General features: G+C 47.3%; 1 protein-coding gene across 1 annotated transcript; it reads right to left on the bottom strand.

Moving 5' to 3' along the window:
• Positions 1 to 75376: 75376 nt before the first annotated feature.
• FGF18 (fibroblast growth factor 18) lies at positions 75377 to 143948 on the bottom strand. The gene is made up of 5 exons (XM_005144161.4): positions 143771 to 143948; positions 143470 to 143506; positions 117163 to 117343; positions 92564 to 92670; positions 75377 to 75682 (listed from the first exon to the last, which is right to left on the bottom strand). The coding sequence occupies exons 1-5, from the start codon at positions 143800 to 143802 to the stop codon at positions 75416 to 75418; spliced, it is 624 nt and encodes a 207-aa protein (XP_005144218.1). The 5' UTR covers positions 143803 to 143948; the 3' UTR covers positions 75377 to 75415.
• Between the last annotated feature and the right edge of the window lie 231 nt (positions 143949 to 144179).

The following is a 144179-nucleotide window of genomic DNA, read 5'->3' as shown; positions in this document are numbered from 1 at the left end:
CTTCATTTGATTTCTTAATGTTTTTCACAGAAAGTGAACATTTTTCCTGGCAGAGCAGGGACTGTGAGCTCTTTTATCTGCACCCCATAAAGGGCTGGGATGTCTCTTTGAGCTTGGCCAATAATTTGAAAGTAATCCAGATTTTGTTTTTCCTGCAGGTTTAATGAAAAGTGAATGTTTTAAGTGGAGGAGGTACATTGAATTTGGAAATATGACCACAGCAGCAGCAGAGCTCTGGAAAAATTCAAGGAGTTACTAAAACCTTTAAAACTCAATTGTTTAGAAATTGAGCACATAGCTTAAAAATTACTATTGGCACATCTGGGTGAGTTGCCATTCTCATCATATACTTCGTTAAACCTCTGCCATCTATCCAGTCTTAACTGTCCAAGAGTGTCCCCAGGAGCATCCCCTGGTTGCCACTGACCGACCGTCTTCACTGTTGCTCATCATCACTTGACAATGACTTGGTGCTTGATTCTGAATTACTGGAAGCAGAGGTGAACTTCTGCCATAAACATTGTTTGGGATAGGTCGGAGTTCTTGGAAAAGGAGGCTGCTGAAGGAGATGATCTTTCTCTCCCATGATACTGCAAGCATCCTAAACTAAGCAGCTTTGAGTTTCTTAAGGCTGAGCTGCTTCTCTCACGCTGGAGGAACAGAAGAACATCTGGTCTTAGCTACTGTTTTTCAACTGGATCATCTTGTGCCTCACTAAAATGAATGAGAAACACATGCAAGCTATATTTTCAAAAAGTTGTATTTCATTGATGCAACTAAAGTAGTGATTTTCACATGCAATTAGATACACAGATGTAGACAAGCAACAATTTACACACACACTACATTTCCAATGAGGCCCTATGTACATTCCCATATGCTTTACACATGTGAAATACGCACATGGTGAGAAGGCATGGGAACGTATTTACATGTGCAATTGTATCTTCCCACAGCAATGCCTGGGAATTAGAAAGGACTAAGCTAGACAATATTTTGGATGTAAAATCTGATGACACTTTCAATTCTGTTCTGCAGCCCCCACTATAAATAATGCTAATTATTACTTATGACCTGCTACAATGGCACTTCCCCAGGAGCTTTGCAGATAGTACAGGGACTAAGAGCCCAAATAACCCCTTTGGTTTTGGAGTAGACATCAGTATCCAAAGCCCTTTAGAAATGGACTGAACACAGACATCCCCAAGTCATTGATAAAGACTGAAAAAATGACGAGCAACATCGTACAACCAACCCAAAACATACAGGAGATGCAGGTAAAGATCATGTTAAAGAAAAGCTTTTTTAATTATTTTCTTTTTATTTTTTAACAGTATCACATCTCGAATCCTTTTGGAACAACTGTGGGAATGTTTCTTTACTGAAAAGGTAAAAACCAAAGTACTGTTTTCTGAAAAGCACTACTTCCTAGGAAGCAGAGTGAGACTCTATAGACTCACCGAATCCCAGAGTGGTTTGTGTTGGAAGGGACCTTAAAGCCCATCCAGGTCCCTGCCACAGGCAGGGACACCTTCCACTAGAGCAGCTTGCTCCAAGTTCTATCCAACCTGGCCTTTGGGAGAAGGTGAGTGCAGCAATGTCTTAGCCCTTACCAGTGCTTGCTGTCCTGCAAGGCTCTGTGTAGGCTCCCTCAGTCTCAGGTCTCCGGGTGATAGGATGGGAACATCAGCCTTTTCTTCCTTCAACATGTGTGAAGGCAAGATGTGGGGATGAAGGTTTTGTAGCGGTTGCTAATGTGATAATAGGAGCCATTGATGGAAAAACAAAATATACCCCTAAGAAAATGGTTTTTGTCTTATTGGTCTATGCAGATGATTGACTCTTTCAAACCCAGATTGGTCTGTGGGATGATCCAGGATGGATGTGTAAGAACCACTGAAAAAATCCAAACCCTAATGACATTAAAAGATCTGTTGGTTTGGGTTGTTTTTCAGCATATGCTGCCAGTGACTGTGGAGCTGCCATGGAGCCAGCACCATGAACTTGCTCATTGTACTGTAAGTCTTCAATATTAAGTGGGCTGGGTTGTGATGCACTGTGATGAGACCATGCGGTGTCCTGACCTGTATAGAGGTCTGCAGCAACTGTGACCCTCCAGTGGCTGTTAAAATGAGCTGCTAGGATGCAGAAGCATGCACAGTGTCAGCCATGCAGGGAGATAGCAGTAAGGACCACTGAGGGCAAGACTGTGGTCAGTAATAAGAGCCGATGGTCATCTTCTCAAAGCTGGGAGGAGGAATGGGATGGCCTGAGGAGGGCCCTGGGACAGGAGCTGACAAAAAACCATAGGAGAGGTTGGGGATGGATGAGAACAGGCTTCTGGGAGAGAGGAATGGGGATAAGCAGGAGGTGAGGGCAGTGGCAACTGGGTTGGAGGGTAGAGGGTCCATGAGTCACGGCCATCTGCATTTCCAACTACTGAGTGCTTGGATGTGCAAGTCCTTACACCAGGAGTTACCTGCTCAAACCATGGCTGAGAGCTTGCAACAGGCTTTTGCTTGTGTTTCTAAACAGATCATTCATGTGACCTCTTCAGTCCTTGTTTCTGTTAATAGGCTAAACAAGTTCTAAGTGCCAACATACTGAAGAAGTGGAAAAGTTGGTTTATAGAAGGGAAAAAAAGGGGAAGGAAAAGAAAAACAAAACCCAAGTTATTCCCACAATGTTTGCATTCCCACGTTTTAACCACAGTATTCCCAGCACGCGGATTTTTATGGTGCATCTGAAAACTAACCACAATGCAAAAGAATAAGGAAAGCAAAGCAGGGATGGAGACAGGGAAGCTGGGCAGTGAGGAGCAGGGAATGGCAGCAATGCTGGGCTTTGCTGCCTGCCTCACACCCCCCTCTCCTGCAGTCCCAGCCAGGACCTTGCTCTGCAGGTGACCCAGGAAGCAGCACATATTAAGGTTGGGGAGAGCTGTAAAATTCAGTTATTTAAGGGGGTTTAGTTCCCTTTTAGCAGGTTGAAATAGCAGGGCATGACCAAAGACAGGATGAAAGCTGGGCTGGTTCAGCTTGGAGATGAAAAGGCTCCTGGGAGACCTTAGAGCAGCTCCAGTGCCTAAAGGGGCTGCAGGAAACCTGGAGAGGGGCTTGGGACAAAGGCCTATAGGGACAGACCAAGGGGAATGGCTTGAACCTGACAGAACAGGGGAGACTGAGATGAGGTCTTAGGCAGAAGCTCTTCCCTGTGAGGGTGCTGAGGCGCTGGCACAGGGTGCCCAGAGAAGCTGTGGCTGCCCCATCCCTGGCAGTGCTCAAGGCCAGGTTGGACACAGGGGCTTGGAGCAGCTGCTCCAGTGGAAGGTGTCCCTGCCTGTGGCAGGGGCTGGAACTGGATGAGCTTTAAGGTCCCTTCCAACCCAAACCAGTCTGGGATTCTGTGATAAGTAGCAGATATCTGCAGAAGACCTTGAGCCTGTTCAGCTGCTCACAGGCTGAGCTCCTTGCTGGCCTCAGGTAAACTCAGGTGTCTGCACTAACACTGAACTGTACTGCTCTGCCCAGGAGCTCCTCGTCTGACTCGGTGTAGTGCCAATCCATAGCCAAGTGCAATGAAGTGTTTTCTAAGCAACTCTTTATTTGTATCCAGGAGTTGAGACTCTGGGAATATTTCCCAAATTAAATGGGAAACTAATTCCTTTAAGCCACCTGAGCATGACTGACATGACTAATGGTGAGGTGGCTACCAGGAGCCACCACTGCCTGTCCTCTGCTCAGTGTGGCAGCTCAGCATCAGTGCTTTATGAAATGACTGAGTTTATTATGTGGCTCTCAAACCTCTGCCTGAGCCATGGACCAGGTTGAGACTCTCAGCTGGAAACAGCATCATTTTATCAAAACCAGTCAGGAGGTAGCAGAGTGCATCAGTTGTGAGTCAGGGTAGCTGTGTTCTGTGCAGTTCTGTGTTGCATTACTTAGGTTGTCACTTGGGGACTCTGATGCCTGTCCCTCATGGGTTTGGACCTAACAACAAGCACTCTGCACCATGGTCTAACACAGCATCAATATGATTTTTGTTACATTGCTGTCAACCTGGCTTCTGTAAAGATGACAGACCTGCTGGCTTAAGACATTGCATGTCCCCAGCGCAGGAGACAGCCGTTGCTGAAAAGGCAGTCAGAACTATCATCCCAATTATAGGGAAGAGAACAGAGCCTTAGATTTTCAAGAAAGCAATGCACTTACAGCCGGGGCTGGGTCATATGTTGCTGGGCATTGGGTTCATGTAACCAGGCTTTCAGAAGAGCATCCTGAACCTCCCACATTTGCATTTTTCTGGTGTAACCTGAGGGAATTGCACAGGTCCACCCTCTCCACCAGCATTGCTGTGTCTCTTAGCACCGACACTGCATTGCATCTGTAGGACAGCTGGATGTCAGGTGTCCTGCTGAAAGCCAGAGGGGACTTATGAGTATATTTATATATGTAGTGTGCCCAAGATCCTGGCTTATATTTTTGCAGGGTAATCTGTCAGTGTATGCCTATGTACAGTATATGCACCTTGGGTATTAGAGCCCCCAGGTCTATGTGCTAGACAGCACACTTGCAGTTTGCGCTTGCGTTTCCATCCCAGGCTAGCTGTACACATGCTTTGGGAGCATGCATCCCAATTCCCTCTAGGATTCCCTGTTAAGAAATACAGCAGCTCTAACCATGTTTCACATCATGTGATGCTGCCCAGCACCAGGGCCCTGCAGGTTCCTGTTCAGGTGAGGGGAGTCCTGCCTCTATTGTTGCTCCTGCTGTATTTGAAGGTACTAAGTGTGATAGTCAGTACCAGCATGTGTATCCCTGCAGCCTGTTCCCCACCACAGCATCCTCTCCAGACACAGTGACAGTAGTAGTCAGTGAGCTAACAAAACATTGGCCCCAGCAGTGCCCCAGGAGCCACTTCCCTGGGCAGTGAGTCCATCCCATGTGATGGAGCTCCTTTGCTCTCCAAGGGTTTTGTCAACACCTCAGTATTATTAAAATGTTGGTTTTAAAGTCAATTTCCTTTTCTTTTCTTTGTAGTTTATAGAGTGTGGCTGAAGACCTTCTCCCAGGCTAAAATGAGGATCAATTCCAGGTTTGCAGTCATATCAACAGTAGGATGGTGATTTATTTCTAAGGTGCCTGTGTAATTACCCATACCCCACACACACCTCCTATTCACACTGAGTTTCCCTGTAGCTAATGAGTCTTCCCTGAGAGGAAGAGGACTGGTTGGTTCACTAAACTCCCATGCCTCTAAAATGAGCCCAGCCTCTGTATAACAGTGTCCAGAAGCTGTTAGATCTTATTGTAAATGGAAATGGCTCATCTTTCTTAAACTGAACATTGCTGCTAAATTTTGCCAACAGCATCATGTCAGTGTTCCTTTTTTTTCCGCTGTTTCTGTCTGGTTTTGGTCCAGGTGTTGATGGATTTGTCTTGCCATTATAGGTTCTATCATCTATACCAGCATATTGTCTACATGAGGCAGTGTTTGGCCAGTGGTGTGGAGCTTACAGCCCCCAAAAGCCACTCCTGAATATTTGGATATCCGCATCCAACATGTGCTGATACCAGGAAGCCTTTGAAGCAGAGGTTATGTTTTGAAATTATGAAGTGCTGCCTTTGGTACCAAGTTTAAGGTAAGTATCTTTGCCACTCAAGTATGGGATGAGCTTATTAAACCTAAGACCACCTTTGGATATCTTTGTAGGATTACATTTTAGCATGAGCTACATGAATATGGGTGTATCTATACATTACAGAGGTCATGCACAGCAGGACTTACTGGTTCCTGGAGGAGGTGTGAGGAACCCTTGGGTAGTGCATTAGAGCCACCAACTCACCAGTCCCATTTGTAGCTCATAGGCCAGCACAGGGTTGGAAGCTGAAGCTGGCAAGTGGCTGGTGGCAACAGTGCCCTGGGTCCAGCCGGTGGCCAGCCTGCATGCAGAGCAGCTCAGGGCAGCCTTTGAACTCTGTCTGAAATGAGCTGTGCATTGGCCCCCAACCTAAATGAGAGCAGCCTGGCGACTGTTCTGAATTACCAGCCAGCTGTAGCCCCAGAGGCAGCACACATCTGGTCAGGCTCACATCAGGGGAGCAGTGCTGGAGGCATTACTTTGGCTCTGTCTCACAGCTGGACTTCCCTTTACTGGGGTGATCTTCTCATGGCTGCTGATACCAGGATTGGGCTATCAGAGCTGGAAAGCCATTTCCATTCTTGCTTTTCCAGAAATAGTAATCCTGATGTAAAGTGTTGTCAGCCTCCATGCCTTCAGTCAGCCCTCTGACCAACCTGCCTTAGGTAGGATCACCCTTTTCTCCCCAGCACCAGCAGCTCTCTTCTGGGTTCCTTGCCAAGGACCTGCCCCAACACTGGCTATTTTTCTGCCCAATGTGTGGATCAAAACCAGCAAAACCACATTCAGCTGAGCTCCAGGAGCAGCCTGAGTTGAGCCATCCTCTGTTGATGTTGTTCATGGTGTTGTGCATCCTTTGTGCTGGATTTCTGGTGGAAGTCACCCAGACTAAGGTCACTTCGCAGTCTTGCTTCCTGCAAGGGCTGTGAGGAAGGATCTTAAACCTTTTATGTTGAGGCTATCTAGATCCTAGGTACTGTTCTACATCTGCTACTGCCTTTCCAGTTTAAAAGGTTTTAAGCTTTTTACATTTTTCCCTTAATCACTTGGAAATGAGTTTTTGAGAAAGCAACCAGGGAAGAACAAACAACAGGCACACCACCAGTGTGAAGAGCCACAGCCCTGATAGTGTCACTTCTTCCTGAGACAGGGCATGAGCAAAGCACATGGCAGCTCTGGAATGGAATGAATTCTGGTGTGGATACAAACCACATAATTCACCCATCTGCAGGTAACTTAGCTACTCCTGAGGATGGAAACCTTTCTAAGGGTACTTCCCATCACACTATTTAGGTGGAGAAGGAAGAGCATGGGGCAGTATGACTGGCAAAGGGCAGCCCATGTGCTCACTGTCCCAGTGAGCCATGAAGCCCTTAGCTTGCACAGCTCAGTTTCCCCCCATGAATTAAGCAATAACCAGTCTTGATGTTGGTTTTCTGCTCAGGAGAAAAGTACATCTTTCCAATTCAGTGCTCCTGAGTATTCTGAAACTCTCCAACTGGCAGGTAAATCACATGGAAGAAATGGACAGAATCAGGTTTGCTGTATATTCAGATCAATTGGTATTATTTTGGATATTCAAACTAATATATTTCCTTTTGTAAGCATAATTCTGAGCATCAGATATGAGTTTTGGAGGTAAAATGTTTGGGATGTGGGAATTGCCTACTGTTGCAGTGCTGTCAATGTGACACCCAGGCTGCCCTCCCACATCAGCTCCAGATGTGCTCTAGAGATGCTGCTGTGAAAGCCTCCTGTCCCCAGACCAGGGCATTTCCAATGAAAGGAGAAGTGTTCAGTTCTTACCTTCTCAGCCTCATCAAGTGGGAAACAGGATAGTTCACAGAAAGGCTGAGTTGCTGCCCACTGGGCTCCACTCTGTCGCTGATTTTGAAAGATATGAGAATATTAATTATAACAACTTTTATAGACATATTTGCAAGATCACTTCAGAAATACTATACAAATTAAGTGTTTGCAGAGACAATATATTGTAAATGAACAGCAATAGTGAGGAAGTGGCAGCAGTGCCAGAAGATACTGAAAATTTCAGAGTTTTGGGGAGAATTTTAGAAGAATCACATTTAAGTTTTTATTCTGCCACTCCAGTGGTGCCTTGGAAGTTGGGAGCTAGATGGTGCCATTTATAGAATCATAGAATCCCAGCCTGGTTTGGGTTGGAAGGGCCCTTAAAGCTCATCCAGTTCCAACCCCTGCCACAGGCAGGGACACCTTCCACTTGAGCAGCTGCTCCAAGCCCCTGTGTCCAACCTGGCCTTGATGGTACTTCCTTGATGCCACTTCTAGGGATGAAGCAGCCACTAGTTCTTTGGTCAGCCTGTTCCAGTTCCTCTCCAAAGCACTACATTCATCTCCCAATTCTCTTCACCCATCTTCCAGTTTGTTTGGTTCAGGTTTGTGTGTTTTTCCCCTAGAATTGAAGCTTTTAGATGAAAAAGGAACAGTTTCAGGAACTCAGTTACCTCAGAAGATTGAGACATTGTATTATATCCATAACCCTTATTGCAGATGTTGATGTGAAACATCCACTGTATGTTGCACCTGGCTTGCACATGGGACAAAGCCCATGGCCCTGCAGGACACCCTTGGTGGAAGGGGGCTAATTTTGCCATGCTCATTTTGTACTGGCCACCTTCCTGATGTGAACTTAACAATCTCTGCTGTTTGATTGCACGTTTAGGGCTGAATGGAGCTCCCAGGAAATCTTGTACAATCCAGCTGACCTCAGCAGACCTGCCCAAGAGAGCAGAACTGGGCTGTTTGCATTGGTTGTGTGATGTTCTTGGAGTGCCCAGATGAGAGGTGCTATGGAGGTATGGAAAAACTGGATTTCTTTTCAAGTGCTGGGGTGCCCAGGAGGGGGAGGAGGGCTGTGCATGGCTATGTCAGCCTGGGGAGTACAAAGTGGGTTCCCATATGGTCAGTTTTTAGGATTTCTCCTGTTTCAAATCTGCATAAATGGCCCACTCAAGGAGGCCCAACTATTAAAAACAGCTGACAACGAAAAAGGGGGAGGTGAACGCCAAGCAAGCAGCAAGTAAACTATGTAACTGAGCTGACAGATGGCAAATTAATGTTGTCAAATAGAAAGAAGTACATAAAGCTAAGGAGCACTATGACCAGATTGCTTTCTTGCACATGAAGTCTTTAATCATATGGATATCCTTGCTATTTTTACTCTAATGAGATTGGGAAAGAAAAATAAGACAGAGACATCAAATTAAGGATGAATTTGCTTTGAATCCACAAGAAATTGAAGCCCTTGCAGAAACAAGGAGAATTATTTGCCAGGCAAAATTAGTGTCACAGATGAACTTGTTTGTGCTTCTGAATTCTGACATGTTTATTTTATTGGTAATATTGCTGTAGCAAAAGAGAGTAATAGACAGGGTAGATAAGCACCCAAAGGAAGCCGAGTGAAAACTGATGTTCATGAAGCTTTTCACCCTTAGGCAAAAGCAAAATAACCCACCAAAACCCTTCCATCTACTCACTGGTTAAAGGAAACAACAAGGAAAAAACAAAGCAACATTTTCTATCATAAGATACAAATGGGACAAGTGGGACATAAAATAACTATTTGCTCGTCGTGAGTTTTATACTGAGTATATGAATTTGCTTTGTTCCATGTATTTCTTTAGTGGTAAGTGTGAGGATGTCTTTTAATCAGGAGCCTAATGTGGGCTCTGACAACTGTTAAGGTATTCACACCTCTGATTAAAGGGAGAATCGGCCTGTATCTGAGCAAGGAGCTTGGTAAACAAATACATCAATCATGGGAAAATATCCCCCAGTATGTGTGTGGTCAGAGCAAGCCAGCCAAGGCAGTTAAAAGGAAGCAATTTTCCACAGTGCTTGGAGGTAGGTAATATAAAATAATCCATAATTAAGTTTAATCGTGGCTTATCAGACCTTTCTAGGACTGTAATCATTGTGGTTAATGTTTCACGTATTACATTTGCTATAAGCTTTCTCTGATGCCATTTCATTGATACTACAAGCCCATTTTGTTTGGAAGTGGCAGATGTAACAACTCTGGAGGCCTGATTCATAGCTGATAGGGCTCAGGATAGCTGCAGCAAGCTCTGATAGTATGTGGACTAGATCCTCTGCTAATAAAAAGGGGTTTGCTCAGTGGTGCCAGTAGAGCAATCCAAGTTACAGGTAGGAGCCTGGTGTAGCTCTTGTGCTGTTGCTGTATAATGGCCAGATCCCAAAACCTAAGTCTTTCTATTGACTTAACCTAGAAGCTGCTACAAGCCCCTTGTGAGGACAGTAATTCTATTACTAGAAGGGGAAGGTAGTGCCTGCTGCTTTTAAAGAGGCACTTAACCCTCTTTTATTCTGCATCAGGCAAGGAACAGCTTCTTAGGGATGGACCTGGATGATAAAAGGTAGGCTTTCAACTCAAGATTGCAGATGGTAAAAATACCATTGGTGGCCAAAGCTGTTTGCTGCAATTAAGAAGTCAGCTGCCCCCAATCCATGCAGCTGGTGGCTTTACAAAATGGATTTACTTCAGCAGAGTGTAAAGGCATCTCATTGCTACAAAGGGCCTTCCCATCACTACATTTGTTCTAAGTCTTATGGGAAGCAAACAGTCTGTTGCTTCAGGCTGTCCCATAGTAGGCAAGTTGTCCTTTTATGAAATCAGTGACAGGTAAATACAGAAACATGAGGGAAATGGTGTTTAGCCTCTGTAGTTTCAACCTGACCCAGCTGCAGGTGCTCACCAGCTAAACCAGGGGATGGCCTTCAAAGCCAGTGGGTGACTCCAGAAGCTCTAGGCACAAGGTGCCATAAATGAGATACCTGCTGAGAGTTGGACTTGATGATCTTAAAGGTCTTTCCCACCCTAGTTGATCCTATGACTAGGAGGAGACAGCAGTGATGGTGAGAAGAGAAGCTTGTCGCTAAGCACCAGCACTAGCAGCTTTGCACACTTCACTACATAGTGACAAAGGCTTATTTTTTAAAGGGAACAACTTACCAAACTCTCCAGTTCTAACAGATACTTCTTTCAGCATGCAGGCAGCAGCAGCAACAGGTCTCAAAGCAAACCTTAACCTCTCCATCCCTTTGAAAAGTGTATACCAGAAACATTAACATATGGGAAGCTGATGTGGGAGGATCTGGTAAACCATCCTAACCTGATCATTACCACCAATACTGATGCTGGGAGAAAGTTGGTTTACTTCACTTTTGCACCAGTAATGTGTAACATCTCAACCAGTAACATCAGGATCTCAAAGGCTTTTAGTAAATCAGTGCCTTCAAGAATGATATATTAAGGCCATTCAGGTTTAACATCTATATACAGATGTTCAGTCCCATAAGCCTTGCTAATGGGCTAAATGCTAAAATCTTAGTCCGACCCTAACAAGGGTTGTCTTAGTGGCCTGTGACCACTGGGACTTCATAGGAATGTGGCTTCATTTTCCCCAAAATGTCAGACTTCTTGTGTGCCTCTTAAAGAGGATATTTCAATATGAGTAATCCCAGGGCTGGGCGTACTGTTTAGAACTGCTGCTATATATTATAAGAATATAACGTTAACTTCAGTGTAATGCCACAGATCTTTTTCCTTAGTGTCTCAGCATTTAACTAAAGCCAAGCAAAGTTTTGCAGGCAGAGAGTTTTGTTTCCCATTTCAGAAAGAAATCCAGTTTGGAGCAAAGTGGGAACTCTTCATTAATCAAAACATGCCATTGTAATACGGGCAAAATAAATGTTCTTGTGACATTTGCAGTATTTAATTTATAATGAATATGAAAAAACACCATCCTGAAAACCAAAATTCATTGAAATGCAAAATACCTGATCTGAATTTTGATAAGAACCTTGGAGAAAATGTTCTGGGGAGGAGACACAGTTTGAAACATCACTGTCTGCTCTGGTAGTTCTTTGGTAGACTGAAAAATGGGTTATTCACAGGGCTCCCCTTTCTAACCAGCTGAGAGAATATCTGTTGACTGTTTTTCAAACCTACCCTCATGGCTTTATGTTTAAATGCCGTTTCCCATTTTTTTTGTCCAGTCCATCATATTTTCCAGGTCCCTTTGAATTCAGACACATCTGGACTTAGACAAACCTCCTTCATTTATTTTCACTCTGGACTTGCTGAGCCATGCCAGGGTTTTCTGTGAGCGTGTGTGTGATTTGCAGGCTCCAGGTCTGCAAGTGCTGAGCGTCCTTAGCATGCCCCCAAGGCTTGTGATTCCCCACGGCACTTGGGGATCGACTCTTGATCCTGTATCACTGAGTTTCCACACAAAAATCTTGCCCTCAGCCTGCAGGCAGAGGCAGGCAGGAGAAGAGAGCCAGACCCCAGCTCAGGCCAGCTCCTTCATTAGGTGCAGAGTTAATGCAAGTGCTTCATTTTAACCATGTCCTGGTGCAGATCTCATTTTAAGCATGTGCTTAAGGACTTTGGTGAATCAAGGCTTGAGGCTTCTCAGGACAGGGCTGTTCTCCTGGCAGTGCTGAACACTACCACAGTGGGCAATTGGTTTTTGTCCAGGCTTCCAAGGTTGACCATGATCCAAGTCGCAATAAGCAGCTTGCAAGCAGCATTAAAATCAGTGCAGTCCCCAAGGTGCATTAGTTTGTGAGTCCAGAGGGCTGTAGGTAGTAATCCTATTTATCGCAAATGGCAAGGCCTTGGAGGAGGACTCAGAGGGAGGTGTCAGCCGCCCTCACTTGCACTTGACCCTGGTATGAGATGGACCTGTGCCCACCTGGCAGTGTGGCTTCTGCCTCCATGCTAGTCCATGGCTTTGGGCTCAGAGCTATGTGTATAAAAACAACAGCTAATAAATAAAGTGTTTGCTATTTCTTTGGCAAAAGGAGGAAAAGCTACAAAGAAAACACCTACAATAGATGTTTTTTTTCATATGGCTGGATGAGAGCTGGAGGTCTATCACAAAGACGCTTCTTTGGCTTTGATTTGACACTAGATTTCAGTCGATCCAATGGAATTTTAATGCTATGGCCAAATATAACATCAAATAATGAAAAACTTCAATGGTAAACATTAACACAAACATGCATCGAGTATATTAAGCATCTTTTAGAATGCAGCAGGCCAAATCTGCAAATTGGGAACAGGTCCCTGAGCTGGCACACTATAAAAGCAGGCTTCAGTTTGCCATCTCCAGGACCTGTCGATGGATTACAGTGCATATCTGAGTTAGGCTCCATTATGTGTTTAGGTTAAACTCTGTGTAGCATTGATTCGGTTATTTATTTTGGAAACAAGGAGCCAGTGTTCCATCATGGATGCCTAAATGGGGTGTCCATATAGCCCAAATCCGCATTAAGGGGGTACTAAGTGCTTATTTGTAAGTTTGGCTACTGAGGCCAGCAGCTGAGTGCAAGCCTTGCAAAGCCAGCACTGAAAACACAGCTAGATCTTTCAAAACCCAGAACTATAGATATTGCCCCTGACCTACAGACTGATGGGATCCCCCACTTGTTTAAGTGTGCCACACCAAAACAAGCTCAAAACCTGTCACATCTTAAGGTCTGTCCAGCTGAAGTGGATTGTTTCTCTTTGACTGCCTAGGCTTTAAATGGTGTAGCATCAGTGGCTACAAAGCATTAGTTATGGGCTTGGCTGTCCTGTTTTGGGGGACACCGCATGGCTTTTGGGAGTCTGATGTTGGCAAAACGCACTGGATTGAGGAGTGGTGCTTCTGCTTTTCCCAGTAAGTAAACCATAAAAAATACAATAAACATGCTCTGTGGAACAGTCTCTGCCATTACAGTAATTCCTTAGCTATAGAACCCATTCATGTGTGAACCCCTATAGCATGCAAAGGCACATACTGTTGCCTGAGCATTATATCCTTCTGCAGGCAACTGGGCTATATCCCAAATGCCAGCTTCCAGCGGGGTTGTTTTCCCCACTTTGATTTATAATTACTGATCACATGGGAGGATGGAGAGGAAAGGCCCAAGCTCTTTTTTCTGTTTTTTGTTCCTTGTTTAATAATTTAATTTGTATTCTGATCTTCAAATCCCAATAGCATCATGTGAAGTAGAGAAACTCGGCAGGGGAGGGGGGAGGAGGGATAGAGGAGAGAGCCAGGGCTTTCTATTTCCATATGGTGAGCCTCTCCTCCTCGTGATCACAGCTTGTCATCTGTCTTCTTTTAAACTTCAGATCCCCTGTAAAAATCTTCCCAGCAAAGAATGGGCCATAAATGTGTCAGAAAGTCAGTCCAAGTGAAGAGATTACCATGGGTAATCACAAAGCATGATTTCATTAGAGGATTTCTTTACACATGGGCATGGACGTAAGAGTAACCCAAGCCAAGGGAACCGTGTGTTTCTGAAGTAGGGCACAGTGGCAGGAGTGTTACTAATATTCTGGGGAGGTAAGTCTGTATATATGATATTCTCTGATACTCTTCTTTCATTTACTTGGCAGGCAAAATGATACATGCCTTTCTTGTAGTCTAGTTGTGGTCAGGTTAAATGGTCAGATTAAATGACCACCTTGATTTACCTCATTTTAAATATATAGTCACAGGATCCTAGAATCCTAGAATGGGACCTTAAAGCTCATCCAGTGCCAACCCCCTGCCACGGGCAGGGACACCTTCCACTAGAGGAGGCTGCTCTAAGCCCCGTCCAGCCTGGCCTTGAACACTGCCAGGGATGGGATATTCATAAGTGGCACAGCAGAGCTACCAGTGCTGCATCACCCTGCCAGGGACTGCTCAGTGTTAGCAACCCCCAGCAGAAGGAAGGGAACTGATCTAGTTCAGAGGCTTTCAGTCTTGTCACCTCCTGATGTACAGCCATGGGAGAGCAGAATAACACATTGCACCTGGTAGTTCTGTGACCCTAATGCTGCTCACATGCGATGCTTCTGATCATCTTTCTTTATTGAGTTACTTTCATGTGAACTGTACAAGTTAATAGTTTGTAACGTGACTCATTGTAATGCAAGCAGCTCCACAGTGGGTTCACATGCATGCCTCATGCAGTGGGTTGCTTGCTCTAATGGCAGGGACAGCACTGGCTACAGGTCATTTGTCATGGAAACTCTGGACATTGTCAAACAGAAGGATTTCTGCAGGAAGGCCTGGCTTTCCTCCTGTGGCTAAGAAAGGTCTGTGCTTGCAGGAGAGGTTTGCATTGGTGGGGGGGCTGTAGTGCCATGGGCCAGATTGGGTAGATGGGGAGTGACAATGGGGTGCACGGCCAGAGACAGCAGCTGTGCCACAAACATGGCCCGGGTTGGTGTGACCAGGTCCACTTCTGTAAGGAGGTGAATAGGTCATTTGAAACACATATGGGAGCTGCTGAGTTGGGTCAAGTCATGTGTCTGATTTTAGCTATATGACTGACTGCTGGAGATCCCCATATAATGGCACAGCCAAAACATGTCTTTGTGACCCACAGAAGCCTCCAGAATAGAGGAAGTGTTCTTTCTCTCCTTGTCTCATAGATACATTGCAGAGAAGATCCAGAAGACAACATGGTCTAGTGGAAGGTGTCTCTGTCCATGCAGAGAGGTGGAACTGCATCATCTTTAAGGTCTCAACTCAAACCTTTCTGTGATTCTAAACATCTGCAAAGACAGAAGCAGAAGGTTCAGCAGAGCCAGCAGTGGCTCGGTCCCTCCAGGTAAGATGTTGTGGATACAGAAGCTCCTCCTGAGAGCCTTCCACCTGCTACTGCTTCTGCCCTCCCAGATCTCACTGAACCACACTGCCCCTGTAGCAGGTGCCTCTTTTTCCTTCATTTCCCTTCTGCACAGCCTCATATGAAGATGTTAGGTTCCCCCTCCGCAGTACCTGCTGCGGGCAAACCCAGGTCTTCAACCTCTTAGAAACTACACTGGACCTACAGAAGTTAGTGAGGAAACCAAGTGACCAGCCTGGACCAGCCCCGACGCTTGGTCTGTGCCAGGGTTTCCCGATGTTACTGCTCTGTTCCAATGAAACATTATACAGAAAGATATAGGGAAAGCATTATGCTCACAGCCCTTGCCAACAAGTTATGTTTTAATGTAATTTAACTGTAATCTCAGAGTGTTTTTGTTAGCTATAATTAGTAAAATATGTCTGTTTTCTGTGTTCCTTGAAGATGTCTGAACTCTTGCCAGTTCCCTATAGTTTTCCTGACATGCAGTGTAACAAGCAGACCACCAAAATGTATTTACCAATAACTGTTTATTTACATTCCATGAAATCTAATAACATTTGCTGCCTTCATTGGGGATAAATGCTGGCCAAAGTGTAAAGCATAAAAAAATAAACACTGCCTTAATTTCTAACCCAGGCCACAGAATATTTGATTTGTGCTCAATTTGCCCTGCCTGTTAGCATTTTGGCGTTCTGCTGCTTGCAAGTTGAAAAACTCCACCAAAAGAGGTTGAAAATGTTCTGTAATGGATCTTCCTGTTCAGTCCAAGCCCTTGCAGGGATTTCCTGGACATTTGATTTTTCATTTCTAGTCTGCACGAGGCTGGTGTTTTGTTTCTTTGTTTTCAGCTCTCGCAAGCATTTGAAACCGGATTGTAGAGCAAATGGCCAGGGCCCTAAACAGCAACGGTGGTTGGTGTTGCACCAGTGCCAGTGTAAAGCGTTTCTCATTCTCCCAGAGTCATTTGGCTTTGCTGGTGTAAAAATAATCAGAATTAGGTCTGTATCTTGTTACTAACCAAATCTGCTCTTGTTCAAGAAAGTGTAACTGAGGGCAGGATTGTCATCTCAAATCTTAAACAGGTTCCTCTCCTCCTGTATCTGGTTTTGGTTATATGAGTACATGCTTTCTCAGAGCCCAGAAAATTCAGATGGTGCAGGGAGGAGAGGTCACATACAACAGCTGTGGGCGGTATCCACAGCTGGCAAAATCTGATGCAACCCTGTGGCTGTCAGTAGTGCATGGCCCTGGCTCAGCTGAGGAGTGGGCTGGTGTTTCTGACAGGTTCTGCAGCGCCAAGAGGCTCAAAAGCACTTGTCTCAAGAGCGTTGCAGGAGCCAGACATATGCAAAGGAGCTGGATGGGCTGTGCTGGGCTGCATGTGCCTGGTGGGTGCCAGACTTCCGTGCTGTCACTGGTCTGTTGTGCTAGAATCCAGGCAGAGCTGGGTAGAGCAGTGCACTTGCTGAGTTGAGCAGCGAGATGCATTTAAAGGGAACTGGAGTTCTCAAGTTGCCTGCGCTGATCTGGGCAACTGCAGCCATGGAGAAGCTGAATCCCACCACATCCCCTCCCAGGGCAAGGGAAGCCAGCAGAGCATGGGCATCCACACCTGCAGGGTGCGTAAAGACCTCATACATTTGGGTGCTGTTGCTGCTCCTCAGCTTCTGTGCCAGCACCCAGTGTCTGCTGCTGCTGAGCTTTGAGCCATGCCTTGTGGGGAGCATGGAACTGGCACAGTGCTGCCCCACTGCTGCCTCACCACTCCAGCCAGTGCTGGGCTTTGCTGCTGCCTGAAGAACCTGTCTGTGCAAGATCACCCATCCATCCGGGATCTGGAGTGCCCATCACACCAGAGAACGTCTGTTCAGTAGGTCTGAGGCCTGAAAAGTCTCGGTCATGATTCGGAGAAGCAGTGCTGTGCCTTGGGTGATGATAGGGTGATGGTCCCTTTTCCTGGTGCATAGGGTCTTCGAAGAAACCAGCTCATAGAAGAACACTAAACCCCAAGTAAGACTATGGTGGTGATGCAGCTTTGGAGAGCTGATTTCTAAAGCTGCTCCCCAGAAAGTGATCTCCATCTTTCTTTTCTTCTGATATACCTGGTATTTTGTTAAGACAGAGGCCATTTGCACTTCTCTAGATGCTTTCAGTTAAGGAGCTCCTTACACTGAACTTTAAGGAATTGAGCCTCAGATTGACAGACTTGTCCAGGAGATGCTGAGCAGCTCCATTCTGTGACAGAGATCGTAGGAGACCTTCTCAGCTACATGTTTCCAAACTGCCTTGGGCTCTCTTGTCTCTATACTCACTTAAATTGAGGGTAAAGCTTTTCCTGCCTTCCCATGAGAGCAAACTTTCAAAGACTTTGGAGGGCTCCCTTGAAAACTTTCAGGCTCAAAGGTAATAAAAGTGAAATTTAAAATGCAGTCCAAGCAAACCCAGATGCTGGTGCACGATGAGGACCCTGCCCTGTTCGCATCTCCCTCTGAACACGGCAGTAGAGGTGCAGTGCTTTTTTCCCCTGACAAATTGCCCATCTCCCCAGGCTCCTGGCAGAGCTCAAGGATAAATCCTTTGGGATAATTAATAAAAAATAAAGTATGAAAATTACAGGTTATCCATTTTTGGCTTTTCTCTGATTGCGTTTCTGGGTTCCTCATCATTTTCTACATTCAGGTTTCCTGTGTGCAAGGCTCGTGTTGTAACTGGTTAGATGGTTGTGGAGTGGAGGCAGGAGAGGCGTTCAGAATGCATTAAAGAACCCAGAGGAGACTCCTCCTGCTGACCACACTCAACAGACAATGCGTGCCGCAGCATTCCTTCATTGTTCCGGTAGGATGCTCTGTAAATTGAGCTGTAAATAACTCTATAAACTGTTTACTGCTAAAACCATGTTTCTGAAAGCAGAGAGCTTTCAGAAGCAAGTGTACAGAGGCACAGCATGATGTGGTGGGGATGAAGGTGAAATCAGCCAAGATGGGGTGAGCACATGTGGCTGACCCTGCCCTTCCAGCACCTTCCTCTCTGATCTTACAGTCATTGAACCATAGAATAGTTTGGGTTGGAAGGGACCTTAAAGCCCATCCAGTTCCAACCCCTGCCACAGGCAGGGACACCTTCCACTGGAGCAGCTGCTCCAAGCCCCTGTGTCCAACCTGGCCTTGAACACTGCCAGGGATGGGGCAGCCACAGCTTCTCTGGGCACCCTGTGCCAGCGCCTCAGCACCCTCACAGGGAACAGCTTCTGCCTAAGAGCTCATCTCAGGCAGGCTAAAGCCATTAAACTCAGCCCAGTGCTGAGTGACCATGTGACCCAGCCATTAGCCAATCAACAGGGCTGATTTTGAATGTTAAACACTGGTATAAACCAGCTTGGGCAAGATAGAGGGAAAGAATGTTTTCCTGACATAAATACTGGGAAGCAAGGAATAAGAGGGAGAAAACTGGGATGCGCTGACAGAAAGGAATAACTAGAGCAAAGTGTTTTCACCCATGTTTAGAAATAAGCCATCCTGCAGCAGCTGCTGGGCTTAGTGAAGATGTTGCTTCAGAGTGGGAGAGGAAATCACCTTAGGACTTTTGGACCACATTGTAAGTTTTTGGAGACAAAGGCTGAAAATAACAAACAAAACCATCAGGAACAGAATCCCTCAGTAGAAGGGATATTTCCTTCATTGTGGTGGATGGATTCACATGGGTATGACTGACCACAATTCCCAAGCCACGAGTCATCACATGCTTTGTTGTAAACTGCGGTTCTTTCTCATTTAGGCTGGATATTTCTCAATTTACTATCTGTAAAAGCAACAACAGAAACACTCTGACAGTCCAGGCCCATTGACAGTGGTGGGAGATTTGCCATAAATACCAGCTTGTGCCCATCGTGCAGCTTTGCTGATCTTGAGGGACCATCGAGCATAGCAGGGGGCCAGAGCCAGTGAGGGGGGTTGTTATTTAGGCTGGGGGTGTTTTGCTGAAGAAGCAACACACGTTTCCTGTGAGATATCTGCTAGTGTGGGATGTTGCCACTCAGCTTTCTGCTAGGCATTTTTGTCTAAATACTGTCTGCACTTTAAGGCATTGCCAGAGTATAGAAGTGTTTCAGTGTATAGAAATAGCAAGACCAGCTTTTACACTGTTAAAGCTGAAACTGCAGCATGGCAAAAAAGGTAAATAAGGTAGTTCAAGAACTGTGGAATCCCAGACTGGTTTGGGTTGGAAAGAACCTTAAAGCTCATTTAGCTCCAACCCCGTGCCGTGGGCAGGGACACCTTCCAGTAGAGCAGGATGCTCCAAACCCTGTTCAGCTTGGCCTTGAGCACTGCTGGGAATGGAGCATTCACAGCTTCCTTGGACAACATGTGCCAGTGTCTCACCACTCATAGTAAAGAATTTCTTCCTTGTATCCAACCTAAATCTCCTCTGTTTCAGTTTGAAACCATTACCCCTTGTCCTATCACTGCAGTCCCTAATGAGCAGTTCCTCCCCAGCATCCTTGTAGCTCCCTTCAGATACTGGAAGGCTGCTCTGAGGTCTCCATGCAGCCTTCTCTTCTCCAGGCTGAACAGCCCCAACTTTCTCAGCCTGTCTCCTGTATGGGAGGTGATCCAGTCCCCTGATCATCCTTGTAGCTTTCTCTGGTCTTGCTTCAAGAGCTCTGTGTCCTTGTTTTAATTTAGTAGGACTTGCTAATATGGACTGGTCTCCTTTTTTAACCTTGAAATTGGGATTCTGTGGGAAGTGTATGGAGAGCACAGAACTGCATGGGTTAGAAAGGTCGCCTAGCTGAGAGTCCCACTGCCCCCAGCCAAGCATCAGCTCAGTCCCTTCGTACAACACTCGGCAGAGGAGGTGGAAAAAGTAGGTCAGGCTCAGCTCACAAACACACCTCTTACATGTCGCCAATTCTAATGAAATTAGGGAATGAATCAATATTAAAACCTGGGCAGAGGAGATCAAAACTTGGTTGAACTCTCCGAGGGAGAGTGAGTCCAGCTGCAACTCCTGACTAGCCCGTGTCTAAAAAAGCTGTGGAAATAAAGTAAAATAGACCTGTGTGTTCTTAGAGGGGAAAAAACAGCCGCCTTCACTCAGCGCTTGGTGCAGACGCGGCCCTGGATCTCTCCTTGTCTGTGCCCCCACCCTGGCTGCTCATTCCCTCTTCCCAACACTCCAGCTTGTACTTGGTGATTTATTTCACAATCAAAAGCTGCTTTGCAAGGAAAACTGAAGCAACAACCCAGAAATCTGTCTGACTCATCCGAGCAGGACCCGTTTGGATGCAGACACTGGGAAAACAGCACCGGGTGAGGGAGCAGCAGCCGGAGGCGCATTTCTGGGCTATCGTTTCAGCCCTGACCAAAGTAACTTCTCTTTTAATTGTTTGTTTCTTTCCAAGTACCCCACAATTAGTGGTGAGAAGGTCACCAGTAAAAATGAGCTCTGTGGTTTTGCAGCTTTGCATTAAAAAACCACCGTGCTGCTGGCACCGCGTCCCCAGGCTGGCAGCCTGTCCGCAGAGCGGATGGAACAAGCATGCGAGCTGAAAAGCCCGTTCAGATCCATCCCTCCAGGTCAGGCTTTCACTACATTAGCAGGGTATTTGGGAGTTTGTGTTGCACCTGCCTGCGATACATCTGGCTGGAGAGCTGAGGGAAAAAAAGCAGGGGTTTAATGTTCCCTTAGTCCCAGCTTCACGCCCGATGTGAGCCCTGGAATATATCGTTTACAATTAAAATAGAATGAAATCAAATTGTGAGATCATTTCAAAGTGACTGACCCTGGTGTTTAACAGGTTGTGAATGTTTTCACAAAGGCTGAGGTGGCAGAAATATTTTATTCCATATTCTTTATCCTTTAGAGACCTCAGAGTAATAAACAATTAAGTTGAATTCAGACTAACTGTGCATAGCACAAATTCCCTTTTATTGGGTGTCCAATACGTTGCTTTTTTCTTTGCGCTCTTAAAAGAACTGGGACCCAGGCTTGAGGTGTGCTCAGAGCTGATGAAAGCAGCTAAAAACTACAGTTCCACCTAAGGTTTTGCAATGAGAAATGGTATCAAATACAGCCTGGAAAGAATCTGACGATCTCTAATGATCCAGTATCTCAAGGAGTTCCAAACTGGCATTACTTCAGGCAAGCACATCAGGGTAGGTAGCTTCATTAATACATTTAGGACTTACCTGAAGCTTCAGTGAGCTTTGTGGAAGAAGCCACAAGTTGTTACATGAGGTTTTGAACTTACAAGGCTAGGTTTTCATTGGTTTTGTCTTCCTCTTAGTCTTCCTCTGGTCTCCATGACACAATCAATCTGCCTCCCTCAAGTGTAGCTGCATCAATCAGGTTTCTCCATGGGGTATTTTTGCTGACTAGTGCCAGTGACCAACCCGATCTGTCTTTGAACTGGCTCTGGCCTTGAAGTAAAGTTATGCTTTCTAAGAAGTTCTAAACAATGTAATCCATTTCTTCCTGATGGGCAGGATGACTGGCTGTGGGTCTGGGTGAAGGGCACGTGTGTCATCTCTTCTGCTGAGTCGGCTGTTCATGAAGGATGAAGCTCAAACAGCAGCCATCAGGAGAAACCCAAGCTGACCAGACTGTGTGTTACACAAACAGCTCGACTGCTCAGGTACTTTGAGTTGCATTTTATTCACCAGTTAGAAAAATAAAACACAATTATACAGCTATTTAGTATCAACAAAGGGGTTGGGAAGAGGTCTTGGTCCTCCCGCACTGCAGTCCAGTTTATGGAGCACAACAAGGTGCTGAAATAAAGGGAGGATTGTAATGTAAAGCCAGATGCTGGGACCAGGATTCCCAATGTACCTGGCTTGTTCATATGAGCCAGAGAGCAGGATTTCAGTGGGGATTTCTCTCAGAATCACCGAGGCCCAATTTGCCTCCCAGCTCCTGGATGCAGTGCTTGAGCAAGTACAGGTTTTGTCTGTGGTTTATATGATATATTTCTATCTTTCTACAGTGATAAGTAAACAGTGATGGATTCCCCTTGAAAGCAAAGCATGATGCAAATGAAACACCCAGGGTTCCCTTTGCAGCCAGCCCAAGGGAGCATGGACACACTCCTGGATGGCCCAGGGCATCCAGCAGGTTGGTTGGGAATAAACACATGCTGGGGTCCATCACAGTAACGGGATCTGAATTCATGCTGATAGCTGAGCCAGCATGCCTCAGCATCTTCCTTCAACATCGCAGAGGGAGGCTGAAATCCCAGCTTAAGCAGTTTGGGTGAAGCTTATCAAAGGAAATGGCTAATGGGGCTGTCTGACACTGGAGAGCATGGTTTGGCTTGGCCATTTCACCTGTCACCTAGGGGGAAATGCTCATGGTGTAGGATTCAGGTATCAGCACATGGAAAAAGGAACAGTAACCCTTTTTCTCTCTGAGTGCTGCTCTCCAGGGATGAGCAGATTCCCTCCAGCAGCTTCCCACCCTCCCCAGCTGTACCATCAACTGGCAACTACACCAGTGACTTAGGAAAACAGGGAATTCCTTAAAGCATTGAAGCTTGCCCTCACTACCATAACTGTGGCAGGATTTATGGTGGGACCTGGGGGGGATTCACAGTGCTGTGGTCCATCTGTATGGAAAAGCATTGGACCAGCAGGGCTGGTGCTGGGGAGGGAGGGGAACTCGGGTCAGGCTGCTGCCTCCTGCTCCCAGCCCCGGCTGCGTTTGAGATGCACGCTGCTCTTCTTTCATCTCTTGGATTCAAATCCACCATAATAAATAAAATTCTTCCTGTCTGAAAGATACATTAATTTTGGTGGTCTCAAAAGTAATGAAAATAAATACTTGACTTGGCATGCGGAGCCCTGACTGGAGCGAGGAGCAGAATGTGTGTACTTGGAGCTGTTTTTACAAGAACATAAGCTGTGGAAAAACCTTGGCTTTTAGCTCACGGGTTCTGTACGTCTGAAGAGAAATGGGGAGATCTGAGAAGTTCAGTCAAACATACAGAAACATTGTCAAATACGAGTTTTCTATCTCTGTTTAAATGCTTTGAAAGCTGCACATCAAAGCTTCTCAGGGGGGCATGGTCTGAATTGAGGTGGGATGCTCAGGGAAGCCATGGCTCTGCTGACAGAGGTGGCCAGTCTGGCCTGCATTGTTTCAGGCCTTTTTATAACACATACGAGGAAATTGTAACAAAACCAAGGCTAACTCGATAAAAGAGAACCTCAAACCACCATTCATTGTGACTGCAGTTTTAAGAGCCTGATCCTGTGGTCCTGGGGCTGAGCTGCTGGGTATGGGTGTGAGTGGGGAAGCCACTGTCGCTGTTTTTCTACCTTTGTTTTACCTTAAATTACCTTTATAGGTAATTTGGATGCACTAGCTGAGGACCTTGTGCTGGTCCCAGCATCCTTTCTTCATATGGAAGCAATAGGAAAGCTGGGAAATAGAGATGGTACCCTAATAAAGTGAAAGGGAGTATTTGAGTTCACCTTTATCTTCCCAAACCCATGGGTATCCAGCCCAGGACAGGGTGGGGAGGGAAGAGACCTGGGACCCTGGGCTTCTCTGGGCACAACTTGGAAGGAAGATGCCTGGTTGTGCTCCAGCTGCCTGCTCTGCACCAGTGTTGGCACAGAGGGGTTTCTGGTCCCCTGGGCCATGCCTGTGTTCACACACATACATGTGCACAAGGTCCTTTCCTACCTGAACTGTTGTGTGATTCTACACTGAGCAGGGCAGGAGGTGTCTGGGCCCTCAGACTTGTGTTTTGGAGCCACAGTTTGGATCATGGCCTCAGGCATTCGAGTGTGACTCACAGCAGAGGAAGGGAGGAGGAGGAGGAGGCAATAATGCTTCCAAAGCAAGCACACATCAAGGGTGTGCTTGGTCACCGAGTCCCCCCATGGGTTGCTGAAGCCGCTGGTGACCCACCACCACACCTGATGCAGCAAGCAGGAGCACACAGTGTCCCAGGGCAGTTCTGAGGATGGTGGGTGACACATGATGGGACCACTGGAAAGCTGAGCCTGTCACACCAACAGGCTTCATTGCTGTTTAGCATAAAGCAGGTTTAGCAGACATCTTTCTAGAATGATGCTTATTATTTGAGGTCTTCTTTGTTTGAGAATAGCTTCAGTGTCTGACATCATCTGTGCATCTATGCCATCGGAAGTCACATCTCTGTTATTCAGAATACAAGCAGAAGCTGCTGTTAACTTTGGAGCACCTGAAACCTGCTGATTTTTTTCCCTTTGTCTAAAAGAAATGTGTGTGCCTCAGGGTGTGTGTTTCTTACTCTGCAAGCTGAATAAGACCTTTTCCCATAGAACGTACCAGAACAGGAATGCAGTGGTGTGAATGTTTGGTAATGCAGTGAAAGATGAAGTACAAAACTGTGTTTTAATAAGCTTTGTAGAAAATATCTGGCATCTCTGTGTTGTAGGATGAGAAAGACATTTCAATCTTGAATTAATGAGTTGCATCACAAAGCCAGCTCTGAGGCAGGCGCAGATATGAATATAAAACAGCATGTGTATCTTACAAAGAACCCAATACCCTATAAAATGCTGCAGCAGAAAGATGTTAATAAAAAGCACAGCTTACTTCAGATTAAATTAATAGTGAGTCAAGGGAATACATTCAGATATTCTTCTCTGTTGATAACCAGAATCATTCAATGGGAGGTTTCAGGGGATGTCCTTCACAAGTGGCACCTACTATTAAAAGCAATGTTCAGAACCATTCTCAAGATAGATGAAGAAGGTTCTGCTCTTGCAGTGATCTGCATGCACCTGAGCTCTGAGGCAGGGCTGCTGATGGTGGGGTAGCACTTGCTGCAGGGAGACACAATACACAGCTACAACCAGTAGGAACCATATACAGGGTTCATTCTTCAAGCCCACTGGTTTCCCTTCTCTGGAAAAGCCAGTAGAGACCATGGTAGACTGGAAACAACAGTGGTTCATTCAACATTTCTGGCAATACATTCAGCTGTATTTCAGTGAGTTGTTATTTTGATAAACAGCACAGATGCCAAGACCTTTCCAGATGAAGAAGCGCACACTCAGCATTTCCCAGAAGCTGCAGCATCGCATTTGGATGCAGTGTTTGTGTGATTTCATCTTCAGAAGCTGCTTGTTTCATTATAATGTTGCTTTGTGCTTGCTGTGTTTTGAGAAGTTGGCTACTGTGATGGACCCAACCCATGACAGGGCTGAGAAGGGGTCAGTTTAGATGCACAACATCCAGAAAAGCCAGCTGCAGGGCTCGGAGCTCACTGTGTCAGCTCTAGCACAGCAGTGATGACACAGCACGGTCTTCGCAGAGGGAGATAGTGCTTTCACCAGCAGTACAGGGTCAGGGGATGGTGTTACCTGTGTAACCACAACCAACCAACCTGGCCAAACGAAGTCACTGGTGAAGGCTCTCCCTAAACCAGGGGTATTCATCCAGCACCAACCACATGGGAGCCAGGCAGTACAGCCAAAGGCATTGAGGGAGGACATCACTTACTGACAGGTGGTTTGGTTTACCGCTATATGGGTTGTGTCTCCTCTTCACCATCTTCTCTCTTCCAGTGATTGCCTCCAAATTGTCAAAAATTGTAAACTACTGTAATATAAAAACAAAAAACAAGAAAAAATGGGAAAGCCCCAGGTTATAATAGATACATGGTGCTAGAGATGTGTCTAATTGTTGAACATAGAATCCTAGAAATCTGGGGCTGAAAGGGACCTTAAGCTCATCTAGTTCCCCCTTGTCCTGTCCTGACAGGCTCTTGTCCAAAGCCCCTCTACAGATTTCTTGTAGTCCCTTTAGACACTGGAGCTGCTGTGAGGTCTCCCCTTCAGGAGCCTTCTCTTGTCCAGGCTGCCCCAGCCCAGCTCTCTCAGCCTGGCTCCATAGATGTGCCACAAAGGGAATTCAGTGGAATGTTGGGAGGCACACGTCACCTAAAGCCGTTGCTGCTTACGACTGAGATGGTACCAGCTCTGACCTCAGCCCACATAAGCACTTAGGTTTGAGCACATCAGGAATTGTATCAACTAAGTGGAATCTCCTGATTCAGGTACAGAAAACCACAAGGTTACCTGGTCTAGAGCTGGTGCAGATGCTAAGCTGGGCACAGCTGTCTCCGATCCTTCCCCTATGGGAGCCAGGCATGTGAGGGTGATGCTCACCTCCCTGTTGCCCCTGTTCTCATGCTACCTCCCCCTCTGCATGTGACTGACTGGGAGAGGAGCTTTGGAAGTATCATTTCAATCAGGTTAATTCAAGATTTCAACAAGGAATTTAGCCCCAGTGTTCTGGGTCAGATAACACTGATTTCTGTATTTAGCACTGGGAAGCAGTACACTGATACAAAAAGAGCTGAAAAAAAGTTGACTAAAAGCAACAGCATTAACAAGTACTGGACTAAGGACTTTGATACATGAAACGAATGCTTCATCCACAACCCTAGACAGCATTTCATTAGCAGCCATGGGAATTTACAGGTGTTAAATTAGCTGCAAGATAGTTCCCATATTGTTGCCTGACTGTAATAGAACATATTGAACAAGTTAGTAACAGATTGAGCAAAGGGGCTGTAGAGTTCAAACAGAACCTCCTTGCCAGTTCAGTCTGGGGTCTTCATCAAGCTGAATTCCGGTATGAGCCACCATTTTATGTGTGATTCTGTTTGTTCCCTTTCCTACACCTGAGCATCCACCAGAGAAGTACCCATTGCCAGAGCAATGAAGCCCCAAGAGAGGAGACGCAGAAGGGATCTTGCATTGCTGTCATTTGATGTAATATTAATGTACCTTTGTTGATTTGTTTAACTTTTTTCACTATGAAAATCATTTTAAATGGAAAACACAGAGTTCCTTTTCCAAAACTGTTGCCACTAAATAGTTGGGCAACTGCAAAGGTTGAAAACTCACCCAGACTTCCCAGTTAGGTGTAATGAAAGCACAGTTCATTGTCTGCATCCATAAAATACAGTTACGTGTTGAAATCACACACAAAATCTATTCTATGTTCTTTGCAAATAATAGAGAGGACACACACATCATTGACTGGAGTCTTCCAGTACCATTGGTGCCTTCCATGTGGCTGCCCCATCCCTGGCAGTGTTCAAGGCCAGGTTGGACACAGGGGCTTGGAGCAGCTGCTCCAGTGGAAGGTGTCCCTGCCTGTGGCAGGGGTTGGGGATGGAGGAGCTTTAAGGTCCCTTCCAACACAAACCAATCTGGGATTATATGATTCTATAAGTGCTCTTCTTGCTTCCATTGAAGCCACTGGCAACTCAGGAACACGGAATTTCTTTGTTCATGTCCTATGTACTAAGTAGGCTTTTCTGGTAGTAACAGGCTCTGCTTCACTGTTAAAAGCATTGTTTCCTCTTCTGGAGATAAAACTATGTGCAAAGTATGTTTTATAATACAGGCAGGGAGGAGAGGTGAAGGGAGGGATTTTACATAAATAGGACTCTGAAACTGCACTATTCTACTTTTTTTTCCTTAAAACAAGATGTTGTGTATTCAGAAATCCCTTGGGATCACCAAACCCCCAGATTAAACACACAATTTCATCTAATAATGTGAATAATTGAACAGTATCAAGTCTTTAATACACATCATTTACACTGAAAATCATGGCCTGCTGGTGCCATCAGTGACAACATAAATTGCAGTAAAAAGTGGGGGGAAAAGGCAATAAAATAGTGGAGGAGTTTCAGAAAGCCTTATTAAAGCCCTGGTGTATGCTCAGAGCATCCCCAGGCCTCTCTGCTCCCTAGACCATAGTGTCACAGCCCATGTTTCATGGTGGGAATAGGTGACTGGGACAGCTCATACTTGTAGATGGATGCTTAGCATGAGAAAGAATAGTCAAACCAAGGGGCTTTGGCTGAATTGAATAGAGGAAGCAAGGAAAACAGAAGAATAGGGAGAGCAGATCCACCTGGTTATTCCTCTGTCCCTTTTTGTGTGTGTCAGATCAATTCCTCCATGGCAGAACTTGAATGGCTTCCCCACCAGCAATGCACTTCTGCAGTGGGATCCTTCAGGTGGTCAGTGGGAATGCAAAGCAGATGACTGAATTAATGAGCAGTCACAGCTCTGCCTTAGGTAGATAAGGCCACAAATCAAAGCAAAGGAGCTGGGGTAGGAGGGGAGGGGACAGCCACGTCCATCTGCTGACATTTGTTTGCTAACTTCATGCGTTCTCCTTGGTGCTACAGAGAAGCCACGTGTTGGTCTGCAAATACACTGTTCGTTTTCCATAAACAACAGTCACACACAACAGTCATACAATCATTCCGAAGCTAAATGAGCCTGTGTGCATCATGCAGTGTCCCCCTGTAAAGAGGCACAAATGTAACAGATGGGGAAATATACCAAAGTAATTCTATGGCAGTTGTAACAAGCCAAGAAGCTATAAAATGGCAGCAGAAGATAGAAAATGAAATCATGTAATGTATGCATTGTGAGCTCCTTTCACTGGCCAAGAGCTGATGGAATCAGAGGATAAGAACCAGGAGTCCCAGACCCAGCACTCTCTGATCCCCTGCAGCCACTGCTGCACCCTGGAGAGGCAGCAGGATGCCCACATATGTGAGGGGCACAGTGAAGGAAGGCAGATGACAATAATGAGCATCCAAGCGCTGTTTGCCCTCGGAGAGCTTCCAGGCATGGAGGAGCTGTTGTGCATTTGCTGTTTCCTGCAGCTCGGGGTTGCCTTGCTGACCCCTCTGCTGGTAAATGAAACACCTCTGGCAGCACAGTGAGTTTGATTAAAAACCAGGAAATGGAGGAGGTAAGACATATGCAATAATGCCTCCGAAACTGCGGCCTCATCCGACAGCCCCTGTCAAAGCAGTGAGCACACACAGAAGAAATGGGGGTTCTCGTCCTTGCTTTGCTATGAAGTCGGCTTTGGAATGAATCTCAGTTGTTTTAATCTTTCCTCTTTTTTTCTGTGTTTTAAACAAAACTCTATATGATTTTCTCTCACAGTGTCTCCTGGGAGGTTGCATTTTCTCTGCTCTTTAGCACTGAATCACAGTATCTTACACTTATATGGTACCCAGAGGATCCCGAAGCATGCAGAAATTATAAGCCAAATTTTGCTCTTGGAAGCATGAGCTCAGCTCATACCAAAGTTAATGGGAGGTGAGCACAAACATCTAAAGGGAAGAATTTGCCCTCTCAGACAAAGAGGAATCGTTTCACCCACTGCTGAAGTGCAGCTGCCTCTGAGGCAAAACATGGCAAATGGTTAAAGGTTCAGAGCTAGGAGGTGCTGATCTCTATCAGTGCTTGAAGACAGAGACCTAAGGATAGTCAACACCAGCAGTGGGGTGCTGAGCTGTGTTTCATTTGTCTCGAGGCACTGTCTCATCAATACACAACTTTCTTGGCTTTTACAGGCTAAAAACTAAAGGGCTTTTAAAATTAACTTTCTTTGTTTCTATTTTGAATTGACTTGGACTTTTCAACTTGAAACGTTTCATTTAGGGGCTTTTTTAGGCCAACATTGGCAGACTGGGTAGCCTGAATAAGGCCCTTGGGTGCTTGAGCAGGAAGTACTGTGTCAGGGAGCTGTGCTAGTTCCGCTGGCACGTTGGATGGGAGATTCATGTGCACGTTTAGAAGTGATTTCTCCATCTGTTGTTGATGTTCTCTTGCTCTGAACACCTTCAGGTGGCACAGGCAGATTACAGAGGGGGGTTAAGTTTCCTTCATTGGCACTAAAGAGGGTATTGGATGAGATGCTGGTGGTTTGTGGCACATTGAGCTGGCTGACGCACCCCCTTCCTTTCCTCTGCTACCTGATGGCTCAGACAAGTACAGAGACAGATGATGATTTAAACCCAGGGTCCAGCACACCAAGCAGCAAAGCAAAAGCTCCCTCCCCATGCTCCTGTTTTCCTGCAGCTCTGCTAGAGATGGATGAATTTCCAACTGCTCCGAGTTCTTTTCTGGATAACCCATCCCCAAGATGCGATCCAGATGCGCAGCCAAGTGCCTTAAACCCCTGCACTGACTGAGTTTGCAGAACTGCATTGGGAATCTCGAGCAAACAGGCGTGCTTAGGGGATTTCCAGCGCTTCCTCCTCCTCAGGCTGGCAGTATCACAGAGCAGCTTCTTCCCATGGTGTTCTGGCACTCTGTGCCTCCATCCCAGCCAGCACAGTCATTTGCAAAGATGCCCAAAGTTAAAAAGTTATGGGGGGAAAATATCCTTTGGCCTCTTCAGAGCACAGAAAAGCTGCTTTTAAGCATGGGACAAAATGATGGCTTGTTATCCAGACAGGTCCTCCTTTCCCTGTGTGATGCTTCAATAAGGAGACTTGTGCTAGGAAGACAAGCACTGTGGGGACCTGAAGCCTCTTTTTCTTCCTGTTCCATAGGCTTTTAGCAAAAGCTGAGAGTCACACTGAGTGAAAATTGGAATAAGGAGCCAGGACTCACTCTCACAGAGGGCCTCTCACTCTTCATCAGTGTAATTGAAATGCTGAGGGCAAACCTAAGCGCTAGGAGCATCTGAAGGAAGCCCCAGGGACTCAGTTCTTAGTCTTAGCCACGTGCTGGCATTTGCTGGGGCAGTTTGGCACTTTGCTAGAGGCAAATGTGGCTCCAGCCACATTTCCAGAGTGGCTCTAACACTGTCTGAGCTCACTGTTTACTCCAGAATTCAGAATAAGCCAGGATCCAGGTCATCTAATACACATGTATGAGCAGCACCCACTCCCCATCCCTGGCCCAGCTCTAGCTCTTGGGAGCACAAAACCCCTGCTGTGCTTCGGGCAGGGATACTCAGACTCAAGTGCTTTAAACTCCACTGGTTAAGCCATAGCAGCAGCTCTGGTAACTGACCTCAGGCTTGCTGCCAAACCAGTGCAAATCCACAGGAACTGTTTTAGTTCAGATCCTAGGCTGGGATGAATGGGAGCGTGCGTGCACGCACACACAGAGTGGCTGTGGCTTGGCAGATGAGCGGCAGCTCATTAAGCTGCAATAACTCAATCACCCACTATCAGCCCAATCTCTATTCTCTAACGCAGTGGTTTGATTTTGTCAAAGGCTGGGGAGTGCTTGCAGGTCCCACAGGCAGCGATGGGGCTTGCAGGTGCTCCAGCCTTCTGAAGATCAAGTAGGTCAGTACAGATGGCTAAATACAGCCCTGTGCTCAGTACCCACGTTTCAATGTCCTGGCACTAACCTTCTGCATCAGGAGCAGCCACAGTGCCCGTGTTTGAAGAGCTGGTGGGATGAGTTGTAAAGCACAAAGGAACAGGCTTGCTTTTGAATTAGGAAATGCAATACCAGCCCAAATCATGGGGGATGGGAGGGGGGGGTGCTTGACCCCAGTGTGACTCCACAGACCCTAATGTCTATTTATCGTTGTCATTCTGAGCTCGCTTTTTAGGCTTACAAATGCAATGAACCAGTTTCCCTGAGATCATGTTTTAAATATACTGCCCTGGGGCTACTCTTTAAAATTCACAACATTGGAGGACACACAGAGAGGGCGTTTGGAATCACTTTTGACAGGCAGAAATTCTCCTTGACAACCTGAAAGGTGAGTGCTGGGAAGCCTGAACCCCACACATGGCACAGAACAGCATCAGAACAAGACCACAGAAATGCTGTTTTCTCCTAAGACACTGACTTCTCATCTGTGCAATTTGCCCACAGATCTGAACCGTGTTGCCGAAGGTTTGGATGCTCAGTAACCCTTCTGAGGGAGCAGGGATGGCAGGAGAGCCTCTGTTGGGCACAGCCTGATTCAGCAAGCTGAAGTGATGGTGCTGAGGTCCATAAAGACCCATATCATAGAACAGTTTGGGCTGGAAGGTCAGCCTAGGGAAGAGCGCAGTGGATGCTCTTTCCCCCCAGCTTGCACCCTGGCTGTTCAGTCTATCAGGATTCAAAGTGTGGGCAGGGAAGACTCAGGCAGAGGTCTCTGCCTTCCCATCAGAGCACTGTGTCTCCATCCCCCCCCCCAGTGCAGGCGAACTGGCACAGCTTAAAGCGATGATTTCAGAGTTCAATCAAAGCTCTGCACTCCTGCCAGCAGCCATCCCAGTGGACGGCCCGTATACCTTTAAGTGCTGCTCACTTGCCCTCTAAAAGGGAGAAAATAACTTAAAATAATAAGAAAAAAAAAGCTGTTGGGAGTTATATTACCTGCAGCAGCTGAATTTAATTAGTGCCACAAGCACAACAAATATTTAAAGGTCTAAAAAGCTGTGAAGGGAAATTTGCTTTCCTCGGAGAGAGCACCACGAATGACTCACCTTGGAGACACCTCACACCACTGCGGGAGCACAGTTCCAATCAGGATTCCCTCATCCTGTTGCCATGCCCATTGCAAGCCCTGGGCTGTCTGTAGACACAGGGTCTGTGGGTGCTCTGTGTACCCATCGCTGTGATCTCTCCCTTCACTTTGCTTCAAGCTGGGAGGAAAGATTCTCTCCAAGGTAAAACCTGATAAGACAGCAGCAGGGACAGGGAAGAGGTTTTCTTGCTTAAGACCCATGAGCATCACAGCAGCCCCAAGAGAGACATTGGGGAATGGCAGGACAGCTGAGCTGTTTCTGTTCCAGTGCTGGGCTCTGGATGAGGTGGGATGGAGCAGCTTTCTGCAGCCCTCTCCCCAGTACCCATAACTGATCAGGTAGAAACCAAAGGTGTTATCCAATTGGGTTACATCAACACCTTTATTCCCAGGTTTCCACTGTGTGTGTGCTTATGTGTATTTACTAGACCCTAAAAGAGTAAAGATGATGGATTTCTCCTAGGGATGGGCACAGCAGACAGGAGCCTCAGTATCCCTTAAAAACATCATGGTAGGAAAGTATCCCTGGTGGACAGGGATCTTTGCAGCCTGTGGGAATCAGGTGATGTGAGTCAGTGTCCCAGAACATCCAAAGAGATCCATTAGTGATGTCAGAGCAGTTTCCTAGCCCTGATTCCAAACAGCTCAAACCCTTTATCACCATCCCCAGTGGGCTGCACCTCCACATGCAAGCCAGCTCTTCAGTTCCTCTGGTCACTGCAAAGGGCCAATGGTCAACATCATCTCTGTATTGTGCTGGGTGCCAAGCACTGTCCTCACGTGTTTGCTGCATCCAGGGGTACTTCCTCCTTCCCTGAAGAGCCACAGGGCACCCTTGGAGATGCAGGCTGAATCCTTTGCCTGCAGGGATGCTGTTAAACTGCAGATTGGCCATTTGCACACCCCCACTGCCTTTCCCTTCAGGAATTTGGGGGGTTTGGGTACACAGAACAGACAGCACAGACTCCAAGTTCATCAAGCTCAGACTGAGTCACTTGAGAGCAAACATAAATGCACTTTGAGCTCCGAGACCCCAAACTGTGACGCTGGGGCAGGGTGACCATGTGCCACACTGGACATGTAGGGCTATGGCCAGTGCTACATCATGCATGTAGAAATAAGGGACATTTCTCTGTCACGGGGCAGATGGGTGCTGGGAACTTCTTGATGGACAACTGGATCAAGGATCTGGTGGTCCAAATCCTTCCCAAGATTAGGGTCAGAGGTCCACTTGCAGAGATGGAAGAGAAAGGGGCTTTTTTGCTGCTTTTTTGTTCTATTTTAAGGAAAATATATGACACAGTCTGTGATTTAACATGCCTGACATACCAAAAATGGGGTGAATATTAAAGAATCATCTGTCTGGGGAGAGGGTCTGCTAAAAAAGGAACCAGGGTGGGGCAAAAAGAGCCATGTAAATAGTTAAACGAGACACAGTTTGGTGCAGCTTGGATCTGTGCACAGCCAACACACGGGATCTCTGGGCAAAACCATATTGCACTAGTTAGAGACTCATCTCATAGAGATGGAAAAGACTTATTAGGTCATTGAGTCCATCCCACCTGCCAGTGAAGGATTGTTCCCTGCAGTATTTCCTCTATTGCTTTGTACAGTCCAATTCTAAATGATCCAAGCGATGTGGTCTCAGCCACTTCCTTGGGGAGACTCTTGCACAGATCTATTTTGTTTAACCCAATCCTTTCAGTGGTTAACCCTTTTCTGTCCCGGTTCCCTTTGCTTTTTCATTTGATGATTCAACTCTCTGACACATGAAAGCTCCATTTAGTGTTCACCCTGTACTATACTTCCACAGTTGTGGCCATACAGCTGTCACTGCTGCCTGCTCTCAAACAGAGCATCATACCCAGTGGCTAAAAACACCATAATGTACCATGGAAGATCAAAGGTGCTCCAGTTGCTGACACGACTCAGCTCCCATGGAAGCATGTGAAAACAGGCCCCTGAGGTGAAGGTGAAGGAAGGCACTGATGAGGGATTCTTGATTGAGCCTTTGGGGTTTCTTCTTCAAGCTGCAAAATACAGTGGGATTGCATTTGTGCAGCTCTGTGAGTGCAGGAGTCGCAAAGGAATACATACAAGGAGGATGATGGACGGTGATGGGACAGCCTTCATCCTGGAATGCCAACAAAGTAACAAAGTGTGTTGCTGGTTTCCCACACATCAGAGGTCAGGGATTGCTCCATTAATCTCATAATCCATAGGAATCATGGAAATCAAGTGGTGTAGCTTTCTGGAAAGGAAGTTTTGCAGAGATAAAGGTAGGATGTGTTATCAGACAGATGGAGATGAAAATATCCTGCCAAGCCTTTAGGCCTACAGGACAGTTACTTAATACTACTTCTGTCTGAAAAGTTTGGGGTTTTATTGCCCCAGCCAATCGTGGTGGCAACACAATTACTGATGCTTTAGGACAGGGGGGTTTCTTACCCTTTTCCCTTAGATGAAAAGCAAACAGATCCTTCCAGTTCAAACACTCCTTCCTTTAAGTGAGCATCAGCAGAAGGAGCAGAGGACAACCCGCGACAGAAGCAGCCCAAAGAACATGTCCTCTCTGAGGATGTGCAGTCTGGTTTGTGTTTGAGATCATTGTGATCCATGTGGAAAACCCACACCACAAAACCCTCTGCACTGCTGGTTGGGTTTATTGATGCACAGGGTGGGCGAGGGGTCCGTCAGCACTGGGGAGGTACCACAGCACCAGCCCAACCACTGCACCAGGGTGGTTGTTTCTGCACACACACACACATGTGGCACAGCCCTGTTCACACCAGGTCAGACCTTCTACATGCTGTGTTTTGCAGGTTCCCAGGGAACAGCATTGGACGTGTCCCCACTTCAGGCAGCAACATCTGTAGGGGTTTGGTGACCCAACCAAGGGAGCACCAGCACAGCCGTTAACGTAGCTGAATCCATCCCTGCCAGACACTGGCCTATAGCAAGAGGCTAAAGGAAGGAGGAAATTAAAGTGCTGTGGAACTTGTAAAGTAAAGCAAGAGGTGGCAGAAGGAACCCAAGAGCTGGGGCAGCCAGACAGTGTCTTCAAAGCAAATTCAGCCAAATCTTTCTTCACTCTGAGCTGGTGTCAAGAAGATGAGGAGGGTTTGGTCTGTTCACTGGGGCTGTCACTGCTTGAAAGCCTCCAGACACCCATCATAGTCACAGTGGTACCTTGTCATGCCAGTAGAGTCCTGGAGACTCCCACATTTGTCCAGCTCTGGAAGCAGAGAGCCAGGAAGCTGCCAGGAGAGACCCTGACAGGATCCACAATAGGGGATTTTAATTTCACACAAGTTTTACTCCTGAGACATCATATGTGTACATATATATATATATGTATACATAGAACCATAGAATAGTTTGGGTTGGAAAGAACCTGAAGATCATCCAGTTCCAACCCCCCTGCCATGGGCAGGGACACCTCACAATAAACCATATCACCTAAGGCTTCATCCAACCTGGCCTTGAACACTGCCAGGGATGGAGCATTCACAACCTCCCTGGCAACCCATTCCAGTCCCTCCCCACCCTAACAGTAAAGAATTTCTTCCTTAAATACAATCTAAACTTCTGCTGTTTAAGTTTCAACCCATTACCCCTTGTCCTATCACTACAGTCCCTAATGAACAGTCCCACACCAGCATCCCTATAGGCCCCCTTCACATACTGGAAGGCTGCTCTGAGGTCTCCATGCAGCCTTCTCTTCTCCAGGCTGAACAGCCCCAACTTTCTCAGCCTGTCTTCATACAGGAGGTGCTCCAGTCCCTGATCATCCTTGTGGCCTCCTCTGGACTTGTTCCAACAGTTCCATGTCCTTTTTATGTTGAGGACACCAGAACTGCACACAATGCTCCAGGTGAGGTCTCACAAGAGCAGAGCAGAGGGGCAGGATCACCTCCTTTGACCTGCTGGTCACGCTCCTTTTGATGCAGCCCAGGATACGGTTGCTTTCTGGGCTGTGAGCACACACTGAAGCTGTCTCATGTTCATTTTCTCATTGACCAACACCCCCAAGTCCTTCTCTGCAGGGCTGCTCTGAATCTCTTCTCTGCCCAACCTGTAGCTGTTCCTGGGGTACTAACATGTTTAGGTTTTTCTGTGGTTGTTGCTTCTGAGCTGCTCAGACAGTGGAGGTGTCACACCTCATGTGAGCATTTTATCTGCTTCCCAACAGCAAATACAACCCAGAGTGCTCAGTTCATCCCATGTTGCTTGGCCAAGTGGAGAGCAACATTCCTCACACAAGGAACAAGCTGCTCTGGTGACCACCTCTGGGTTGTGCTTTATATGGCACAGAGCTCATATACCACTGTAGCTCAGAAGGGTAGGGATGGGAGAGGCATTACAAGGACTGGGCTCCCTCTAGGGTTGCTAGGACCATCTCAGAGGACACACACCCATGGCTGTGCCCACGTGCAGTGCCTGCCCTGTTCTCTGTTGGCTTGGTTCTGTGCCATGCATGGCCATGTCTTTGTGCAGAAGGTGATTCCTCACCCCAGATAAGAGAAGGGAAAGCAGCGGAAACCACAGCCTTCTGCTGGATCCTGTTTGTTTGTGGGGAAACTCCCAGTCCACAGAGCTGGGATTGGCAGGGGGAAGATTGGGAAGCACTGGGAAGCTGGAGGTAGGCGTGAGGTGAGAGCCGGCCTGGGGAGGGGACTCTGGGTGGAGATAAGGAACCACAGAGAGCCCACCTTGAGAGCCCCCGGCCCTGCTGCGAGGGGGGAGAGGAGAGGGGAGACGAGGTCAGGGAGGTACCAGTGGGTGCAATGGGCCCCACATTCAAGAGTGCAGTTTTACACAAGTGAGAACTCTGTTTAGCACAACACAGATAACGGGAAGGAGGCTCAGGCTGCCTCTGACTCAGGTTTCCTTGTTCTGAGCTTGCTCAAAGATCACCTTTTATTGCCTTGTCTGCAGCCAAACAAAAAGATAAATAACCCTGTGCCTCTCCCTCAGGCCTTTTATCATAAGGGTGTGAGTGAGCCTTGGTGCCTGGATCCAAATTCACACTCCCAGCCTCTTGGGATGTCCATCACCTTATTGCACTCAGACCTACATGCATCCTCAGGGCTTGAACACACACCCACCTGTGGGGTATGGGCTGTCCATAAACCCCACACCACTTTCCATGGGAGACCTTAGGTGTATTTCAGGGAGTCCTCCCATAGTCGGTGTTAACCTGGGGGCTCCGTGAGCTTGTCAGAGAAGACATTTATCAGATGAAAGGAGGTTCTCAGGGGTATCAGGATCTCTCCAAGCTTCAGATCCCATTAGTGATCAGTTATTAATTCCATCACCAAGAGGCAGAGGTGACCCAGCCATTAAATAGCTTGTAGGGCATAGAGCAGAGCAAACCTGCTGCAAAGCATCCAACACTTGTTGCGAGGACTCCTCACCAATGCCTCTCCTCACCCACCCAGGCACTTCTCAGTTTTACTGAAAGCAGAGCATATGTTCAAGCAGTGTCTCTATTCCTGCATGAATGTGAAGTACGTAATGCTTGCTAGCAAGACCTCAGTCTCAATGTGCTGGATAAAGCATCCTGAGGCCTGTGAAGGAGTTGATGTAAATGAATGATAGCAGTCAAGATTAGACAACCACAGTGTGTAAACACACTGCTGCTGCCAGCTCACAGCTCTGCACAGATGACCCACCAGCCCTATGGGTCTCACTACCTCCAGGATGTGTGAGCATCACCATCCAGTGCTGCTAGTGAATCCAGCCTATGGGACTTCATCACCATCCTCCAAAGCCAACAATTAAGTTTCAAGCCTTTCAAGGTGCAATCAATGGGAATCAGGGAGGATTTCCTTGAGGAGCCTGGCCTGAGGCCACAGTGTTTAGCAGAGCATTTACACATGTGGTTCACTGTCAGCATGTTGGTGTTTGCCTCCATTGAGGGACTTAGCCAGGCAGTTAATCGCTTGTCTGCATGGCTTCTGGCTGTGCTGTTGGACCAAGCCCCTGAGGGCTCAGCTCTAGTCCCTTACCACAGCTCACAGGTTAACCAAGAGCCCTGTGTGCCCTTGAGGGCAAACCCAAACCCATCAGGGTCTGATGACCTTCCCAGGCTGACCTGCTGTAACCTGTTGAACCACAGTCACCCCACACATCTCTGCCCCAGGGCTGCTCATGTACCTGCTCCCTGCGTGCTCACCCCTGGCCATTGCAAGGGGAACCAGGAGCTCCCTGTGGGGCAGCCCTGGGCTCCCTGGAACAGTTACAAGTGGTTGTAGGGCAGGGGTACACAGCTGAGCAGTCCTAGGGTTGCAGCCATGCTCACCCTGCTCACCCAGCTGAAGGAAAGATACTGCTGCCTGGCAACTTGTGCCAGTGCCTTCCCTGCAGCCAGGGCTGCCCTGGGGGTCTCAGCATCCTCCAGGCTGAGCCTGCTCCCCCTGACACAGCAGGAAATGCCCTTCCTCTTGTGGAAGCAACAAGAGGGGCACTTTTCCTGCGCATTACAACTTAACATCGAGAGGGCAGGAAGGGCTCAGTGTAACAAATGTGCTTCCTTGCTCCACCAAACTCCAGTAATTTTAGAATCACAGAATCAGCAGGGTTGGAAAAGCCCTTTAAGCTCATCCAGTCCAACCATTCCCAGCACTGCCAAGGCCACCACTAACCCATGGCACTGAGGCCTCATCTCCACGCTGTGTGAACACTTGCAGGGCTGGTGCCTGCAGCCCTGCCCTGGGCAGCCTGTTCCAATGCCTGAGCACCCTCTGGGGCAGGAATTGTTCCTCAGCTCCATCTAAACCTGCCCTGGTGCAGCTTGAGGCCGGTTCCTCTGTCCCATCCCTTGTTCCTTGGGAGCAGAGCCCAGCCCCTCCTGGCTCCATCCTCCTGTCAGGCAGTTGTAGGGAGCAATAAGGTCCCCCCTGAGCCTTCTCTTCTCCAGACTGAACCCCCCCAGTTCTTCAGCCATTCCACAGCTTCTCACATTTTAAGTATACAGAACCCAATCCATTCACCTGTGTGCAGAGCACAGTGCATCAGATGGTGGTGGCAAACCAGTGGATGACAGGCACATTGCTCCTACAACACGACTAAGTACAGCACACATCAAAGTCACCACTGCTCAGCTAGAATGTACCCACCTTCAGCTGAGACGCCATAGCAGCAGCCTGGATCCTCACTGTGGCTACAAACACGAAGCAAGATGGGATGCTACTGCCGCACAAGGTGCACATCCCCATATCTCTGCTGACAAACCCGAAGTCAGGAGCTCCTGACCCGATGTAAAACAGTGCCAAATGCTCTCGATCCCTTCCAAAGGAAACGGCAGAGTCAGCACAATCCTGCCTACACCCAGGCTCCAGACTGGAAAATCCCATTACCACCCATTGAGACACCATTAAACAGTTTCCCAGACCACGTATGGGCTGCAGGGGAGCGCAGGCTGCAGCAACGCTGCTACACTCCGCATTGTGCCTGTTGGGTCGCATGGAGGCTTCCCAACCCTGCTAAATGCACCCAGGGCAGGAGCACACCTTTCATTGCAGCCAGGCTGGGAGCAGGAGCTCGGAGCACCACCTGCCACCAGCCTTGCTCCTAACCTGGGAGGTTTTGGGCCATGGAAATACCGCACATACCATGCGAAGTGCTGTGCATCTCGGCGCTCGCTTGGCTCGAGGTAGCACTCTTCCCAGAGCAAGTATTCCAGGCTTGCATATGAATTAGAGCTCATAAATCAGCAGAGGAAAAATCCTCTCTTTGGAAATGGCCAGCCTGTTAGAAGGGAGTTAAAGGCTACAGACGGGTTTCAATGGAGCCTTGCTGGCTGTCAAGAATGCGCGAGGCAGTGGAGTTGTTTGGGTTGGGAGCACGAGTCGGATTTTTCTCCCCTCTTTTGAGGACAATGAAATGTAACAGCTTTCCTTCCCCTCCAAGCCATGCGAGCGACCTGAGCCGGGAGACAACAGCACAGATACAATCTCTGGAAATCATGAAGTGACTGAAGAATGGCTGAGGAGCTCTGAATAACTAAATAAAGTCCTCTGTGTTTTCGTTAGCAAGTAAAGAAAATACTTTTAGCGTTTTAGTGTGACTTCTGGGGTCAAGGGGGAATCTCGAGTCCAAATACAACAAACCGGTGTGGGAATTACTGCCAAGAGTCTGATAGTTAGGCTGGGAGCTTGCCTTGAGGCTCAGATGTGAGAATACCGCTTGTGGAAGGCAGGCTGGGTTTGAGGTTTTGCTCTGATCATGGGAATCTAGGACTTGCTGTTAAAACACTGTCTGTGCCAAGTGCCCCTCAGCAGCCTTTGGGAATGGCAGGTGCCAATGCTCTGTCACTGTTCAGAGATGGACAAGAGCACCCACAGGTCCAGTGTCGGGTCTCCACATCTCTCAGCACAGGTGGGCACATCAAGGACACTGAGTCACTATTTTGAAGCCTACAAACAACCTCCCAGAATACATCTTGCCCTTGGGTCTGCTTCAGTACACCTGAAAATGAAGTGCTCCCAAACTGTTAACCATGGCAGCTGGACCCACTGCGGATGAGTGCATCACCAACCAGCTCATGACAGCATCACTGGTTTGGTAAATTCTTTTGGGAACAGATAATGAGCACAGAGTGATGGGATCAGGGTCACAGAGTGTGCTAAAGGCAGACAGGAGCCCAGCTCATGCACAGGTGCTGCAGAGATGGAGCTCCATGGAGGGTGAGTGTTTCTAACTGCTCTTTCTGAGTCTCATCTTGTCTTTACTGAAAAACCAAAGACTCTTCTGCTTTCAGCATCTCTGCTGCAAACAGGGACTTTCAGGTTTCCTTCTGTGTCTGCCATGACACAGCAATAATAGTGTCAGGGGGAACATATTAGCACTGACAGAATATAGATATAAGCTGAGAGGAACTGAAAGGCTCAATGAAGAAACAGGAAAAGAGGAATTCCTGTTTCTAAGCTTCATGACCTTTGATGTATTTTACTCTCAGAATTGTCATCTCTACCTACCCCCCTTAAAGCCTCAGCCTTTGTTTGCCCTGCACTGTTAAGACAGAGCCAATCTTCCAATGCCAGTGTCTGAACCAAGCAAAGATTAATAATTCAGCTTCAAATATACCTTCAAGAGATTTTTTTTGAGGGGATTTTGTTCAATTTGCTTAGGTAGCAAATTAATATTTGTAGTGGCACATCCACAGGGACACACCAAGCCCAGGCCCAATTTCATCTACCCCACCTGGGTACCCTCACATGGGTGGAACAACGCTGATACCATGAAGAGCAGAACTGCAGGTCAGAAGCACACACCATTAATCTGTTATGCTACCAGTAGCATCACTGTAGCCACAATGGGCTTTTGCAGGACCAATGTAGCTGGAAAAACCAGATGAGCTTTCAAGAGTACAAAGGCTTCTACTTTTCTGATATCATCACAGCCTAATAAAAGACATTTACCTCTCTCTTCAAAATGTTTTTTGCTATTCATGACATTGAGTCAGATGAAATACAGATTACAAGAAATGTGTATTTTTTCTTACTTTCTTCTGTTACACTACTGTGTATAAAGTGAAGAGAACCTGGGGTTCCCACCACATTGCCTCTACCTCTTAGGGGGTTATACTATACAGCTCCATCACGAGGTTGTCTGCTCCCACAGGGTAAGCCAGCATCTGACACACCACATACCACGCACCATGAAACAGCCTCCAAAGGACAGCAGTGGGCAAATGATACCCTGCATCTGTTCAGTTCACTTTCATTTCTAGCCACCTAAGGTTTGGCTGAAACAGCTCTTCTAAACCCAAATACATATGCTGGCTTAGAGGCACCCGAGTAAAGTAGCCTAACAAACCAAAGCAATTGGTTTTAATAAGAATCTTGGCTTGTTTAGACAATGCACTGAATCTTCGTGTTGGCACCACAGATGTTTTTTTAGGAAAATGTATGCATCTCTGCAGCACTCAGCAACTAAATCCTCTCCTCACTTCATGGAAAGGGTTTCCTGGCTATCCACTTTCTAATGCATTCCAAGTCCCTCACAGCTGATTGTTGTCTGGGCTGCAAATACTTCTATACGATGCCCAAGAGTTTGCCCCCATTGCGGGTCACAGACTGTGTCCTCTGTGTCTCCTGATGTGCTTGCAAAGGCTGTGGAGGAGTCAGATGCTTCCTGCATCACTTTGTGCAGATGTGTTTGGAATAGCTACGGAAGCGGCTGTCTCCTGCTACCCGGCCCTGTTACAGGCAGTAGCAATACTCCCAGAGTTCAAAGGCATTTCATGCTCACTGAGCATTTTTCAGCGAGAAATCTGAGATTAAATAAACTTGAATCCTCTCTGAGGAGAAAGCAGAAGATGGAGGGAGAGGAGCTGGCTCTGCACTGCACAGCATGCATCTCGGTGTACCTTGGAAAGCACCCAGGCGAGGTGCACCTCAAACCCGCATCTGGCCAGGACGTTCCACTGCTGGGGCCAGATCTGTGCCTGCTGCAATGCTGTGGACTGTAACAGGGTTGTGCCAAGGCTGCCAACCTGCTCAAATCTGAGTCACCCAAGATGTGTTCTAGCCTTTGGCCTAACATCTCTGGGCTGATTCCAGAACCCCAAGGGGCTTGCTGAGGATAGGATTTACATTGGATTGACAGATTTTCTCCCATTTACATCCATAGAAGGTGATAAACTAGTTTGCCACCAACAGAAATATTTAGCTTTTAGTGAGTACAAGCAGAAGACCCTTTCTCTCTAGAAAGAGTAACTGCTGGCCTGCTCACCAGCAGAAGACCACATTCTGTTTTGGTGTTAAAGGAGCAGTGCCCAGGGCACATAAGAAGCCATGGACAAAAAGGTGACTGTGAGTGTTGCTCATCCAGGATGGAGAGAGCACAAGGAATTGAACCATATGATGTTTTCCTCTCCCTAACAACTCTGCCTCTGTGGGAAAAAGAAAATACTTGAGTCATACAACTGACCCAAGCATCATTCCCACTGACGAGGGATGTTTGTGCAGCCTCAGCTGGTGGAGCACTGCCCTTAGCAAGCTGGAAATGCCATGCCTGGGCATGCTCCACACCCTGAGCCAGGGGTGGGCATGGTGTCCCTCGACAGCAACTGAACACACACACACACACACTGGGGTGCTTTGTTCACGTACCTCTGCAATGCTGAGGTCCAGAGGTGAGCCCACTGCCCAGGAGCAGGATCAAGCCATGTGCTCAGCTGCCTGGTTGGTGCTCATCGCCTCCAGCTTGCAGAGGTGTTTGTGCTCCTAAAAATGCAGATACCTACACAGATGTGTCCAAGAGAAGGGGGCATGGAGACCTACACCCTCAGCATGCCTCAGTGCTTAACCCCCATTGACTTCACTGAGGCAAAGACATATATTACCATAGAGGATCTGGGACTAGTGTGGTTTGGAAAATCCCACTAGATACCATTCCTCATCTTTAGGTGACTAAATACTTCCAAAATCCCATCCCAAATACCCTCAGAGACTTTGAATGGTCTGAATATAAGTGTTTCCTGTGCTGCCCAGTTGAAGGTCACTATCATGATGCTGGAAAAACCTTTCAGATTAGGCTTGACCTTGCAAAAGCCATCAAGCTCATAGGTTGAGAATGATGCAGTGGCAATTAGCACATCTTCTCTGCTGTAGACAATACGCTGCAGGTCCAGGACAGATCTAAAAGCCTGAAAGGCAGACATACAAGAGTGTTATGTCCTCTGTCTGAGAGCTGAATCCCAGGGAGGGTGGAAATAGCAATGTAGGACAGCTGTGAGTATGCTTAGTATTAATATCAAATATAATGGTAATTCAAAACAGAGTCTTTTGGTACAGATCTGAACTGCACAAGCCAAGTTATGAAATGATATTAGCATCTGGATCTGAAAAGCAGCTGAGCCTAAGCTGGCCAGCATTTGCCATATGTCTCATCTGCAGGGAATATTTAAATAAGTAAACACAATGAGTTAATAAATACATGAAATAACTTTGCAAGATAAGCACCTCGCTGTGCTAGTGGCATGGCAGATTGTTGGAACAATCACATCCATCGGAAAGCCTGAAAGGGGGTAAATTCAGATGGCATGATTCTGAAGGGGGATGTTGAGTACTCAATTGACTGAATAGCATAGCCCAGAATGGTGAACATTTACAGTGATCCTTATCTGTTGGCAGGTGAGAGAATCCTGTTGCCACTTCCAAAGCCTTAACTCATCTTGGAAACATAAGCTGAAACCTTTCAAAGACCTTCTAGCTACATCCCTATGTAGGCAAAAGGGACTATCATTTTAACAGCATCAAAGGTATAGAAAGTCATGCTGCTTTCCAGTAACTCCCTGATAACACCTAGAGGGTGAAACAAACCTGCTGGTGGTCTAATCTGAACGGCGGGGGGGGTGGTAAATGCTAAATGCTGATTCTGGGGAAGAAATTATTCCCTAAAAACAAGTCAGACAGATCCAGAGTCCTCATTTCAGTTTCATTTGTGCATGTACCAAAACGTCTCCAGCCAGGACTTAACCTAGAGAGGATTTCAGGATTTGGCCCAAGACCACCAGAGTTCAGGCTTTTTGTTAAGAGATCTCTCCCCTTTGAAGAGCTTGAGCACAAGGTCAATGGCATCCAGTTGCTTGGCCATATCCACAGGCTTCTGAATGCATCCAACCCCCTGAGCAGTTCCCTCTGACTCTAAATCACATTCCTTTATTGACAGAGAAGGGAGAAAATCACTAATTGCATACCAAGGACATTTTTACCCTGAATTTTTCTGTAAGCTCAGCATCTCCCTTGAAGTTGTCAACAACTTGATTCTAACAGGTTCTGGCAATGCGTCATACCCTCGGTTTTATCAGCCTCAGCTCTTCTGGTTTGGGCGGTACAAAATGTTCCTGAATACAGACACTGCTATTAACAATAGGTGCCCAAAGTGATCACTTGCAATAAGTTCTAGCAGTTTCTTTCTTTCTTTCTTTCTTTCTTTCTTTCTTTCTTTCTTTCTTTCTTTCTTTCTTTCTTTCTTTCTTTCTTTCTTTCTTTCTTTCTTTCTTTCTTTCTTTCTTTCTTTCTTTCTTTCTTTCTTTCTTTCTTTCTTTCTTTCTTTCTTTCTTTCTTTCTTTCTTTCTTTCTTTCTTTCTTTCTTTCTTTCTTTCTTTCTTTCTTTCTTTCTTTCTTTCTTTCTTTCTTTCTTTCTTTCTTTCTTTCTTTCTTTCTTTCTTTCTTTCTTTCTTTCTTTCTTTCTTTCTTTCTTTCTTTCTTTCTTTCTTTCTTTCTTTCTTTCTTTCTTTCTTTCTTTCTTTCTTTCTTTCTTTCTTTCTTTCTTTCTTTCTTTCTTTCTTTCTTTCTTTCTTTCTTTCTTTCTTTCTTTCTTTCTTTCTTTCTTTCTTTCTTTCTTTCTTTCTTTCTTTCTTTCTTTCTTTCTTTTCTTTCTTTCTTTCTTTCTTTCTTTCTTTCTTTCTTTCTTTCTTTCTTTCTTTCTTTCTTTCTTTCTTTCTTTCTTTCTTTCTTTCTTTCTTTCTTTCTTTCTTTCTTTCTTTCTTTCTTTCTTTCTTTCTTTCTTTCTTTCTTTCTTTCTTTCTTTCTTTCTTTCTTTCTTTCTTTCTTTCTTTCTTTCTTTCTTTCTTTCTTTCCTTTCTTTCCTTTCTTTCCTTTCTTTCCTTTCTTTCCTTTCTTTCCTTTCTTTCCTTTCTTTCCTTTCTTTCCTTTCTTTCCTTTCTTTCCTTTCTTTCCTTTCTTTCCTTTCTTTCCTTTCTTTCCTTTCTTTCCTTTCTTTCCTTTCTTTCCTTTCTTTCCTTTCTTTCCTTTCTTTCCTTTCTTTCCTTTCTTTCCTTTCTTTCCTTTCTTTCCTTTCTTTCCTTTCTTTCCTTTCTTTCCTTTCTTTCCTTTCTTTCCTTTCTTTCCTTTCTTTCCTTTCTTTCCTTTCTTTCCTTTCTTTCTTTCCTTTCTCCCAAGTTTGATTTGGCTCTCCAAACTAGAATGCACAACGTTGCTTTAAATCAGATCAGGACCTCACTTCAGTTCTTGCACGGATGGATACAAACAGGACTGAACACCTTGAAGGGGTGTAAGCTGAGTCCTCCTGGCTTCATCCCTGCTCACTCCCTTTTTGTGGAGGATATGATAAACTGAGTCATTGATAGGATCAAACCACATACATGCAGGTTTCATGGGTTGTCTTTCAAACAGGTGTAAAATCCCTGTTTTACACATAAAGCAGTAATGCCTCTCTTTTAAGTCTTCCACCCCATAACAAACAAAGCAGAAAGGCAAACAGATGTGTATAAAGACCTGATACACAACACTGGATCATATCAGCACAAACTATCAATAGAACTTTTTCCTTGCCTCTTGCATGTAATTTGAGAGCTAAGGTAGATTTTACACAGGCTGGTTGTGATGCTTCATGGATTAAATGGTTGTGATTCTTAGATGATAAATGCCTTAGGATTCTGTCTGAAATTGCACAAATAAATACAGTTCCATTCCAATCTTCTTTCCCCGTTTTGCTCCCTCACAGGGAGCTGCACATCTGCTACAGAGGGAAAGCAGAAGAGCTCTGCACTGGGGGATTGCACTTCACTACACCTTCCCACTTCCAGCTTTTGGGCAGTAACATGAAGGCTCCATACCCACAACTGACCTCAAGGGTCATTTGGACTTCCCCGCCTGAGTTGAAGATGCAAAGCACATTGAGTGAGACTTTGTTAGCGATACAGAAATGTATAAAACATATTCCAGTGCATGAAGCAGAAGGGTGAAATTGCTTGAACCAACTAGATGGAGCAATCAGCCCAAGAGCACAAACACACAGAAATATGATGGGTATGAAATCATTCGGAGCCAATCAGTAAGCTCCCAACTTCTAAAGCAATTTCATAATTGAGTAATGGGACACAGCAGGGTCTGAACTATTGTGTATTATAATCTGAATGGAATGCTGTGAGAAGGCTGGAGCAATCTGATCGCACCGAGCCCTTGCTCACCAGAAATGCCTTTGACATATTTCCTTAGAGCACAGCAACGAGAGCGGAGTAACTGCTTGTTAATGACACCCTGATGGGTTGTCTGCAGCACTGAAACTGAGATAGCATAGATTGGAAAGCATGTGCCTCTCCTTGGCTGGAGTTAACACAGCAGCCCCCACAGACTGCCCACCCACTTCAACCTTAATCGCCAGCGTGCCTGTACAATCACCAGTTTCACTTCACTACATATTTCCTCCCCCAGAACTTAGCTTATAAAACAAGAGGCACTAATAATCCAAGATGATACTATGCCAGCCTTCTGTCATGGTGTAGTGCTCTTGCTCCGTGCTGGCTAACCCATGGCTATCTGTACTGCTGTGTAGGCTGGGCTCTTCCCTTTTTTTCAGTCCCTCCTTGGGTATACACACATTAACTCCAGCAAGAAAATATCACCTCTTGCTCTTTTTAAAGGGATCACCCATTCTGTCTTCCCTTCACCCTGTTTCTTTCCAGACAAGCCTGGAAGAGAATAAAAGCTGGACTCTGGAAGTGTTTGACAGCATGGATGGTTTTGGGTCTGGACTCCCAAGATGTGCTGTAAGAGGGGGGCAAACCCCCTGAATGCCAAGGTGAAGGCTGGAACATGTCCTTTGTGTTAGAATCTGTATTATATCTGTGGTCTGCTGTGGAGAAGGCTGTTACTGGGCAACAGACCTTGTCCTGGCTCCTGTGCTCCAGATGGAGCCGCTCTGTGGAGACATGTAGCTTCCTAGAGAGCAAGGGGCAGGCTCTGCTGGAGAAGGCTGCGGTGACAAGGGTGGGTGCAGCAGCAAGGGCAGCATGAGAGCAAACCAGGAGACTTCTGCAAGAAACAGGAAGCCTGCTTGTGGTGGGGACTCACAATCAACCTCAGGGCTAATGGGAAGACTGGGAACCAGGAGGGACTTGCGCAACCCATTGAACAAGCCATTGAACCTTCTTGGGGTGCAAGAGATCCTCCCTCAGAGATCAGTTTGTTTTTACAATGCTTACCCTCTTTCAAGAAGCAGCTTTGAGCACACTTGCTCTCATTCAGCATTTCCATGCTCTAAGAAGACATCAGTTTGGAAATCAGGAATCTCCTGATGTCCTTGTCATAACAAGGTCCTGGCCAGCTCAGGCTGGATGAGAGCAGTCTCAGCACCCCTGTGCTCTCAGAAATGGGTGCTGGTGTATCAGAGTGTGATCTCCTGTCAGAAGGCAATATCCATAAAGCCAGTAAGTCCTGCAGGCAAGACGGGCTTGAACTGGATGATCTTCGAGGTCCCTTCCAACCCAAACCATTCTAGGATTCTGTGGTTGTTCATGCATCCAAAAAAAAGTCTTATCTACTACCATAAATCTATCACACATCTTCCAAGTGTGAAGCTTCCAAGACAAATCCTGCTGCCATGTAGTAGTCTGAATGCATGATAGTTGAGGAAATCACAAAGTCAGGTGCTATTCTACCTCTGTTGTCTTCCTACATCTTTCCAGGCAGCCCCAGTCAAGACGTACACACTATGTGGATGTACGTGGCAGCTCCTCAGGTTGAGTTCAGCCTGGGCTGAGTTTGCACTTAAGACAAAGCAGCACATCATGATGTACCCAAAACTAGGGCACGCATTTTTCTGACTGACAGCCTTAAGCGCTCAATGATTATTTTTCTTCTTAGCTCTTCCAGTATATACTTTCATTAGTTTAATAGGAATTACTGGAAGTGAGGCAGCTGTGGACTTCAGCATTTTTGTTTCATCTTGTCCTGGAGCTGACGACAGAACAATATGCATTTTCAGTTAAGATGCGTGTGCCACGGGTGTACATGAGATCCCTTTTGAGGAGATTAAATATCAGGTTGAACCAGCAGTTCCTCAGAACTGATGTTCTCCTTTGGCAGAGGCCCCTCCAAGCGAGGACATGAGAGCACACTCCAGTACGTCTGTGCCAGCGAGCAGCTCTTCTTGCCATCTTCCTCCTACTTTTGCATCTTGCATCTGCTTGAAATTTAGAGGCTGATTGAGCAGACCTGACTTTGGCTGCTCTGAAGCATTCCGACTTGTCAGTCTCTGCAATGGCTGCTGCGAGAAGCCTTGATAACAACTTGGGTCGCATCCACTGTTAGAAGCCAGTGCCTAATGCTAGGCCATCTGGACACCCACAAAGTGCCAAACACTGTCATTCTCATTTAGTCCTGCTTCCTGCTCAAGTCAAATGGTATTTTGATGAGCGACTGCTAAAACGCTCAGGGTTTGACCCGTGCGTGTTTGCCTCACTGCCTCAGGCCCTCTCCAGCAGTGACGATGGTCTGCTCATCAGCTGGTGACTCAGTTTGCAATGGAGCCAGCTGAAAATCTTTCAACAGAGCAATTTCTCATCCAGTAAAGTCTATTCAAAAAATCAAAATATTTCTCGGCAGTTTGTCAATTTCAATGAGATTTTACAACAGGAGAATGTCAAAACATGGTGTTTCATCACTGCTGCAGTGGTTCTTTTCAACGGCATTGACGTGCTTCGTTTCATTATGGTCCTTTTTGCTTCCATTGCTGCACATAGTTGAATATTGACTCAAACCTTATACAGATTTTGTATTTTGCACTGCCTAATGCCTTAGTTTTTCCATTTTTGTGCAATAGGAAAACAGAAACAAAACTAATGCCACTGAAATGAGGCTTTCTTTTCTGAATAGCTCCTAAATTAACATCTCACAGGAAACTTCCAAACTTCACCTTTTCATCTTGATTCATAACAGAAAGACATGGGGAGTGTCAGAGCTTCCCCTGAAGTGGAAATTCCACCTTCAAGAGCAGATCTTGTTACCACTCAAGCTTCAGCCAGCTGAAACCCTTGGCTCTGTGGGAAGGTCCAAGGTAGATTTGATTCACAAGCCTAGCAACAGCTGGAGAACACAACTGGCAAATGAGCCCTTTGTGAAACTCAGTGAATCATCATGGCTTTGATGCAGCCTGTCCTACTTGCAAGGAAAATGTACCTCAGCAACAGAAATATTATCTTAAATCAAATCAGATGGAGTTTGAAATATCTATATACTGTTCTGGGAAGATGAACTGTAGTAGAATAAATCCTTAGAGTTGATTTACTCCTAAGATGTTTTCTCCTTTGCTTTCCTCTGTTGTCCCTGCAGGTTCCACACTTTGTTAGAAGAGCCATCCCAGAAATCCAGCAGTACCAGGGAAGTGTTTGCCTTAAAAGAATCCCCAAACTTTGCTCTTGTCCTAAAGGTTGTGGTTGTGCTCTTGTCCTAGGGCTGTGTCTAAGACCACCTCTAAGATGACTTCACCTCCACAAGGCAAACAAAGTCTGGTGGTGTAGTTCTAGGAGGTGAAGAACCTTGCCCAAGGCAAGTTAATTTAGAAGACCAGATATATACAGGTTGTTCCTCTTTCCTCAGCTTTAGCTCTTACAGCCACCAGTATTCATAGAATCATAGAATCATAGAACAGTTAGGATTGGAAAGGACCTCAAGATCATCTAGTTCCAACCCCCCTGCCATGGGCAGGGACACTTCACACTAAACCACATCACCCAAGGCTCTGTCCAACCTGGTCTTGAACACTGCCAGGGATGGAGCATTCACAGGCTCCCTGGACAACCCATTCCAGTGCCTCAACACCCTAACAGTAAAGAATTTCTTCCTTATATCCAATCTAAACCTCTGCTGTTTAAGTTTCAACCCATTACCCCTTGTCCTGTCACTACAGTCCCTAGTGAATAGTCCCTCACCAGCATCCCTATAGGCCCCCTTCAGATACTGGAAGGCTGCTCTGAGGTCTCCACGCAGCCTTCTCTTCTCCAGGCTGAACAGCCCCAACTTTCTCAGCCTGTCTTCATACGGGAGGTGCTCCAGTCCCTGATCATCCTCGTGGCCTCCTCTGGACTTGTTCCAACAGTTCCATGTCCTTTTGATGTTGAGGACACCAGAACTGCACACAATGCTCCAAGTGAGGTCTCATGAGAGCAGAGTAGAGGGGCAGGATCACCTCCTTTGACCTGCTGGTCATGCTCCTTTTGATGCAGCCCAGGATACAGTTGCTTTCTGGGCTGTGAGCGCACACTGAAGCTGGCTCATGTTCATTTTCTCATTGACCAACACCCCCAAGTCCTTCTCCACAGGACTACCATGAATTTCCTTTTTGCCCAACCTGTTCAGTTGTACCTAAGCTACAACCTTTGGATCACACTCAAGAAGAATATGTTTAATCTATGACCTGCTCTTCTGCCCATCCTCCTAAGGGCTCTACAGTCTTTTCCATTCGACATCCCACTGGAGATGAGTGCAGTTGTGAAATGACCACATTCCCATCACAAGAGCAGGGGCACCAAGATTTTCAGCCCACGGATGCCCACCCCCAGCCAAAGGGTTACAAACTACAAGGTTAGATCATGAGTAAAACAGGGTGGGAACTTCCTTGCAGAGCTGGGAAGCCTCTGAAGGCAATTTCAGTGCAAACAAACAAATAAGAATACATTTCAAATGTGACTGGTGCAAAACCCCAAATCTTTGAGGCCGGCTACCCTCAAGCAGAGCCCCAGGGACCAGAGGTGTCCCCCTGAAGCGCTATGATTACACTGCACTGACCGTGTACAAGTAGGGAGCAAAGAGACAGAGCCAGGCTGTGGTTCCCCAGCTGCACAGCACTGGCCTGGGCGATGAAATAAGGCCCAGACAGGAAGCAGTTTTCCTCAACAGTAAGCTGCTATTTTTACCCATCTTGTTCCTCTGAGCAGACTCTAGAAGCCTCTGGTTAGAGGAACAAGATGGGTAAAGGGACTGGATAGAGCCTCTGCTCTGCTCCAAGTCACACCAGCACCAGCCTCTGGAGGTGTCCTCTTGTGGGGCTGGGCAAACAGTGCTCCTGGGTCCCCACTCTATCAGCACCCCTCTGACCATCCGCTTTGTCTCCACAGGTCAGACCACTCAAACCACAAATCCCAGTGGGCATATCTGCCCTCTGTGAGAGGAGCAGGATGGGTTGTGGATGATCTCTCATGGGTCATGGTGAGCACAAGAGCCTGCACCAGGGCAGCTGGAAGTGTGATGGAGCTCGCTGCATCACCTCACCAGCTGCTGACCCTGCTGCTGCACCACCCAGAACACAGCCTTAGCCTCAAGGAATTACTGAGGAGGGGCAGCAGGGCATGGATGTGTCCAGTGCTTTACTATCAATCACAGCTGCTATGCAAGTATCTCATGTGGCTGTTTCTACACAGAGGGATGGTTTCCTATAGCTTCCTGCATGCCCCTCGGGTCCCACCCCTGTGGCTGCAGCTGGGATGTCAGTGGAGGCAGGATCCATCTCCCACTTCATGCAAGGTGACAGCCCTGTTTATTCCCCATTTCTTCCTCTCTCCACCCCCCAGCAGCAATGTGGGCTGAGGGAGTGGCAGCACTTCCCAAATCCCAGAGCAATAGATCTGGAGTGAAGTCACGAATAACTGCAGCTTCACGGGAACAGGCTGGGAAGAGAGCTACAAGGGGGAACATGCTGTTCTATGCCAGAACCACTTGACATCTAGTGACACCAAAAAGCAAGGTGTGCTTGAATGGTGTCTTGTCCCTTTATTTCAGTGCCTGGATGTGGGAAATCAGCTGGAATAAGGTGAAACGAGACAGGCAGGGTTTGCAGCTCTGGCAAAGAGTTGTGCAGAGGGGTGGTCAGTGGAGGCTCTCATGCACAGCTGAAGCAGCTCACTGAGGATCTGTGCCATCCTCCTCCCCACTATCCTACATGACGTGTGTTATTTCAGCTCTCTGCAGCCTGGCTCCCTGTATCTGCACATGCAGTGACCAGAACATCCCATCACACTGCCTGACACAGCCCTTGTCCTTTATAAGCAGATCTAAACGCTCTGATCTCAACCACTCTTGCCAAGGCTTCGGTCCCACCTTTGTCTCCCCTGCTCACCGTGGGCCCTGCGATGCTGCACTGCACAGACAGCTGGGAGGCTGAAGACTAGACTCAATGAAAACATAGAAATTAACATATGTCTCCTGGGGGGGTTGTTAGGCTTAGCTCATTAGTGCCTTAAAGCATACCCAGTGCTCCAAGTTATTTGTTTGTTTGTATTTTTGCAGCTGTCCTTAGTTCTCTTAGGTCAAGTAGAGGTGTGAGGTCCAAAATAGCATCGGGATGGCTGAGCTTATGTTTCCAGCCCTGAGAAAACAATGAAGTGCTAATAAACAACAACAAGAAAGCCTTGTGAGAAAGATCTCACTGCAAAGCCCTTCCCAAAGAGCACACACAGCAGCGTGGAAGTGCAGGACCCTTTGCTCCCCATGGAGGGGAGCTGCTGCCAGCTACTTTGGGAGGAGAAGTGGAATCTCAGTGGCCCGGGAGCAGGTTTTGGACACGGATCCCAGACTAAGAGAAGTCACTGGATCCTTGCTCCTGATCTGCAGCCTTGCAGCTCAGCTGAGCAGCCGACATTGGGCCAGAGGAAGCCACCCAACCCATCCGGATGGTTGTTACTGCTGAGACCCAGTTACGCCTGCACAAGTTCCCCCCAGCTCCGCAGGTCTCCAGAGCAGAGGCACTATAGCCCAGGCTCGGTTTTGGCACATAACCCAGCGAGGGGTGCATGCTCTCAACACATGGGAACCACGTTCAGGCAGCTCTTTCCCAAGAGACCTGCATTTCCCGCATCACCTTGTCCTTAAGAAGTAAGTTCTCGAAGCAGGCACAATCCTGTTTTAAGGTGTTACTCTTTTTTCCAGCTGAGCACAGAAGTACAGGTGTGGAAGTGCATGTAAAGGCATAATAAAGGATTATTAAAGGCCTCAAAAAGAGATGTAGAAGTGTCATTGATCCTCTCTGGAGTGCATGGATTGCCAAAAGCAACTCCTGCACAACCCTAAGCAGTCTCAGAATGTGAAAAACTCTGATCTCTTCTCCAGCTGGTGATGTTAGAGTGGACCTGCACATCTCAGCATCCTGAGATGGACAAACATCAAACTAGAGAAGATCCCACTTCTGGAGGGAGCAGGGCCAGTTCTCCAAGGGGCACAGTCTTGTTTGGGCCGGTGACTGCAGGGCACTGTTTTGGGATATGCTGGATGAGAAGTAGGGAAGCATTGACTCCAAGAGGACCAGGGCAGCACCAAAATGCTGTGTTAATTGCACAGGCTCTATGGCACATTCACTGTTAGAGGATATAAACTCAGACTGCTAATGCAAAGCCTGCAAACCAACAGATAGGTTACATGAGGACCTGTCCCCTTGTTTTGGTTAGCTCCATCATGGATGTGCCATCATTCTTCAGCAGAGAAACCCCACTAAAAATAAGTGATCTCTTGGCTCACAATGGACTCCCCTTTCCTGGGTATAGACATTGCTGGGAGGTGATGGAAGAACAAACTGTCAAGCAACACTCCAATGGAAACTTTATCCCTGAAAATTACCCTGAGCACAGCAGGAACACTGCTCAGTATCTTGCCCTTGAGAAGAGGTCAGGAAGAGTCTTCCCACAAGATCTTGCTCTTTCTATGACAGTCATTAAATGCAACCATCTTTACCAGAGAGAGGAAAAAATGCATCATTAGAACCTCAGAGGCAAAAGACAGCCTTTCAGAGAGGGTTTATTGCAGTATCTAGTCATGGGATGACATTCTGAGGAGCAGTAAGGCTCCAAGGACTGTCTTCAATGTTACAGCCTCTTAACCAGCAGTCCTCCTCCCTCCCCAGGCACTCCCACCTCCAGTTCCACCTAATTCCCATTAGGGTTTACTCTCCAATGTCATTAATAGTAGACCCAGCCTAGCAAAGCCACCAGCACTTTCATTTCCTTTGGTGGACCCAGAACCCCACCAGACAGACTTAGGAAGGGGTAAGAAGAGGTTCACTACCAAGCACAAGACATGCCATGGAGCTGCAGGAGGAGCTGAAGGAAACCCCAGGTGATGTTTTTTTGGGTTCTGCCTCTGTGTCTGGCTGTGGAGTCCCCTTCCAACGTGTGGGACAGAAGCTGGAGGCAGGCTTATCTCATGCCAGGCAAACTCAAGCCCATTGCAAGAGTTTTGTTGTTTTATTCCTTCTTCAAGGGAATGAGCTCAGATGAAACTAAAGCAGGTGCTAATTAAAACCAGGTCTATTCTTCAAACTGGGCTTTTAATTACTGTAAGTATATGTCAAGGAAAGTTGCAAAGGGAAAGAAAAATAGTAATTTCTTGTGCTACCTGCCATTTTCACTTGATTACCATCACACTTTTCTGTAGAGCAAAACCATCAGTCCTTCATAACAAACTCCTCTCCTGGGGGCTAGTGTGAATTGAGAGCTGTGAGGCCCTGCCATGGGTTCCAAAACTAGCAGCATAATGTCTGTAACAGACATGCTACCTAATTAAATTGTTAGGGAACAGGCTTTTATATCTTTAACACCTAATTTACTATTGTTTCTTTGAAAGTGTTTGGCTTCCCTGTGGTTTTTTGGGCCTCCCTTCTCAGTTTTACGATGGCTTTCAAGTTTTTCGTGTGTGTTTCAACTAAATAGCCATTTTGGAGGTTTTGTTAGGGTCCCGGCTCAAGTTGGACCCAGGGAAACAGGGGCTTGTTTTACTGTTGTTCATGCTGAGCGAGTTACCACTACCGTGCTAATTATGTAATTACCCCATTTTCATAGCTATTGTATACTGCTTTATTGCTAACAAATCTTATTTCCTCTTTCTTTACTCACTGATAGAAGGGTAAAAGCATAAGGACACACACAAACATTATACTGCGCTATAAACCGCAATACAAGATTTGCAAGAGTTAGCAGGCCTCTAACCATAAACAAGCATCTTCAAGGCAGCACCGGCTTTATCCAAATCTACATGACAGTAATGACTGTATTATTTTTGCTTACAGGGAAAACACAAGATTGGGTTCATTTCTCAAATACCAAAGTGTTGTGCTGCAATGGCCATTCATCTCAATGTGAGTTTATATGGCGCTCACTGCAAAAAGCACAGATTATACCCAAGATGTTTAGGCTGTGGTGTACCAGAAATGAGTAATGAACACGTTAATCGATGACTTCCTCCCTGATATTTGAAGCAAAATGAAATATGCGACCCTGGAGATGTGGGGGAATATATGTTCCAAAACAGTGCTGAATTCTGCATAGTCATTTGGAGTCCATGGCTGAGAGGACATGGTAGGATACCATCCAACACACTGAGGGTATCAAAATGCAGTTGGGTAGGATGGAAAGGAGAAATGCTATTGAATTCCTAGGAGGTATCTGAGTGCCACTGAAATCAGCAGATTTGAAGAACTATGCTTAAGGTAGATGAAAAACATTGCCCAAGGGCATGGACATGAGAACAGAACCCAGCATTTGTTGTCCATAATAGCATCTGTGCCTAAAAGGTCAAATCTAAGCTTACAGGCTGAAACAACTGGGACAAGAGCTGGAAACAGCTGCTGAAATTATACCAGAGGTCAGCACAGCCCAAGGAAGAGTTAAACATCCTCAAAGAAGTTGCAGGTATTTAGGGGAATGAGCTGCATGGTGGTGGAAGGGGACATGGAGAGGTCCGGTGGCTTTCCCTCTGGGAAAGGAGGCTTTCATGGGAGACTCCAGCTCAGGCAGAAATCCCACATCCTGAGCCCATTTCCTGCAAGGAACACATTTGGGGGGAGCTAAAAGGTCCAGAGGACTATAATTTCAAGTAAAGGATGCTGCTGTGTGCCTAAGGTGGTACCAAGATCAAGTAAAAGGCATGAGGCATCTGGCATGCACAGTGAGGAGAGGCAACCTCCCCCTGGGGGCAACACTCGAAGCTAGAAGAGGGCAAGTGACTGGCAGGGATGGAGGGTTTGCTGTCTGACACATAGGGCTGAGGATGGGAACTGAGAGAAGGACATTCTGTAGGGAGGAATTTCACTCATATCTTGGTTTCTGAATGCTAAACTATGCCATTAAGTTCTGTATTTATAAATACATACATGTACTGATGCAGTGATTGCTTAAGATTTAAATAAGTCTATCCCATATGAAATTCCATCATTACACTTACACCTCCTTATTTTCCCCTCTCCTTGTTTTTCCCCCCCAGTCAGGTCCAGATATCACCCCCCAGTTCATCTGATGGGGATCTAGTCTGCAGAGAGGTAAGACACACATTGAACTCAGCTCGACTTTCACCTGCATGCTGCTGGTGTTGAACACCATTGCACCTGCTCATCTCTACTGACCCTGGTGGGCCCAGAGCACCCAGCACACCCTCCCCACCAGGAGGGTCTCTGCACACAGCAGCAAGCTCTGCTGCTTCACATTCCTCCTTAAATCCATCCTTTGCCAGCATATCTACCAAAGAATTGACAGCAGAAAAAAACCCTGCATTAGGCTGCTGGTGTGCTAAGACCACTGTCTATCATAGTGAGCAATATTGGCTCATGGTTTCCCTGCGCTTGATCTCTGTCTGCACCCATCTGCTGCCTTTCCTCTCCTGCTTGGGTTCGGAGTGCTTGTACTGCACATTGCCTAGGTCAAGGACAAAAGCTTTGGGATGCTGCAGTGCTACTGATAAGGACAGAGGTGCACACACGTGTGTATGTTTGTGTGTATGGGTATGTATGTGTATGCATACATGTGTATGTATTTCTATTTCTTTCTATTCATTTCTATTCCTATTTCTATCATTTCTACCCAGTGGGGTCCAGCCTTTGCCTGTCAGTGCCTTGTTTCTCCTGGCTAGGTGAGAAAAAAACCCCACCAAAACAATCCCATCAGGAAACAGGACCTCACTGAAATACAGATGTCTGCAGGACAGGCTCTGTTGGAGCAGCTTGTTCCAGCAGGAAAATCAAAGTGTTTCATTTCATGCTGGACCAAGAGATGTTTCCTGCTATCCCAGCACCCTTGGGGACACATTGAATAAATGTGTGTACCTACCAGCATCTCTTTCAGCAGCTCACCATCCCATACCTCCTGCCATCCCAGGGCAGGCCATGTACCAGGAGCTCGACTCTGCCCTCCTACACTGGCTTTTCACCCCAGAATAGCTTTTACTCCCTCAATAACTATATGGGTTTAGGACAATCCTGACTCGCCCCTCTGACCAGCACCAAAGCATGTCAGGAACAGTCTGCTATCATTTAATGGCTTTATGAGCTAAAAACCACAGTGACAGCCTATTAATATATGATCATTAATGATCAGACCTCATTCATGCTGGTAAAAATTCAGGACTACATTAATTTTTAACAGAGCCAGGCTAGCAGAGCAGAAGCTGATCCCCTCCATCTCCATTTCTGATACCCAGCTCGTGTCACAGCCACTTGCTTCTAGGGCACATTGGTGAGTGTTCAGAAGGGCTGGAGTCTTTTACTCCTGGACTGCTTTTTCATCCAGCCCAAAACAAGTGAGGAATTACTGGAAGCCACCCTTTGAAGACCCAAAAGAGAAGACCCAGTGCATAGAGCCCAAGAGCACAGCATTCCAAACCTTTTGGTCACAAGCATCATTTCCCTCTGATTCCTGCTTTGCTGCTCAGGAATCTTGTAGCCTCATCACTCCATTTGTTCTGCAGGGAATCATTGGCATGACCTAGCTGAGAGCCATGCCAGGAAGGGGCAAAGCCCCAGCTGACATAGCATAACCCACATCACAATTATTTACCCACAAGCACCTATTCCATTACCTCTACCTTGCAGTCACTCGTCCATGCCTTGTGTGATCCATCCAGGCACAATGCTGCAGCCTAATCCAGAAGAGCCTCTTTCTACCACCTACTGCTGCAACAACTCCAATTGCAACCTACCTACAACCTCTGCCTTTCAGACCCCTTTTTAATGTCTGAGCCAGGCTTTTCGGATGCCCCTCCAAAGGGTCAGAACCTGATCAATTAATCACAGCCTGTATTCCCAACAGCTGTAGGGACGTTAGGTCTCTGAGCTGAGTTGCCACACGCAAAGCACCACTCCCCTTCCCCCATGTCACAAATGATTTCCACCTGCTTCTGCCTCCCACCCGCACATACTGCCCTGAAAGAGTTAAGAATTTACAGTATTTTTAACTTCTATTACTCACTTGTATTGAATTATTCTTGGATCAGATATTAAATGGAGATTTTCCATATAATATCTGTCACAGAAGGAAAAAACCCCATCATCTATGGTGAGTGCAATCCATTCATTGGTTTACGGATCCAGCCCTCTCCAGGGATTGTCAGATATAAACACGATGTCCCTGTTTGCCGGATTTTTGCATTTGGATTGCTGAGCTAGCTGAAAAAATGTGTGAAATCACATGTAAGCCGACAGCTCCCTATTGACTCGGCATACGAACAAGCTCCCATGTGTTATTTATTCCAGGCAAGCCCACGGACTGTGTGGTGCACATGAAATGCAAGCTCGCTCTGAAATTCGAGGGGATAATAATCAATAATGCTTTGTTTGTAATGCAGCTTTCCTCCACAAAGCCTGCAGCAGTGTTGAGGCGGGGGGCTTGCAGGGGACAAAGGTGGTGTTGGGGGGGATGCGCAGACCCTCACCCAAAAGGCAGAGCTGGAACCAGTCTCTCCAGTCCAGCAAATGCTAGGGACAAGCTCCCTGCTGACAAGGCACCTTTGGCATCTCTCAGACACGCTAAATTAATGGATTTCTGTTTGTTTGTTTGAATGGTTTTTAAGGAAACAGCCTCTGCAAGAGCAGCTTTCCATTTACTTGCTATGATGTACTGCAGCAGTTAAAAACTACTTGTTCTTTTGGGAGTTCCCAGGAGGAATTAAGGATATCGGCATGCCCAAAGCAAGGGTATGGCAAAACAGGAAAAGCCAAGCCTATTTCCACCCAAGCCCTGCTAATGCCTTGCTTTTACTCCTGAACACAGCAGCATCCTCTTCCCAGGCTGGTCACACCGTGTCCCTGTGGATCAGCTGGCTCTCTCCGAAGCGATGCTCCATGCTGCTGCACTGCATGGCACAGCTCCAGGACAGCATCGCCCTCACCACACAGCTACCGGTTTGGGGGATAATTAGTATCTCCCCCATCTGCTAGATTAGCTCGGGGAGGGGAGGCAGGGGAGCGCTGCCAGGGTGAGCTTAACTCTTCCATCCTCAGGCGTTTCTCTGCTGCTCCCCCTTTGCAGGCTCTGCTGCATCCTTGCTGGACCCTCCACACCGAGAAGGGCTGGGGAAGGTGACCAAATCCTGCTCAGGGATGGGGCTGCTCCCACCTGCTCTGCTGAAGGATCCATCCTGCTCCCAAGGGGGCCACCACCAAATCCCTGTCTGTGGCAAAATACCCACTGTTGTGGCCACCTCTGGATGAGCAGATCTGGGGTTCCTCAAATGGAAACCCTCCAGTCAGCCCCAGTGAGGCACTGGGCAGCATCCTCCGGGCACTGTGTTAAAGGGGGCACTCATGTTTGGTAGACAAGGGAGGATGCGGACAACTGCAGCCCAAATGTAGATGCAGGATTAATGCTGCTCTCGGCAGCAGACTCCTTTCCTGCATTAAAGTCAACACATCACCCAACACTTACTTCACACCCTCCCTGGGGTGGCCAGAGAGTTCCCTTTATAAGGTTAATACCTTCTCCTCCCCCAGCACCCCTGAAGAAACAGGATATTTCCTAGCTAATTTGTATGTGTCTAATTTTCATATCAACAAACCCAAAGTCATGATTCGGGGCTTTTTCGCTTTGCTTGATTTCTCCCACATTCCCACTCCTACTGAATCCGTTTCCATTGCTCCGCTCCTTTCCCAGATCCCAGTATCCACAGGTTTCTGGGTTAACAACAACATACCACAGGCTGGAACCTGTTCACATGATTTTCTTTCTTTTTCCCTTAATTATTTTTATTTTCTTGCTTGGAAAACCTTTTCCCCTCTGTTTCACCCTCCCCGCCGGGGAGTTCAAAGGGACATGTTCGCAAACACGGGCAGCGCTCTCCACACCCACACTTGCCACCTTGAGGGAGGGAGCGGCACGAAAACTCGCTGGTGAACATTTGTGCAAATATTCATTTGGCATCTGCTAATGTCAAGTCTGGCTGGATTGGGGCTGGGAGCTGGGGAAAGGCAGAAATGGGGCGGGCAGACAGCAAAGGCTGAGCTACTTCGTTATGCAAACTGGAGCCTCCCGCAGCAGCTCTTGCTGCACAGAGAAGGGGCTCTCAGGCAGCATCATTTCTTTCCTGCTTTGTCCTCCCCTTCAGTCATGATGACTTTTCTCATGCAAGGACCCTGGTGTGCTAAATGCTAAGCCCAAAGAAGCTTAGTCTCAGGAAACTCCCCCCCCAAAGCTTTGCAGCCATGCACAAGCAGCAATGGCACCTGAATGGGGGCCGTTCTCCCCCCTGTCCTTGTGTCTATCTGTTTCATTGCTGTTATTGTCACAGAACTCTGCAAAGTGTTACAGGACTGAGCCCCTGTGAGATATCCTATAGTACATGAGCCTTTGGTCCTGCCATCTCCCCGGCTATAGCAGTCAATGCACGCAGATGCCAGCCTCTGCTCACAGAGCAGGTAGGGCTTGCTGCCAGGGTAAGCAAACCAGTCAGATAATTGCAAATAACCCTGGTATTACTGGGGCAGCCACAGCTGTCACATGCCCCATTAATAAAACATCCTCAAGTGATAACAGACCCAGGCCAGGATACAGGGTGCAGCCTAATAGGATGGAGTCAGTTCCCACTACTTCACCTGGTGGCAAACCTTCCCTGGGCATCTGTGGGACCTCATATGACATGGTTGACCTCCCATGCCTACAGAAGGGTTTCACTGCAGAAACCTTATCCCTTTCATGTAAATTCAACAGCTCTGGTGCAGCAGCTGATGACCCACATGATCTATAATTTACAAGTAAATTAAATATGACCAGCATTGCTTTCCAGCAGTGGTGTCCATCCCTGGTGGTGTTCAAGGCCAGGGTGGACAGAGTGGCATGGTTTATAGTGAGGGGTTGGAACTGGATGATCTTAAGGTCCTTTCCAATCCTAACTATTCTATGATTCTATGACTCTATGATTCTATGTCTGCAGTGCTGAGCATATGGTGTGGATAGTCCTGGGAAGGGGGTCACAGCACACACTGCTCTGGGGCTTCAGATGCAGGTTGGTCTGATGGCATCACCTGGACTGGCCATGTCAGCACAGCTCTGATTCATTCCAAAGCTGAACTCCTCACTTGTGCCCAGCTCTGGATGCGTGCGGCCTTGCCAGGGATGATGCAATGTTGGGGGCAGGAGGAAAGGTCCTGGCACCACGCTGCTAACCATGGGAAACTTCATCATTTCCATTTCAAAACTTACAAACTGAACAACCTATGCTAGAACTGGCTGGAAATTTCCACACGTGTACAAATAAGCAAAATCTGTGCACTAAAGAAACCTGCATTTTTTGTCAAAAGTATCAAAACTGGGAGCTGAAATGCATTCTTTTCACATTTCAGTGTTTCTAGACTTTGTTTCTAGCTTGGAAAAATGCAAAGAAGTTTCCAAGGAAAAAAAAAATACCCCAAAAAACCAAAAAAACACCTCTGGTGAAAAAAAATTCAAAACTTAATCCTTGAGCTGTACTTTTCAAGGCAAAAAGGACAGAATTCCCAGTTATATTTCACCGGACCCCTAGCTGATTCCTGACTTAACATTTAGCCTTTGTTTAATCATCCCAGCCCAAACCCATGCTCAGCTCTGGCTGATTTCGGTGCCAGCACTGGGGTGTCACTATATGACCTTGGGCTGGTCACTGGGTGCACATGGTGTCAGGGGCTGCCCCGGGGCATGGGCTGCTCTGTCTCCTATCCTTGCCCAGGGTCATGCCATGGTCACCAGCAGAATGGGTGCCAACTCATCCCATTACCAATCCCAGTGCTCCCCACTGGCATCCCTCCCCTCCTGAGAGCTTCCACCCAAAGAGGCAGGGTCTTGGATGCCTGATTTTGACTGGAAACACTGGGGAGATGAATCTGAATTCCTTCTCATCAGCCCAAACACTTCTTTAGTATTTATGATTGGGAATGATCATAATAGCTGGTCATAATTTAAATGTTTTTTCTAACTCAGGAAATTTCCAGGCAGGTTGAACAGCAAACACAGTAATGTGCCCACCAGTTACAAATCAGTAGTCCTGTTGGTTTAATTCATTTGCCCAGAAAAATAATTAATGCAAAACTGATGGTGGCTTTTGCTTGTTCCCTAAATCAATGTTATCAAGTACATGCCCTCAGTGCATTTTTACTGCAATTATAAAGGTTTTTCCAGCTGGAAAGTGAGTCAGCTTAACTTTTTTCTTTTAAACTAATGACCATTTAATGTCAGATAAAAGGTTTAGAGGAAAGGATTAAGTACCACTTTCAACAGAGATAGTGGGAGATAACTGACTCAATTTACCCCTGACATAGGTGCAGGGCACCAGCACATGTGTGAGATAAAATACAGCAGAGCCAGAGCAAGGGACCCCACTGGAGACACATCCTTCTCCCAATGCAAGTGAGTGCTCACATTTTCCCCTCCATCGTCCCAGCACATTAGACTCCACATCTCTAACAGGTATCCCTGTGCCCTGCGGGAAGACACAGCTATTCCTGGTCTGAAACTAGTAACACCCTTCAAATAGCAGAGGAGAACTTCCAGGATAGATGTGAAGCCAAACCTAAAACCCCAGAAAGCAGATAATGGAATGAAATCCTCCAGGTCAGGTACTTGCCAGCAGACACAGGCACAGCCCTCCCTTGGTTCTCCACCTCCAGCCACATTTTCACTTGCACCCACCACCGCTCCTCTGGAAGCTTCCAGACCAAATAACTTTCGCTAATCTTTCATCTCTGCATGTTCCTTTGATCCGTTTTCCTTTCCTCCATTGCTGCCATTTTCAAGAACTTTGGGATAGTTTCTCCTGGAATGATGTGTTTTGCCATTTGCCTGCACGGGTGACCCTGTGCACAGCACAGGCTCCTGCAGCAGGGCTGCTCTGGGTACCAATGCTCCTCTCTGCTTTCCTGGGGCTTTTTCTCCACATCCCAGAGGACAGTGTGGCACTTTTTGCTCTGGCTGTGAAAAGCCAGGAAAGGCTTTGATTGCTGTTCTGGGGCACGAAGCACTTGGCTTGGATGAAAAGGTATTTAATGGAGCACATACTGTAAAGATACTCACCCCATCACAAGGTCCCACTCCCAGCTCCCTTGCAATGTGGCACTGTACAGAAGCCACCTAATAAATGTTTGTGTCATTAATTCCACCTAAGGGCAGGGGTTTGGTTTATTCCCCAGGTCAGTCATGTTTTGAAGGTGATCCCCTTGCCTCTGGAGGTGGCTGTGAGCTGGTCTCTGGCTTGTCCCATGCATATGGAAAACAAAGCCTTGGGGAGGGAAAAGGCTTCTCCAGGACTTGTGGCTGAGCTGGCAACTGTTGGGTCAGTCCCAGCACCCGAGTGGAGCTGCTGTCTGCTTGGAGAAGCCACCTGCAAAGGATGAGGGTCTGTTTTCATTGTCTTCTTGAGCACGACATGATCTCAGTTCACACCTTGAAGAAGCAAACATCCAGCCCTGAATCACTTGGCTGCTGCAGCAGATCATAGATTAGAACACCTTGGGCCTGGTTCAGACCACCTACTGCGACGTCTGACAGCAGCACCCCACTGCTGAGCTGGCCAGGACAAACCTGCTCCCTGTGGATGATGGAGAGGACACCCAGCTCCTCTGCAGCACCCCAGAGCTTTTAGAGCCAGACTCACCTCCCACCCAACAGCTGTATTTGATGCTTCCCAGCAAATCATGCACCTCTTTGGGTTCCTGCAGTTTAGCATCCTGCCATGTGCATGGATCTTCTGAAATCACAGGAGAAATCCGGCTACAACTTGCCAGATGGATGGGACTTGAACACCCAAATCCTCCGGGCGGCAAAAGATCTCAGCCCAAATGTATGCGAGGAGCTTGTACAATCAGGCTGTGAAACACTAAGCTCAAAACTTGCCATGTTCAAGATGAAACGAGTAATCTCAACCTCGCCCCCGACTGGGATCGTTTGCACTTTCAGCTGCTTTGTGTGGCTGGTGTGAAAGGCAGCAAGGGCTGAAGAATACCTGGGTGACCCTATGGAGGCAGAGGCTGATACTTCTTCTCTCCAGCACCAACCAGCTGGTGTGGGTGGCCATACAGCACTGCCACGTGCCAGTGTGGGCACTGGTTTAATGGTGCACAAATGGGATGGTACCCGAGTGACGTGGGAAGAACTTCAGGATCCAAAAAGCACCAAGACAAAATGCAAGCTAGGGTTTGCAAGCAGGGTGGCTGCCACCTGGGCAATGGTCTCCTGTGGAGCTTCCTGTGGGGATGGAAATACCAGAGATAGGATGGACCCCTAGAAGGGTCCTACAAGGCCACCACGGAGTGTCTTTGCTGCTCCTTCAGGCAGCAAAGGAATGTGAGAAATGCCAGGCCTATGAGATAGGACAGACAAAGGCCCAAAGCACACCTGGAGGTATCCTGTGCTCTCTTTAGAGCTGTTTAACATGGACAAAACAAGGTTGAACCACCCTGGCTTTCATTGCATGTGATGGAAGAAGCACCTGTCCATAAGGGTATATGCTGCCCAATGCTCTGCCCTCCTGAGGCCAACCTCCAGGCTCCCATAGTCTGAACCCAAGGCTAATCACCAGGCCATATGTTAATTCCCCCTAAGTCAAGAACCTCTCTCTTTGACCAGTTTTGAAGTTTGCTGCCTTTCATTGAACTTCCCCTCCTGCGTTAGGAGAGCAGGTGAGCGGGAGATCCCAATTTACTTTCTCTGCAGTCTAGACTATTCATTACTTTCCTGTCTCTAAATGAAGCAGGCGCGGTCCTTTCAATACCTCCATAAAGCATTCCCTCACCAGGCCTCTAATCATTTTCATTGTCAGCCTCTGAACACTTATTATTTCCACTATATCCCCTTTTGAGATCAGATATCCAGAGAGGAGCTCGGCATGTTAGCCAGGGTCTCCTCCGGATCTCTGCTGTGAACAGGCAGGCTTTCAGGAGCGTTTTACATCCCTCTCTTCAACCATCCTCATATTTTCTTTTAGTTTCCCAACAGCAAAAAGGAAAAAAGGCCCTTGAGTCTCTGTGGATAGCTCAATAAAAGCATAAATGATTACAATTAACTTGGAGCCCGACGACGTGCATGTGTAGCTTGAATTATTCCTCACCGTGCCTTGCCTTGCAGTTGTCAGGGGTGAATTTTATCTGCCATTGTGCTGCCCATTCACCTAGCTTTGTGTGGTCTGACAATATCTCAACCCAAGGTGGTATATGGTTGCAGGCACTGCCGCTCTTGTTATTTACAATGGCTAATTAAGATCCTGCTACAACCTTCATCCCACCCTTAATTCTTATGAAGCAGCCAACAAAAGGTTTTGATTTCCTTTTTGGCTGGAAGACCTTTTGGCTTCTGCAAAAAGGGGATTAAGAATGAAAGCACATAAAGGTATGTGCACAATCACAAAGTCATAACAGCTCTCCGAGTGCAGTCTCCCAGGAATGAAACGCAGCATTAGCAAGAAGGGCTAATTGGGACTGGTTTAAAGTGCACATTGTGTAGCCGAGTCCGGTAACACTTTTGATCAGGCAGACAACACAGCCACAAATTGCTTTCTTCCCCCTCCAAAATATCTGACCCCGCAGGACGTGGCGTTTTACCTTTCCCAAGCAACCCAGACAGACAGACGGGCAGACGATGGAGCTCACACAAGAGCCTGGGTCCCACCAGCTGCTCTGCAGGGCACAGCATGGACAAGCCCCGCTTTCCAGGGGCCCAGGCAGATGGAGGGTCCCTGTCCCCCACACTCAGCCCTGGGATCCCCAAGGGTGATGCTGGGTCTGATGACGATCACCAGTATCGCTGTCATTGTGACTCTAGGATCAGATGGAGCTGTACATACACAACTAGCTCAGACTTTCTCTCCCTTTCTCTGAGCACAGCCATTGGCTGTGGGTTTAAGAGCAGTTGCTCTCCACCACCTCTTTGCCTTCAGAGATGGGTGCAGATATTGGGTCTCTCACTGCCTGCAGAGAGCCTCCCGATTGCAAACCTTGCTCCAGATCCTCCCGATTGCAGACCTTGCTTGAGATCCTCCTGCTTGCAAACCTCACTCTAGAAGCAGCAACCTTCCCCATTGCCCTATCCTCCTGCAGGCAGCCACCCCTCAAAGGCTCTGCATAGGGTGCTGTGATCCCCAGAGCCTGTCCACAGCCCAAAGCCCTCCTCTCTTAGTCCCTGCAACACTGAGCCAGCTCTGTGAGCCAAGCTTGGGAAGCTGGTTCATTAGCTCTTGGCAATGCCAACCCTCAAAATGTCATGGCATGCAGAAATCTATGAAAACCAGAGACCCCAGACATGTGTTTTTGTTTGTTTGCATGTGCCAACATTTCCAATGGCTCAGAAATGTGTGCCTGTGAAGGCTGCATGTGTGTTATTCATTTAGGATCATTTTCAGCCCTTATAATAGGAGGCTCGTTTTATCCTTCTGAAAGCTCTCGAGCAGAGATGATAGCAGCTCTAAAGCCTGTCATGGCTGTAAATGACATTTAAGCTCCACATAGCTGTCTCTCCTTGGAAAACAGACCCCTGAAGGAGTGAAAGGGTTTTCACTCTGTGCTTGTGTCAGATACATGGATAGATAGGCAGCTCACTCCTCTAGGCTCCTTTGTAAACCCCAGCCAAGATTTTTACATTCTGATTCATGCAAATACGATCATCTGATCAAAGTAACATGTGCTACCTCCCAGGAACTAATGCACTAATCGTTGGCGTGCCGCGGGCCATGGCCTATCTCACACCATCGCTTTCCCTCCTTGTTCCTGACACTGCTTCCTCCTGTCCTTGCACACAACATCCCTCAAGCAGACAGCTGGCTCTGAGCTAGGACGGGGTCGGCTTCCAGCCACCTCTGCACACAGCCTCACAGAGCCTTCCCTTGTGCCCTTTGTGCTCCATGTGCCAGGGTTTCTTGTGGCCCATCTCTCCCAGCTCCTGATGGAGAGGTGGTGTACCCGACACAATGGGCACGTGTCTCCAGATCCCATGAGGTTTTGGGGTGAAATCTCCCGATTACAAACTTCTCCCAAAGCTTCCATAGCTCTTTCCATTTACTCAGGGTGGAAGCAGGTTTGGAATTGCCTCTTTTGGGAAAAAAAAATGGCCCTTACAAGCCTGGACTGCACAAGCTGGTGAAACCACAATCCAGAGGAGGAGTAGGTCCTCAGTGCCTGTCTGGAAAGAGGGAACTGCAGCATTACCTATGGTGCTTCCCCTGGCCAGGCCATGCTGTCCTTCATCCAGGACACCCCTCAAAACACACCAGGAATCTCATGACCCTTGTGCTGCTTAACCAAGGAAGAAACTCCCATTAGAGGTTCCAATGTGGTTACATCTGTTATTCCTGGCCGCCGTGGTTGTTTTTTTCATAACAAAGGCAGTGTTTTCTATCCTTTAGGTCTGAGCAGACCAATTCATCTCTCTTCAGATGGGTTTGATGTGGCTTGGGAAACTCAACCGGTCGTTTCCCAAGCCTGGCGTAACTCAATTACACTTCCTATAGCTCAGCCAAGGGTCCCCCAGCCTGGCAGCCACTGGGGCTGTGCAGACAGTTACCCTGGTGTCTGCCACAAAACTGGAAACAGGTTTTTCCTGGGCAGGTGTCAGCCACCTTTGGACTATAACGTTCCATAACTAAATAGAAACAAGTCCCACCCAAAACAAACATGGTTTGTCAGGTCATGGTCATGGCAGTGGTTGCCACCAGTATCTGAGGGTAATCACTAAATCTACAGGTCTTGACTGATGGGGAGACCTCCGTATGTGCCAAACCTTGCCATGGGACAGGGATGCTGCAGGTGATGCACCAGGGGATGCTCATGGACTAGGTCTCCTTGGGTTGGCACCTTAATATGGGTGTTGCAATCTTGAAATGCTATGGGAGGAAGGAAATGGGTTATGAGCTTTTTTCCCATCAGCCAGAATTCAGCCTCTGGAGAAAAGGGGGTGGCAGCTGGGGGGGCAGCAGAAATAAGACAGGGCCAACCCAGCGAAGGTTTGGTGTATGGACCCCTCAGCAGGCTCTATGGAATGGTGCTGGGAGTTACCCGCCATGGTCTCATCAAGTGCAGCAAGGTGGGATTTGCTAAAGAAGCAGTAAACTGCCACAGAAATGGAGTTTTAGAGTGCTCAAATCTATGCAGGGACATTGAAAACAGATTCAACTGAAAACAGGCAGGGGAGATTTTTTTACACTTCAAATACCTCTTTTGCGTCCAAAGTGAGGCTTCTGATTTCTCTTTCCTCCCTTTAAAGTCCCCTACATATAAATAAATGAAATAAATTGTTAAATGCAGTGAATTAAACGTCTTTGGTAAACCCAAACCTCTCCACCCCGTACTTTGTCTCACTTAAAAAGAAGTTTCAGTTTGACCTGATTTTTCCTCCCCAATTTTTCAGCTCACACCGTTGGAAATAACAGAGTCTGTGTAGGTTACATCATCCGTGAGGAATCTCCTCTCATCCATCTCCAAATGAATAACAACGAACAGTCAAAAAATAATTGAAGTTTTATATATATCCCTTGGCCATTCAGGTGGTATGGCTGGCACGAGACATAGGCACTTGAAACAGCTGTTGTGAATCTTAAGTATAAACTTCCACCCTTTGGCACTACACCAGGAAATTATGCATAGGAATTTACCTGCTTTTCCTTGTAGCAGACCAAAATCACGATGTTTAATACAATACGTGTTTAATGTTGAGAGTGGACAGGAGACAAAGGCTTTTTCCCTAGAGGACAACCAGGCTTTGTCTGATCTTTTCTGCTAGGTTGGATGAGTGGGACCAAGAGGGGCTCTGGGCTGTGCCACAACAGGCAAAGGGCTCTGAGGGCAACACTTGCAGATAGATTAATATACACACACCTTCTCCTCCTTCATTGGCATATACCTGCATTTTCTGGGGCACTGAAATGCCCTACAAAGAACAATCACTGCTCCACACACACACTTTCCCATATATTACAACCTTATTTTTCAAAGGCAGGTATGGTAACACAGCATGCTCTTTTAGTCAAAGTCACATGTTTTCCATCACCCAACCTATCCCACCAAGGCACAACTCCATTTGTTCAATCAGATCATGCTTGGTGGACAAACTCACCTAGATAAGACAAATTGCTATTCCATATTCTCCATCCAGAGCCTGAGGTCCTGGCTGACATCTCATTCCACTCCTTTTGTAAAACTATGGAGGCACCAAAACTCTCAGTGAATGCAGGAAAGCTGATGGACGTCCATGGGGCAAAACACTGCCCCTCCTAGCACCACACACTAGTCAAGCCTTGCACCAAGAGCTGGTGTAGGCTGGGCTCAAAGATTTGTTTAAACCAAACCTAACTTCTACCTTGCCGTGTTTCCATGAGCCATGGTAAATAAGCTATTGCAAAGACCAAGACAGCTAGAGGCATTGCAGATGGCAGGGGTTTGCTGAGCTCAGACCTCATGGTGCTTTCCAGGATCCTTCCCAAGCTCTGCTCCACTCACACATGCATCTCCCTGTAGACACAATGGGTTCACAGGCACTAGAGTACCCAGATCATGAAAGCTATGGCCTTAACTACACAAATCATGGACATAAAAACTGGGTCTTCTCATCACTCAAGCATTAGGGCAACATCCCTTCCCCAGACTTCATTATTTTTGTCCCAGTTGCTTCTTTATCACCTAGTCCCACTTTGAGACATTTATTGGAGTCTATCAGCTACACTCCCAGAAGCTAGCTTTAATTGTGTAGATATCATACATACTGATGTCTAAGAGATGTAGTTGAAGGAATCAGTTCCCTTTCAAAGGTAAGCTACACCTTTGGGCAGGGGCCATAGCCTCCCACTTGCAGAAGGGCAGAGCTAAAACTGCAACTGTGCTCCTGGAAGAGGCTTCTCTGCTGCTTCACATCTGCAAAAGTTCACCTCTAACTGTGAGTCTGTGAACCAGAGGTATGGGGATGATCCTGAGCTAAAGACAACTGCAAGGACAGACAAGAAAAACCAGCACCAAGTCTCACATGCTCCCAAAGGATGCATTGCCACAAGCCAGCTGTTGACAAGGACAGTTCAGGCTCAAACAGGGCAGATAAGGTGCAGCAACCACTTGGCTTTGCAGCACAGAGCCTGCAATGGCACCTATACCTTCATCAACAAGGCAGAGGCAGAGCAAAACTACTTGGCTGGCAAGCAGGAAAGACCACACCAGCTTCAGGGCATCAGCTGCAGGGATGTCAAACATGATCAACTGCTCCCACCCGCCAACAGCTCTGTGGTCCAGGACAAGTTGCCATTGAGCTGGAAGAAACCTTGCACAGGAACCAGGACACTTTGTCCTTTGGGCCAGTGAGCCTCAGGCAGGGCAAGACGATGTTGTGGTGAAGGGTTTGCCTTACTTGAACTAGACACAGAGCATAGCTGAGCTTTGACCACCCATTCCTCACCATCACAGGAACAGCACAGGAAACCCACCACCCAGAAGGTCTCACCAAACAGCAGTCTGGTTTGGGCAACATGCTTAAAGTATTGACAAAAACTCCCCTGGACCTACAAAGCTTCCCTCCTGGGATGGACTCCCATTGCAGCATGCCCAGCGGCTTCATGACAAACCCAACCACAGCGTTATCAGAGCGTGCCACTATCTGATCTCAGCTATGAAAACAGTGCTACAAATCTAGCAGCATTTCAGAAACAGAAGCTACAATATACTCTTATTAAATCCAATTAAGTAATGTATTTGTTTTAAAGTGTGCCCACCCAGAGCTCCACACACATTTATTCCACCAGTTGCTCCAAGCAAACACCTAGTGTTACACCCCTCACTCTTGGGGTTGTTTCCACAATAGTAATTAAATCCTCATTAACAATTTTCAATTATAAAGTAAATCAAATGTAATGGCCTACATGGGGAATCTCAGCTCATATTCAGGGAGCCTGAAGGATTTGAAGGAAGACATGCTAAACACCACAGACAAGCTGCTTCTGGAGAGTCTGGAGATCAGCAGAAGGACCTGACAACAGCCTCTTGCAACCTCTGGCCTAACCACCAAGTGTGACCCAGGCACAGAAACACCATGTGCCTGGTGGCCACAAACACAACACCCATCACTTAGCATGGGGTGGATTTCCCATGTTCCAGTTCATTTCTTGAGCCCCTCATCCCCAGAGCACACTTTTGCCCAGTGTGAAGGCATTCTGAGGGGTATGAATTCTTCTTGTCTTTGCCCCTGCTTTTGTTGCTGTTAAGAAAGCCTGAAGAGCAGAAATTCAAACGCAAATACTCAATGCACACCATCCTCAGCCAACATCTCTCCAATGGCACCTAACCCAGGTGAGCATCCTACCTCCTCACCACACTGACTTTTCACTTTTTCACCTTACTGCTGTCCAGGAAATACTCTTAGAAACCAGCAACACAAGGGGCAACAGCCCCAGCTGCCAGTTGCATGACCCCTAGTTCCCATGTGCTGGTCTCCAAAACCAGTGGGCACTGTGGAAGAGGGAGCAGATCCTCCCTGGTTGCTCACAGAGATGCCTTCTCCCCAGCCTCCTCCATCATTTACTGCCTCCACCCCTTCAATTTCCCCAGTGGCAAACCAAGCCTGTCGTTCTGACTGCGAAACCATCAGTGCCATGGGCCATGGCGATATTTCAAGGAGAAAAAAGGCACCCATAAATCCTTTCTTGCTCTGGAAATTAACTGGGTTTCTCCTCTTGGAGGTACGAACACAGCAAATCTCCAGCCGCTCCCAATCCTCCACCCCCAGCGCTCCTCTGAACTTCCCCCAAATCTCTCCCACATGAATCAATCTGAAGGCAAAGCTGGCCAAGCCTTCCAGCCCCCACCAACCAATTCCACCACTGTGCCATCAGGTCCTGTTTCCATGCTGGTCTCCAGGTGCACCAGAAAAGCAGCTCCCAGTATATTCACTGGGAGAGGGGCTGCTCTAGTGACCACCCATGCTTACCTGGGGTGAAGACATCACCTGTAAGGCTGCCCAACCTTTTGTGGAGCAGCATTGGAGTGACCCTGCTTAGCACTGTTCATTTTTCTCTAGGCTTGCAAGGTTTGGAGATTGTTTCAGATAAGCATCCTCAAGCTTGCATGCTTATCTGCACCATCGCCCAAACAGCTTTGATCTGCAGGATTTGGCTGCAGCTCTCAAAGTTATCTTGAGAAAGCTTGTTCCGGGGAGAGTCGTTCTTCTGATTAACAAGAAAAAGCTTTCTTAGTGGCTTTGAGCATTTTCAGGCCTGGCTGGCATCAGGGAGTGTAGCCGTGTCTGCACACAGAGAGAAGGAAGAAGTCAAGCGAGCTTCTCCTTAAGGCTTCACTTGGACTCAGTTCTCATTTTCACTAAAATCTGAAGTCAGTTAGTTCATCTTACTTCTTTTTCCCCCTTGCTGTTCCACACTGACCACATGGATCAGTCTGTGGATACAGGTTCACACCTTGCGTTTATGTGTGGCTTTACATCATCCACATCATCTGCAAAACACCAGGCAAAACTGGCTGGACCAATATGGAACGCAAGTTACTGACAGGCTGGGAGAACTACACAGGGAAGGGAGAGGGATTTGTGCCACCAAGGGCAAGGTTTGAAAGTCATAGTATTGGATTAAATAGCTGAAACAAACAGCATCTCTCAAAACCTGTGGTGAAGGAAACACAAGCCACATGTAAGTACGTGTCAATAATCAGGTGTTAGCTTTCCAGTTTACCTTCTGCTTGGCCAAAGCTTTAGGAAATACTTGTTGGGCTGAAAAGGATCAAATTTAACTCTTGCTCTTGAAAAATGCCAGTGTGGATCTGAGGATTCTCCCACTCTCAGCCCATCATCACCCATGCAGGGGTTTTCCCTTGTGGGAACAACAAGGGAAGAAGACAGCATTAAGGAAAAGGAGGAATTACAGAATTAATAATGAAGATTATAGTGGGAGAGCTACCCCAAACATATCCTGCTGACCTCACATGGAAGATAAATATGCATTAAACCCCCACTACTCAGGGAGGGGAAAGAAGTGTGAACAGCAAAAGTATGTACATGTGTTTTAAATAATTTTTTTAATTGTTGAGGCAGTAATACTTGGTTCATGGAACTGCAATATACAGAGAGGTGAAATAAATAGCTTATATATATATAATATATATAATATAGCTGGTTTTAAAATATTCCCTTATCATTGGTGTACTAGGTCATCTTGTAGTCACTTGAATGTAGTTAGCAGCATTCTCCAGAACTGAGCATAATGCAGGATCACGGAGCCGTGACACCTTATGTCGTCAGAAAGGTTACAGAAGATCGATGCGTCGAGAACTCCACGGAAACTCACTCACTGCAGCACACACCATCTTGTCTTGGGCCGGCGGGCAGCAGACAATAAATAGATTACTGCAAGAACCGGCACTTTTCGGGGCAGGGTCTCAGTAACTTTGGGAAAGAACTTTGGTTTTCTTTGGTTTTTTATTTCCTTATCTTTAATAATTACTTTGTTTGCTTGTTTTTCTTTTCCTCCTCTGGGGATCTGCTGGAAAAGTTGTCCTTTCCAAGAAAACAACAGCAAAATAAGCACCTGTGTGTCATCAACAACAAGAAGTCAATTTAAATAGAGCAGTTCGGTTTGTTTTTCAAGTCACAATAAATCCCTAACAGCTTTTCCCCAGCGTTTGCCATCTAGTCTTTTATTCCTTTTTTTTATTTTTATTTTTTTTAAACACAATGTACAAAAATAGAGCTTCTTCCTTATTTTTAATGTAAAAATATTCCTCTGCTGTAGTTTTTTTTTTTCTTTTTCGTGGTTTATTACTGTGACACTGTTTGTTTTTTGTCTATTTTTAACTGGGGTTGGTGGGTCGTATTCTCTTAGTCCTCTTGGTGACTGTTGTGTACTTGAAAGGTTTCTGTATCTCCACTTGCCCCTTTGGGTACCTCTTCATGAAATGGACATCCTGCTGGTTTTCCCGGGTCTTGGGCCCTTTCCGTGGCCTCCCCTTTTTGGTGAATCCAACATACCAGCCTGAATACTTTGCTGACATCAGTGCCGTGTAGTTGTTTTCTAGGACTTTCTCGATGAAGACACACTCCTTGCTGGTGCCATCGGGCTGAAAAAGGGGAAAAAAGAGGAAAAAATTCATTATCCCAATGCAAGCCCAGTGACCAAAACCCAATTTGGCATAAATAAAATCATCACATCTGGACCTTGTTTTGGGTTCAAACATTGTTAATAGGAGCCGTAACGAGCATCAGCTGAAATAAAAATGAATAAAAAGTATGAAAGCATGAGATCATAATTTCATTTTTTAAACACTGCTATCCAAGGAGAGAAAGATGTTTCAAAGATGGTTGAGTTTATCAAGTCCAGCTCCTTCAGTTCCAAGGAAAGCAAGATATTTAGCTTTGCTTTTTCCACTAGGAAAGGAGGAGGAATTGAACTTGTGCCAGAAAAACATCATCCTTCATCAGAAAACATAAAACAAATCAGAATCTCATACAGGCCAAACAACAGTGTTTCCCCTTCTTCTCTTCTGCCATGTTTTATGAAAAACCTTATGGACTTGCATCCATACTACCCAAATCCCACTAAAATCATTACAAGCCTTAATCTAAGTCTTCCCAGTGCTTTGAAAACAACCCCTTGGCAGCATCCTGGACATGATTCCTGACAAATTAACCTCATGTGGAGCTCCAGACATGAGCCAGTGGGGTGCAGGAGGTGTTGAGATCCCTGAGCCCACTCCAGTCCTTGGGACCCTGTGGAGCCTCGAAGCCAGGGGTTATTTCCCAGCCACACTGCACACCCCAGGCTCAGCTCCAACTCATATCCCTGATGCTGATGTTACAACAGCAGTGGAAAGGGCTGTTTCCACGACAGAAGGACTGCCCAGGGGGAACAGCATCCCATCAGCACCCTGATGGGATTGCAGGTACAGGACAGTGTGCAGCAGTGTTCTCAGTCACCAGAGTGGGTGACCCAAGCTCCTGGTTTTACACCGTGTCTCAGAGTAGGCTTTGGTTTGGAAGGGGGTTTTGTTTCTGGTGGCAAAGGGGACAGAGTCCTTCCCCTTTTCCAACCTTTTAATCTCAGCCTAAAAGCAGCCACACAAAGCTCAGGACCTGGCTTAGCAAGCCATGCCCCTAAGTTACTTTCCTCCTTGCAGAGGGAGCTAGGATTAGCGCAGAACTGGAGGCCAAAATCACCTGTGCACAAGTGTGGCTCCCCAACCACCCATACTGCTGGGATTCCTATCCCAGTGCGGCCACTGGATTGAGGTGTTGACAAATAGGGTTCAACTCAGCTTGGTGATCTAGACTAGCAGACCCAGAACTGGACTTTGAATGCAGCAGCACATGTATCTCTGTCTTTACACGGCACTGGAAAGAGTTGCAGCATCACTCAACAGCATCTTTAAGTCCTTCGGCACAAAGAAAATTCTTTTCACATATAATCTTCTGCCAAAAAATATGTTTTGCCCTTTAACTGCTGAGATACTGGTGCTGCACCTCGAATGTCATACGTTGTGTACACTTTGTTTTATGTGTCAAAAGATATTACAGAGTAGATACAGGCTCACTTCAGCCCTGGGTGTTTTATGGAACCCAGACAAGGATAAGCACAGTATGGAGCACCATACAGAAATGAATGCTCAGGAAAGCCAAATGAAGGATTTTCATCACAGTACGAGCCCAAACCAGCTCTCCACTGAAGTAAAATAATGAGTTTTTCAGTACCGCAGGCCTATGCTTGCACCTCTGATTCCCAAACAACCATGTACAAGCTACAAAAGGATCTGTGAGATGGAAACCATCAGGTACAACAACCCAAGCTGGAGTCACACAGGCAACAAGAGAGGAAAAGCTTTGCCATCACCAGCCTCCAGGACCCACGATTCCTCAATATCTTTAGCAGAGCTTCAATTCAATCCATGTAACAATATGTGATGTTTACCCTAAAATAATTAATGCATCATCCTGCCCAAAGGGTCTCATTACCAAGGGCAGGTCTCATTAAGAGGGCATGGGAGGATCACAGCAACTTCTGCATCACACATGCTAATTCAGGGTCAGTGTTCCCTATACATGCCCCCTGTACAGGGCAAAACCAGCTCTGCCACAGGACCAGCATTCTTCATCCCTGGCTAGGCACAAAGGTCCTAATTTTATCATGTACCACTGGAAGCTCACAGATGCTTTAATGAACGGCAGAACTGGGCAAAGCTCAGTGGTTCCAGTTCCTGGGGGGGTTGTTCTCTGAGCCCTGGTTTGATCAAAGCCACATGAGTGGGGAAGGGGGAAATCAGTCAACACCACAGGGTTCCACCAGGTTTCAATGGGAAGCCATAAAACCAGCCCCAGGTTTCTCAGGGCTCAGCCCACTACAAGCCCTTCTCCAGTGAATGGCGAATTCTTAAACAATACCATGGCTGAGTTTCAAATCCACCCAAACCCAGGTGCTGATGAGCCGACCGGATCCGTACCGCAGGGGGAGCAGGTAATTGGAAGGGCTGTTTCCCGCACGCTCGTGGAAAGGGCCTGGATTTGAGCCCTGACCTTGTTGCTAGGAGAATTAAGGCTTTTTTTTGGTGCAATTTGGGAGGTTTCCGCTTGTACTGCAATGTCAGTTTCTCATGGAAAACCAAGGCTGGAATGAAAAGAAAACGAGTGTGTAGGAGGGGGAGTTATTCTATTAATAACAAAAAAGTATTTACTTATACCTCCAAATTTGCCGACAGAGCCTAAGACGGAGACAGGAGGTGGAGGAATAACAAGGTGCAACTTCAGGCCAACCTCAGGGCTAATTTGAAGTAAACAAGGTGCATAAGATAAAATAGCTTGGTGCTGGAAGAGGAAGAGCTAAATGATTTGATAACATGAAATTACAGTAACATTTACAAGTACCTGGAGATAAATCAGGATAAGGACCTGACTTCCCCAAACAGAGCATTCCTGTATGTGCTAAGACACGTCAGAGGCAGACAAATGATTTTCAGATACTCACAAGATGATTTTACAGCATATGTTGTAATTCCCAATAGAGTAAATTGCTCGCACGTGTTACCTACACCATGGAGAGCTGGAGCCCTACTGGGGGGGGAAAGTTTCTAAGGGTTTCCAATAGTTGTTAAGTGTCACTTTGTTTTATCAGTGACCATCACATCAGGTCTTATCATGCCTCTATTTAAATGGCAGTAAAATACTCATTGGGTCTGTCACACATTCCCTTGCCCCTCCAAAGAGGGGAGGATGGAAAACAGAGACAGATCTGGGTAAGCATCTCTCCATGCTTGCCCTTCCCCAGGAGCTCCCAGTGCAAATGCACCCTGCACTGCAGCATCAGCCAGGAGGTGCTGCCAAGCCACATTGCATACATACTTAGCTGTCAGGATGCACCTTGCAGAGCATTCCCCCTTCAAAACATGGAGGCTTGTTTTTAACTGATGCTTTGAAATAAAGAAGAGCTCTTGAAAGCCTGGGAGCTGTGCAGGAATCACCTGGCCTCGTGTGATGCCACAGCCACACAATGAGAAGGACCCACACCCAGCCCCCCATCCCCACCAGCCCCACATCACAGTATCCCACATGTGCTTGGGGGATGAGCTGCTCCTGCATTTCACTCACCACCATCCCACGGGCAGCATCTCCAGCCGAGCTCCCTGCTCAGAGCAGGGTGAGCTCCTCATAACTGTCACAAGCCACCCCCAAATTGCCACTTTTGCCCCCAGGAGCAGCTGCCTGACCCTGTGACAAGGCCATGCCACCATGGAGGTGACACTTTGCAGGCTCAGCTCTTTGCAGAGGTAATTCAGAGCACTCTTTGTTTAAGGACACCCCATGCAGCCAGGGGAAGATGTGGTACCCGTTAGCCAGGCTCCTAATAAATGCCTTACAAAATGCCTGCTCTAAATGCCACCTTCCACAGAAACCCCTTGGGCATCACTGAGGTCCAGGCAGAGGCAAGGGACACCAGGATCTTGCACAGCCCAGGCAGCATGAAGCACAGGCTCCAGCAGAGCATCTCCTCTAAATAATAGCTGGGAACCAGCTCCAAGTGCCCTGAGCTTACCAAGGAGCAGCACCGGATTGTTTGTGCAGAGCATTTGGCGACAGGCTCTCTGGTATTAAACGTGAAACACATTGAACTGACACTAAAGCAGAATTAAGTGCCAAAGCATTTGCTGCTTCTACAATTACACTCTGGAGCGCTTTGGTGCTCCTGCTCTCCTTTTTATGACCCAACTTGGTCTTATTGTAGTTTGGCTTTCTCGTTTTAAGTTCTCCAAATGGAAAGGATCAAAGGGCTCTTTGTTGTCGTAGCAGGAGCGCTCCTCAGAGCGAGGCATTCCTGCCACTAACAGCTTGCTGCTCAGGGGGAATTCACGGCTGCCTCTGTGCCACCAGCCTGAGCCAAAGCATTAGCAGGTGCAGCAGCCGCCTCCTCCCCATTAGCCTGCCACACTAAGCCACCTGAGCAGCTTTTTATGGGAAAGGGAGGCCAGGGCAGGTTTTCTCATTTGTGCTTCACAAATCTGGCTCAGTGGGCACCGGCAAATCCAAACTTCACTCGGCTTTTACGGCAACAATAAGCTCACGCAAGCGGCTCCGGTAACACCGCGGTGCGGGAGAGATGCCTCCAAGACTCAAAGGTTTCTCTGTTTGCAAAGATCAGGGCATGAATTAAGCCCTATGAGCAAGGCTGTGTTAAGCTGTTGTTAACTAAGCTGATGTTAAAACACTTCCCCCCTCCTCAAACGATGCCGCAATTAGAAGCTCTCTGGGTAAAGGCGGCTGAATGTGCTGATGATGTGCTGCAAATAATAACAAACACCAAACCCTATGGAAGGACCCGGGAATGCGGGTTGGGCACAGCGAGACTCCACCTTTCAAGTGAGAGGAGGGGGCTCTGCCGTCTAATTATCACCTCTCTGCAAGTTCAGCCCCCCAGGCTCGAAATCCAATCCTGGAGATACCAGTCCTCCATACAAGTGGGACCCCTCTCAGCAAGCAAAGCAAACCCCATCTTCCTAAAGCCCCTGGAACATGCTTGAGCAAAAGGTTTCCAAGAGCACCTAGGTTTTTCCAAGGAAAACCCCTGTAAACAGACCCTTTCTGCATCCCTCCCTACCCCTCCACAGCCATACAGACAGGGAGGTTCCTGAGCAGCAGTACCCTGCCATGCTGGATCTCACACCACCCCCAGGTGCGAGGTTCACCCACTGAGCTTTGCAATTACTGTAAAGGGCTGCTGAAATTCCCCTTGCAAGCTGGCACTGTTACATTCACATGCTGCATTATCCGGAAGAAATCCTGCCCTCTATTCCCTAAATTCCAGTGTGGTGACAGCAGGGTTTTAGGGCGATGAGCAGCTCAGCAGTCCCAGTAAACCATTCCTGAAGCATCCCCAGCTGAAGGCCAAGGTGCACCCAGCACCACTGATAAACCCTATGAAGCCCCAGAACTGTTTCCACAGCATGTTCCTAGTGGTATATGATTTTCAGGAAACATATTATTTCTCTAGTTTTGCATAAAGTCAGATAGGCAATGCTCAGAGCCCCCTCCAGACCCACTCCACATGGCCTGGAAAATCCCAAGTGGAAGAAGGTAAGGCAGGAGCTATGTTAATGTCACAGATCTTAGCACTGCCACCTCTCCCCCTTCACACAAACACCTTTTAAAGGTAGGTGAGAAAGCATGACAGAGATGGGTACAGTGGCTGCCAGATCCAGCAATGCTGTGGGACATATAACCAGCACATCTGAGTGCTCTGGCTGCTGGTAAGCTGGACCCAGCCATCCTCATGCACTTTGTAGGCATTATCAGAACAGATCCATCATACGCATCCTGATGCTCAGCATCCTGGATTTATGACAAGGCATCCTGACCACAGAGACACCTCTTGACCCAAATGCACATTCTTGCTCCTAGACGGGGCTGTAAATCAAGGAAGCCACATCTATAACTGCCAAGAGTTACTCAGCTTCATGCGTGCTTCCTCCAGCTCTCTGGCCTCTGAACCTGCACAATCCTCTGAGGAAAATACTTAGGAGTCATGATGGGCAGTTCAATAAAAGTGTCTGCCAGAGCAGTGGAGAGGTTAATTATGTGTACAGGACATCTAAGTGCATTCATGGAGCAGGGGAAGTAACACAAAACCCATGCAGAGACTCCCCAAAGAGGGCACATCTCCAGCCAGAGGCCCAGTTGCAAAGTGGCATCGCCCAGGTTTGCACCCATGTGCACTGGGGGTACAACCCCTCTCCTGAAAGCACACCCACATGGGTATGGTTGTGCATGCATGGGCAGGAACTGCAGGCTTTGCAGAGCCCTGACCCTCTTCATGCCAGACACAAGCTGCAAACACCAAGGAAAGAAGATAAAGGCTTATTTCTTTTTTCCTTCTACCTTTCATTCAGAAATTCCACTTTTTCTATTTCCACTATTTCTAACTAATATTTGTTCAGTAACCCTCACACTGCCCTGGAAGAGCATTTTGTCACAGGATAAACAGGAGGATATAGAGTGAAAGGAGTGTTTGGAAGGAGGAAGCAAGCAAGGCTGAGGTTAACCTAGGACATGCCTTCTAACCTGCTTTGTCCATCACAGGCACATTTATTGCCAACAGTACATCAGGACAGCACACTCCATCATTAGAGCAAAAGAGGTTGGCTTCATCTGGAAAGGTGCACATTGGCTTAATAGAAATTCCCAGTACATAGCTACATGTACTTACTATTAGTGATGAGAAACATTACTCACTTTTAAAAGGAACGTTATGAAACCAATAGAAAAATGTAGGAAAACTTAACCTGTGTCTAACCAGTGGGTTTCCTGCAATAGTAAGCTACTGTTTCAGGAGATCTGAAACCACAGGCAAGTTTCAGACATGATATCTGAGCAGATCCATGGCATCTACTATTACCTGTGCCTACCTGATTCAGTTACACATATGCTTTTAGGTGCTTCTAGGTGCTAAGTATGGTAAGAGCTGGGAAAGCATTTTTACCCATCCATGCCAAGTACAACCTGTGGGTTAAATGCATTGATGGGGTTTGCTGTGTTTCCTTTTTGAGCAGGCATTTCAGCCTCCACAGGCTAGTCCTGAACTTTCTATAGAAGCCAACTAGGAGCAGCAGCATATTATGTGTAAGCATAAATTCATTATATAGGGACCTATCTAGGCCATCATAGGGTTTGGGGATTTTTTAATTTGTTTAAAACATCGGGTCTAGATGATGAATGGAGCAAGAACACAGGACTAGAACAGTTGCTGACCCCATAGCAGGCCTGGTAAATCCCAAATGTATACACATTAAAACAAGCATACACACTGACTTTCTAAGTTATCATCTCAAATGAGTGCAGTCTCATTCCGCTGACATTCTGGGAGTGACACCAGTTTCCCTGGGGCAAGTTTAAATCAGTAGAATTCAGGTCCAAGAAAGGTCACTGACTGTCTGCAGCATGGCATTAGCTCCCTTCATGTCAAATTATATTACTAAGAAATAAGAGAAACCCATGATCAAATCAAGTGGCATCCATAAAAATGATCACACAGAATTGTTCCAGCCTGTGAATGACCAGCTTCTATCCATATAAAACAAATGCAAGGCTTTCCAGATTTATCCTCCCTTAGGGAAACTTAGTGTCTTTAAGTACCCAAAAGACAATGTCAGAAGATGTCAAGAACAAAAATGTGTTAAGCAACACCTACTTTTCTTTGACATTCATTAGCATTGTAATGACCATATCAAATGGACTATCTTTGGCTACTCTTGGAGCATAGGTTTTATTCTCTATCTCAAAATTAGCCTCTGTTCTCACTTCACCTCCAAAACCAAACTGGGAGTCAAGTAGAGCAGTCCTTGAAGAGCAGGATCCACCTGAATGTGCACCTCAGCTGCGTCCACTTGAGGAAGACAAGGCTGCATTGCTTTGTTCCTTGGTGCAAGTTAATTACATCAGCATCTTTGCAAAGTAAAGCTCAGAAGAAACATCACCCTCATCCTAGAGATGCTCAGGACCAAGAAAAAATGCAACTGGCAGATAAGATGCTCTGAGGGAAGCAATTAAATTCAACTTGATACTTGTCAGCACAAGATGCATCCAGCATACCCTCCCCACCAGAAGAGGCTGAGGCATGACCAGGGCTCAGGGATCCCCTCTCCATAATTTTAATTAACATTTAACCTTTAGGAACTGAAATATTCCAACATGACACACAGCTGCAGCCACCCAGAACCACAAGGGACGGGACGTTAGCAGCTTTATGGTGACACTTGCTCCCTGAACACAGAAAGGATTCAATTAAATTATCACGTAGCTTTCAGGAAAGTGGTATTTTTAACCTGGCAGGGGATATACAGCTACCAGCCATGGAATAGGAAAAAGATGCAAGGTCAAGCCTGCAAGTTTGGTCTGCACCGTGGCAGCCTGGAGATAAAGGGCCAGCGCTCACATCCTCATCTGAGCAACTGTGACTCTAGCATAAAACCAATATAATGAAAAAAATTGTTTTTAAAATAAAAGGACCTTTAGCTTTATTTTAGAGCGGACCCTTAGAGCATCGTGGCTGTGCCAAGAAGCCTAAGTTACCTGAAGATGCTCATATACAGCTAAAACATTATTACAACAACCTCTTGACCACATGGATGCCCAGGAAGTGAATGTATTAAGTGCTGGTTCCATCTTGGTTGTTCCTATTACCATCCAAGGAAGCCTGGCTCATAGGATTCACAGTTCAAGCTATGCACAACTCCTTTACCCACAGCTTGGTTATAGCTAAACCTCCTGTCCTTTCTCAGCCTGAGAGGATCAGCATCCATCTGGGGTGCTTAGGAGACTGCAAGAAATGAAGGCAGCACAGAGAGACCTAACATAGATCTTAAATATTCACATTACTCTTACAAGATCTTAGGTGATGTCCAACCAACACTGTCCATGTTCTGCCTGGCAAAGCAGCTAAATCCAACCCCAGCAGCACACTGTGGACATAAATGTGCCTAATGATGTGCTCCATTTATGAAACCCATGACCTAAATCAATCAGACCGTGCAGGTAAAATGAACACGCAGCACTAACAACTAGTCAGCAAAGGGAAGACAAATGCCTGTGTGGTGGCATAAGCCTCTCTCTTCATTCAGTGCCATCAATACCACAGTCTTGTGGCTCAGACAGCTTTCAGGACTTTGGCATCCAAGCTTATGTGCACACACAGACTCTGTTAAGAATTGATGCAGTTTTAACCCTTTGTGAAGCAAAGGGGTCTTCCCCATACCAGCATGTTTCTTCCACCTCCTCAACTCCTTGTGCCACGTGAGCCCAAGCACTGCCAGCACTCCCCAGCTACCCCATTGTCTCTGCAAACCCCCCCATGTCTCCTTCCCAAAACTTCCAGCTGCTCAGTATTCAGCAGTATGCATCAAACTGCTCTCCTCTTCTGCACACAGAGCTGCCAAAGGACCTCTCTCCTCTCCCTGCTATCCCACACCACTACAGAACAGCGCAGCTTCTTCCACAAAATCCATTGCCCACATTCACATCACTTCCCCCCCTCCTTCCCACCACCTTCAGTGCAAAACACTGCTGTAAACAGATCATCACAACTACAGGAGCAGGACAAGGCCCATTGCTCAAAGCAAACATTAATGCAAAGGTCCAGTGAGCTTGCACAAACTGCTACCACTTAGAAGGAACCATGGCAGCACTGGAACCCATCCACTCTTGTGCCAAGGCAGCCTCAGTGCAATAAACACTGGGAAGTAGTTTCACTGGGTTTAACCATAACTGGCTTCTTGGGAATCATTACTTGGTGTGCCATCCAGAGCAAGGATTCCTGGAAAAGCCAGGTAACGTTCAAGTTCTGATGGCTGCCTCTGCTCAAGGGCAGGAGATGTTCCAGTGGAGCTGGAACCCAGCACAATACCCACCTCAGGTAGTGACACCTTATCCCTGTGCCACCTACAGCCTCACCATGGTATGCAGAGCCACTGCAGCCCCTCAGGGAAGGTGCACAATGGGCTCTGCTCAGGTACTTAGCACATTACACCTACCCAGAGGTAACACAACAGTTATTGTGTCCACACACCCTGAGTCTGCGGGGTAACAACACCCCTGCTATAACATCTACCAATCCCTCCTTGGGGAGTTCTTCTGGCATTTCCAGCACTGTAAAGATCTGAAACGGCAGTAAATGAACCAGACAACAGAAATTCACCAGCATCCACCAAAGTTTGGATGGGATGCTTCAGATCACCCAGTAATAGGAAAGGAGCAACTGTGAGAGGTTGAAATGTTACCAAAAGCCTCTTAATAGCTGGAGAACAGAGGAATGTGGTTGCTGATTTTAGCTTCCACTTCTGCTTTTACTTCATTGATAATCTCAGCTTCTAAGCTTTCAGAACAGCAATCCAGGGTTTTTTGTTGCACTGGTTGCAGGAAAAAGCCTGATGAGGTGAATGCAGAAGATCCTAACAGCTCAACTGAAAGAAAACTGGTTTTGTCATCTCATTGCAATCCTGCAGGCTCAGATTCAAGATTCTTTGACCTTTGAGGCTGGTTTCAGATCAGGTCCCTGTTCAAACTATGACAGGGTCCAAGGCTGCTTGGCTCCAGGTTCCACTGAAGCCATTTATTCCGACGACTTAAACACAGAGGAGCAAAAGCCCCTGGAAGAGTTCACTTCACAAAAGGACCAATCCCACCTATATGAAGAACCAGACTGCAGTTAAAATGAGATCTGAGCAAGATCCAGCAACAGCCATGTTCAGTTTTGCTTCCACATGAGATGCCAATTCAGAACAGTTTATGGCTGAACATGTCACAGAGACTCCTGCAAAATGCACGTTATTAAACCCGAAACCCCACTAATTCTGGTCTTGTTTTTGTTGCAAATTCAGCATTCAGTCACAGAAAATGTTAGGTTTTACAAGCCCCTTTCAAGCAACCCAAATACTGTGTAACTCCAGGAAAAATCCTGGATAAGCATCAAAACCCTGGGAAACACAGAGTTCTGCCCCAAATCCAAGATGCAGTTAGGCGTGAGTTTAAATATACAAGCTGAAGAGGGCAAACACCTCATCTACGGCATCACTTTCAAGCTCTGAGTATCCCCTGTGCTTGCCCCTCACCTCCCAAGATCTCAGCAGCACATTTGGCTGTCAGGACAGACCCCAGCAAGAACTAGGACAGGACTGGGGCACACAGCAGGCATGAGGCTTGGAGCTCATCCCTGAGTCTCCTTGTCTCAGGCTAACACAGACCATTGACCTTACAGCAAAGCACTGGCTTCCCTCCACCAGTGTTTCAAAGGTAGCTTCTCAAGAAAGCTCAACCTCACCCTTGATCATAGCCAACTGATGAAAAAGCTGGTCCAGGTACATGGATAAACCTTTGGAGAACCAACCTCTTATCTCCTACCCAGGTAAATCTCCTTGTCCTACAAAGGGCGGCTCCCACTGAAGCACCTGGAGCTCCTGTAACATAACAACCTTCTGCAGAACCAGAGGTATCCTATACATTGGCCATAGTGAATGCCTTCACTCTTTGATGCTGTCAGAGGTTTTTTAGCCAACTTTCCTGACTAAACACACACATGCTTCAAGAAAAACCCCATTTTAAAGCTGTAATGTAAACAACCCCAAATTATTACTATCCCCTAAAGGCTACTGCTGGCAGGCATCAGTGATAAAGCTCTGCCAGAGCAGTCTGGCATCTAGCAACAATTTGTTTGTTGTCCTGCAAAAATACAGAGAGCCTTGCCATATGGTATGAGCAACTTTCTGGTAACATTTGGAAATACATTGGCTTGGATAGCAGTTATCACACCAGGAAAAAACCTTACATCTGAGAGGCAGGTCTCTGCTGTAAGCGGTGTCAGCATGGTGCTGGTGCTGGTCAGAGGCAGCACTGGTCAGCAGAGCCATGCCACTTCAGCCCTTGGCACTGCCATGCTTTGGCTGGCACAGCTTTTCTCCATAGGCTGGACTGTGCTTGAGGGCACAGGCTCAGCACTGCTTGCCTGTGCCTTGTGCTACATCAGCATAGCTGCCCCCAGAAAGCACCCCAGACACCTGACATCGATCTGAAGCAATGTGCAGCCACCCTGACTGGCTGGGGGGTTCCTACCTTTCATCAAACAGCTTTTTCCCAGTGTTCACATGAAGCACAGAGAATGGAGGAACAAACCCAAACTCATTAAAATGCTTTTTCCAAAAATAATGCACCTATGTGATGCTTTTTCAAGAATAATGTGTATGTATCTAATGATTTTCTGAATGTGCATATACCAGGTCACTGAGGATTTATGAAAGAAAACCCAAAGAGAGATGATGAAAGCCAGCATGTGGATTTGGTGGGAAATCACCCATTTTATGGTATTGTGCACTCTCAGGCCTGAATTTATAGAAAGAGCTGAACTGAGGTAATGAACTGCAACTTCTTGGGAGACAACTTTACTGCTCTCACCTTCTGTAGAGCTGGCAGGGATGATACCTGTGATAGACCCCATCCTGTCCATCACTTTTCTATCTCTGCCCCTATTTCTGGAATCTTCTCCTTAGCTACATCCTATCTCAGGAGGACTCGCTCCATTTACAGCGGTGTGGGAGCTTCCTTCATGCTCACAGCATCAAGATTACAGCATGGAGCAGCATTACATAGGAGCACACACACAACTGAGTCACCATGCTCTACCAACCCCACCTGCAGGCTGAGTCCCATCCCACTCCAAGCAGACGGCTCCAGCACCCACCACCTGCATCTCCTTCCTTAAAAGACTTCAAGGAGTGACTTAATGCACTAACAGAGCTATTCTCAAAATGAAACTAATAGGGAACAATATTGCTGCTGAATCTGGAAAAGACTTAATCCACCTGATGCCATGGAAGAACAATAGTGGGATTACTTGGTGCATCTTTGGAAGAAACTTCTGGATCAAAGATGTGCTTAGCTTTTTCCCCATTCTTCTCAAATCTCCTGGATTCCTTCCAGTCTTTACTTGCATTCCCTATTTCTATATCTTGCTCTCAAAACTGATGTCTCCCTTGCCACAGTCTGCGATAAGCAGCCTTTCCTCACACCTTGTAGCTCTGGAGGAAGCCAAGGTCCATTCTCCTCTGCCCCTTGGCCAGTCCAGGAAAACAGACCTATTCTCTCCCTTTATAGTCCCCAAGTGTCGATCAGACTGTGTGATCCCATAGGTGGCTGGTACAGAACCATGGGAATTCCCTGGTGACAGTGCCTGGGATTAGAGGATGCTCTGATCACCATGTCTCAGCCACCAGCCCCAGCAGTGGGAAAGGGAGGAGCTTTGATCACCCTGTAATGATGCCAACAGATCCATTTATGTCTCAGAGATATCTCTGACCACTTGCAAATGCTCTCCTGACCAGAGGGCTGGGACAGGGTAGGGAAGGGAAATCCCTACAGCATCCCAAAGGCCTGGAGAGCACAGATTTGTTGTAAGGACAGGCTCAGCAAGAACAGTTAGAGGTGGCCAAGCTCATCAACACTCCAGGCTGCTTATTCCTTGATCCAGAGACTTCAAAGACTCACCTTTGACAACCTTCTACAAACAAGAAGTTCCAATTTTAGTGACATCCTTATCTCAATGCATGAGATGTGAGGAGGCAGAGAAAAACCACAGGACTCCCCAGGAGAACCACAGCCTGAAACTCACAGCTCCTCCAAAGAGACCCTCAGCTCCTCCCCTGCCTTTGTGATAGGACAAGGGGTGATGGGTTTAAACTAAAAGAGGGCAGATTTAGACTAGATATAAGGAAGAAATGTTTTACAATGAGGGTGGTGAAACACTGGCACAGGCTGCCTAGAACAGTCGCAGATGCCCCATCCCTGGAAACACTCAATCCCGAGTTGAAAGGGCCTTTGATCTAGTGGAAGGTGTCCCTGCTCATTGCAAAGGGGTTGAACTACATTATATTTAAAGGTCTCTTCCAACCCAAGCTGTACTATGATGCTACGATAAAGTTCCGTGGTCCACAAAAAACTTCAGCAAAATCAGAAAGCTCAGGACCTACAATTTCTACATAAAGGCACCAGAAATGCACAGGCAATATATATATATATATACACATATCTATATATATATATGTATGGTCAGAAAGAAAAAAGACATAAAATGAAACATTTCTTGGGCCTTCTTCAGCATAACACCAAGAATCAATGAAGAAACACAATCCCATTTGTTTTCTCTTGATGATGGTCATGTCTAACAGAAAAGTCACTTCCTGTACACTTGCCCTGTCTCCAGTTTTCATAAGCAGCACACAGAGCATCAGTGAGCTCGCAGTTGCATGCTATGACCATAAATAAAGTTAGAAACCTTATTTGGGTTAGAAACCCACAACAACTCCTTTGGTCAAAGTTGGCCATGAACACACATGCAGTAACAACCAAGCAAGGGAGAAAACATCAGGTTTGGGGCTCCTGAGAAAGCTCCATCAGATGGTTCCTGCTCAGAAACACTGCCATGGGTGCAATTGCTGATAAATGAATGAAAAGACACAAGGCTGCACTTTTCAGCCCTGTGGGTTAGTCTGTTTGCCTGCAGCACAACCGGCTCTGAAATAAAGAGCAAGCCCCATCTCTGCAGCTCTTGCATTCACCACCAGCTCCAGCTGAGAACAACAACCTGCTCCAGCCTGTAGTACACTTTGTAGGTGATTATGGGAAACAAAAAGGATTAAATTCAAAGCAGGTTTTCAACTGGGGGGGTTGGTGTCCAAAACTGCTGACTGAGGAGGAGAACAAAGCCAGATGGCATATGCTGGTATTGTTAGGGATTGTGCAGTGTAAGGCAATAGGAAATGAGCAGAGAAAAAGACCCTGGTTGGTCCCATGGCTCCTCTCTTGCCAAATGAACATACCGGGGCAACCATGAAACAATCAGTTTATGGGTCTCATTCCCCTCCACCCCCAGACTGAACTTAAATATTTGTATAAGCCCAGGCATAACTTTTATCTCACGTTTTCCTTGGGGTTTACTACATGTTTCGAGCATTCGAGCTAAAAAGCATTCCCTCAGACTCTTGCCACAAAAAGAGCTGAAACTGTGATCCTAATTAAAACCACACTCCTTGGTATCAAGAAGCCATGCTATTATTCTCTCTTTTTGCTCATGAGAAGCTGTTAATATGGGCAATGCATCTGGAACATTTTCCTTCCAAATGCCATGCTCCGTACCCCCTCCTGCTCAGGTCGGCTGGTTTGTGAACTGTCAGCAGTCCGGGGTGGGAAGGCTCAGACTGACAAGAACAGGTTTATTTCTGTTTTTAACAACAACCCATTTGCCAGCTTAACCTTAAGAAAAGCCCATCAAGGAAACAAACCACAGCACCTTGATGCTGCACAAAAGGTGACAAGCTAAAGAACTGTCCTGCCTTGGTGCCCAGTGGGACAAATTAAGTGCCAAAAGACACTATACGTTTTGGAAAACAGCCTCTGACTTTCCAAGATGCTCCTGGACACTCGGATTAGACACCAGAAAAGGATGTGGGTTGCACTGTGCACCACTGCTGATCCATCCTGGGCTAAGGTCAATTGAAGAAAAAGGTAAGATTTCATGCTCATTTTAACCTGTCTAGTTTGAATGCTTCTAAGGTCTCCATTACTGTGGTATCAGCACCTCATAAACATTAACAAAATTATCCTTATAGTGTTTCAGGGCAAAACTCAATTATCACATTTAAAGGGTGGAAAATTAAAGCACAAAAGAAATCAAAATCTAAGGTAAGGTTTGTGTTCAGTGCAATCTTTAAAAGCACCCACATGTGTCCTGAGAAGGCTAAATCCGGTTAAAAACCAAATTTCCCTGTCCAAGATCAAACAACAGTGTCTCATCCAGAGGCTAATTGCACCATAGAAGTACAGGAAGCAGCCCAGCCCTCCTGCAGCATCAATTCCCAAGCCCCTACCAATTTGGAGCAGCATCATTTGGAGCAGCATCCTGGATGCTGCCTGCTTTGCCAAGCAGGAGCTGGCTGCCTCAGTCAGGGCTGCTGTGGGAGATCTGGGTTTAGGAACATCCACACCACACACAGGGACAGGAGGGGAAGGCACTTGTCCCGCAGGTGTCACTCTCAGGACCGCAGAAGTAAATACTGCTTCATCAGAGCAATCGGGTTGCTGGTTTCTGTTAGGGAGTGCAGCTTTCACTCCATTGACTCAAAACAAAACTCAGCTTCCCTTTTTAACAGCCACAGAGATGCCAGACTTTAATTCCTGGGGTGTAAAGTGCAGGCAGTGGAGGAGAGTGGCCTTTGAGATCTTCTATTTTACATGTACTTTCTGGTGATAGTATAGCTTTGAGCACGCTCCTGCCTAGTTAGCAAGCTTCTAGGTTCACCAACAATACAGAACTGCCTAAATTACAAAACCAAGTTAATACACGAAAAAGCATGACTTCAGCAAAGGAGTTAAGCTAGATGGGTGAATAGCTGCAATTTGTTGCATGCTTCCATGGTGCAGGGATCCAAAGTAATAAAACATTCCTGTAACGCTAGAACTGTGAGGCCCAGCCCCAGTGTGTTGTTTGGATTCCAGTAAAAGCCCTGTCACAGCATCCCTTGGCTCACCACTGGAAGGAGCCTTATGTGCCTACCTCCCTGGTGCTGACCTCCCCACATAGCCCTCTGCTTGTCCTTTTCCCCTCCAAAGAAGGTTCAAGTAATGAAGCTATCGTGGAGGCAGCCACAACAGTGGGATGCCAAGATGACATCTCACATCAACACAATGACAAAGCACAAACCCATCTCTATCCAAAGCATCATCAGGGAATCCCAGGGCTGGCTACAGAGCAAAATATTATAGAGGGGGGCTGGGGAAGAGCATGGGCTGCCTCTCAAACCCCACATCCCCTCCGTCCTGCTTCTCATTTGAGGCTGACAGGCAAAGCTTGGACACATCATTACAGCCTTGAGGAGGCTGCTAAAGGTAACACTCATGTTACAAATGAATTAATAGGAAACACTTACCTTCCCCACTAGCTTGCCTTTCCTGTTCATGCAAAGGTAGAAGTCTGTCTCCTTCCCTTTGATCCGGACTTGACTGCCAAAAGTGTCTGTTTCCACTAGAAGCTGGGCTTGTAAAGGAAGAAGAGAAAGAAAAGCATTTACCAGTGTGGTCCAGTTAAGTCAGAGCATGCAAAGCTCATCAGCACATTGTCCCATTACCTCCACCTGAACCACACTGGGATGCTCTGCAAGTGACCAACCCAAGGAACCACCCAGGGCTGAGCTCCAGACTTGGGCAGACGTGCAGACACAGCATATCTCCACTGACCCCTGTATGGATGCTCTGGGTTTAATGCCAGTTGAGCACAGAGTGTGCATATACATGTGTGTGCTCCATCTATCCACACCAGCCCCACTTCCCCATCAGCAACACAAAGCTCAATTCTAGCATTCTCCTTCACACTACAGGAGGGTTTTCAGAGGGTAAGAACATGGATTTTCTCTTCATGAAGTCAAGAGGTTACCATGACAAGAATAAAAACCCTTTTCCCACAGCCAGCAGCCCTCAAACACTGCACAGAAGTGATCCAGCCACATCACAGTTGTCTCCTGAAGATCACTACAGCTAGCAGGGGAGAAACTCGGTGCTGCTTGTTCTGTCTGATGAACACCTGCTCTGCAGACATCCTCTGTGTGTCTACAGACAGAGGTCACCAATTGCTTTCTGGCAGTCCAGGTCCATGACTCCTTCTCTAGCTAGGAGAAATACGGACAATTTCATAGTGCCTCACATGGTGATTGAGGTCAGAGCTGATGTGCAGCACTGCCAGGAGCCACGGTAGAGGACAGATCTCTGCTGCATCTTCATAAATCACCTGCCCTGACACAACTGTATTGGCAGAGGTGCCAAGCTGCCCCCCAGCTGTGCATGCACCATGCCATCATTGTCTCAAAAACCCAGACACGGCCAAATTCAGTGTTTTATTCCACCTCTGATCTAAACACAAATTCCAGTCATGCTCAAGGTTCGGATTCCAGGAATTTCCCTGGAGAGGAAGGAATAGGCAGACTGGACATTTTGGTTCAGATCCACCTCCGATATGGAGGGGGAGAAAGGAGACATGGTGGAAACACAATGCAAGAATGTGTAAGTGTCAGCAAGTGCAAATCCACGGTCCTGCTCTGGAAATACTCACACTTGTAAGCCCTGAGCTGTACATTGAAACACGGCCTTTGCCAAACTCTGGAGAATGTTTGATCTGTGCTGCAAAAAGTCACATTCTTTTTGGCATTCATATTTCAGACTTCAAAACTCTCTGAGAGCAAATACGTTCACTGTAAGGATTTACCATGGGGATAGAAATAGGAGTTTGTTTCATTTAAACACATTAATATTTTTCCCACTTGTAAAGTCAGCTTTTGGCTTCTGCAGCAGTGCAAATATCACAGACCTTTAACTCACAAGGGTCCTAAGCAGAGTTTTCCCTTTGCAGCTCAGTCATATATGCAAGTTCAGGGTTTTCCAGTTACTAGCTACTTACATTCATTTAGATATATTTGTTAAACCTGTTATCAAGGGGGATATATTTAAAGAATAGCTTGTTTCTGACAGCAGCTGGGATAACGCCTGTATTACAGCAGAATATTACTTGCAATCAAGCATAAATACAGAAATTTATCTAAGTCTTTCAGAATTGCACCATGTTTTTGGGGTGTCTGTGATGGAAAGCAGCTTGCGGGTGATAACTGGGTGCTGCAGGCTTTACTCTCCACACCTGCCATGGGGGAACTGAACCAGCAACCACTTAAGTGAGGAAGAGCTGTCTGAACCAGAAATATCCCATCATTTTAAGGATATCGAGATAAGCCAAGCCAGGATGAGGAAAGATGGCACAGGGTCAAAGACAGGTCTTCAAGGGGAGATTGACCAATACTGGTGTATAACTTGGTGAATGCTGACTGCTCTGAGAAGTCCTGTGAGGCTGCTCAGATGCAACACAGCATTAATAGACAAGGGAATAGCCAAAGGTATAGAATTCTAGACTGATTTGGGTTGGAAGGACCTCAAAGCTCATCCAGCTCCAAACCCCTGCACAGGCAGGGACACCTTCCACTAGAGTAGGTTGCTCCAAGCCCTGTCCAACCTTGACAGTCTTTAAAGAGGTGACTGTGAAAGGTCTTCCCCACATGCAAGCAAAGGACTAATGGTCAGCCCCAGAGGGGGAGAGCAGCAGCCTGCACACAGGGGAAGAGGTCCCAGAGAACCACCCACAGCACTGAGGAGTCACCCACAGATCTACAGGGTTGAATACAACCAGGCAGTAAACGGACCCAGGGCCACCCACCAAAGGGGTCAAGTGAGGGCTCCACAGCTTGCACAAGCAAGAAGAGGACACAGCAAGTTCCCCACTAGGCTGCAAGGCATTCCTTGTCCATTCCAGTCTCAGTGCTGGGACTAAAGCTGCCAAGCAGGATGCTGCACATTAGATATGGGCTGTGGTCAGCCCAAGCAGGAGCTAACATTAAAACACTCTAATGTGAGAGCCTTGAGCTGTGATGGACAGTCGGTACCCTGCATCTCTCCAAGGCAGGTCCCCATGGCAGCCTGCGCTCAGACGGACAAACCCCCTCCCTCTGCAGCTAGTGTGAGTAATATCCAAGCTGATTTTAATTTGAAAACTATCACCTTAAAAAGATGCCGGTTCCCTGCTGTGAAAATTAAAACCATCTGGATGGAGTGATTTCAAATAATTAATCTAGGTCTCCTTTGGCACCGCCACTAATTAAAATATGATACCTTCCTCCCCCTTGTTTTTAAATAAAGAATTTAAATAAAGTTTAAAGAGCTAATAAAAATAATGTCATCATTTAAAACTAAATGGAAGTCACCTTTCCTGCGAGCTGCAGAGGTTACACCAGAGCTGAGATCCCTCCTGGGCTAATGCCACAGCATGGACCAAGCAGCAGGGGATGGGTCAGCATCCAGTGTGACATCCACCCCAGTAAACACAGCCCCCAGCACCCTGTGGGGAGCTTGTGAGCCCCATAGGTCATCCTGCACCCAATGCCTGGGAGTGAGAAGCAGAGGAAGGAGGTTCAGCTGACACTGTCTGCTCCCCGCTGTGATCCTGGTTGCCACACTACAGGCTAACTGTGGGTACCCACTTCTGAAACATCTGAATCTAAAGATGCTGGGAATGTGTTCTTATTTCTAGGGATCCTTGACCTTCTTTCCTACAAGATAGATCAGTGTGACTGTAGGGTCAGGCTCATAACCCAGTTGGCATCCAGCCTAAGGCACCTCTTACAGCTGATTTCTCCTTTTTACAACAGGCATCTCCCTAGATGCCCTCAGGAGCCAGACCTCGGGCAGCACATCTAGTCAGATAGAAACAGCAGGGATGAACCCCATCCCTGAATGCTGCCACAGGAGGTCCTGGGGACTGGAGGCTGCCCCAGCAGAAGGGGCTGCTGAGGTCTCCCACCCCACTCACACATGGTGAGGGAAAAGCTCAGTCACCACTAAAAGGAGTTAAGTTCACATAAACTTGGCTTGATGTCTGGTCTCTACAATATCCTACAGCCACAACAAAAGCATTAGGGAAAATCAAAGGGAATTCCCATTGAGAGCTCAGGTAAAATAGGTCCCACCAAGCCAGGGCAGTGTCCCCACAGCAGTCTGCTGCTCCAGACACCTGACTCCCAGCTCCATGAGTCCCTGGATACATCAGACAGATTACAATCTCTATTTTCAACAGCCCTGCACTCCAGCCTTCAGATCAGGTATTATTGTTTAAATTCTTTGACAGCTAGATATTCTGATATATGTTCCAATGGGGGAAAGAAAGAGCAAAAGAGAAAAGATGTCTTTAGAGGGTGAGATCTTCTGCTACATGTTTTTGCCTTATTGGCCCATTTAACCTAAACCTTCCTGAAAACTCCCACTGGAAGAGACTGGAATTCCTCACAAGTCTAGGTGAAAAGGATTACATATATATGTTGAAAAGCTATCTTCCAGCTAAGAAAATATGAAGTCAGGGAGATATGTGAAGGTGGCAGAAAATATGCCAAATTATCTTTCAAATATATCCTGGGAGTGGGAGGACGGGAGCCAGGAAAGCACAGGCAAAGAAAAGAGAAAGAGGGCACCTAAGAAGAGTAAGGTTTACATCTACCTATCACAAAATCCTTGGCACCAGCCAGTTTCAGATAAATATGGAGATAAAGGGGAAAACAAGGAAGGTGCAGCAGGACTGGATACTTGCAGTCTATTCACCATGAGAGGTTTTCCAGTTTAGTTACTGTGGTGCTATGAACCCAGACAAGCACATTTCCATAGCTCACAGCATATACTGTAGCTGATGGGAGAGTAACGTTTACTCTCTGGTAAGACTGAACCCCAGCATGGCCAAAGGTTCTTAAAATAGTTGAAACCTGTTCAAACACAGCCTACCCCCTACCAAAACCATGTGAGTCCCTTACGTGACCACAACATAGGAGAGAATGACCTTGTCTCCACTTCCCATTCATGATGTAATGACAAGGGAATAACTCCAAAATTAGGTAAAGTCTGGAGGGTCTAATAAAGCCCACAGGCTATGAATGAGTGAGGGAATGTAGGCTGCATCCTCCAGTTCTGTTTGCATATTTGTATATTCCTCCAAATTGTACCATTTTAAACAGTTATAACTCATACAACCCAATCGCCTTCTCAATTATTCAGGTGCAAATCAGGAGTAACCACCAAAATCAATAAGGCTGGTGCTGAGGCAGGCAGAGCTCTGACCCACATACCACTGCTATTAGCTCATCCAGTCTGTCTTCAGTGAGCATGGGATATGTATGTCAAATTATTAAAAGGGATGGTCGAGGGGAGGAGTGAGAGCAGCTCCAAGATCCAGGCTCCAGGTATTTACTGTTTTAAGGCACCACTTTGCACAAGCAAGGGAACAAGCAGGTGTTGGAGCAGGGGGACAGCACAGGGAGCATCACACCCAGTCTTACCCCAGAGCGCTGCTTCCCTAAATGAGGTTTTCCATTAAACATCATATCTTTTGCTCAATCAGCTGATGCAGTGAGGGAAAAGGCATCATTTAGAGTGCATGAGCCCCTCAGAGGATCAACACTTCGATATACACCAAGTGCCACTGTGCTTCTTGCCCGATTTTGGGCTGGGAAGGGAAACAGGACCAAGGGCTCTGTGTGAACAAAGGAATGACTGCAAAGACAACCTGCCACCCATGTAACAGTCTTAGTAGCTCTCAGGAACCAGACAGGTTAAATATTTGCATGGGAGACATCAGAAGAAAATCTATAATGCAGCAAAGACCTCAAAGGCACTTACACTGCAGCAACCTGATCCTGCAAATACTTTCACACAAAGGACTTCACACACATCGGAAGTCTCAAGTGCTGATAAAGACCCTACTTGGCTTCAGCATCCCGCCTCTGCCACCAGCTGCATGGTTGGACATGCTGGGAACACAGCTTTGGACACAGTCGTAAGCTCCCTTCCTCCCCAGCCCTGTGCGGGGCTATCTCCTTGCCCTGACTACTTGCAATCACCCCATGGAGCACATCCATTGATGTGATGGAGACAAGTACAGGATCACAGCACTTTTAGCAGAGAAAAAAGGGCTACTGTTCCCCTCTGAGCAACACCCCTCTCTGGGTTTCACCTCTGCACTACCAATAAGAGCTTCAGTCTCTGGGAGATGCTTTCAGGCTCTCCCATCTGCAAACCACCATCTAACACCAAGAAGACGTCCTGTCCCATTTCCAGGATGCTGAGCTATCCCTGCAGCACTCACTGGGCACGTCTGCATGACACGAGGCCAAGACATGCAGAAATCTCCACACTGGTGCCAACTGCGCCAGCCTGAGCACCCAGCCCAGGACAGATGTGCAAGCATGACACACTGCCGTTAACCCCATAGGGTGCACAGACCAGGGAATTAGAGTGATAAAATATCACTTGCACTCTAGTGAAACCTCTGCTATTTAAACATGTTACACCCTCAGGAGAAGGACTTGGGGGTGTTGGTTGATAAGAAGCTCCCCATGCCCTGGCTTCAGTGTGTGCTTGAGCCCAGAACCCCCCTGTGTGCTGAGCTGCACCCCCAGAGCGTGAGCAGCAGTCAAGGGAGGGGATCCTGCCCCTCTGCTGTGCTCTGGGGAGACCCCCCCTGCAGCCCTGATCCAGCTCTGGGGCAGCAGCACAAGAGGGACGTGGAGCTGTTGGAGTGAGGCCAGAGGAGGCCATGGAGATGCTGCGAGGGCTGGAGCAGCTCTGCTCTGGAGCCAGGCTGAGAGAGCTGGGCTGGGGCAGCCTGGACAAGAGAAGGCTCCTGAAGGGGAGACCCCAGAGCAGCTCCAGTGCCTAAAGGGGCTGCAGGAAACCTGGAGAGGGCTGCCTGGGTTCCTAAAGGACAACAAAGCTTCCAGACACAGTCCCTATAAACTAGCTCTACTCACCACATCTTGGAAGAAGCTTATATGAAAATTTGCTAATTTGAGGTCTTTTATCAGTGAAAATTGTTTGACAATTTAGCTGACGAATAAATACCAAGGTAGGTCCTAGAGATTTTGCCCAACCCAAAACCAAGCTTAATAAATCCCTGCACCCGTGATTCTATGAAAAATAAACCATATCTGAGGACAAAGTGGACATGATCAGTACCATATTACCAACCCAAGCCTACACTACCCAGTGGCAAGTCATCATTTACCCACGTGAAAAATGACTGTATAATACTGTCATTCTGACATGGAGCCATTTGCACCCATTTGTAGATCTAAGAAAACAGGATTAAGCAGTGGGGAATCAGACTTGGCCTCTTGCAGATGTTTCATACATAATTCACCATGAGAGACACGACAAATATTTTGGCAGTTGCTTCCATGATGGTGAATAAGCTTATTTAGACAAGATTCAGTAAAATTGGAGGCGATAGGTTGTGTGCTTTACAAACCCCTGGGTGAGGAGTGAACAACTTCTGCCCTGAACTTTGCCACCTGCAAACTCGCAATGACTAAGTAGGCCTGGAAAGAGGTTTAAAACGTTAGCACAGAAATTCCTCTATCTCACCAGGGTGTCTTGCAGCCTCCAAACACAGCTCAAGTGGACAGCGTTTCTACAGAGGCAGGAAAACTGCTTGACAAGATGCCAGGCTCTGAGTCTGGAATTAGTGAAGGATGAGCCTCAGAGAAAGTTCAGAAGCTCTGTTATGCTTGAAAAAGCACCTAAAATGAAAAGTAAAGGGCCAAACCCTCATGTCTTTGATCATTCTCATTTGAATAAACTGCTACTGACACAGTCAAGCCCAACAGACAAGGACTTCAGGACCTGGCCCTGAGCGCCCAGCTGAAACACATCCAAAGCCCTGGAGTCTCTCGGGTCTGGAAATAACGTGAACCTTCCCTTGTCCCGCAGAGGGTTAGGATTACCACAAGCACAAACCCTGCTCAAGTTATTCTGACTCTCGTGTTCCCAGTCTCAGCTGAACCCAATGAAAATACTGATGCACACAAAAATAACAGTAAGTAGAGGATGACAACCATGGGAGCCCACGTGCTCTCGCTTCTCCAAAGCCACTTCATTTGAGGCCAGAAGCACAGGGCAGACCATGCTTGGGCAACCCAGTGGTTGGCTACTCATCCTGAGCAATGAAGTAGGTATGATGTTACCACTGCCATATCCTCTTATCAAGGAGTCCCATACACAAAAACCTCTCCTGCATGTCAACACCATGATGGTTTCATATGCTCCAAAAGTTAGGCCCATCTGGGTTCCATTGCTGTACTTCTGAGTGCTCCAAAACAGGGCTAATCAGGAGAAATGTGTAAAGCACTTGCAGTGCTACTTGAAATTAGATTATCAGCCATGCCTTACACACAAAGATGTTAAGTTCCACCAAGAAGGTTTCTTATTCTGTGCCATTAAGAGCTGAAATAATGAAAATTAATGTTATGGACAGGAATATAAGTGAGGGTCTCATTGTAACTTTCCCTTCTTCCAGTAACTAACATAAGATGCTGAAAATAAAGTTGCAGGATGCTCCAGTGTTTTCAATGGGATTCTTGTGGCTCTGGAACCCAGAGGAGCAGAGACAGCAGCACAACGTACCAGAAAAAAGCATTCTGGCACATGGGGAAAATTCCTCTGTATTTTAAGATCCTAAACAGGGTTTGCTCTTACAAATGGATGCAACAGAATTCCAAAGATATCTGACATATTCTTAAATGAAATAGAGAAAATTGTCATTCTTAGGTAAGAACATGACTATTTTGGGGTATGGCTTGAAAGAGCCATAGACAAGAACTGAGCTTGTTTGGACAAACATCCTTTGGAGCAAACTGCAAAGCAAATCCCTTGCGTGAAGCACCTTGTTGCAGCATCCTCTGCATCAGCCCCTTGGAAAAGGTCTCTCCCTAACAGACACAACACAATTCTTCCAACTATTCTCAGAGCAGCAGCAACAGAAACAACAACAAAAAGTCAGATATCCCATTAACTTTCCCTTAGCACCTTTGGTTCCACACATGTATTTTTGGAAACACATTAATCACAAGGCTTTTCTTAAACTACTACCCCCTCATTGGTAAGATTATTTACTTGCTTTTTACTGCATTTTAATTGTATGAGAAGTTTTAAATGTTTGGGGCTTTTTATTTTTCCTAGAGTCATTTGGACAAGAAGCATCTGGCACTGGGTACTTCAATAAGACCTGTCAGAACTGTAAAATTAGGTTTATGTTTTAATAAAGGCACTTTAAAAATCTCAAGTACAATCCTGCATTTAAACCATAAGGGTTTGGATTAAGAAAAGGAGATCCCATGTTAGATTTTTATATAGAAAGTAAATCAAGTACAGTACTAAGCCAGTCCTCATCTGTGGTGTTATAACCAAGAGCAGCAAAGAAAAATGGCAGTATCTCTAATTTTGGGGTATTATTTGGGCTTATTTGGGGGTATTCTGGGTTTAAAGAATCAGCATTAGCAATGTAAAATCTGTATTATCGTTATTCATCCCAGTTTTAGTTTATGTAGACACAGTCACCTGTGAAGCTCAGACTCAGCCCTATGTTTCCAACCCAGTTTTTTCAGCCCTTTTCTCTCCTCCCTGCACTGGAGCATCCTCCTCTCCTCTCCCCACACCAGAGGGGGTGGCGCTGGGGACCTGCACTCGGAACAGTCCCTTGCAGCAGCGACTGCTATGCTTGCAGGTGACACTGCTGCTGCTGGTGCCCAGCCTATACCTGTCTCAACATGGACAAAGAGAGCATGTTCCTCTTGGAGGGCTCTTCGGACAGCTCTGTAACCAGCATGTCATTCACTTTAGAAACCTCAGACAACAGATAAGACCCAAGGCACAAGCCCTCTTTCCAGCACTTGCTACCCCACACCAGTGAGCACATCCCTTCCTCTGCCAGGACACTGGCACAGGGTGCCCAGAGAAGCTGTGGCTGCCCCATCCCTGGCAGTGTTCAAGGCCAGGTTTGATGGGGCTTGGAGCATCCTGCTCTAGTGGAAGGTGCCCATGGCCAGGTCACCCCACACCTGCTGCCACCACCCCAGCCCAGTGAGCCACTGCTGCCACTGCCCATGATACCCATCATCACATGAAGGAGCCTGAGGACACACCACACAACCCATGGGGCAAGAAGCAGTTTCAAACACCACCCTATCTGCAAGAGCCCAGCACAGAGCTGCAGCTACTCTGGCACTGACCCATCATGGAAGAGGGTCACTCCTTCATCCAGGGCACCAAAGGAGCAAAGGAACCTGCTCACTTGAACTGAGGAGCTGCTGTGCAAGCTGCTGGTGGGGGAAGCAGATGGTTTCCCTAAATCCTGGTGCCCACCAGGCCTGGCCCTCCATTGAGGAGATGAAGTGAGCAGAGATCCTTCGCACAGGCAGGCTCCGGCCAGCCTCCAGCTGGTGTCCCACTGCAGGTCCGGTGTGAAGAGTTAAAGCTCATCCCCCAACAGGCCCGGATGAAAAGGAGACAACAAAGCAGGATGCTGGTGAATGCCAGCAGTGGGTGGCCGGCACTCTGCACACAACAGGCACAGCCAAGTGTGTCTGGCACCAGACAATTATTCTCGCTGGAGGTGTGTGAGGCTTCAGCGCTGAGAGCCATTCTCCGGGCGAGGCAACCAGCCATGCCGGCAACAAAGCCGCTCGCCGGGGAGCATCCCTCTCCTTGCTCCCATCTCCTCACCCAGGGCTGGGGGTTTATTCTTCTGTGTTGTCCTTCCTGCTGCGGCATTCGCAGCTCCCACAAAAACGCAGGTCAAACATCCTCGCATGGTGCATTTAGTGCTTCCCCTCGGGTTTCCGCGGCTTCCCTGCCATTTTCCTCCCGGACTCGGGAGCGCAGCAGTATTTATGGGGTAGCAAGCTGACCCCTCGGCTGCGGTGGGCGAGAGTGCCTGACGTTAAGTGCTGCTAATGCGTTTTGCATTTGTGCTCGGGGGCAGGAAATCTCAACTTCCAGTGCCAAGGGGTTAATTATAATTTATATAGCGAAATCTCAGGCTGGTGGGTTTTTTTCTCCAACTAATTAAGAGGTACAATTACCTTTGAGAATCAAAGGGATATTTTGGTACCCAGCTCTTAGAAACAGATTACAGGCACTTAAAACACAAGGACACCTTTGCTTCTCTACACGTGCTTAGTTGTTGATTTAGATCATTAACAAGAAACTGTCATATCCCTGATCCACCATCACAGCATACTGGAGACCACCTATAGGAGCTATTGCAGTAGGACAACATACAGCTTTGCTGTTTTCCCTATGTTTCCAATTACATGTTTTACTGATACATCACCTGCCACTCAGGGCTCTGGCAAAACTTCTGCTTATTAGTTAACAAAGTTTCATGATGACCTTGGGAGGGTAGTACCTAAAGAAACCAGCCTATGCTCAGGCTGCAAGCCTGTGACTGCTTACTCCTGAGACAAGCAGGAGGTTGATGAATATTATTGCTGTATCACAGTATGGTTTGAGTGGGAAAGGACCTTAAAGTTCATCCATTTCTAATCCCCTGCCACAGGCAGGGACACCTTCCACTAGAGCAGCTTGCTCCAAGCCCCGTCCAGCCTGGCCTTGAGCACTGCCAGAGATGTGTCATCCCAGACAGCATGGCAGCACCTCTGCATTACCCTATTCTGCCCAATGGCCCAAAGCAAACTGGGATCACCACTCACCACAGCAGCCCTGGGAACTGGAGCCAAGGGATAACTTGCAGCACCAGAAGCCAGGGTAGAGGTGAGCAGCCAGCATGGCTGGGCAGCCAGGGAGACAGCACCCATAGGACCCACCTCGAGCAGCTCCAGCCATGGGGTATGTCCATCACCTCCCACACTCTCCCCCCTTGCCTTCCTGTTTGTGCAGATGTTTAACAGTTACTGGTCTCTCTCACCACTCTGAGGTGTTTGCTGAGCCATTTGCAAAGGGTTAATGTAATTGAACATTCAGATGTAGGGAGAGGGGGGTTTGGGCTAAAGAGAGCAAGAAGAGGTTCAAGGAAACCCTTAAAGTCCTGCTCCAGGGACTCACTAGAGTTACACACGCAACACAGGCTGCAACCTCAGCTTGACTTGGCACAGGCTGTGCAAATACATCTTCCACCATTCATTACTTTTTAGGGATGCAGTGGGCCATTACTGTCTGGGAAATTAAGCGTTTCAGTTAGAAACTGATGCTGTAACTGATGCTGTATAATTGTCAGCAGACCTCATACGCCACAGGCTCTCATGCATCTGTACCAGCAGCCTCCACCCTGACCCAGAATGCAGCTAGAAGCGGACATGAGGCTGTCAGTGGCAATATGACCAACCCTTTCTCTAAAGAGGGAGCTACCATTAGGACCAAGAGGAACACCTGTCCATGTGGGTTAGTGCTGCAAAAGCCAAAAGGGGAGCTCAGCAATCAGTATTAAACACCAGCGATCCTCTGCCTGCAGCATCGGGCTCCCCATTGATGTGCCAACAGCAGCAAAGTTACTGTGTTGAATTCACCATAAAGAAGCAGAAGCATAAAAACCAATGTGAAGCATTATTGTTAAATTCAGAGGAGATAACGCAATTAACACCTCAGCATGGAGAGATGTCAACTGGTACTGCTCATCTCAAAGGAGGTCTGACATGTTCACTTAGAAACCTGACAACATATCCTACAGGTATTTCTATCCCTTGAAGCCACTCTTCGATAGGCAACTGCTAGAGAAAGGGCACATCAGTTGTCATGAGCCATTTCACAAGGACATCTACAAAACTATGCAAACCAGTACTGAGCAGAGCTGTTCCAGTACTACAGCAATCACCAAACAGAATGTTCTGTTTCACTGCAAGAGACCAAGTGCAAATCAGAAAGGCTTTCTATGCAAAGCTTGAGGGTAACAAGGGTAGAAGTGGGGATGGTATCTTTTAGAGGGTTTATTGCTATGTACACAAAGACATTTCTCTCCTCACGCCAGGTACAGCAGTGAGTGCAGGCAAGAGACTGTGAAAAGACCTGGGCTCAGTACTGGAAAAAGCAAGACGGGGATTACAAAACTGTTGCTTGTAGTCTCAGTTTAAGCCATTAACCTGTGTGACTTCTGTGGAAACGACTTGTAAATGCTTAATCAGCAGTACAACTGAGTTAGACAGAAAAGAGAAAGAAAAGGAAGGGCAGATCCAGAGGGAAATACACATATATACCAGCACTACCTTCCCCTACAGCTTGCTATTTATTGAAGAAGCAGCAAAAGCTCCAATGCACTTCAGAATACAAACGCTGACATGGAAATTCAGAGCCCTGAACAGCTTCCAACAGGGAAAATATACTGACCGCAGTCTGTTTGGAGGTCAAACAAAATCAATAGCCTTTCTCTCCAGTCTGTCTCTAAACTAAGCTTCTTTCAAAGACATCCAGAGAAAATGGATCATCTTTTGTTGTTGTGTGTGGTTTGGGTTGGGCTTTTGTTGTTTTGCCTTTTTTAAGTGGTCAAACATTCATACGAGTATAAGAAACTCCTTCCTCCCGCAACATACTGAAAGGATTGTATAGAGGTCAAAACTGCCCATCAGTTTTACTACACAATAGATGAGTTATCCACTTCTTGGGGAGGAAACCAAGCTGGAAGCCGCTTAACACTCGGTTAGAGAGGAAAAAATAAATCAATGTATTTGCTTGATCGTGGTACGTTTAAAGCTGGTTGTCAATTAGTTCAACACAGTTTGCTGTTACAAAGCACAACAATTTAGCCCCAGGAGCTGAAGTTTGCTGCGTTTCCTCAGATTCCTCCTGCTGAGAGACAGATATTGGCTGCAGACAGGTCAGGCAGTGAGGAGGAGGAGGAGGAGTGAGGCTGGCAGTCACAGTGCAGAGTGAGAGCCAGTGAAAGGGAGCCTGACATCGGATACAGCAGGACTGGGACTCCTTCTTTCCACTCAAAGTACACAATAAACAGATTTGTGTCCAGAAAGGAGTAGAGATGGTAACTGGCTATTGTACCAGTACAAAGTGTGCCTCTCCTCTCCACAGCATGCACCTTTTAAGATAAACTACAGCTTACATACCCCTCTGCAGATGGTATTGTCTTTACATATGTAAGTTAGTCACCCCAAGCTGAGGGAAAGAGCAGAAGGACCAAAGTGGTACAATAGAAAACTTTGCCTACATCTGATTTTTTAAGTAATACAAATACTTTAAAATCTCAATACAGCAATCACAAGGAGAAAAAGGAGAGACAAACCTAAGGGTCCCACTAAACACATCCTGAAAGAGAACCACTGCCTTCAAAGCAATGGACCACTGATGATTTTACCTGCCAGTTCAGTTTGGACAACCTGTGTTGAAAGATGCTCACAGAATTATGTAGGCTGGAAAGGCTCTCAAGAAGTCATCCAGTTCAACCCCCTACCCCAGGCAGGACCATCAGGGCTAGAGATCATTGCTCCTCAGCTCCCCTGCAACAGGGTGCTCTTCCTAAGAAAGACAACGTCTTTGTCTTGCACCTAAGGGTGCACATCACTGTGTCAGAGATGTGGCTGGAGAGGGACAGACCCATTTGCAGCAGACTTGGGCCCCAGTATCAATGTAACAGAGAACAGACATCAGCAGGAGTGAGCTGCCCATGACCATGACCATGAGCCTCTGTTGTCCCTGCAGCCATGGTCTACAGAGCCACACTGACTCACATTGACCCAACAGGCATCCCACTCTGCTGATGTGTGCTACTGTCAGTACCTATACTGTTATACTACTTATTAAAGCTACTATATATCTCTTACTCCTATTCTGAGTGCAGTACACAGCACACCAGCACCAGCAGCAGTGTGCATCCTGACTCACCCACCACCCTGCACTCACAGATGCTGCAGGAAGAGTTACACATCATTGTCTGATGCAGTAAACAGAATAAAACAGAGCAATGAAAGTGCACCTCAAACTTTGCATCTCTACAGCAACACCAGTTGTTTCAGGTTATTTTCCTTAACTGAAGAAGGGACCAGCTGTGTAAAGGGCACCTCATTTCTGAGTGAACATATTTAGCATCTTCTTATTAGGATCTTAGCTTCTTCTTGTGTCCACACAGGCTTAATAGTTCCAGCTCTAGAAAATCGTGGCAAAGGCCAAAACAGGTTACAGCAACAGTGATCGCCAAATGCTCACCTGAACTCATGGTTGCAAGAACAACCAAGGCTGGTAGCTGGGAACAAAAGCACAGTTTCTTTGCAATGCTTTTCACCTCCCCTCCTCCAGTCTTCCTAGGTGGAACAATTCACCCGGTAACTATAGAGCTCTTACATTTGCTTGTTAGCACCCCCAAATTAGTAGGTGTAAAGTCAATATCCTTTTGCCTATTTGCTCCTAATGAGTCACCAGTCAGAAACTTAACTTGAAAAAAGAACGGTTACAAATGCAGATGCAGAAGCAAATGAAATAAAGGCCAGAATCACTGCTGAGCAAATGCTGCACAAAGGCAAGGGGCTGGGCACACCACGCAGCACAGGACCATTGTCACCAGCTAAAACCTAACAGCTTTGATTTGCCTCCCACTGGCTAAAATGGTTTGAAATGCAAGGTCTTAACAAAGGTGCAAGACACAGGAGGAATGGGAAGCACTGCTGGGCACTTAATCTCCTTTCAGTCTCACACAGGAGCTCCAGGAATGGCTCTGCGGAAGGCGGTGGAGTTTCATGAGTGTATGGAAGAGGATAATCAGGCCCCAGTTCTAACAGAGACCTAGCCCTGTGATCCCTCCATGCAACCAGCAGAAATGTTATTTGGGATTTATACTGAAGTTGCCTTTAGGCAAGCACCTTCCCTGCTGGAGCATGGGACGTTGCTGATCCCAACAGGACAAGACCAGCTTTCAGTAGCTGTGAAGTTCACCCTCTGCATCACCACATTGTGTGATTTGAAACTAGGAAGCCAAAGCACCCATCATGCTGCTTCGGCTCTCACCCCTGCAAAACTCTGCCAGAGCAGTAGCAGGGGCTTTGTGGTCAGGATGCCACTCAAACCCATACCCAAAGAGGGGCATGGACACACTGCGACTCCCATGACTGTCCCTGGACAAGCACTGGGGCCATTTGAACATTATCTTTTTATATTTATCTAGTGTTTGCATGCAATCCTGTTCTCAGCCCTTCCCTGCACATTGAGGTCCTCACCATTGCCAGCAGCTGTGCTTGATGTCCCCTGCTGCTGAAGCTCCCTTTGCACATCCCACCACCCGTTTCTTCTCCTTCTTGTCCCTCCAAGAACATCATGTATAAACCAAACCATACCGGCCCTGCCAACTTGAAGCCAGGACCCCAAGCCTACATCACCTACCATATGCTCAAATGCCAGTGACTTGTGTCAACATCATGCTGCTTAGGCGCAACATCTGCTCCTTCTCCATCCCACCAGCCCAGCCCTTGGATGAGGATCAGAAGCCACCAAGCAGCATCAGAGAAGAAGGACTCCTCTCCACAGCACTACCTGGGGCTTATTCCCTCCAGCCAGCACTGCTGCCATCCAGTCAACTGCTTGTTGGAGAAGACCCAAAACACATTGCAGCTAGAAGAAGGCAGGGTCATGGCAGATGGTTGGATGTTTTTCTTATTGCTTTGGGAAGAAAGGTACCCTTTTTGGCAGCTGTGAATGCAGAGGAGGAGAAGGCCTTTTAGGCATTCATTTCAGCTCTCATATCTGAGAGCAGAATAAATCTGAGCACTACCCAGTGATTCCTTAAGCTCAACCACTCCAAGCAGCATCAGCAAAGGAATACCCCCAAAGTGGCTACAGCACAAGTCAGGGACACAAAGCTCAGGGGACATTTAGAAGGCCACAGCTCCTGTGTCACCATAAAAGCATGAATCTGCTATGAGCATTCAGAAAATACTTAAAATCCATCAGGGACCAACGCATGTGCTACTTACTGCTGGCACAGCTCATTAAAAGGGATGCTCACAGAGTGCAGCCACGCGACCATCTCCCTCCAACCCCAACATCCCCTCTCTTCCTGACAGTAAGGAAATATAAGGGTTTCTTTTCTACTGGGCCTTCTCCCTCCCTTCACTTCCAGCTTGCCTTCCCCTGTAGCGAGCGCTGAGACCGCAGACACTCTACACGTGTTCTCCTCTGCATCCGACTGGCAGGCAGTCTGGAAAATGCCAGTATTGGAACGGCCTGAATTCAGCGGTTTCTGAATGCTGATCGGACACTATTTCGTTCAAGCCACAGATAGTCATTTTTGGGGGGTATTTCCAGCTCCCTTTTTGGACTCTTCCACATTTCCAAGTGTCATACATCAGCAATTTCTCCTCTTAGGGGCTTCATTATTTTCCACCTTTCTGCTGAGCCTGAGGCTCGGTGTAGTTTTGTAGGGGACCAGGCTCTTCCCTCCTCTTCCAGACGGCCACGCAATGCTCCTGGTGTTGTTAACGTTTGCTGTGCTCCACCTCTCAGCTGCGGAAATTCCTGACTACCTGGTTTTCACGAGAGCCAAGGTGAAATCTGAGCGATGGAAGTGCCTTAGTGTTTCAGAAAGTCTAACACCTTTCTTGAGGAAAGCCCAACCTGGAAACAGGAATGGTCTCACAGCATCTAAAATCACCAGGGAATTACTTCTAACCAAGCTACTGATGTGGTCTCCAGTACCACCATCCCTTCAGCATCTTTCCATTCGCAATGCTTTTATCTTGACAGCAAACCTAAGAGGTGAGGAAATGGTGCAAACCCTTGGTTTGGGGCTGAAGGAAGGACACATCAGGACATTGAGAAGATGTAATTTATACCACTTCATTGTATGTGAAGAGCAAAGGTCCTTCTTTCCACTGCTGAGAGCCCAGCCTCAGTGTCCCACCGCCTAAACTGGGATGCTCCACCTGAGTGGCTTGGCCAACAGCATTAAGTCTCCTGCAAAGCAAGCTACTGACTTCAGGTCTCAAATGCAACCTTGTGAGATCCCACGTTATCTTAAAGCAGAAGAGTGCTCTTTGCACACCAAGTTCTGAATTTCTCATCCTGTCTTTAATTAAGCATGTTCTTAACAGTATTATTGACATTTCTAATTTCCTCCAAACATGTCTTATGAAGGCCAAATCTCATTGGCCACTTGACAAACATGCATGGCAATGTACACCGAAGCCAACATTTACAGGACAGTTTGTTGATGAACTTTTACTTTCCACTATTCAAAATAAAAGCAATTTTAAAAACCTTTCAGAAATTAAGACTGTAACATTCACAGGGTACTTTTAATTGCATCCAGACTCGAATTCATGACTGGCCTAATGCTTAGATATGGGAAAACCTCAAATACCACAATGCAAGGCTTGATAATAGACACTAACATAAAACAAGTGCAATAAACTCAAAGGAGCCCTCCCAGAATGGTTTGAGTTGGAAGGGACCTTGAGGATCATCTCCTTGTATCCACCCCAGGTACAAATTTCAGATAGAAGCAATCTTTGCACTAATATGCACAGCACATTTTCAGAGTTATGGAAGAGGAAGAGAAGCTTTAACTTTGTTTCTGTTATTTCATCACAGCCAAGGAAGAACATTTAGTGAAGCAGCTGATTTGAGCTACATGGGAAAAAAGCTTTATCACAGCAAGGCAGGAACAGATAACATCATATTGACCTGTCTTCAGGGTCTGGCATTCACATTTTCATAAAGTGTCTTGGAAGATAAATCACTATACTAATAATATTTGTATTGATTATCTAAACTGAAGCAGCAATCGACTCCATTGTCTCACTTCCTCTTAAATTGCTCACAGATGGGATCCTATTTCCTATTCTGCATTTCTAATGGGAACACTTAAATCACAGCACAGAATTCTGTACACACACAAACTGTTAACAAAAACCTTTTTATGACTTGCATGGAAATAAAGATTTTTCACTTTGTAGCTCCCTTCCCACTCACACAGAAATCAAAAATGACAACTTATCAGCAGACCTCAAAATGACTTCTCCTCGTTATTTCTGGGCCCCTAATATTTACTGACAGACAGGCCTATGTTTTCCAAACCCTTGTTAGTGATTACAAAGACTTGAAGTTTGGACATAGAGCTAAAAGGTGATGATGGTTTTTCCCCCATGAAAGTCAAGGCTCTTTAAGCTATCTCAAGGTCCAGAAGTAAGGAAGTAAAAAAATCACTGTAGTGTCAGAGGGAAGATAAACAGCTTCTGCTGTTACTACATGTACAAAACAGGGACTGCTGCAGAACTTCAGATGTGAAGCTGGCCACAGTGGGAGTTTGGATTAGCAGTTATCAAAACCAAAAGTAAAGGAAATTGGCAACAAATGCATTGTTTGAAATAGGTTTGTTGCAAATCAAAAAGCAAAAGGCACGGATTTTTCCTCCCAAGCTTTTCATCCCACCTAAGCAGAGTTTTCCCCTACCCCAGCACAGGCACAGGACGGCAGAATCAAAACCAAAGATGTCTTAAATGCCAATTCAAACAGCTGCTGAGCCGTTCACAGTGGCCTGAAAGGTGAAGGCAGCCCAGGCTCCTCGCTGCCCAGTACAGCCCCAGAGCTCCAGCTCTGATTCAACAAAGCAGGAGCCGGCTGCAGCACGTCCATTCATCCCCACGCCTGCCCTGCTGCAGATGAGAACAGGAGACATTTAAGGAATAAAAATATAATCAAAATAGAATAAAGCAAACAGAAGATGTTGGGCAAGAAGGGAAAAAACAGAGCCACAAACAGCAGCTGGACGGCTCAGGCCAGTCCCCAGGACCCATATGACTGTACAGCTGCCATGGTGAATGATCATCCGTTGCGCTGAGGTCAGCTCTGCCCCCGGGCTAAGTAAGTGAAAATAAATGGTTGAGAAGATAAAAGGTCTCTTAAAAAAATTATTTGTCTTGTTGTCATGTCAAAACTGTAATGGGAAGAGACTGGAGGCAGCGATACCTCCTCTAAATAGGAAACAGCCATCCTGATGGGTCAGCGGAATACATTACAAAGCACATCACAGTTCCTGCCGGGTGTAGGGCTGTGCAGGACAGCCCCTTTGGACCTACCTGGTTCCTGGGAAGAAAAGGAGTTTTCAGAACATCCAGCCTGTGAAATACAGCTGTATTTAACTAACCCAAATCTCACTTGGGCTACACCTCCTGCCTTTCTTACCGGTTAATTCTGCACTTATAGCCACAATGAATTTAGTTTTTAACTTCCCAGGAGGGGGATCAAAATTGATTTTTAACTATTCCAGGAAGGGAAAGGGTTAATCAGGTTTCCCAGGGTTGCTTGCTGTTAAGGTGCCAGAAATACCAAGGGGAGAGAATGACTTGCTAAAGATGGGACAATGGCACTGGTATTTTGCATTTGTTTCCAGGCTTTGAGATAGAACAAATGGGAGTCATTAGTGAAATGAGTTTAGGGAGTTCTAAATTAGCTGTCAGGCTGCCAAGCCCCAAGAAGTGCTATGTCAGCCATTAATTCTAGAGAGCACAGGATTACCCAAACCTAGGAAGAAACCCTGTAAACTTTAGAGTCAATTAAAGGAGGCTATTTCACTATAATATTTTCCACACATATTACACCTCCTCATGGAACAGAGCCCACTTCTACCACAAATGAAATCTCTGGCGGCCTGCAGTGTGGCTGATGTCTAGACAGCCGTAATGGGCTCTCCATGGGCTTGTCCACTGGCATCTCTGGGAAGCTCCCACTAGAACAGGAGGCAGGACTGTAAGCTGTGCAGTGCTGCACCCAGGCTGGGGTGGCCCCAGGAAGAAGCCACCCATCTCCCTAAGTTCCTTGCACATCTGTTCAGGGTGTGATATCCTGTACCAGGAACACCCATAGGATGCAGAGGTAATGCCTGGATGCTGCATGCACACCACCTCTTGAATTTCCTTTCCTCCTCAGTGTGCCTGATCCCATATTTGTTGACACCCTGCTAGCAAACCCATGCTTTGTCAACCTCCTGGCCCAGGAGCACATCTTCAGTCCTGAGCTAAACCGTACTGGGCTCAGGGGGAGTCTTCAACTGGACTTCACTGGCTCAAGGTCCATCCCCTGGGTGACTGAAGACGATGAGAAGGAGCAATGTCATACCTGTGTGCTGCCCCTCACCTTCAAACAAAGCCCATCCTGCAGACAAGAAGCTCTATAAAGATTTATAACCTTCTAGGGGATCCAACATGTTTTGTTTAAACTGTGATAGAGTAGGTCTATGGACAAAATACCACCAGACAGCAACCTGGAACTTACAGACTAATAATAGACCTATACCGTGTCCCAGCCTTCAGGACACCCAAGCACTTGCCATGATAAGTTACCTCCACAGAGAGGGCAAGCCCCAAGACCCCTCAGTCCCCCCTCGCCTCTCTTGATGGCTATCACTTCCCATTGCCCCACAGGACAGCAGTGGGGATAAACTAAAACAAAAATCACATGGCTGTGAAATACAAATGAGGCAAAAAATGCCTTCACCCAACCAAGAGAGCTCTGTCCCCAACTGCGCCGGATACAAAGATCGTGAGCAAACAGGATAGAATGTCTTCTGCCTTTTGTGAAATGAAAATAAATGAACGGATCTAAGGTTTCAGGTCACTGATCCCTCTCTTCCCTATCTGTACCATTTATCAGAGGTAGAATATAAAGGTTCCAGGTCCTTTTCTTTTTTGTCCGCACTTTAATGGTTGTTTTTCTCCTTCCCCCTTTCATTTTCTGAATGAAAGGACCACTTAGGAACCTGTAAAGTAATAATAAGCTTATAGCAGGAATATTGTTTCTCTGGGCCAGTGCAAACTCTTTCTGAATAGGGTGAAGAGATTAAAGTAAAAATGCAATCTGTAAATAGATCAGTCCTTTAATTAGTTTATAGTGTGTTAAGAGATAATATTTTGCTCACATAGATCATCTGTTATCTGAAGATCTCAGAGCATTTTAGGAACATCAATTACGCCTAAAAAAACCCCCAACCTTGGGAGATAGGTAAGTGTATTTAGATTAATTAGCATTGTTGTGAGCATTATTATTAGATTCCATTTAGTCCAATAATTGACTTATCTATTAAGGGATTCTAATTCATCTGAGAAGGGCTCAAATCCATCTGATTAAAAGAATTACATCGCCTCAATTAATTCTATTAACTGACTTAATTTGCTATTTAATAATTCAACACATGGGGCCAGATCTTGGCCCTGAAGAATGCACAAACCAAAAATCACATGCAGGAATCATTATGCCAACAAAACCATGCATTGCGGCACACACATTTTCCCTTGCACATGGCATTTGCAAACGCTGGGTTAAACATCCCAGGGGTTTCCTTAGGGCAGATTCCCTCAGCCTTCTCCCCCCACACCAGGGCTGGCAGGTTATTTCGCTGCACTCAGGGTGGCTGCCTGGAAATGAGCAATTCACTGCCTGAGAGCTGCCACCTCCCTCTTTTCTGGACATTCTCTTCTCCCAAGAGGTGAGAAGTTTTACAGAAGTCAATAAAACCTCGCAATAAAACGAACCTCCCTTCAAAGGCAGGGCAACCTCCCACGCCAGCCATTTGGAAGCTGTATATGTGCAAAAAAAGAGAGAGAAAAAAGCATCTCTACACATGGACACTGTTCTTTAACCAGTTGTGAATGTACTGGAGGAGAGGGGAAAGAGGTGCTAAAGTGTTATTAGCTCCCTCATCCTTACAGCTCGCTGGTGCTAATTGCTGGTGATGAGCACTGTGGACCCCAGCCACACAAAGCTTCCCCCATTAAGAGTGACTTTGTGTCACCCTTGCCTAATGTTACCTTCTCTTAATGGGACTGAGTTGTGAGAATTCGGGGCTGGAGCCTGCTCATGGGCACCTTTCTCAACGTCTCTTTTCTCAGATACTGGCTCTTGCTCATCCTCCCAAAGCCTTCCCCAGGCTGCAATCCTTAGGATATCAATCCGCATCACCTCCAGCATCATCTCTGCCAGTGGGGACAGGGCTAAAACAGTGGAGAAGCAGTGGGGTGATGTGGCCAAGACAGGAGCGGGGCACTGCCCATTGCTGAGCATGGCTCTGACCCACCGTGCCAGCATAGGCACTAAAAGAGGGTTGAAGAGAAAAAGGGCAGGAGGAAAGGCAGCCATCTGCTGCATGAGAGGAAAGGTGTCCTCTGTCAGAGGAGAATCCGACCAGCAAGACAGAGATGTGGATCAAAACTTTGCAACTGTTGAGATCCCCAGACCTGGTTTAAGCCTCTCTCTGGTCTTGATCAAAGGTTACTCCATAATAATGCCGCGGGGGGGAGGGGTTCCCAGCACATAATGAATCCTGTGTCATTGCCTTTGTATCCAGTTTTGGCTGTAACACAGATGGTTCTCACTTCAGTAACTCCGACATCTCTCCCCCCTTCATTATCACAGCTAGGAGCTCTGCGTGGTCACATCCTGGACCTCCGTGTCCCACCTCACTGTCTCCCCGATTATCATGCTCTGAGTGTTCCCGTGCCAAGCAAGATGATGAACAACAGATTTCCATAACCTTTCAGCACTGTTAGGGATGGGAAGGCTTTGACGCCTCAAGGAGTTTTATTAGGAGGCGCAGGGGTGGGAGCAGGCCGGGTGTCAGCAAATGAGCAGAGCACTCCGGCTTGTCCAAGGATGCCAACAACCAGGATTTGGTGGCAAGAAGAGACACAGGCACCGAGAAGGGCAATGTGAGGCTCTGCAACCGTGCAGCATCACCACCGGTCACGAGCAAGCACGCTCCTGTGTGAGGATTTGTTGTTCAGACACGATTGCATATGTATGAAGGGGACAAGATGGGCTTTGACACATAAATTAGCACTTGTCAGCTGCTCACGGGCACACTTCCCTGCTGCACCCCACTGTAAATGCTGCCTTCTTTTATGGAGAGGAAAACGACATCACGTTACCTGACAGTCACTGTGGGCAGGAGCGTTTCCTGGGAAGCCAGCAGCCAGCACACAGAGACTGGTTTACATATCAAACCTTAACAGGATGAATGCAATAAAATGACACAATAATTAGCAGCCAAGTGGCACTTTCCACTCCTGTTTTATCTGGGAATTTGGGCATGACAAAGGACCAAGTTGATGAGACCTCAGGGCAGGGCTTTCTCTGAGAGATGGGGTAACTGCACACAACAACAACCCTCCACAACAGCCGTGGGGGTTCGTTTCACACCAGCCAGGTGCTGTCTCTGCTGTCACCTCCCATGGCATCACGCTGGCAGCAGCTGCCCCCATGCCAGGCACAGTTGTGTACCTCATCCTGCCTGCAGCTCCCCGAGGGAACAACCATTCCCAGTTTGACCTGCCATCATCGCAGCCCACCTCCACCTCACCAGTGCTGCACGTGAAATCAGCCTCATGTGAACGTGATGCCAGCTAATGCACACACACACACACACCTCTGCAGCAATGTGTGAACACACAGGCTGTGCATCCATTAAAGAACCAGTTTCCTGAACAGACATAAAATCCTTTCAGCAACCAACCTGAACAAAAGCATTCCTGCCACAACCATCCCGAAACGTACCAGAATTATAGAGTTCTCTCATAATTCAGACTGCTAGCAGCATTTGTAGCATGTTGCCTGTGTGCAAGTCAGATTGAGAGTAGTGGAACAGGGCACTAGCTCAGACAATGGTCCAATTATTCAGGTCCATGCAGGATCCACATGTCCTGAGATTCAACTTATGCTCTGGGGTACTCTCAAAGTTCTGATGTCTGCTTAATTCCAGTTCAAACCCAATATCCCTCCATCTAGAAAGATGAGAGTGCTTTACTGAAGCACTGGATTCACCCAACTCGAGCCCAGAGTTCATGGGGCAAGAGCATCACCCATCACCAACCGGGGTATCATGCATGAATTACTGTTGACAACACTGAGCTCATCCATTGGGCAGAAAAAGGTTTTTCCCTTCAAGCACCATCATACACTAATAAATTGGAGCAGGACATGACTGTGGGAACTGCCTGCAGCTGAGAGCTGGGCTGACAGCCTGCTCCGACACAACAAATGTTCTTAACCTGGAAAGGCTTTTTCCCCTTTTATCCTGTTCTTTTATTGCTCTTCTTATTTTTCTCCCAAGAGGTCCTCAGCCCAACATCCAGGACTAAAGCCTCTGACCCACAGGCTGGGGGGTCCCAGTAAATATTCTTACCATATTTATCTCCATCTTCTCCTTTGGCACTGATCCTCCTGCCGAGCACTTGGATGTGTTTCCCACTTGTCCTGCTGTAGAGCTGATAGAGCCGAAGCTGCTTCCTGCTCACGTCGTCCCTCGCTCGCGTCTGGTTCTCCACATGTATCCGAAAATCTACATTCTCCTCGGCAGCAAACATCTGGGAGTGAATGGGGAGAGAGGAGAAAACAGAACAGACCATGAGACAAAACAAGCATCTTGGACAGAAAGACCACGTACCAACCTGCCAACGGGCACATGGCACATAGCTGCCCTTCCCTTGACAGCTGCAGTGTCAGCACTCAACATGTAACTCTAACCAGAGCTGGCTCTCTACAGAAAGCCATACCTGGGGTTTTACAAGCAAACTGTAGGGCTTTTCTTGAGTAAAAACTTCTGCTCAGTCCTGCTTTGATTTAATCCTGGTCAGTGACACTGGCCATAAATTAGGCTCTCTATCACATAGGCATAGGTTCTACCAGGATACACAGACACATATGGGAGAAAGAGGATGGACAACTCCATCTCAGAGATTTTGTGCTTCACCTTCACCAGCTGCATTATTTCCCCGATCAACTGCAGGTACAAAGTCAAGGGAAAAATAACTATTTATGCTGACATCAGCAGACTGGACTCTAGCTTTGCACAGGCACAAAACCTTCTACAACCAAAGTGTCATCTGCACATGGGCATAACTTTTTGCCAGCTCTGCTTTTCAGTGAAGCCAACTCACTGGTGACCATCCACAGATGCACCTCTGTCCGCCTCAACCGGGCCATGGCCTGGGGTGAGATCACAAGGACCAGTGTCCTTGTGTCCACAAGGACCAATGTCCAGCCACGAGGCCAGTATCAGCAGGGGTCTGCTCACTTGGGCATTGCATCTCCTTTTTCTGCCAATGGATTAAATTAACCTTAGTTCAACACAGCCTTAAAGCATTACCAGAAACTTTCTCTGACACTTCTCTGAAGATCTTGTTTCTTATCTTAACTGTTCCCAAGAAACACCAAAACAGGATTCCTGCTTTTGCTTCCAGAGACTCATCCTGCCTTGCCCAAGGTTAGGGACCAGACAACCCAGACCTTCTCAGGGGAGGCTGGGCAGCACACACCCCCAAAGGCACTTAACACCCAAACAATATGAAAGCCCAGAAATGGCTTCATGATCTGTCCCCACAAGCATCTGCATCCCAGCATCCAGGCTGCCAACTCCAGACTCCCACATGGACAATATTTTGGTGGCATACCCCCTTCACAGGACAATAAATCAATTGGAAACCAAAAGCAGAAGATTATCAAGTGGCACACACACCACACGATAGACAATATTTAATCTGAACAAGACAAAGACCAGTCAAAGTCTACCCATTGTTGGTAAGCTATAAAGCTGGGTACCACTTGCATGTAAGAGACAAAACCCACCATAAAATAAGAATCACATCAGAATTTAATGCCGCCTAGCTTTGGGACTGGCACAGGACCAACATTTACTCCTAGCAGGGTTACTACTTCTCCTCCTAACGCGTTCCCATTACAGCACACTTGTCCTCCTAGCCTAGCATTCTGATATATTGGTGTGGGGATGGAGCTGGCAATACAAATGACAAACGGTCAATAAATCCTCATTCAGGTCTATTCCAGGCTAAAACACATAAGAGCAAGTGGCTACAACACACAAAACAGCCCCACTTCAGTCTCCTGCATATGTCATCTCATACCAGCAAATACTCTGAAGCCAAATACTCCCTGAAAGGCAAAACCTCAAACAGAACTTTTTAGTGTTTCCAGTTATCGAGTAGACACACAGATCAGCAGCAGGAGGAAAACTTTGGGCAGGCAGTGCTGCTTAGCACCAGACCTTCACTAAGCAACCCAAACAAAAACATTATATTCAACACAGTGGCAACAGCAATGAGGTTCACAGGGATGTTGCTGCCTTTATGAAATGCTGGGATTATGCTATTTGAATCCCAAGTCCTAGAAGGGAAAGTGATTTAACTCATTTTATGGTCAGAAGTCAGGAGGAGACTGCAGGAGCTAAATGCATGGGCTGGGAAAAGGAAATTCAGGGTCTAAGCAGACATTTGAGGTGATGACAGAGGTGACAGACAAGAACTGCACAATTAATGGGAGCAATACTCCCCCTCTCAGAAACCCAAGGGGGTGCCCCTCTCAGGGCACCAAGAAGCTGTGACCCAACACTGAGGATGAGAGTGGAAAAGCAGCCCTGGTACCTGCAGGAGGGCACCATGGGATGCTGACCAAGCTCATCCCTGTCACTAGGCTAGGTTCTGCTTGCCTTCTCTCCCCAGGCCCCACGGCTGTGTCTGAGCACAGCAAGTAGGACTCAGCTTTCGATATGAATAATATGGATTTCTTCTTCTTTTCTTTATACAGATTTTCTTGCTTTCTTTTCAAATTATATTGTTGCAAAGGATGCTAAACTACTAAGAGCAGAGATGTTCAAGTAAAACATTGACAGCCTGCCTCGTACCCACAAAAGCAAGGCTATTCGCAGTTAAGGTTCTGGCTCCATCATTTTAAGATTTAAAACAGATTTTAAATCAAGATGACGTCGCTACATTGCTTTCACCACATGTTAATGAATTTCACATTTTTCTAGGAAAGGGGAAAAAAAAGACAAAACAGGTGGGATCTGAAGCGGGGGAAGGGCAGGTTGCTTTGCTTTCCTGGAAACTTCAAACAGAACAGGCAATCTGTTTTCCAAAACATGCTTTAATTCTCTGCTTTAGTTGTCTCTTGAGCACTCACACCACAGAGGCCCCAGCCGCATTGCTTGGGTGGACCTTGGAGCACCCATGGAGCCGTCCTGTGCTGTGATCTGCTCCCAGCATGGCACACACAAGCCTGCACACGTTTGTTGCAGTTCTCCTGCCCCTGATCGGCTAGTTAAGCATTTCCTACCTTGTCAAGAAGGGCACTGCAGCCCAGAGGGATGACATCTCCTGCCCAGTCATCATCACCTACACCCCCAACACCTTGTCCAAGCCCAGCAGTAATCGGATATGCAGGGATCAGAGGGAACACAAACCCCACAAAGTCAGCCCAAACAGGTACCACTCCATCACTTTTCCAGCAACAGGCCCAGCTCTAACCCAAGGAAAGAAATCCTGAAGGAGGAACACGCTACAGGCTCTTGCAGCTGATCTGTCCCCTGGTCAAGAAGCCATGGTCCAGAGCAGTGAAACCACCAGGATTTAGCTGCTGCTTAAAGATAAGCTCAGACTTAACCACTCTGCTGAAACAGGATGCTCTGCTGGAGTGTGGCCAAGGTGAATTAGCTGTGCCAGCCTGGGCTGCATCTGGCCCGCAGCAGAGCATCAATACTCTAAATAAAATTTCATGCAGTGTCGATTTCATGAGATAAAACCTATTTGATCATCATTGAAATCCATTCTCACAGTATCCCTGCCCTAAAGAGTATATTCCCTCAAGCAGTTAACTTTGCTGAGATAAGAAAGTCCAGTTGTATATACCATAAGAGAGACTCTTTCATAAATCTCAAGAAAAATTGGTAACATATGCCTCCTTTGGTAACACTCACTGAAGAGGGTCACCTAAAACCAAGTCTATCCACCCCTAAACACATTTCCATAACAATCACAACCACACAAAAACGAATGCAGAGATGTCTTTAGTCCCATTCCCACACAGAAACTTAAGGTCTTCAACTTCTGTTCACCAAAGCAATAGGAAATCTCTTTTTTCTCACTATTAATACATTATTACTGCATGCAAAAACATGATATACAAAATGACAACCTGATTTTTTTTGGCCTTTCAATCTGATCATCCATATGTCCGTGCTATACATAGCGAAACCCAAAGAACCTGGATCCAGAGTTCAGCACAACAGGTCCCTGAAATGAACAGCAGCTTGCAACTTCTAGCTCCAAACCAGCAACATACCCTGTGAGATGCTCCCTGGGGATGGGAAAAGGATTTCCTGCATCACCCTATCCCCTTCAGCATTCTGTGGGATTTGGGGTTATAATGCTGTCTATTTTGCAAATATATCCAACTGGTATGGGTCACCCTCTATGCAGGACAACTTCAGCATCTCAGGATAGTAGGTTTCATGTAACTCCATCTCGTTCTTTGCCAACAGCTTACGGTCTGCAAAATCCCAATTGTTAAAACGGAGCATCAAATTTGGTCTCATTTTTATTTTTACGCTTTTTTCATTTCCAGTCAGTTCCTCACCCTTTTACTATTTCTTTGTCACTGTGTCTTTCAGTGATAACATACAGCTACACAGACATCATACATATACAGGTGGCAATACAGATCTAGGCAAGGGAATGAACAACATCCCTTTTAAAAACAACCAGCACTTCAAGCAACCAAAGCATCAGAAATGCCTCACTCCTCAGAAGAAACAGCTCTCCCATCCCCCTGTTGTACTTGCTCAGTCATTCAAGGTAGGAGCATTTAGTCCTACCTCCTTTCCACACAGCCACAGAAACCAGAAATGGTATCTGTCTTCAGACACAGCCCACACTGGGACATTCTCAAGTGGTTTTATTGCTGAATGATTCTGAAACAATGAGTGGATTTCATTCTAAATGTCTTTACAGCCATCCTTCATCTTAAAGAACGACTCTCCTATTTGTGAAACCCCAGGTGGAGAGCAAGGCAAAGACCATTTTGCTGATGCAGCCTAAGGCTTCACCATTAAGTAATCCAAGAAACACTCAAGAACAGCAAAAGCCTCTGACAGCAGCACTGTGATGTTGGTCCTACACAAGCTTGTGCCACATCTCTGCAAACACCGATGCCTTGTTGTGAACGGAAAGCAATCACACCTCGCCAAGGTCAATGAAACCCTCGTGGTGCCAAGCCACGTTTATGGGATTTGGCTTTCCATCCAACCCGCCTCTACGCACTTCAACTCTTCTATTTTAAGTTTTCCAGTAAAAGGGGATGTTAATCTATTATTGTTCGTGTCATAAAGTGTTACAGCATGAGATGTCCAAGGCCCACAGCATGGCCAAGTTAGCTGGGAGCTGGACTTCAGGATTTCCTGATTTTTTTGCTATTTATCCTACAGAGCCTCCAAGCCTCATCAGAGAGCAAACCATATGTCATTCCCCAAACTGAACTCGGAATACAAAATCCCTCTCGCTGAGGGCAGTAACAATTGCATAAGATAAACAAATCAAGCTATTCAAAGTCCTTTCAAACCCCATCTGATAAGCAGGAAATACTTATTACCTTTCAGCCATCAAATCAACCTAATATTAATGATTTTCTCCATGACCTTCTAAACACATGAAAGTTAACTCAATAAGGTCAACAAGGGGATATTCGAGACAGATCTCTCGCAAGTCCGCAAAGGCAAGTAACAAACCACTTTGCTTCCATGACTTTGGCAACATTCCTCTATGCCAATTACAGCAGGATTTGCTAGCTCACCATGACAGCCATCCTCAACATACTGTGAAACACAATGCATTCCTTACTTGCTGCTTTTTCCTCCTCTTAACTGTAAAGTCAATCCATCACCAGGATACTGTTACCTTCACATTACAGAGCCTAGTTTGAAGCCAGATAGAAGTGTATGCACACTGCTCTGACGTATTCACTTCTTTGGGCTCAGAAGCACATTTGGAAATGTACCTAACACAAAGTGCCTCCATATTCAGATGCACAGCAGGAACCTGGAGAGAAGGGAGAGAGCACTTTGGAATGAATCTCTGTGCATCCAACTGGAGAGAGTCCACAGCATGGCAGTGCCAGAACTGCACAAGTGTAACTAAGCCTTTTGAAATAACAGAACTCAGACCTTTTCTTTGGTGTTTGTTTCATCTTGCAATCAACAGAAGCTTGTTTTTGTTTCTTGAAAGATAAATATCCAAAAAGCTAAGTTGCACTCTCAGTCCTTGGGAAGCATCACCTTGGTTGATGACTGTATCCTCCAGGATGCACTGTGAGAAAGGGCAATGCAGTGGGTGCACCATGCAAGCAGTTCTTCAAAATGATGTGGGTCTGAGATTCCATAAACAACATTTACAAAGTGTGTCACTTTAAATGCTTTGGGGGGAGCTTGGGTTGGGTTCTTTTCAGTGGGAAAAAGTATTTCAGAGAAGCACAAATGCCCTATTTAAAACCCAGATGCCAAAAGATCTTGCTCCACTAGAGCTGTAGCACTTTATAGCCCATTTATGAATTGAGTCATGAACCATCTTTTGTCTTTGCTTCCTTAGAAGACTGTTTCAGAAACACTTCCCTGATTTTCTACCTCATATATTTACATCCAGTTTATTTTCACTTGTTAATGTACCAACAATGTCCTTCAGCTTGAATACTTTTCCTCTGTGTGCTTTACCTTGCAATGCATTCAGGCTATTTCCTTTCTCCTCTCTCTTCCCAACATCCGTTTCACCATGCTGGGAAAGAAAGAAAGCCAAGCACTAGACCACCTCCACCTCCCCTCCTGCATCTGCCCTCATTGCAGAGTTGCTCCTGCCCACACCAAGGATGGGTGCCAAGCTCTCCCTTGGCATGGAGACATCAGCCCATCCTGGAGAGAAACCCAGAGCTCCCCTCACTTCTGCACAGATATGCTCTGAAGCTGAGCCACTCACTTCTTTGGCTTGAGCTCTTTCAAGTTGCTGCAGTATGTGAAATTCAAGGATGTTGGCTCTTTGTTTAATTCACTCTAAGTTAAGTGAGTGTAGGGATGGAGCTGGAAAGAAGGAAATGGGGTGATGTGGGGGTCGAGCCTGCCCATCCCTTTGGATTTCAGAAATGTTAAACAAGACCCAAAGAGAAGACATTTCCAGGGCTTGGAAAAGGGGACATACAGCTCAGTGAGGTGACACATACTTGGATCCAAAAGCTGCTCTGCAAGCAGAGCCTCCTCTTGTCCAGAGAGCTGCCTGCTGCATTCAGAGAGGCCACACATTAAATCTCCTTGGGCAGCCTCAGACCTCCACTCCCTCTGAAAGCCCTATGGAATACAGCTAGTGCCCAGCTAAACTGCCCAGCACCTCCCTGAGATCCCACCAGCTTTCCAAGCCATGTACCACTGCTATCCAGCTCCCCTAATGCAATGAGTCCATCAACCCTTGGATGGCAGACAGCAGCGTTACTGAGCCTGGTATGAAACCACAAGGAAGACGGGAGCGAGTGCCAAAAATATGGAACCTGAGAGCTTGAGGAAACGAATGTTTTATGGGCCCATCAGTCACTATTTGGCCATTTTCTAGAGAAAGATGATGCCGCCTTCGAGAAAACCGAATTTCTCCTTTTGATGATGGAGTGGGACATAGCCAGAACTGTGAAAACGCAGTTTGTGAGATGGTGACATTTTAAGCTTGTTCCACCCTGGGAAATGGCTCAGTCTGGGGAAGAGCAGGGTTTCAGCCTTGATTAATGACTTCTAAAGCCCCAGCCATGCTCACGTGCAGGCAGAGAAAGAGAAGGAGCATGCAGTGAGTGCTCCATCCGGTGCAGAGCCCAGCACGAGCGTGATGCTGAGGTGCTGCAGTGCAGCAATACTGAACAGCTCCAACACCCTGTCCACCACATCTCCACTTGCATCTGCCCCTTCTCACCCATTCAGAACAAGGTCACTGGCTGCAGCCCCCAGGTCACGTTATTAATACAGTTACCATGAGTGAGAGCAGCAAGGGGAGCCCACCCCTGTGCCATCACCTTCCCCCCACAGGAGCCTGCCTTGTGCCCTGGTGCAGCAGGGATGTAGCAAGCCAAGACGAGCCACCTCCCAGTGCCAAAAGGCACCACCTCCCCATAGGATGAGCTCCTGCTACCTGTACTAACCAAAGCAAACCAGCCCCATGCCTTTCCAATGCAGGGGTATCTGCAGGATGCTGCCCCTTGCCACGAGCTCTTGACAATTTTGATTCTCCAGAAATACAATTTGGACCTTAATTATTTTGCATGTTTTTCTCCAGCTGTGATATGTTGTTATTTTTAAACTCAGGGCTGGCACTTGTTACCACAGCCATCAATCAGCCAACGAGCAAGCAGGGCTCTTTCTTTCTTCCTTTCTTTCTTTGTCTTTCTTTCTAATGCTTGCTATATCTCTGCTATATACTTCCTCTCCACACAGAAATATCCCTTCAAAGCTTGATATTATTGAGCAGCTTTCAACCATGCCCAGCAGAGCCATGTATTCTCTGCATTTGTCTGGCCTTTGTTTCTAGGAATGAAATACCAATGGCTGAACAGTGTGACTTCATTTCACTCCTTCATTCCAATACTTGTTCTATTTCTATCCCACTGGGTCAAACTCACCTATTGTGAGACCTCACCGATTTCAATTACATCAGGGATTAATTTGTTCCATTGCGTTGAAGCTGTTAATACAATCCTTGCTGGCTCTAGATTAGAAAAGGCACGGTGGAGACCTCCCTCGCAGGCAGTGTGTTTAACAGCGGTCTTGATCTTCATTTTTGTTCAGCAGTGGGGTTTTTTTCTTCCCTTTGTGCCCCTTTGCCCCTCTTTTCACAATCTTCCCCTTCCTTTCTCAATTGCCCTTATCAGAACTGGGTGGTCCTTCTGACTTCCACTGTGACTGGCAAAACGCTGCCTTCCAAAGCTGCTGCCAGGGCTTGGGAGGGAGGTCAGAGCTGAAGGCAGCTCCGACCTGACACCACACAGATGTGACCACTCCAGCTTTGGCACTTCATTTCCCCCAGGATCATTTGAAGGGTCCCTGCATGTCCTCACACACTCAAAGGGGTCTGCGGTGCTTGGTTCTGCAGCTCCAGCCATTGGCTGACCACCATCAGTTGACAGAGGTCTCAGGGGGAAAACTGAGATCCTCCATGTAGCAGATGGACACACTGAAATGCACATTTGTCACTTAACTGTGGTTGTCCTTTCTGCTGTTCCCAAACTGGGACACAACATCTGGGCAGAGCTTTAAAACATCTCATGGGACATCCACGATACCAGTTTAAGGTGACCTCAGCAATCCTGACTCAAAGTTGTTGTTTATCCACATGACTTTGTCTCAGGAAGAGATACGGATGCAGGGAGACTTGGAGCCCACGCTCATGCAAAGCAGTTAGCTTTGTTTAAGTGCTACAACTGTCCCACAAGATCCATTTCAGAATATTCAACCCTATCTTAGTGAAACCATATTTTTAGGAAATAGTGTAATGATTCCAGAATAAAGGGAGTTTCAAAAAGATAAGTTAGGGGGGAAAATAGAGGATATTTAACTAAAACCAAACAGCTCAACAGATTCCTCCCGTGCTTACTGGAATACATTTCCATGGTGTTCATGGGGTCACCTTAGGCTTCCATAGCCCCCACATCCCCTCCAGGCACTGCCCCATCTGCCACTTCCCAATCCCAGCTCAGGTCTCATCCTCTTTGGTGCCAAATACTGCCTGGACAGCATCGCCTTGTAACCACAAGAACAGTGTGTGATCACAGCAACCCAAACCTTGGTGCCAGCAGAAACCCTCATACCTCCCCAGGACTGAGACTGTACTGCACATACATTGCTCTGGACACATCCTGCCACCCACATCAAACCCATCCTGAGACACGTAACCCACAGGGAGAAGACAGGATCAGCTCTGGGGGATGTGTAACACTACAACTGCTTTCACAACAGTCCTGAGCTGCAAAAATCACTGCTTCCATAAGCCTAAACTTTCCCAAATCCTCCCCGTTATGGCTGAAATCTCTTGCCATGGCTTCTCCCCAGGTGGTTTTGCTGGGAAAGAGCTACGCTCCCATAGTTGCCACTTCACCACAGTTATTTCCAACACCATTGAGTTCAATGAGGTTAAAACAAAACCCAAAACAACTGCCCCATTCCCGAGGGGTGCACTCTCTGCTCAGTATTCATTAATTCCCCACATGCTCTGATGACCAGTGGTAACATACATCAGGCTTCACTGGGGCCATGCATGACCGAGGGTCCCTGCATGGCTCTGTGCTGCTGGCACCAGTCCCTCCTGCCAGCACCAGGACATCAGCAGGTTTCAGTAGTTTCATACCCATGTCCCTCCTCGCAGCACAGGTGTTGCTGCAAAGAGAACAGCCCCAACCAACCTCTTTGGGACCATGGATCACAAAGCCAGTGGTTGTATTCAGGAAGTTCAGCATGCTGCAACTGTCTTTACCTCCTTAACAAAAGAGCTTTTTGTAATGGAGAAAATGCTCCTTCTGAAACAAACTGCCCTGATACACAGGAATTAAAACCATTCAGCAATTCAAATGGTTGTCAATAGTTGTTGATTAGTTTCTGAGCAGCTGAAACAGACATTCAAGAAACAAAATCTCCAGAGGAAACCATAAAGTCTCTCCAACCCAAAACACATGAAGAGCAAGTCTGGTCCTGGACCAGGCAGCAGCACCATAACCTGTGTCTGAACTCACATCATCTGCACAGTGAGCTGCAGAGTACCTCCCTTTCAAAGCAGACCCAGCAGCATCCTCCAATGTGCTCCCAGAACAATGTAAAAGCCCTTGCACAAAGCACAGGGAGCCCTGCAAAGGTGAGAAACAAGGGTGAGGGGCTGCCCCTTCCCTACCCCACTCATCGTGGGATACGGCTGAGCCCATGGCTTGTCCCCATTACCCCGTTTCACAGGCAGTGGTGGAGGAGCCCAGCCTGGCCACACCAGTTGGGTTGCAGCAGAGACCAGAGCAGTTGTCCCAGCAGGATGCTCTTGGGATAAAAGCTGCAGCACCCCAATAAAAACACTTCCCAGCAATTCATTGGTGTCTTCAAATGAGACCTGAGCCTGATCACTGGAAAACCTGCCTGGTTCAAAGCACTCCGGAGCTTTTCTCTCCTTCCCTCCACAGCAGCAACTTCCTCCCAGGGCAGATGCTCCAGCTGCAATCCCGTTTGGCCACGGCACTGGGGCAGAGCAGAAACCCCAAGCCCACTCCATGGAAACCAGTCAGGCGTTTTCCAAACCCTGGGAAAAGGCAGTCATTCAGCCCTAGGATTTACAGTGCTGGTTTTAAAGCACGGGCCCATCATCTCCAAGGTGACATCTCTATACCAGCCCAGCTGGGACCTCCATAAAAACAGAAGCAAAAGCACAAGACATGGGAAACCCAAGTGATAGTCAGGAAAACACTGCTGTCAGGAGGAGAGAGAAGATCAGAGACCAACCTCCCCATAAGACAAATAAACATCTGCAGCAGCAGCACCGCAGCAGTGATCCGATGTTTATCCTGGTAGCGCCTTTCATCCCGATCCCCTGACTTCGTCCAAGGAACACACAGATCCCTGCTCCCACTGCAGAAAAGCAACTCCCTCTAGGGTAAAACATGGCAACTGCCGAGCAGCACACACGAGTTCAGGACACGATTCCCAAAACACCTTTTTCCATTGCAACTCCAATGAAAAGAGAGATGTGGCTCAACAACTGCTTCCCTGGACAGCAGCTCCCAAGCACTGATCTGATGGGAAAGGCACACAGCTGGTTCAGCAGAGCCATCTGGAGACCCTATCCAAATATCTTGTGCCACTTTTCCCCTATAGTTTGCTCTCTGGAAACTTTTCATTAAGCTCCAAAAGGTCCCACTCCTGCTTATCCTGGCATGATAACACCTAGTGTCCCTACACAGGAATGGTGCCAAGGAGACAGGGACCTCGCCAGGTGTCACTGCTCACTCATCCCATGATTTGGCAGCCTCTGCACAGTGCTGGGATATAAGACAATGGTTGTGACCAATGACAGGGAAGTTAATCCATTTAACAGTAACCGGAGGCCAATCAGGGGATATACTGAAATTGCAGGAGTCATTCCACTGGGAATGTTTGTACTGCCGGTACCTCACATCTGCTTGGTGTTCATTCCCTCTAGTCTGCCTCCAGTTTTTCATGCCTGCTTTTAGGACTGCCTGACATTAGCAGATTGAGACCCAAAATACCTCCCATGCCTTGCACCCTCTCCTCCTACATTTACAGTTTGTCTTCTCTATCATTCAGCTGAGCATCTTCTTTACACTCACCATCTCCAGCAGCACCACTCTGAAGGGAGATGTTTGCAGGTTCAGGGCAAGTATCAAATCCATGTTACAGAAACTACCAAAACATCACTGGAAACTGGTAAATACACAGCAGCCTCAATGGTTTCCTGTCTCCTGAATGCCAGCCTGTGAGTATCAGTTATTGAGAGGGAAAACTCCCATCTCTCGGGACTGATATCTTTGTCAGAGCCTAATTACAACACTCGATGGGGATGCCCAGCCTGGGGAACGGCCTTTGTGGGCCCTTCATCCTCACCCAGTGAAATAAAGGCAGCAGGGCTGGTGTTGCTGAATGTGGCTGGCACATGGCAGCACTACGAGGGGTCACTGTGGACCTGCCCCACCAGCCAGGCTGATCCAAAGCTTTTAGTGTCAAAACAGGAAAAGAAGCTGCATGTGAAGACCTCTGCAAACTTCACCTATGGTCCAGAGACAGGGACATCTCCTCAGGGCTAAACCCATAGTAAAATACCAACCGCCACTGGGCATCTCTTTTCTCCTTCCATTTCCCTCTTGTCAGTGATGCTGGTAATACATAATGACATGTTCTCTGTCCTTGGGCTTCACCCACCATATCCAAAGAGTCTATCAGACAAGCTCTGACTTAGGTTGCTGTTGGAAAAGCCAGGAAAAAAGCACTGTTTCAAGAGCAATGTACAGAGCTGCATCAAACCCCAGAATACACAGAAAAGGAACAGAGGGCATAAAAGATTTGTCTGCCCTGTTCATGCAGGGGCTCAGAGATGCCCATCATTGTTATGTCACAAGAAAGGCTTAGGTCTGGAAATAATGTTGGAGGCTCCTGAGGAGGAGAGAGCAGGGAACTGGTACAAGAGCACAGCACAGCAGGATTGCAGCTCCCAAGAGCAAGCCACCAAACTCTCCGAACCCACTGGGACTTGGTAAAGACAAAGCCCAACAGCAACAAGGAAGAGCAGCCTGGGTGAAAAGTGGAGTAGGCCAGCAAACTACCTACAGAAAAATGGCAATTGTGAAACCACAGCCATAGAGATGGGCATCGCTTGTCCTTCAAGCAGCTTTTCCCCATTTCAGCTGCAGACTTTGCCAGCACATTGCTGACAAGTTTCCTTTTCCTCTCCCCAAGCAACCAGGACCGAGCACCTGCAGCGTTCCTGCATAGTTTCATCCCACGTACATGAGAAACATCTTTATTTACAAAAGCCTTGCAAGTTATTTCTGGAACAGGGCTTCCCAGAGATGATTTCCATCAGTAATTTGATCAGTTATTTGAAAGATAAGATGCAAAATTTCCTTCATCTCTGCAACAGAGGCATTTTCTTTGTGATCTTCCCTTATGCTTTGCTTGCCTTGCAAAAACTGTTTAATGAATTATAAGGCAGGATGGAGTTCCCTGGACATCCTCTGAACCCCACATTCATCACCACAGGAGCCCTGCTGATGTAGGACATGGACAGACCCCATTTCTATTTGAAAACGTCCCTTACTTACTTACCTGGGAAGACCCACTTTTATTTAGCAAAACTATTTAAGTCTTGTTAAAAGCAACCTTTTTTGTTTCCTACCCTATCTCCAGGGTGGCCCTACCTCAAAGCCATGGTCTGAGATGCTGCACAGTAACATGCTGCAAGGAGCAATCAGCAAAGCAGGATTTCACACCAAAGACATCCCCAAGTAAGACCAAGATGTTAAATGGCTTAAAAGTTCCCATTTACTGAAGAAATTGTGACCAGCTGCAACACCTTCAAGGGTGTCAGGATGCTCCTCATCAAGCCTGGCACTCTCACAAGCCTGCAGAGGAGCTGCGAGACCCAACAGCTCCATCCGGGAGATGAGAAGAATAGTTTTGGAGCAGTGATTTAGGGCTGCCAGTCACACAAGCTTGGTACCTGCTAACGGAAGGGTTGAGCATTTATGTGGCACTACCTGTTTCCATTTGCAGAAACCCTGTTGCCACACTGTCCCCTTTCCAGGGAAACCAGAGAGTGCTTCATCCCTGCCTGACACAAGGCACTGATCAATCCCTAACCCCGGACACAAGGGGCTGATCAATCCTGCCTATACAAGGTGCCCCGATGCAAACCCTGCTGTGTTGGGCTAACGGGTTCTGTGAGCATTTTCACTGACTTATCAACTCTGCTTCAGGCTGCTCCACGGAGCACCCACAAAACCCATCAGCCATTAAGAGGGAGCAATAACAAAACATCCCAGCGGGGTTGGTCTGTAAAGGCTTGTCCTCTACCACAGCCAGCCATCATCCCATACCTGCCAACAGCCATGAAACCCTTCCTTCCCTTACAGTTCTTTGAAATACATTCTCGAGCCCTATTATCTCTCCTGTTTATACCACACTCTCTCTATTATCGAGAAATCTCCAAGTAATTTATAAGCCCACAAGCTCCTGCACTAACAGGGCAATAAATCAGGTTTATATACCCCATTGCCTACTGTTCGGTGCTGGGCCAGCCGGGTGAAGTGAGGCAGCAAGGAGCAGCCCCTGCCCTCCCCAAACCCTCCACACCATTTCTTCAGAGTAGAAGGAAGTTTTGCTCCAGATGTTTATTTCTTAAGTATCCAGAGAGGATTCCAGCCTGTGTCCTACCTCACTGTGTTCTCCCTGTCTCACACCAATACAAGCCCACAAAAGAGGGCTTTTCTTCTTACAAAATCAAACCAAAGGAGGCGGATGTTTCTGGCTATTTTCCTCCAGGAGAGAGGTTGCCCATCTAATAATCCCTAAATGGGCAGTGGGTTGCTGGCTTTCATGTTGTGCCTCCGAGCCTCCCCTCGCCGTGCCAGGTCGCTGGTTTTCTTTCCCACAGAGTTGCAAAACCCCTGAATAACAAGGTTTGTGCATGGAAGTGCTGACACAAACCTTAACTACAGCATCCTGAACATGATACCAGAATAAGGACGCTCCCTGTGTGGCCCAGCGCATGGATAAATAAAGCATTTCAGCAGCCAGCGCCGACAGATCATAAACCTCCACGAGCATAAATACCAACAACAACCCAAAAAGATTAGAGGGCTTACGGGCGAGGCAGGCTGGGATGATTTAGGGTTGGGGTGGAAGGGTCATTATTGCTGAATGGGTGGGGGCGAGCGGGCCAAGGAAATCAATAAACCATTCTGCTGCCAGGGAAGGAAGGGGCCACGTTAATTGTGCAAACACACGTTTTCCGTCTGAGCCTCACCCAGCAGGGATGGATGCAGGGAACATGCCACCGTCTTGCTGGGAACCCAAGGGCTTCACCCCAAGACGTGTGCCCCAGGAGCTCCATCACTCAGAGGAGAGCTTGCCTAAGCACCTCACTGGGTGCGACTTGCTGCTGGAGGCAGCTCCAAATGAATGCAGATCCAGGCAATGTTTATCTCCAGCTCCATTAACTTCATTCTCTATGAAGTTAATATGTAGTTGGGATAAGGATCTCATCTGCTTTCAGCATCACCATCAAGTCAGAGCTTCTCCAGCACCCTATTCCAGCAGCATACAAGCACCCAACAGGTCCTGCCAGCACTGATTACCTTCAAGCACCAAAGACAAGCTTTGAGATCACCTTCACCCCTGATGAAACAACCACATTTGCACTAGAGGTGGATGTAGCCCCAGCATTAGCCACAACAGATCACTGCATCCTACAGCAAAGGCAGACACAAAGCCTTGCAGCCAGGTTTCCAGGAATACAACTGCTGAGCCACAGAGTTCAAAGGCACAAGTAATTCCTCCTTTGCCTCTTCTCCTTTGGTCCTCCCTGTTCTCAGTTCTTCTGCCTTTTTTCCCTGCTTGCTTTCTAGGGAACAGAGCAATGACAAAAAACACCAGCTTTGGAGAGTGAAGCCCATTGATAAACAGAATAAATATATATATACAGATAACTGTCTGTACCTCATGGGCCAATGTACTTCATCTCTGGGACACACCAAAAGAGAACCAGCAGACAGTGGCACTGCCCATTACTCCCATGAGGAACCCCAAGCATGTACAAGTGCAAACAGTGATCACCTCCATTCCCAGCTGACCAGAACTGCAGGCTGATGCTGATGGAAAGAGGAACCTGCTCTGGTCCTTCTGCACGAGCCAGTCTCCTCCTCTGCTGCCTTTCCAAAGATATTTAGAGATAACACTCTTTGTATCAGTTAATAAAATAGCTCAAAACCTGCCCAGGTCATGTCAAGCTTGCAGTCAATGGATTTCAACTTGACTTGCCACCTTGAGAGGGTTTTAAATCAGTAATTTCATCTTCCCTCCAGAAATAAATTCCTCAATGGTTTTCACTATGAAAAACATCCCTAGGAACAGACAATTCTGCTGCTCATGTACTGAAGACCGCACACACAAAAAGAATCAGATTAATATTGAGCCTTATCAAAAGTATGGCATAAACCATGTGTTGAATTTAATCCAAACCGAACTGTCAATCTGCCTTCAGGATCCGATATAACAAACATGTGAGCCCCGGGCCAGAAATGACAGGAACGGTTTGCTTCCTAATAGAACATTTGTACTGATCTCTCCTAGTTGTGCTTCTGCCTGGAAATCTTTACGCTGCTAATGCAGAACAAATAGGATTCCTTATCTTTCTGCTTTGTTGGGTTGAGGAAAAGTTGGATTTAATGAATTCAATCACAGGTTTTCCATTTGCACGGAACAATTTTCAGGTTTTGGAAGATGAATCCTTTTTGAAACATTTTAAATAGGGGGTTGGAAAGAAAAAGAGGCATTACAATCGCAAAGGCAGCTTCCGAGGTGTGGCTGCTGCATCCCTGTGCAGCTTGTGGGTACCGGGGAGAGCCCGACACGCTTCGCTGCATCCATCACCATGCACCATCAGTGGGAAAAAATGCTGTTGGGGAAATTCAGGCCAGCTGTGGGCAAACACAGACAGGAGAGCTCGTGACATACAGCCGGAGATTCCCCAACAGCCCCTTCTTTGAACCACGAGCATTCGTGCCTACAGCACTGGGATGCTGTAATCACTGTGGCTCCCCACCCCCTGCTCTCTGAGCATCCTTTTGCAAGGGACCTGCCAGAGCAAGTCAGAGGCCCCAGCACACAAACAGTGCCCATGAAACAGCAGGAACAGTCCTCTGTTCGGTGTGGGAATGGCTGTAGCTCCCCACCACCTAACAGAGCAGCTTTGAAAGCCCTGCCTTGCTGGCCCTGTGTCAGAGTTAGCACAGATTTTCTTCCGCAGTGAAACCCCACAACTTAACCTGGTGTTCTTCAGCTTCTTGGCACACACGGTGATGGTGCACGCTGGGGAAATCAGGCTCCCAGAAAGAAATGAAAACTGTGCAAATAAATTCCATTTTCTTGTTTGCTAAATTCAAACAGCAATTAAATTCATATTACCTACTCCTTCAACATAAACAGCACAAGAGCAAGCCCTCTGCCTCCCTGCCATGCTATTCCCATTCATTTGCTCCCTCTCCAAACTGGCAAATACAGCACAGCCAACCCAGGAGCTGGAGGCACCACCACGATGCCCACACCAGCAGGTCAGGATGAGGGTGATGCTCTCTGGGTGTCTCAGAGCACCCAGTCCCACCATACCCCACTTTGGCAATGCTTTGGTGTAAGGTTTAGGGGAACAACCGCAGCAAAGCACTGGGGCTCACCAGGTCCATGTCTGCAGGCATCTGCACGCCTCCAATCACTCAGCCCTGCAATCTAGCTATCAGTTTTGCCACAGATGAGTCAGTTTGGCTTACAGGCACAAGAGTTCTCTTGTGGGGGCTGAGATAATGCTATTTTGAACTCATAATACATACACAACATAAGCAGGGTGGACATTCAGTGCCTGCCCTGCAGACAGTGCTGGGCTGGCCACGCTGCCCTTGCTCCTCCCTTCCACCCGAGATGTACCAGCTCTGCTGACCATTGAAAACCCCGACACAACAACGTGCTCACCCCCTTCTGCACTGCAAAGTTATTTGTATAGTATATCATTCAGACCATGATTGCCCCATGCTCATGCTGGCTTGTTGCACAGCCAAGCACCCAACACTGAGTCTCCCATCTAATTTCATGGGGAGCTTGTAGAGCTGCCTGTTCCCCAGGATAAAAATGCCATGGGTATGTGGGATCAAACACTACTCCTGTAAAAGGCCCCAGCCACCAGACCTGCTGGTTTCTCTATTGATTGCTGGGGGGCTGTTTGCTATTCTGATCTCAGCTGGTCGGAAGTCTCCCCAATCACAGCAAGGTCGCGACCACGGGGTCAGAAACCTGCACTACATACATCACAATTTATTTTACAGATAATCAATACTGCACTGCACCATGCAATCTTACAGTACAGCCCCACACCAAGGGACTGATGCTACCCAGACAGGGTTGTAACCTTAGGGCTTGGCAGCTTAAGGGGGTCAAAACCAGCTTTTAGTTTATAGTTGGAAATCACGGCTGGAAGTAGAGTACGCACTGCGCTTGCTGTTAGCTTGTGCATTGGGATAACTGAATCAAATACTGCCTGTGGTTTGAATCCAGCAATACTGCTGTTGGTTCAGATGTGACAGGAGAAGCTCAAGGAGCAGTGCATTAGTGACAGCCCAGGGTTGCTGACCCCAGTCCCACCTGTGGTGAGGGAACCCATGCCATCGTAGCACTGCTGTGCCAGCTTTCCAGACCATCCCTCTCTTCAAATGCATCAAAATGGCAGCAAAATACTATCTATCAATATTATCCTTCATCCCATTTTCTAAGTTATACTTCTGGGGCTTCATATCCCGCATCCATGCCCGTGGGCCCCCAGTACACATGCTGCCAGCCCAGTTATGTACTAGGCTTGCCACTGTTCTGCGCTTTCTGTTAATTCTGGATTGCTGCAGAAGAGTAGCTCAGGGTATTCCAAAAGACACAACAGCTTTTTAACAAGCTGTCCTTAAAACTGCTGCCAAAGATAGTATTTTAGCAGGAAAGAAAGGGATCTGAAATATGCAGGAGAAGAAGGAACTGGGAGGAATAAGGAATACTGGAAATACCTTGTAGGAAGAGCAACCCATTACTAATCACTGCTTATCCATGCAATATGCAGCTTCCTGGGACCTTCAGTGAGGTTTAGGATTCATAAGTCCCAATGTGATTTGGATAATGGAACATTAACAGAGGAACCAGAGGGCACACCCAACCCCTCACCACTCTGCTTTCCCTTGGTGCTGTCCCATCACTGAATGCAGGATCCAGCCCCGCAGCCTGGTCACGACTGTGGCCCATCACCCCATGTCTGCCCTGCTGAACCTGGGAGGGCATTTCCACCCCGAGGGCTGGCTCTGTCTCATCTCCCAAAGCAGAGTTCACCTCAGCCAGCATGGACAGCGGGCACACACTCGGACACGGCTGTGAAGCAGGAGCACCACAGAGACAGGAGCTGCACGCAGGAGGGTGCTCCCAGATGCTGTTACTGCACCCTAAGGTCCTTATGCTAAAGGCATTTTGGATTTCCCAGCAGCACGACCCCTTTCCCCTGACTGCAGCAGAATAAAGCTGATAACCTCATGAAAAAGCAACTGCATGCTGCAAGCAGGGTGTAAATGGAGTTTGGCAAAGGGCAGGGTGCTGTGCCTGGGGAGGATGTGCTGCTGCTACGTGGAAAGCATTGCCCTGTGGTTTAGCTTGAAATCCAGCACTGCCCAAGGAGCCCGGCCCCATGGCACAGCAAGCAGGGGGATGAGCCCCACTGCCTGCCCTGGCCAAGCTGGGAAGATTGGCACAGCAGCTCCCACCCACTGCAGCCCCCAGCACGGCAAGGAGCAAGCACAAAGGGAACACGCAGACCATGACAGGCTAAGCCTCCTCCTTCCTCTCTCTGTTCCCCTTTCTTTCTCTTCATGCTATGGCGAGGCTGCTGAATGCCAATAGGAAAATACTTTGGCAGAGCCAGACAGTCCTTTCTATTTCGGGTTTCTTTTCTCTTACTTTCCCTCCAGCTGCTTCTCTGGATGCTTAATCCTCCATGGACATCTGGAGAGGTACCAGCGCACAGAAGGGACATACCAGGTAGGCAGCGTAATGCACAGCTCTGCATAACTCTGCTTGTACCTGATGTTATGGCACCCGGAGAACAAAACACAAACACCCAGGGAAGGAAACACAAAACATGGGTTCAGACCTCTCTGGCTGTGGATTCCCACATGGAAGCCCCCCTGGTCCCAGCAGCAGGGCACGGCAGGGTCATGCTTTGAGCAGAGCATCTCTCTCAAAAGCATTGGGGGCTCCTGCCCACCAGCCCCACAGGCAGGAAGGTATTTAGTTGTCGCCCTGTGCTCAAGGCTTCCACCCCCAGCACCCACATTGTGACCAACCCCAGCCTTCGAGGACAGGAGCAGTTTCCTCTACGCAAAGGCCCTGGCAGCAGGTATCCATCCTCACCGGGCACCAGCAGCAGCCACTCCTTTATTTCTTTCCCTGTTTAAATCACACTGAACCCATTTTTCACCTGCTCTTATCGAAACTGGTGCCTAAAGTGTCCAAATCCAGGAGAAAACAAAGTGAAATCTCATCGAGGAGGGAGGGGAAGTGTGACAGGGGTTTTCCCAGCGCTTAAGGAAAGGAAGAGACCCATAAAAACACTCCCAATGACCCAGGAAGTAGCTTTACAGACCCAAAAACATGATTTGCAGCCCTAGGGGAGTCTTTCTCTTGAGCTCAGGCTCCTGCAGCAGAGGGAGGGATCCACTCGCCTGGCTGCCCAGCTCCACACTATCAGCTTACAGCAGGATCAGATCCTGAGTGGCCACCCGAGTCCCTCCTGACACCATTCCTCTTCCCTGAGCCCCCAATGGCCCCTCAACAAAGGGCCCACCATCGGCTGCATCACCGTGTCCTAAACGCACCCATAGGGCTATGGAAGCATCAACCCTTCACCCGTTCTGCTCTTCTCTTTCCCACCTCCATGTGCTACAGCCAAGCTGCTCCACAAGCAAAAAACAAATAGGGCTTAAGCAGACATCCCTCCTGTGAAACCCAGCACTGCTCCCAACCCAGCATCACCCACCTCCATCCAGGCCTGGACTTGCCATGGGCAATAAGGAAAGCAAAACAGTAATTGAATGTAAACCCATGATGCATCCAGCTATCTAAACCAGGGGAAATCAGAGCCTGCACCTACTGTGCCCTTCTGCATGCTCTCCTCAACAACACCCAAGTCCTTCTCTGCTTCTCTGAAGCATCTTGTACATCTCTAAAGCTTTGAAAAGGCAAACTGCAATACATGCGGATTGAAGCCTCCCCGCAGCAGCTCTGCTTTGCTGCCCATTGCCACAGCACACCCTGAAAATGCCAAGCCCCCAAATGCCAAAGGAGTTTGTGTTTGTTTCTGCCTCACTGGGATGGGAATCTGGAAACCAGCTTTGTCCCTGCGGATCTTCCTGCTAAACACATGTTGGAGGGTTTCCTGGCAGCAGGCCTGTGGCAGTGTGTTCAAGGGCTGGGGACCGTGGGAAGCAAAGGCACCATGTGCCCAGTACAGATGCTGCGGGGGGCACGGGCTGTGCACCCCATCCCTGGCAGCCAGACCCACACCTGCACTCACACTGTGCTAACTCCATGGGAGAACCAGAGCGTGCACCAGCACCAGTGCCAGGCCAGTGCCAACTCCCCATGCAGGCAACCACTCCAATGTGTCTGCTCTCCCTTCATGAGCCTGAGCTCTACAAAGACCAGGAGGCAAGAAGCAGGCAGAGAGGGCATCTTCAGGACACAACACTTCATACACAGGAGCAACGAGTCAGCAGGGGGAATAAAACAACCTCGTGGCAAGCAGCATGGGTGTTCTGGAGAGCAAGAGGGGCTGAAACAGGAACAAGTGATTTGAAGCTCAACCAAGCCCCTGTGGAGCCATGTGAGCAGGCACTGCCTCCACCACAGCAAATCCAGCAGCAGCACAGACCCAGAGCCATGGACCAGCACATCAGCTGCAGCCAGTGATGGGGTTATGCACTTCATCAACACCACTGAGCTCCTCCTCCTCTAATTAAATCAGGCTTTGCTCATGCAGTTTCTCTTATCTTCTCACTGCCTAATAATAGAGTTGGCTGTGATGGGAAAAGCCAGCAGAAAACTCCTCAAGCCTTTCCCAGGCCACCTTTGCCACATTTTGTCCTTCACAGCATCACTTCCACACCACAACAAGCCCCACACAAGCACAGGGTGGGTAAGCTCAGGCAGGTATGGCAGCATGGCAGGAACCACAGCGAGACAAGGCTGGGAAGTGGAACTCACTTGGGATGTTGTCATGGGGGGTTCAGACACCTTTGTGGAGCTGGAGGGTGGTCCCAGTCCAGGCTGAGTGGAGATGCCAAGCATAGGATGTCCCAGCCTGGTAGCTGCAGGTCGCAGGGACCCCACTGAGCCCCAGTATGCAGGACTTTGCTATGAGGAGCAGCACATCACATTGAAGTGCCCCTGCCCCATCCCACAGCATGGGCTTTAGGAGTGATGCAGTGATGCTTAAGCCCCAGAACCTCCATCCCTGGCAGCACAAGCAGCCTTGGCCACCATCTCAGGTCAGATGTGACAGCCAAGGAGGGCAAAGGCAGGAGGATGCTCATCTGCCGGGAGCGTAGGCATAAGAATAACCCTGCTGGGGCCATGCTACCCACCCTGCCTTGGGTACCACAGCACCACTGCCAGGAGGGCAAGGGCAGGGCAGGCAGGGACCCCTGGGCTCCAGCACCCCCATACCACAGGCAGCCAGGAGCCATCCACAGTGAGGGCCATGCTCTGGCTTCTCCACAGCGGTGTCCCCATCCATTGGCCCTGGAGAGACTGCAGAGGAGCAGAAGGGAGCAGGAGGGAGCACTCAGGATGCTCACACCTCCGACATGTGCTGCTCCGACCGCGGCTCTGGCTGCTGAGCACATGGAAGCAGCACTGCTCCGGGTCTCACTTTACAGAGCCCCAACAATAACTGTCTGTCGCTGCACAGGAGCTTAGGAGGAACACAAGTTGCTGTTGGCATGGTGCACGGCAGCCTGCCTCTTACACAACACCGGCAGATGTGAAAATAGCCCCGTGCTGCCTTGTGCGCTCTTCTGACCTCCTGTTTGCTTCCAGATCAGATTCCAAAGCTGGATCTTAACCTACAAGAGCCATAAAAGCAAAGGATTTGGCCCTGTCAGGGACCTCTTCATAATCTAAGACAGATGCACTTCATGTAGAAGAAAAGGCTGAGGTTTATCAGGGCAGAGAAGAGGCTGAGGCAGCATCAGCCTCCACTCTATGGTGTGGCTGGGGCAACCCATGCCAGCATCACCCCATGCCCCAGCTCATGATGTGCTGGAGGTAGCCCTGGGCAGAAGAGCTGGAGGCTCCTGCCAACCACAGCAACACCCCAACCCCTGCATCCTACAGCTCAGCCTACACCAAAGCTGCCTCCAGCCCCAGCAAAGAGGGACCTCTGAGCTCCTGAGGTCCCATGTCCCTGATCCCAGTGTCCTAAGGGCCATGGGGGCTGCCAGAGATGGCACAGCACACGGGAATCCCACACCATCCATAAAAGGTGCTTGCCCATGGGGTTTCTTGCCCATGTGAAAACTGACTCCAAAGCCAAACCTGAAACTGTTCTGGGACACTAGGAGGGGAAAAGCAAGAGGACAGATTCCTTCCAGAAGTGTGGAAAGGCAGCAGGAGAATTAAACTGAAGGATGCTCAAGATCAGTGATAGAGGAGAGATCACTATCAAGCAAAAAGCATCGCTAAGAACAACCTGTGCAAACAACCCCTCTAGTGACCCCAAAGACACCCAGTGTCCCTGCTGCCCTTGGGACAGCAGCAGAACTTCCCAAGATACAAGAGAAGAAAACGATTTGAGGACACAGGGAAAGGGACCAGAGAAGGAGCTGTCCTCAGGGCTGCTCTCGTGGCCATGCCAGCACACAGCTGCCAGTGCTCCAGCAGCGCTCTGACCCATCACACGCTATTCCCACTGATGTCCCTCACTGGAAATCTCACCCTGTGGCAAGAGTCTGGAGGAGACCAACTCATCCACAGCCCTATCTATGGGTGATGCTGCACCCAGATGGGTCACCCACAGAGGGGGGCTCGGTGTCTACAAGGAAGCTTCTAGCCAGCAGCTGAGCCTCCGCACCACCTAACTGCAGGCAGCTCCACTTCAATGCAGCGCAGCCTTCAACCGTGAGTAACTCACCGGAGTTACCCCAAATGCCCAAGCTATGGTATTTTGCCCCAGATTGCCTCCATCCTGGAGGGGTTTTCATCTTTGCATGCAGAGCCCACAGGGTAACAGTCAGCTGCAGAGGACTGTAATTCTAAGGCTACATGTAGGACAACCGCTGATCATGGCTTGCACAGAAGGGCGAAAGGCAGCCTTAGAATATAATCCATTACAGGCACTCTTAAATCTCCCCAATACAACACAGAGCCCTTTAAGCAAAACTAAACAACTTCCTTTAGCCTAAATAAATATTAAACCTAAGTGATGCATTAATTTACTCCAGTTCACCAAAGGCTAACTCCTACCCAAACTGATCATTATAAAAGAAATCCTATAATCCCTCGCTCCCATTCAGGCTCAAAACATGTAATCCTGTGAATAAATCCAGAAAGAAAGTGTAACAAAACGGGCAATAAAAACTTACAGCATTCACATCTTTTCATCTACCATTAATACTGTAAACACTCACTCCAAGGCCCTTGAGTATGACTAATCTAATGTTTTGGCTCCCAACGCTAATCGCCGATAGAGCTCTCCTCTCGGTGTGACACCCAGTGAGATCCACCACGGCCCAGGACACGATCCCTGCCTCACACCCGGCCAAATGCTGCCAAATCAGCACGGAATGGAGCAAGTATGGTTCTAATAGCACCAGAGAGCAGAGCTTTTCTCCCCCCCCCTTATTATTTTATTGCTTTGGAAGCCTGCGAGCTCCAACTGTATAAATGCCAATAACTTTGTTTTAAGGCTGCTGAAGTAAGAGATCAGATTTTAGCAAGTGCTTTCCAGGCAGCCAGCCAAACTTTTTCTGATTCACTAAAAGCACCGAAGGGAGGGGGAGAGGGAGGGGATGGAGCCTGATTAACTTCAGTTACCGCACAAGCGCACAAAAATGTCTCCCCTCTGCAAAGGTGCCGTCGCTGCGAGCCCGGCACAGACTGGGATTCATTGGGCTCGGAAAACACCCACAGAAAACCCAAAAACACCCGACTGAAAACGCACCGGAGAAACAAACACCTTCCAACCGCAGGGTAATTTACAGCTGTGGATCCTCTCCTCATGAGGAGGCTCTGCTGGTGCTGGATTCCAGCTGCAGTTTTCAGAGGGGATGAGGAAAAAGGCTGTGACCCGGGATTTATTCTTTTTAAGGGGTGGAAGAGCTGGGGATGGGGCTGATTTGGGATGGGAGCCCCCTTGGAGGCTGCAGCTGTGCTTGCCCAGGTGGTGCTGCTGATGCTCACCCAGCACCATCCCTCACTTCTGTTGGGTATCTGCAGGGACGAGCAGGTGCAATCCCAGCCAAAGCACAGCATGGGGCTGAGGGGTGCATGAGTGGTCCCCAGCCCCATGGGATGGATGATGGGCAGGAGCCCCTGGACCGGTGGCACCTGCTCTGCCTGGTCCGCAGGTGGGTCTGCTCCAGGGTACTCGGCTAAACCCACATCCCAGGAGGTGTCAGGGGACAGCGTCCACCCTGCACCCCCAGACACCGTCCCCGTCCGGCAGGCGCCGGGGCTGCAGAGCCTCGCCGCTCAGGGTGTTCCTCCAACGGCTTCATTCCTGCCGAGGCAGGATCAAAGGCAGGAGCTGACTTGGACGGCTTTCTACTGAATAATGGGGAGGGAAGCATGCAGCCTGCTTCTCCTGGCTTAGGAAACTCGTGTTTTTCAAAGTATCAGTTTTTGGGAGTAAGTTCCCTAGGAAAGGGGAAAAAAAAGGAAAAAAATAAAGCGAAGGGGGGAAAAAAGAGGGCGAGCAGGAGAGCGCCTGCTCTTCCAAGGCAAGTGCATCAATCAACATTGTGCAAGGAGGAGAGTCCAGCACTCCCTCTCACATCATTAGCCAGGCTAATGCACTCCAGAGGATCCCACTACCGGCGCACCCGGCTGCGCCCCAGCCAGCGGCCCGCAGCGGTGCCTCGGCACAAGCGGGCACCCAGCGGCAGCAAGGCGAGACGGGCAGCCCCGCTCGACGCTCCAGCATCTGCCGCGGGGACCGGTTTAATACGGCTATAAAACTCGAGAGGGAAACAAGTGAAAGCCCTCGCAAAAACCTGGCTGGCACTCCGAGGTCAGCACGCCGCCTTTGTTTCTATTTTACAACCAAAAGCGAAAGAGGACAGAAAGGACACGTACCTGTACCTGAAAGCACAGCAGCAGGAAATGTAAACATCTGGAGAGGAGAAAAAACAAAAAAGGCAACAAAAGATCAAATGATGCGGTAAAATGGTTAAAGTTGATTTTTTTTAAGCTTTGTTTTTGTTTGCAATGTTTTAAAGGGTGCAGAGTAATGCTCTGCTTATAGAAAGGCTCGAGTCCCCATTACCACCTGATTGCAAGGAAAACGCAACCGGAGCCTCCAAAACGAGAGTTTAATAAAAAATAAAAGCAATAAAAAATAATACAAAAATATCTCAAAATATGCCATAATCCTTACAGGCAAGTGCAGGCGGAGAGCAGTGAATACATCGCTGGGCGAGGAGAGGGGGAGGTCAGTGGCTTCACGCTAGCGGAGTGCAGTCCCCCACCGCCGCCCTGACATGGGAGCGATCCGGCCGGCGAGCTCCGCTCCGCGCTGCTCCTCGCCGCTCCGCGCCGCTCCGCGCCGCCGAGAAGTTGTGGTACCGCCCGCTTTGCCTCCTCCGAGTGACTCGCTTAGGCATCAGCTCTCCTCTCCCCCTGTCTCTCCTCCTCCTCCTCCTCTCCCTCTCTCTCTCTCTCCGCCTTTGGGGGGGATGAAGGTGCTTATTGTCAGTAACTTCCGACCATCAGCGGGTGCCCCCCCCCCGCCGCCCCCCCGGCCCGGCCCTGCGAGGCGGATGAAGCGTCTCTGCGGCCCCGCGCCC

The sequence above is a fragment of the Melopsittacus undulatus genome, chromosome 10 (genome assembly GCF_012275295.1).
Source record: "Melopsittacus undulatus isolate bMelUnd1 chromosome 10, bMelUnd1.mat.Z, whole genome shotgun sequence".
NCBI classification, from domain to species: domain Eukaryota; kingdom Metazoa; phylum Chordata; class Aves; order Psittaciformes; family Psittaculidae; genus Melopsittacus; species Melopsittacus undulatus.
Note: the sequence above shows the minus strand (reverse complement) of the source record. Positions and strands in the feature narration are given on the sequence as shown.

Coding starts and splice junctions, on each gene's coding strand:
- FGF18 (XM_005144161.4), bottom strand. CDS start 143,802: ATGTATTCACTGCTCTCCGCCTGCACTTGCCT. Junction 92,671..117,162: donor AGAAGATGGAGATAAATATG/GTAAGAATATTT, acceptor TTCCTTTACAAG/CCCAGCTTCTAGTGGAAACA. Junction 75,683..92,563: donor AAGGCAAGCTAGTGGGGAAG/GTAAGTGTTTCC, acceptor CCCCTTTTTCAG/CCCGATGGCACCAGCAAGGA.